Here is a 144,179-nt window from a genome sequence, read left to right as displayed (position 1 = left end):
ATCCACAGTTTAAAAATATTTGCCCCCAGTAGCCAAATAACATGTCCCAGTAGCGTAATAGCATCTCACAAAAGACTAATAACATCCCCCATGTGCCTAATAGCATCCACAGTTTCAAGATATTAGCCCCCAGTAGCCAAATAGCATGCACCAGTAGATGATCGAAGTAAATACTTTTCAATTGCATCAATTCATACCCTTTTCTTGAGACTTTCTCCAACTTGCACATCAGCCTTCAGAAATGGTGAGGAGTAGCGCTCACGTGACTGTCACATGACACTCCCTTGTTTCCTGTCTTCGTTTGTAAGTTCCTGTTTGTTCTGCGCATGTTCAGCAACAAAAAAAACGTACTTTAGGAACGCTATGTCCGCGAAATAAAAATTGAACAATCCGTTTCTCATTTACTACAATGAACGTGAATGGACGCTCCGTCAAGAATCCGCTTTTCTGAACGTAGAAAAAAATCCTGCAAGCAGGATTTTGTTTTCCATCTGAAAAAACGTATTCCGAACGTATTACCAACTAACGGAGTCAAACGTATGCATACATACGTCAATTAGTTTCTATGGGAGGTTGAACGGATACGTTTTTAGATTTTTTTTTTCTACTTCCGGACGGACTACAGGAACGGAGAGCTTGAACGCAGATGTGAACATAGCCTAAGAAATAAAGTAATAAAATAATACTTAAAATGAGCATATCATTATGCTATTCTTTGGTTAGCTCAGTCATGTCATTTAGTCTTTCTGGATAAAAAGTCTCCAACTTGAACATCCAAAAGAAAAGACGATTTAATTTTTTTCTAGTATAAACTAGGACGTCATCAGTGATAATAGTTTCAAAACTGAAAAGTTCTTCTCAAGAGTGACTAATATATGCCTAGAAAGCAGGGGCGTACCTCCAATAGAGGCAGAATACGCAGCTGCTATGGGGTCTATGGGGAAAAAGGGCCTGCAGTGAACCAAAGGTGGTGATGATCACCAGTGGTGATGATGTCATCACAGGTCCTGTACATTTAGTAAAGGACTGCACAAAGAATGGTATAATATAGTTCCCAGGTGAGATAGGAGCATCTGTAAGCACCTGTGATGACATCATCTTCAGGATCACAGGTTCTGCACATCTAGTAAAGGACCTGCACAGAGCATGTTGTAGTTCCCAGGTTAGATAGGATCATCTGCCAGGACCTGTGATGACATCATCCTAATCATCAGAGGTCCTGTATATCTAGTGTCAACCCCCATGGAGAAGAACTGCACAATGAGCTCTCCACTGAGACTAGTGGTAAGTACAACCACTATTACCTCATGTACCTCACACAATAACCATAACATATAACTGAACCGACTAACAAACTCCCTGGCCTCCTGAGTCTGTTTAGAGGAGAGGCTTTTCTTTTAGGGATGATACCCATGAAATTATATTTTCTCTTGTTTTGTTTCTTGATTTGACATATATACAGACGTGGACAAAATTGTTGGTACCCTTTGGTCAATGAAAGAAAAAGTCACAATGGTCACAGAAATAACTTTAATCTGACAAAAGTAATAATAAATTAAAATTCTATAAATGTTAACCAATGAAAGTCAGACATTGTTTTTCAACCATGCTTCAACAGAATTATGTAAAAAAATAAACTCATGAAACAGGCATGGACAAAAATGATGGTACCCCTAACTTAATATTTTGTTGCGCAACCTTTTGAGGCAATCACTGCAATCAAACGCTTCCTGTAACTGTCAATGAGACATCTGCACCTCTCAGCAGGTATTTTGGCCCACTCCTCATGAGCAAACTGCTCCAGTTGTGTCCGGTTTGAAGGGTGCCTTTTCCAGACTGCATGTTTCAGCTCCTTCCAAAGATGCTCAATAGGATTGAGGTCAGGGCTCATAGAAGGCCACTTTAGAATAGTCCAATTTTTTCCTCTTAGCCATTCTTGGGTGTTTTTAGCGGTGTGTTTTGGGTCATTGTCCTGTTGCAAGACCCATGACCTGCGACTGAGACCAAGCTTTCTGACACTGGCTAGTACATTTCTCTCTAGAATTCCTTGATAGTCTTGAGATTTCATTGTACCCTGCACAGATTCAAGACACCCTGTGCCAGACGCAGCAAAGCAGCCCCAGAACATAACAGAGCCTCCTCCATGTTTCACAGTAGGGACAGTGTTCTTTTCTTGATATGCTTCATTTTTTCGTCTGTGAACATACAGCTGATGTGCCTTGGCAAAAACTTCGATTTTTGTCTCATCTGTCCACAGGACATTCTCCCAGAAGCTTTGTGGCTTGTCAACATGTAGTTTGGCATATTCCAGTCTTGCTTTTTTATGATTCGTTTTCAACAATGGTGTCCTCCTTGGTCGTCTCCCATGTAGTCCACTTTGGCTCAAACAACGACGGATGGTGCGATCTGACACTGATGTTCCTTGAGCATGAAGTTCACCTTGAATCTCTTTAGAAGTCTTTCTAGGCTCTTTTGTTACCATTCGGATTATCCGTCTCTTAGATTTGTCATCAATTTTCCTCCTGCGGCCACGTCCAGGGAGGTTGGCTACAGTCCCATGGATCTTAAACTTATGAATAATATGTGCAACTGTACTCACAGGAACATCTAGTTGCTTGGAGATGGTCTTATAGCCTTTACCTTTAACATGCTTGTCTATAATTTTCTTTCTGATCTCTTGAGACAGCTCTTTCCTTTGCTTCCTCTGGTCCATGTCGAGTGTGGTACACACCATATCACCAAACAACACAGTGATTACCTGGAGCCATATATATAGGCCCAATGGCTGATTACAAGGTTGTAGACACCTGTGATGCTAATTAGTGGACACACCTTGAATTAACATGTCCCTTTGGTCACATTATGTTCTGTGTTTTCTAGGGGTACCATCATTTTTGTCCATGCCTGTTTCATGAGTTTATTTTTTTACATAATTCTGTTGAAGCATGGTTGAAAAACAATGTCTGACTTTCATTGGTTAACATTTATAGAATTTTAATTTATTATTACTTTTGTCAGATTAAAGTTATTTCTGTGACCATTGTGACTTTTTCTTTCATTGACCAAAGGGTACCAACAATTTTGTCCACGTCTGTACCTGACCATTTATTATTTATTGTTTATTTTTGCATATGACCCTCATTTCACTTTCATCATTATATGTACTTATTAGTGATTTCTATTTATATAATTTTTCACAGATCCCTTGACAAAGGCCAGATATATGGCCGAAACGTTGGGACACGTTATACAAGCCTAATTTGCGATCCGGATGTATTAATTATGTGTATATATACATGAAGTTATGAAATGAAATGATGTAAAACATCAATGAATTAAATTGCATCAAATTTACTCTGGTGTGCCACGAATTTCTTCTCTGTGCTACGTGACGTTTTATCGTCCTCCGTGGGCACCCACCACTAAAACAGGGTGTGCGGGTCTCATCATCCCCTGCAATTTTTACTGTGGCAGCTGCCTCTCTTGCATCAGACAGAGGGGCCGTACCTAGAAAACTCTGGCCTTCTGTACAGGTTTCCCTATCTTTCCAATGCCCCTTACCAAGGCCCCTGCCCCCTAGCCAGGAACTTACTATCCACAGTAGGCACCAGAACCAAAACCCGATTACCCGGGTTAAAGATCGATTATAGACCCGACTCTGGGCTCGCTGAGCTGCCTCCATATGCTCTCAAACAAGAGGCAAAACTGCCTCTATCCGATCTTGCATCTGGGTAACGTACTCAATGACACTTTTATGTGGAGTGAGTTGTTTTCCCACGCCTCTTTGGCCACGTCCAAGAGACCGCGAGGGTGTCTGCCATATAGCAGTTCAAAGGGTGAGAACCCAGTAGAGGCCTGGGATACTTCTCGCATTGCGAACATGAGATAGGGCAGAAGGAGGTCCCAGTCCTTCCCATCTTTAGACACTACCTTTTTCAACATATTTTTTTATTGTTTGGTTAAACCGTTCTACCAGACCATCCGTTTGCGGATGGTAAACGGACGTCCGTAGTTGTTTTATGTGCAACAACTTTCATCCCCTTGGTCAGTCAGAACCTCTTTAGGTAGTCCTACTCGGGAAAACATCTTCATTAACTCCTTAGCTATGAGTTTGGCCGAGGTATGTTGCAGTGGCACCACCTCCGGGTACCGAGTGGCGTAGTCCAGAATGACTAAGATGTGTTGATACCCTCTGGCGGACTTCGGTACTGGGCCTATGAGGTCCATAGCTGTTCGGTCAAACGGTACTGACATATTCGGGAGAGGTACTAGGGGACTATGGGAATGTTGCTGGGGGCTGTTTATCTGTCAGGTTGGGCAAGACTTACAAAACTCTTCCACTTCTTTAAATATGCTGGGCCAGTAAAACTGCTGTAGAATACAATCCTGAGTTTTCTGCAGCCCCAGGTGACCCCAGAGAACGTGTTGTTGGTTTGATCTAACATAAGCTTGCAATAAGCCTTGGGGATAACCAACTGTTCAATAGGCTCACCCCGTAGTTGGTTTAGCCGATACAACCTATCCTGATGAGCCACAAAACGGGGAAACACTAACTCTGCCCCAGGTTGTTGTGGTTGCTCACCCCGTAGTTGGTTTAGCCGATACAACCTATCCTGATGAACCACAAAACGGGGAAACACTAAGGCCTAGTTCACACGAACGTTTTTTTTGCGGGTGTACGGGCCGTTTTTTTGTGTTCCGTATACGGTCCGTATACGGAACCATTCATTTCAATGGTTCCGCAAAAAAAACGGAATGTGTTCCGTATGCCTTCCGTTTCCGTTTTTCCGTTTTTCCGTTCCGTTGAAAGATAGAGCTTGTCCTATATTTGGCCGTAAATCACGGGTCGTGGCTCCATTCAAGTCAATGGATCCGCAAAAAAAACGGAACACATACGGAAATGCATCCGTATGTCTTCCGTTTCCGTTCCGTTTTTTCTGAACCATCTATTGAAAATGTTATGGCCAGCCCAATTTTTCCTATGTAATTACTGTAAACTGTACATGGCATACGGAAAAACGGAACGGAAGAACGGAACGGAAACGGAAACACAACGGAACTCAAAAACGGAACAACGGATCCGTGAAAAACGGACCGCAAAAAACTATAAAAGCCATACGTTCGTGTGAACTAGGCCTTACTCTGCCCCAGGTTGTTGTGGTTCACCATCTACTATTAACACATTTTCCCAGGCGCAGGATAGGGTTAGGTCCCGACGTTGGGCGGTACCAAAATTATCCCCGGAGACATTGAGGTCTGCCAATTCAGGACCCGGTGGCAAGTCCTCCACGTCTCCCATCATCACACTTAAAGGATTGTCTCCCCCTCTTCCACTGAAGTGGCGGTCACCCCTATCGCTGGCCCTTCGGTCTCAGGTTCCCAGGGTTCTGGTCTCCCCCCCACTCTGTTAGGGTTACCCCTGTCTCATTGGTATCAGTCACTCTCATAGCAGGGCACAGTGCTGGGAAGCCCGGGAAGTCTCTCCCTATTATAAGTTCGTAGTGTAAATTTGGGGCAACTGCCACTTCGTGAGTCCGTCTGCCAGCCCCTGTGGTTAGAGACACCAGGGCGGTGGGATAGTCTTTTAAGTCTCCATGGATGCACATGACCACGACTTTCCGGCCAGTATACTCGGCTGACCGTACTGGGGGAGCCCTTACTAGGGACACCAGACTCCCTGAGTCCAGCAGAGCCTCCGCTAGAGTGTCTCCTATCTTCACCTGGCACAGGTGGTTTAGAGTTTTTGGGGTATCTGCTGCACACAGCTTCCTGGCATATAGCGACTGACGGTAGCCATAGTTAGTATCCATGGGTTCCACCTGATGGGGACAGTCCGCTCTTACATGGCCTGGCTCCTGATTCCACCATCAGACTATCGGAGCCAGGTACATAGAGGGTACACCCCGGGTGGGTTTAGTTGGTACTAGTCGTCGGCTCCGGGATGGAGATTTATGGGGTTTGACTGCCCCCCTCCCAAAAGAACTCCCTGTAACAGTCTTAGTAGTCTTGTAGCGCTCCACCAGGTCCACCATTTCTAGGGCGTTGCCAGAAGAAACCTGGTCGATCCAGTGCTGGAGATGGGGTGGCAGAGCCCTCCAGAACATATCAGCCAATAGTCTATCCAGCATAGCCGTGGGACTCAGCGCATCAGGCTGTAGCCACTTTTGCAAGAAGTGGAGTAAGTCATAATACTGGGTCCTCGCAGGCTCAGCCGGCTTAAACCCCCACTGATGTACCCACTGGGCCCGGACCAACACATTCACCCCCAGTCTTACCAAAATCTCACCCTTTATTTTTTGGGTAGTCGGATGCTTGATCGTCCAGCAAGTCGAAGATACACTCGCTGGGAATTGGATGCCAGGAATGGAGCGACAACCTCAGGCCACTGGTCACGGGGTAGCTTTTCCCTGATGGCTACTTTCTCGTACATCGCCAGGTAGGCTTCAATGTCGTCTGCGGGGGTCATCTTAGAAATCGTGGCACAGGCTGCTTTCTGGGCATCGTGGACGCTCAGGGTTGCTCCTGCTGTCTGCAAAGCCATCACGTGTTGTAGCAGCAACTGGTTAGTCTTCTGCTGCTGCTTATTAGCCTCGCGTTGCTGCAGGTTTGTCTCTCGCTGCTGCAGATTAGCCTCCGTGAGGGCCTTCACAACAGCCTCCATTTTGTCGTGGGGCACTGGTTGTAATACAGCTGGTTTAATGTATGACATACAACCGTGCCTGTAAAAAATGCAGAAACCAAAAATATCAGGTTCATGGCAGCCTTATTGCTTTTGCCCACATTCTCCACCAATTGTGGGGTTTCTCTCTGGTAGATAGGATAAGCGGGCACAGTACATAGGCAAAATACAAATTCTTAACTCAAAACGTCAGTGTTTATTCACACTTGAGGCAATTGCACAAAACAGCATGTAACTTTAAAGACTTGGTGTTAATTCACACACAATGGAAAGTTCATATAACACACTGGTCACACAGCAGGCTTTAGGGGGCCTGTTTCCCCAGCGTGCGGCTCTCAGCCCTCCAGCACGGCACAAAGCATCAGATCCCAAAAACAGAGACATCTCTGCTGAGCCCAGCTGCCTATTTAAGGACAGCCAGGTGCTGCCAAAACCCGGACAGGCACTTAAACTCCGGTCCGGTATTTGACCTCACCTGGCTGGAAACCAGCCCAGCTGCACATGCTGGGAGGAAAATACCTGCCTTGCCAGACACAACCCCTCACTGTGTCACTGTGTCAATATATACAGTTGCAAGAAAAAGTATGTGAACTCTTTGGAATGATATGGATTTCTGCACAAATTGGTCATAAAATGTGATCTGATCTTCATCTAAGTCACAACAATAGACAATCACAGTCTGCTTAAACTAATAACACACAAAGAATTAAATGTTACCATGTTTTTATTGAACACACCATGTAAACATTCACAGTGCAGGTGGAAAAAGTATGTGAACCCTTGGATTTAATAACTGGTTGAACCTCCTTTGGCAGCAATAACTTCAACCAAACGTTTTCTGTAGTTGCAGATCAGACAGTCACAACGGTCAGGAGTAATTCTTGTCCATTCTTCTTTACAGAACTGTTTCAGTTCAGCAATATTCTTGGGATGTCTGGTGTGAATCGCTTTCTTGAGGTCATGCCACAGCATCTCAATCAGGTTGAGGTCAGGACTCTGATTGGGCCACTCCAGAAGGCGTATTTTCTTCTGTTTAAGCCATTCTGTTGTTGATTTACTTCTATGCTTTGGGTCGTTGTCCTGTTGCAACACCCATCTTCTGTTGAGCTTCAGCTGGTGGACAGATGGCCTTACGTTCTCCTGCAAAATGTCTTGATAAACTTGGGAATTCATTTTTCCTTCGATGATAGCAATCCGTCCAGGCCCTAATGCAGCAAAGCATCCCCAAACCATGATGCCCCCACCACCATACTTTACAGTTGGGATAAGGTTTTGATGTTGGTGTGCTGGGCCTCTTTTTCTTCACACATAGTGTTGTGTGTTTCTTCCAAACAACTCAACTTTGGTTTCATCTGTCCACAGAATATTTTGCCAGTACTGCTGTGGAACATCCAGGTGCTCTTGTGCAAACTGTAAGCAATGTTTTTTCTGGGACAGCAGTGGCTTCCTCTGTGGTATCCTCCCATGAAATCCATTCTTCTTTAGTGTTTTACATATCGTAGATTCGCTAACAGGGATGTTAGCATATGCCAGAGACTTTTGTAAGTCTTTAGCTGACACTCTAGGATTCTTCTGCACCTCACTGAGTAGTCTGCGCTGTGCTCTTGCAGTCATCTTTACAGGACGGCTACTCCTAGGGAGAGTAGCAGCAGTGCTAAACTTTCTCCATTTATAGACAATTTGTATTACCGTGGACTGATGAACAGCAAGGCTTTTGGAGATACTTTTATAACCCTCTCCTGCTTTATGCAAGTCAACAATTCTTAATCGTAGGTCTTCTGAGAGCTCTTTTGTGCGAGGCATCATTCTCATCAGGCAATGCTTCTTGTGAAAAGCAAACCCAGAACTGGTGTGTGTTTTTTATAGGGCAAGACAGCTGTAACCAACACCTCCAATCTCATCTCATTGATTGGACTCCAGTTGGCTGACACCTCACTCCAATTAGCTCTTGGAGATGTCATTAGTCTAGGGGTTCACATACTTTTTCCACCTGCACTGTGAATATTTACATGGTGTGTTCAATAAAAATATGGTAACATTTAATTCTTTGTGTGTTATTAGTTTAAGCAGACTGTGATTATCTATTGTTGTGACGTAGATGAAAATCAGATCACATTTTATGACCAATTTGTGCCAATATCCAAAGGATTCACATACTTTTTCTTGCAACTGTATATATATATATTTATAACCACCTTAGGATCAATGCCAGGAAGACTAAGGAGATGGTTGTGGACTAATGTCACTGTAATGCCTTTATTTTGAAGTTTTTGTACTCTCTGTGCTGCTGTAACACTGCGAATTCCCCCATGGTGGTACTATTAACCACCTCCCGTCACACTAACGCCGATCTGCGTCAGGGAGGTGGTGTTCTCAGGTCTCGATCACGCCAATAAGCGTCATCTTGTGAGACCCGAGATTTCCTGTGAACGCGCGCATTCACAGGATCGCGCAGTTCAGAAGTTCATCTACAGCCTGCCGGCAGCGATCATTGGCTGGCAGGCTGTAGATTTTTAAAAGATCCAATCAAAGAGGTATGTCAGACGCTATTTAGTAAATAGCGTCTGATATACCTGCTACCTGGTCCTCTGGTGGTGCCTTTTGCTTGGATCGACCACCAGAGGACACAGGCAGCTCTGTAAGTAGCACCAATCACCACACATACACTACACCCCCCCTGTCACTTATTAACCCCTTATTAACCCCTGATCACCCCATATAGACTCCCTGATCACCCCCCTGTCACCCCCGTGTCATTGATCACCCCCCTGTAAGGGTCCCTCATCACCGCTAGGTAGTTAGCTACTTGTCAGGTAGTTAGCGCCCAGCCCACCGCACCGCAGTCACTGATTAGTCGCTGATTAGCGTCATCGCTGTCGCTAATCAGCACTAGTACTATATAGTATCTGTAAGTGATCAAGACTGATCGCAATCAGATCTATATAAGTACATTAGGGTCACCTTAGGCTCTACAAAAACGCAGTGTTCGCCCGATCAGGCCTGATCTTGTGCGCACACTTGCGTTCAGTCCGCCCCACCGCAGTGACAGATTTTTTTTCTTCTGATCACTGCAAAAACACCGTAAAATCGCTGCGCCGCTATATAGATCACTTTTGAGCTTTTTGGATCTTTATTAGCGATCGCAGCTTTACTTCGCAAGCACTCCTTTTTACTAGGCAGGTTTGCTTTTTTTCCTGGGTAGTCTCAGAGGAATACCCCCTAAATTTAGTTAGCCCAAAATGTCAAACAAGGGGTATTCCACTGAAGAGGCCTACAGGATTCTGGCCGTGATGGATGAAAGCGATGGGGACGCCTCACCCGCTGAATCCAGTGGTTCAGAATATGAACCTGTAGACAGCAGTGGCACTCTAACGGCTAGTGAAGATGACGAGGTTGAGGTCCCTGCTACGGTCAGGCGTACCCGATCCCATGTCAGTGTAATGCATACCCCGCGTGGTGAGCCTCATTTGCAGCAGAGTGGTGCTAAAGCTGATCTTGTTTATAGTGAGGCATACACCAGCAGCGCAGCACATCCTGGACCTTCTACCAGCACTGCCGTATTCCCTGGTGAAGTGGCGAGCACCAGAAGGGCAGTTCAAGCTGGTACTGGTGGCACGTGCAGTAACTCCCCTGTCGTAGCCACCACGTTCACAGGCCCGTAGAGCCCTTAGTATCCCAGAGGTGCTGGCAAACCCTTATTGGCAATCCCCTCCTTCCGCCGCACCCGTATTGCCCCCTTTCACTGCCCAGTCTGGAGTTCGCATGGAGACAGCTCATTTAGGATCAGCCCTTCAGTTTTTTGAGCTGTTCTTCACCGCGGATCTCTATGACTTAGCTACTTTCACATTAGCGTTCGGGACTCCGCTTGTGAGTTCCGTTTAAAGGCTCTCACAAGCGGCCCCGAACGCATCCGTCCAGCCCTAATGCATTCTGACTAGATGCATCAGTCTTGCAGCGTTTGGCCTCCGCTCCGCTCAGCAGGCGGACACCTGAACGCTGCTTGCAGTGTTCGGGTGTCTGCCTGGCCGTGCGGAGGCAAACGGATCCGTCCAGACTTACAATGTAAGTCAATGGGGACGGATCCGTTTGAATTTGACACAATATGGCTCAAATTTCAAACGGATCCGTCCCCCATTGACTTTCAATGTAAAGTCTGGACGGATCCATCTGAAGCTACTTTCACACTTAGAATTTTTTCTACAATATAATGCAGACGGATCTGTTCTGAACGGATCCCATAGTCTGCATTATATGAGCGGATCCGTCTGGGCAGACCTCAGACGGATCCGCTCTGAACGCAAGTGTGAAAGTAGCCTTAGTTGTGGCAGAAACCAACCGATACGCCACAGACTATATAACCGCCAATCCGGAAAGCTCCTATGCCCAGCCTTTCCGGTGGAAACCAGTCACAGTTTCCGAATGTAAAATATTTTTGGGCCTTATCCTCAGCATGGGTCTAACAAAAAAAAAAATGTATTGCGGTCCTATTGGTCTAAAGACCCAATACATTACATGCCCATGTTTTCTGCTGCAATGTCCAGGGCACGTTTTGAGGTCATCATGCGCTTTATGCATTTCGCTGACAATAAAACCTGTCATCCAAAAGGCCACCCTGCTTATGACCGGCTCCACAAAACTCGGCCCCTCATAGACCATTTGTCATCCAGATTTGCAGATGTGTATACCCCCAATCAGAACATCTGCATAGACGAGTCCCTAGTACATTTTACCGGGTGCCTTGGCATCAAACAGTACATCCCCAGCAAGAGCGCCCGGTATGGGGTCAAACTGTATAAGCTCTGTGAAAGGGCCACAGGCTATACATATCGTTTTAGGGTCTATGAGGGAAAAGACTCAAAACTGTCCGGTTGCCCTGACTACCTGGGGAGCAGTGGCAAGATTGTCTGGGACTTGGTGTCACCCTTACTCCACAAGGGGTACCACTTAGACGTGGACAATTTTTACACAAGTGTGGCCCTCTTTCGGCACTTACATCTAGTCGGAATTCAATGCTGTGGCACCGCGCGACCTAGTCACCGGGGCTTCCCCAGATCATTTCGGAACTCCTGTATCCAGGAGGGTCCGTGCCCCAAGTCCCTGATGTACTGAGCCGGCTACATGCCAGACACTTCCCCTAGTGTCTATTCTGGTACCCCAACTCACCGTTCCCCAAGAAAAAGATGTTGTGTCTGTAGCAGGGCTGGAATGAGGCGTGACACCACCTTTTTTTGTCCTGACTGTCCTGACCAGCCTGCCCTATGCATTGGGGAGTGTTTCCGCAAGTACCACACACAGGTACACTATTAGTGTAGGGATTGCATTACACAGGACAGGCACACAGGGGTCTTAGGGCCCTTTCACACAGAGCTGCCACAAACCTCTCCTTTCACCTGGGACAAAGTGCATAATGTACTTCGCCACATCTCTTGCGATTTGCGCTTTGCACATTGTCCCATGGGGAAGGAGAGGTTTATCCTCTAAAGGTAAAAAAATAAATAAAATAAAAATCACAGGTAAGCAAAAAAGTTAAAGTTAAGTTCTGTTTCAAAAGTTCAATAAAGTTTATAAAAGTTAATGTTCTGTTTCAAATGTTATATAAAGTTCATTTTAATAAATTTATTGCGTTGCTGCCAGTTTTTTTTACCTTCTAGGTGCAGCACTGATGTGCATTCTGACAGAAGCATTGCGCTGCCGTCAGATTACACGAAAAGTCGGTGTATGCGGCGCTGCAAGACGAGATTTCTCCTCTGCAGTAAAAAAGATACGTTTGCCGAGGCTTATGAGCTGAGGGGCGGTGTTCATATGCTTTGGCAAACACTTTGTATAAAAAAAAACTAAAAAAATTCCGGCAATGATTTATTCATCCACATCGATTGATGTGAATGGAGAAATCGGGTTTGCCAGGGCATACGAGCTGAGTGGGTTTGGATGTTGGGCGGAGCTCCTATGTCCTGGCAGACACCTTTCCCCTCTTTTTTTTTTTGCACATTTTCTGGCAGAGATTTTTTCATCCACATTGACCGATGCAAATGAAAAAATCTGTGCCGTTCATTTTTTCTTTCAGCCCAGAGTCTGAACGGAAAAAAAAATCTCATTACCCGTATGCTCAATATAAGGAGAATAGCTGAAAATCCTAATGCTGGCCATACATGTAATGATTGAGGAGACCCTCAAATGCCAGGGCAGTACAAACACCCCACAAATTACCCCATTTTGGAAAGAAGACACCCCAAGGTATTCGCTGAGGGGCATATTGAGTCCATGAAAGATTTAACTTTTTGTCCCAAGTTAGCGGAAAGGGAGACTTTGTGAGAAAAAAAATCAATTTCCGCTAACTTGTGCCAAAAAAAAAAATCTTCTATGAACTCGCCATGCCCCTCACGGAATACCTTGGTGTGTCTTCTTTCCAAAAAGGGGTCACATGTGGGGTATTTATACTGCCCTGGCATTTTAGGGGCCCTAAAGTGTGAGAAGAAGTCTGGAATCCAAATGTCTAAAAATGCCCTCCCAAAAGGTACTCGTTGGAATTTGGGCCCCTTTGTGCACCTAGGCTGCAAAAAAGTGTCACACATGTGGTATCACTGTACTCAGGAGAAGTAGGGCAATGTGTTTTGGGGTGTATTTTTACATATACCCATGCTGGGTGAGAGAAATATCTCTGTAAATTGACAACTTTGTATAAAAAAATGGGAAAAGTTGTCATTTACAGAGATATTTCTCACACACTGTATGGGTATATGTAAAAATACACCCCAAAACACATTGCCCTACTTTTTCTGAGTACGGCGATACCACATGTGTGACACTTTTTTGCAGCCTAGATGCGCAAAAGGGGCCCAAATTCCAAGGAGTATCTTTAGGATTTCACAGGGCATTTTTTACGCATTTGGAATCCAAACTACTTCTCACGCTTTAGGGCCCCTAAAATGCTAGGGCAGTATAAATACCCAACAAGTGACCCCATTTTGGAAAGAAGACACCCCAAGGTATTTTGTGAGGGGCATAGCGAGTTCATGTAAAATTTTATTTTTGGTCACAAGTTAGTGGAATATGAGACTTTGTAAGAAAAAAAAAATTGTGCCAAAAAAAAAATCTTCTATGAACTCGCCATGCCCCTCACGGAATACCTTGGGGTGTCTTCTTTCCAAAATGGGGTCACTTGTGGGGTATTTATACTGCCCTGGCATTTTAGGGGCCCTAAAGCGTGAGAAGTAGTTTGGAATCCAAATGCGTAAAAAATGTTCTGTGAAATCCTAAAGGTACTCATTGGAATTTGGGCCCCTTTGTGCACCTAGGCTTCAAGAAAGTGTCACACAAGTGGTATCGCTGTACTCAGGAGAAGTAGGGCAATGTGTTTTGGGGTGTATTTTTACATATACCCATACTGTGTGTGAGAAATATCTCTGTAAATTACAACTTTTTAATTTTTTTATACAAAGTTGTCAATTTACAGAGATATTTCCCTCACCCAGCATGGGTATATGTAAAAATACACCCCAAAACACATTGCCCTACTTCTTCTGAGTACGGCGATACCACATGTGTGACACTTTTTTGCAGCCTAGGTGCGTAAAGGGGCCGAAAGTCTAACGAGTACCTTTAGGCTTTACAGGGTTGCTCACAATTTAGCCCTGCCCAACAGTAAACACACCCCACAAATGACCCTATTTCGGAAAGTAGACACCCCAAGGTATTCACTGAGGGACATAGTGAGTCCGTGGGATATTTTATCATTTTTTGCCAGAAGTTAGAAGAAATGGAAGCTTTTTTTTGTTTTTTTTCTCAGAAAGTGTCATTTTCAGTTAACTTGTGAATTTTTTTTAAATCACACATGAACTCACCATGCCCCTCTGTGAATACTTTGGGGTGTCTTCTTTCTAAAATGGGGTCATTTGCGGGGTATTTATACTATCCTGGCATTCTAGCACCTCAAGAAACATGACAGTTGCTCAGAAAGTCAGAGCTGCTTCAAAATGCTGAAATTCTAATTTTTGTACCATAGTTTATAAACGCTATAACTTTTGCGCAAACCAATAAATATACACTTATTGGATTATTTTATCGAAGACATGTAGCACAATAAATTCTGACACAAACTTGTATAGAAATGTAATTATATTTGAACAATTTAACCAGAGAAAGTTAAAAATACACTTTTTTTGAGAAAATTGCGGTCTATTTTGATTAATATCAGAAAAACGAAAAATCTCAGCAGCAATCAAATACCACTAAATGAAAGCTGTATTTGTGAGAAGAAAAGGAGGTAAAATTCATTTGGGTGCCAAGTTGCATGACCGAGCAATAAACCGTTAAAGTTGTGAAGTGCCGATTTGTAAAAAAGGGCCTGGTCACTAAGGGTGGTATAAACCTGTGGTCCTAAAGTGGTTAAAGGATTATCTTATTTTATAGTATATACAGCAGTGTACTGACATGTGAGGTAAGAGCTGTAATTTATACCTTATACCTCACATATCAGTATGCTGCTGTATACACTGACCCAGAATGGGTAGTTGGAGGGGCTATGAATAGGGCATGCGGGCCCAATTTAGATTCTTGCTATTATATATATGCCCCTGCTAGAAAGACTATGATTCATTGCATTGGACATTTGCATTGCATTGGACATTTGATATATGTTTGTTTAACCTCACCCTCATGTTCTGTGTGGGTCTCCAGATATATAGCAAACCACACAGGCATTGGATGAGTTATATAATAAAAGAGGAGCTACAATTAAAGTGCATTTTGATAGCCGAACCATTTGTTGCTCCAGCACTTGAACACCCTCTGGGCTCGAATGGGGTTGCTACTTTGCACATTTATTTCTCCATTACATAAAGCGCTGGGGGCAAACATTTTATTTTAGGTAATACCCCACCTGAATATTATTTCTGGTTGATTAGGTAGTACAGATTTCAACACTTGATCATTAAATAGTATCATCTAGTTGGATTGTAGTATCTTTTTTGATACACATTCAGACAGTCCTCCTGAAAATACTAATACCATGCAGGTTGCGCCACCTTCAATATTGGCACGCAGTGCTCTAAAAAATTAGTGCGCCCAACAAAAAGTGCTCCTGACACTATTAGTGTAAACATAATGTCCCCCAAAAATAATTGTGTTAAGCTGATACTGTGTCAGTGTGCCCCCACAGTAATAGTGCTCCCAAAGGTCCCACCAATAGTAATAATTCTCTGCCAGAGTGCACTTAGTAGTAATAGTACCCCCAACAGTACTAATGTCCTCACTGTGACCCAGAAGTAATAATGCTCCCATAGTGCCCAAACTAGTAATCATGTTCCTCATAGTCCCCCAGTAGTAATAAAGCCCACCATAATATCCCCAGTAATAATAATTTCCCTTATAGTGTGTCACAGTAGAAAAATTCCCCCTAATAATGTGCATTAGTACAAAATGTGGACTAGTACAAAAATTCCCCCTTATAATGTGCGCTAGTCCAAACAATAACCACTTATAATGTGAGCCAGGACAAAAAATACCTCCTCTTAGTGACCCCATGTGTGCCAATGCCCCCTACTGTGTGCAAGTACAAAAAATACCCACTCTTAGTGCCCCCAGTAGAGCCCAAGTCCTAATATTGCCCCCGTAATGTGTGCCAGTTTAAAATACCCCTATATAGTGTCCCCAGTAATGCCCCCATAGTGCTCCTCTCCCTTCTTCCCCATAGTGCCGCCTTAATGTGTGCTCCGAGAAGAAGCCCCCATAGTGCTCCTCTTAACCCTTCCCCATAGTGCCCCCATAATGCATGCTAGTATATAATATCCCTTTATAGGGTCCCTAGTAGATGCCCCATAGTGCCCCTCTCCCCCCTTCCCCATAGTGCCCCCCATAATATGTCAGTATATAATGCACCTATATACGCTGCGTTCCAAATTATTGCACAAATTATATTTTTCTCAGATTTTTCTAAATGGTCGATGCAAATGCAGTCAGTATAATTTCCAAGTAACCAACAGTATTAAATCAAATTTTATTGAACAAACAGTATTTTTTTCACAAATTGAAAAGCTCAGAATGCACTGTTCCACATTATTATGCAGAGCAAATTTTCCAAACATTTTTTAGGTTGTAAAGAGCTGAAAATGGTCATTTGTTGAATTTGCAGCATTAAGAGGTCACATTTATTGAAATCAAAAACAATTTAAATCAAAACGATCTTAAAGGGAGTCTGTCACCTACCTGACCGGTTTCAAACAGGTGACATTGTTCAGTGGGGCACAAAGACATGACACAGATGTTGCCCGTGTTTAGTTCTTCTGATGCTTTAAATCGCCCAAAAAGTTGTTTTTATCATATGCTAATGAGCCATCGCAAGTGCCCAGGGGCGGCGAGTTTTCTGAAAGTGCCCAAGTTCCTCCGTCTCACTCGCGCCTAACTCCTCCCCTCAGTAAGCTCAGGCCAGCCCTGTGGTTCTGTGACATGTGATAAAAATGACTTTTTGGGCAATTTGAAGCATCAGAAGAACTAAACACGGGCAACATCTGTGTCATGTCTTTGAGCCCCACTGAACAATGTCACCTGTTTGAAACCGGTCAGGTAGGTGACAGACTCCCTTTAAGAGGCAAAGTTACATGTTAACATAGGACCCCTTCTTTGATATCATCTTCACAATTCTTGCATCCATTGATGTGACATGTGAGATTTTGGAGAGTTTCTGCTTGAATTTCTTTGCAGGATGTCAGGATAGCCATGCTGAGCAGCTGTTTTGATGTGAACTGCCTCCCACCCTCAGATCTTTTGCTTGAGGATACTCCAAAGGTTCTCAATAGGGTTGAGGTCAGGGGAGAATGGTGGCCACACCATGAGTTTCTCTGCTTTTATGCCCATAGCAGCCAGTAACTCAGAAGTATTCTTTGCAGCATGAGATGGTGCATTGTCATGCATGAAGATTAATTTGCGATAGAAGGCATAGTTCTTCTTTCTGTATCATGAAAAACAGTGGTCAATCAGAAACTCTATATACTTTGCCAAGGTCATTTTCACACCTTCAGTTGTTTCCCCATGATTCCAGCCCAAAGCATGACTCCGCCACCCCCTTGCTGACGTCACAGCCTTGTTGGGACATTGTGGCCATACACCACCCATCCACTACTCCATCCATCTGGACCATCCAGGGTTGCACGGCCCTTATCAGTAAACAAGACAGTTAAGGGTGGCCGAATAGTAGGTTTATGCACAACTGCAAGCCTCTTGAGGATCCTACACAGTGGCGTACATATAGGGGTCACAAAGGGTCGCAGTTGCGACCGGGCCTGGCACCCCAGGGGGCACGGCCGCCTGCGGACCCCTGGCTCCTGCAGCTGCACGTGCGTGCGCTAATCTCTCTTGGCTCTTGCGGTCAGACTCAGCCGTCAGCGCCGGGCCTGGGCAGGAGCGAGCACGGTGTCAATCCCGCGAGACCTGTGAACTCATGCCGCAACATGCGGGAACATGCGCGCGCGCCTGAACTCACGCAGGCGCAGCAGACGGGACCCGGACGGGAGACTGAGAGACGGAGTCGGAGAGCGAGGACCGCCGAGGACTAGGAGACATCACAGTTCACTTAGTTCCCCCTAGTGCAGCGCCGCAGCCAGTAAGTAAGGAAAAGCCGCACAGTGCACTGACTGGAGTTGGAGTAGTGAGGGCCCCCCTGGCCCCTGGCAGATGACCGGGGGGAGGGGGGTTGAGGTGCCTGGCAGGAAAAGCCCACCTCAGGCTGGGCCTGGGCCCCTGACTCCAGTAGTGAGGGCCCCGGCCTACGATGACCCCAATTTATTGATAGGATTGGGGTCTTTGGGGCCCGCCCTGGGCTGATTCTGATCTGAGGGGTCTTGACTTTTTCGGCTGATGATTGATCTGGTGGCTGATGGGGGGGGGGGGTCTTTGGGCTGATCTGAGGTCTGATGGGCATGGGGGATGACTGGGGGGGGGGGTCTTTGAGCTGATGATTGATCTGGTGGCTTAGTGGGGGGGTCTTTAGGCTGATCTGAGGTCTGATGGGCATGGGTGATGACTGGGGGGGTCTTTGGGCTGATCAGAGGTCCGATGGGGGTTGACTGGGGGTCTGATGTGGGTCTTTGGGCTGATCTGAGGTCTGATGGGGGCAGACTGGGGGTCTGATGGGGTCTGGGCTGATCTGAGGTCTGGTGGGGGCTGACTGGGGGTCTTTGGGCTGATCTGAGGTCTGATGGGGGCTGACTGGGGGTCTGATGGGGGTAGGAAACTAAGATGTCTGTCTGTCAAACTGCAGAGATGAGAGATGGCTGAAAGAAATCATCATGGTAGTTCGGTCTTATGGGAGAGGATGAAGAAACAGAACATCTACATCAAAGGAGACGTCACTGGATATAAGAGGTATGGGCGAGATATATAGGTAGGGCTGTGCGTGGGCTACTGGGCGGGGACACTGGGGGGGCAGCGGGGGGGGGGGGGGTTTGGGGCCCATGGATCAGTTTCACACAGGGGCCCCATGGATTGTGTGTACGCCACTGATCCTACACCTTGAGGTTCACAGGACTCCAGAGGCACCACCAGCTTCAAATGCCTGTTTGCTGCTTTGTAATGCCAATATAGCAGATGCTCTTTTAATCCGATGAATTTGTCTGGCAGAAAACTTCCTCAATATGCCTTTATCTGCACGAACCCATCTGTGCTCTGTACCAGCCACAAATCTCTTCACAGTACGATGATCACGCATATGTTTTTGTGAAATATCTAATGTTTTTATACCTTGTCCAAGGCATTGCACAAATTTACACTTTTCGGCAGCAGAGAGATCCCTTTTCTTTCCCATATTGCTTCAAACCTGTGGCCTGCTTAAAGGGGTTGGTCACTCTTTAAATACTCTCCACTACAGTGTGGCAGGCAGGGAAAAAATAAAGTTCCTAATATACTTCATTAAAGTGGCTTTCAGTTATAAGCCACTCCCCCTTAGTCCTGCTCTACCTTCCAGCTGAGTTTGTCTGTGGCTGCACGCGACATGGAGGAGCTTGAGAGGAAGCTCGTCCATGCGCATGTGCAGTCTGCTCCTGTCAGTGGTCGGCTCCTTGCTGCCCGCTCCAACTCTGACAGGAATCAGCTGTAGGGTTGCCACCCGTCCGGGATTGACCCGGACAGTCCGGGTTTGTAATCCTGTGCCCGGGTACAAGCCTTTCTTAGACCCGGGCACAGGATTATTCATTCAAAATAAACTGCAGTATGTGTAGACGGACGTCCATCGGAGAGTCAGACTCCGATGATCCGATTCCGATCACATATTTAAGCTGTCAGCCTGTCACTCACTGCGGCGGCCGGGTGATCAGCTGAGCGCAGCGCTCCATCCCCTCCCCGAGTCCCTCCCCTCCCTTCTCTAGTCTACATTACAGTGATGCCAGGCAGCGCAGCGGCTCACTCACAGTTCTATCAGTCTCCGGTCTCCTCGCTCCTCCCCTGCCTCCCAGTCCCTCCCTCCTTCTCTCTCTCTGATAAGGAAGTCAGGTCCACAGGAAGTGACATCAGAGAGAGAGGCAGGGAGGGAGAATTGAAATCATTCTTCTCCAGACTCCAGTCCAGCTCCAGCAGCCTGCCCAAGTAGTGCCCAGCCCAGTGCCCACCCTGCAGAATGATTTTTCAACCTGTGTGTGACCAAGAAGACAGTCCTGACACCTGTCCTAGATGGTCACTTCTAAAAAGGTACATAAAACATTTGAAGGGTGTACTTGCCCATTCTATATTGTGATGACAAGCTTCATTTAATTCTGGAGTCAGGCTGAAATTGTGCTGGAAGAAGGTGAGGAGTTTGGGCAACATGTTATCACCAGATATGTTTAAAGGGAACCTGTCACCAGGATTTTGTGCATAGAGCTGGGGAAATGGGTTGCTAGATGGCCGCTAGCACATCTGCAATACCCAGTCCCCATAGCTCTCTGCGCTTTTATTGTGTTAAAAAACAGTTTTGATCAATATGCAAATGAACCTGATATGAGTCCTGTATCCGGAGATGAGTCAAGTGGAAAAGAGCCCAGCAGCGCCCCGCGTCCTCCGAATCTCCTCCTTGCTGGCTGACGTCACAGAGCTGGAGCGCCGAAATCTCGCGATGCGCGAGCTAGCGCAAGCGCAGTGTCGGCATCATGTTCATTCCCTGTGCTGGCATCAGCACAGGGAATGAACTACGCATGTGCTAGCTCGCGCATCGCGAGATTTCGGCGCTCCAGCTCTGTGACGTCAGCCAGCAAGGAGGAGATTCGGAGGACGCGGGGCGGTGCTGGGCTCCTTTCCGCTTGACTCATATCCGGATACAGGACTCATATCCGGTCATTTGCATATGGATCAAAACTGTTTTTTAACACAATAAAAGCACAGAGAGCTATGGGGACTGGGTATTGCAGATGTGCAATAGCGGCCATCTAGCAGCCCATGTCCCCAGCTCTATACGCAAAATCATGGTGACAGGTTTCCTTTAAATCCTGTCCCGGGGGAAAATATTGGTTGTCACAAAGAGGTTTCTTGCCATGTGAAGGCAGCTGATTCACTGTTTGAAGATATTTGAGGAATTAAGTGTTTAAACAGGTTTCTGAATCTGTCAATCATCAAAAAAACGTTATGTTATGTAGCTGACTGACATTAGCAATGGGCCAATGTCAGCACTACATATCAGTGTGTTTTATAACTTCCTGCCGGCCGCTGCCGTTCTCTTAAAATAAAGACTTATAATATGCTAATGAGCCTCTTCAGGGGTGTAACGATCGTGGTGCGACAGCGACCAGGGGTGGAGGTGGGGCATGGGTGTGGCTGGAGGTGGGATATGGGAGTGGCTGAAGGCGGGGCATGGGTGGGGCCTGTAAGGGGGCCCTCCCTCCCTTCTGTTCGGGTTTGGCTTGAAGAAAAGGTGGCAACCCTAATCAGCTGCTTGTTCCCTCTCTACAAACAGCTGATTCCTGTCAGAAGCTGGCTGTGATCAAAACCTTCCGAGTCCCTACTGCAGAAGCTACTTAGTCAATCCCCATCCCCATATGCTGTGAAGATACGAGATGTGCAGCATCTGAAACTACGGATACTGGAAGCCTGTGCTAGCATTTCTCCTGCGGTGTTGCTATCAGTGTGTGAAGAGTGGGAGAAGAGGGTTGCATTGACAATCCAACACAATGGGCAGCACATTGAACACATTTTATAAGTGGTCAGAAACGTGTAAATAACTCATGAAAGAATAAAGTTACGTTAAAACCAAGCACACCATTGTTTTTCTTGGGAAATTCCCAATAGGTTTGATGTGTCACATGACCCTCTTCCTATTGAAAAAACAAAAGTTGGATTCAAAATGTCCGACTTCAAAATGGCCGCCATGGTCACCACCCATCTTGAAAAGTTTCCCCCCTCACATATACTAATGTGCCACAAACAGGAAGTTAATATCACCAACCATTCCCATTTTATTAAGGTGTATCCATATAAATGGCCCACCCTGTACATTGTGGTCCGCAATGCATGGGCACTGACCGTATGTATGTATATATATATATATATGTATATATGTGTGTATGTATTTATATGTATGTGTGTGTATGTATTATGTCTAAGGGTCCATTCACACATCCACATTTTGCGGACCGCACATTTTCGGCACTAGGAGAATATGCCTATTCTTGTCCGCTATTGCGGACAAGAATAGGACATGTTCTATTTTTTTCAGGATCGGAATTGCAGACCTGGAAGTGCGGGTCCGCGCGTCGTGCGGCCCCATAGAAATGCATGGGTCCGCAATTCCGTTCCGCAAAATGCAGAATGGAATTGCAGATGTGTGAATGGAGCCTAAGTATGTGCACATATAAATATATATATATATATATATATATATGAATATACATACACATATGTATATATACACCCGTGTGTGTGTGTGTGTGTGTATATACATTGCAATGTCTGCAGACATGAACCCATTCATTTAAATGGGGTCTGCAATCTGCATCCGACAGTACTTTTTCGCAGTGCGGAGGCATGGACAGAAAACCCATGGATGCACTCCATAGGTTTCCGATCTGTGCTTCCATTCCAGACCACACTGTATCTTTCGGATTTCAGACCCATCACTTGATACGGTGCGCACACGGCTGGTGCCTGTATATTGCAGACCCCCCGTTCGCTAACCACAATACAGGCACAGGCAGGCTATGGTCATGTGCATGAGGCCTAAAGCCATACCTCCTTCCAGTATCCGGCAGGACAGTCCCGGATTTCAGTGGCGGTCCTGGTACGGGGGAGGTATGTCGAAAATGTAGAAGTTTTGCCCTAATGCATTCTGAATGGAAAAGGATCCGCTCAGAATGCATCAGTTTGCCTCCGATCAGTCACCATTCCACTTTGGAGGCGGACACCAAAACGCTGCCCGCCAGAGAAAACGGATCCGTCCCCATTGACTTACATTGTGTGCCAGGACGGATCCGTTTTCTCTGGTACAATAGAAAATGGATCCGTCCCCCATTCACTTTCAAGATGGATCCGTTATGGTTATAGAAGACCAAATACAAATGGATCAGTTTATGACGGATGAATGCGGTTATATTATGGTAACAGAACCGTTTTGGCAGATCCATGACGGATCCGCAAAAAACACAAATGTGAAAGTAGCCTTGGGCATGTAGTGTCCCTCTTCCTTCTATTCTAAAGTTGGGAGGTATGCTAAAGCACTGATGAAATGACACCTAATGTGCTGTTGTCACTATGGCATCACAAGTAGGCAGAGGTGTCATGTGACTGCTCCCCTGGAGACGCTTTGCTGTGATGCATGCTGGGATTTTTACTTTCACTTTGCACCTGCTCCACACACACAGCCTCTCATTAATGTGAGCATGCTATGCCGAATGCAGTAGAAAAATTATATATACACAGTATATCTGTCATGATACAAATTCCTCTTGGCTTTAGTTATTGTCTGGGGCACTTTATTGTTTTTTATACTTATGGCGGCCAGCCCCTTTAATAATGTGGAACTTCCCTCTTAGGCTACTTTCACACTGGCGTTTTGGCTTTCCATCTGTGAGATCTGTTCAATGCTCTAAGCGGTCCAAAATGGATCCGTTTTGCCCTAATACAATCTGAATGGAAAAGGGTCCACTCAGAATGCATCAGTTTGCCTCCGCTGCTTGCAGCGTTTTGGTGCCCGTCTGACGGAACTGAGCCAAACGGATCCATTCTGACACACAATGTAAGTCAATGGGGACAGATCCGTTCTGAACGGATGCAGACGTTTGTATTATCTGAACGGATCAGTCTGTGCAGATCCATGATGGATCCGCACCAAACGCGAGTGTGAAATTAGCCTTAAAGTAGTTTTCCTTTAAAAAGGGACTGTCTGATGAATAAGGACTAGAAGACCCCCATGAAGAGATTAGCATAACCTGGGGCGACTCCAGTTCCCATTACACAGCCCCTCACTAGTCTATATACCTGTGTGTACAATGTAAAAACATTATGGTTTGAAATTAAACCAATACTGTCAAGTAAAAACTGTATTTCAATATTGGGAAATCTGCCAGCTTTATGTAATATGTAAGAAATTGTTTCAAGACCCAATTAGTGCTTAATATTTGTATAAAGTGGCAATAAATTGAAGGTAACACAAATTAACTCTATGGGTAGAGATACAGTTTGTAAGGCTAGTTTCACATCTGAGTCAGGGAACTCCAGCAGGCTGTTGTGGTAGAGAACATTGCCGGATACTACCTCCTTCCCCCTGGACCCCATTGACTGTAGAGGTCCAGCAGAGATCCAGCTGCTACCCGGCATTGTCTGCCAGACCTGCTGGGCAGAACACCACACCTGTGGAGTCCCATAGAAAAGATGGTAAGTTCAGTATGTGCACCTGCAGAAATAAATCGACATAATGTGATAAATTGGAGGTTATAGACGCAATCCCTGAGATGATGGGTCCTCCTTGAGGATTGGTGAGGGATTTATGAACTTCAGGCCTCGTGCACATGTTTTTCTCGGCCTCCGTTCCGTTTTTTTTTTTGTGGATAGGATGGGGACCCATTTACTAATGGGTCAGCAAAAAAAAGCTGATAGTTGATACGTTTGTGTTCCGCATCCGTTGTCCCTGTTTCCTTTCAGAAAAAAAAATAGTGCATGTCCTACTTTTTCACATTTGCGGACAAGGATAGGCATTTATTACAAGGAATCTGTGGAAAAAAACGGATCCTCAGAAAAAAAACGGATGCCGCACCCTGTTTTTTTTAGCGGACGCTAGGGCTGAAACGATTCATCGATATAATTGATGTAATTGAGGCAAAAAAATGATTTGCCATGTATAAAAGTATTGGGGGGAGGGGTTAATGCGGGCACCTGTGATTAGGCACTCGGAGGGTTGATCTGGGGGAGTGGGGGACACGGTGGATGGCATAGAGGCACTGGGAAAGGGGGACATCATGGCAATCTGGATGGAGGGGCTGATGGCAGTGCCATCATGGGGCACTAGGGTACATGGCATGGAGGGGCTGCTGAACTGATGGCATTGGGAAAGGGGGACATTTTTATAAAGTAATACATTATTTTAAGAAGGTTTTTATTATTATATTACTCGATTAATCGTAAAAAATAATCGATAGAATACTCGATTACTTAAATAATCGTTTACTGCAGCCCTAGCGGACGCACAATTTTCGGATGCAAAAAAACAACTGTCGTGTGCATGAGGCCTTAAGGAGAATTTTTATTTATTTTTTAAAGTATCTGATAATAGTGTATGGTAAAAAAAATAACATCTTCCTTTTTATTTATAACTAGATTAATAACTGCATTGTTGATCAGTATTCAGGTAAATACTCATGAGAGGAGGTCAGAATTTAGTTTCTCATAAAAACCACAATCCGATAAAATCCTAAATGCTTCTGAAAAGTAAGCAGCTCTGTCCATAATTACAGTCCGGCCCGTGGGACGAATGACAATTGAATGATTTTCCTAAAATATGACGTAAAGTCATGATTTTATGAAAGACACGGAGGCGAGTATTGCTTAACCCTTTCTTTACTACACACAAATAGCAGCAAAGAATTCAACAACAAAATCCACCAATGGGCATACAGCCCTCCCCCTTAGTCACAGTATAAAGGGAGCACCCCTCAAGTCCTTCCTCCTCTTTCTTTGTCTTCACAACTCCACCAACGAAACAAACTGGAACAACCGGAACCAGGAGAACTCTAACGGATAGTCCAACGCGTCTTGAACCACCGACTCGAAGGAAAGGCGGCAAACAGAAACTGCAGAAGATCCTCTCCACTCTTCACCGAAGTCGATGAGGTCAACCTTAAAAAGAAACAAACAGATAACTTCCAGCAACGCAAAAGCGTAAATCCTATGCACGTCAGGCTAGTATCAGAGAAGGCAAGAAAAACATCAATAAGTTAACCATATTCACAATAGTCATAAATAACAATAATGACAAAAGATATATACATAATACAATAAACCAATCACATAACCCCAGGGAGGGATAAATAGTGGGCGGGGCAATACTCGCCTCCGTGTCTTTCATAAAATCATGACTTTACGTCATATTTTAGGAAAATCATTCAATTTTATCTCAAGACACGGAGGCTCATATTGCTAGTTCAAAGTCGATTCACAATAGAGGAGAAAACATGCGGATCCGGCCTAAAGTAAAATTCCCTAAACGTGGAGGCACGCGACCAGTCAGCCAATTTCATGACGTCCTCCAGGCACGCACCAGACAGAGTCAAGGAAGTCGCAGAAGCGCCGCGAACAGAATGCGCCGTAAAGATTGAAGTGTCGATACCAGAGAGAGACAAGACCCACTTCACCCAACGCGACAGAGTCACAGCGGCAACTGGAGCAAAAGGCCGACAGAAAGAAATAAACAACTGAGAAGCGGAGGAGGCCCTCAAGGACCGAGTTCTAGTCTAGACTCGTACTCCCTCAGACATGCGACAGGACAAAGCGACACTGAAGAAGGAAAAGAGGGATAAGACACCGACGTGATATTAGTCTTGGTACGCCGGGAAATATTGAATGTCACACCCTCTGGAGTAAACGACCGGGCGTCATGATCTAACGCCCGGACGTCGGAGACCCTCTTACAAGAGATTAGGCAAAAAAGGGTAACCAATTTGGCCAATAACTGGCGAAGGGATAATTCTTCATTAGAATGCCAAGCTAACAGGAAAGATAAAACGGATGAAACGTCCCAAGAGCTAGAAAACCGAGGTCTGGGAGGCCGCGCAAAGCGGGAGCCTTTAAGCAACCGGCACACCAGCGGATGACGTCCAGCAGAACAGCCATCAAATCCCCTATGTCCAGAGGAAATTGCAGATCGAAAAACATTTATGGTACGATAGGCGTTACCTTCGTCATAAAGGGAACTGAGAAATTGAACCACATTGCCCACAGCAGCCGTAGTGGGATCCAGGTTCCGAAGGCTGCACCAGCCAGCCCAAGATCGCCAAGCCGCCCTATAGGCTCTTCTGGTCCCCGGGGCCCACGCGCTCTCCAGTAGGAAGATAGCCATCTCCGAAAGTCCCTCGGTCTGCCAGGACAACCCGACACTCTGCAGGCCAGAAGGCGTAGGGACCCCTCCAGCACCAGCGGATGAGGATGGTTCAGCGAATCCAGAAGTAGCGATGTCTGGAGAGGAAGCAAAAGGGGGATCTCCACCAGAAGCTCCAACAATTGAGGAAACCACGACTGAGCGCTCCAAAAGGGAAGTATCAGCACCAGCTCCGAAACTTGCAGGCGTATCTTGGCCAAAATCCGAGGAATCATCGAGAACGGTGGGAAGGCATGCATCACGTCCTCCGACCAATGTTGGAGAAAGGCATCCACCGCCTCTACGGCTGGGTCCGGCCTCCAACTGAAGTACTTGGGAAGTTGGGCGTTCCAGCGTGAGGCGAAAAGATCGATCGACAACGGGCCCGACCGAGATTCGATGGTAGCAAATACCTCCACGTCTAACCTCCAGTCGCTGGCGTCCGAGATGTATCGAGAGTTCCAATCGGCCAGCGTGTTGTGTAATCCTGGTTGGTATTCCGCCACTACCTATACGCCATTGGTCAGGCAATAATCCCAGAAATCTTTGGCCAGGTGTGTCAACATCCTCGAACGGGTACCTCCCATGGAATTGATGTAGCGGACGGCCGAGACATTGTCCATCTGAAGGCGAATACAAGCCTGGGCCCTCCCGCTGGTGAAGCTGCGGATAGCAAAGGAACCCGCCAGAAGCTCCAGAGCATTGATGTGTAAGTGGGACTCCACCGAGGACCAAGGCCCTCCCGTGGAAACACCCTCGCAATGGGCGCCCCAACCGTGAAGGCTGGCGTCCGACTCTATCACTATATCCGGGCGTGGGCCGAACAGAGCCCTGCCATTCCAGGCAGAGAGGTTGGCAATCCACCACTCCAACTCGTCTGTCGTCTCCGGATCCAGGGAGATAAGGTCCGCATAAGAAGCACCGGCATGCAGGTGTGCGATTTTGAGACGCTGAAGGGCCCGATAATGGAGGGGAGCCGGAAAGATGGCCTGAATGGAAGATGACAAGAGACATATCACTCTGGCCAAATGACGCAGGGAAATCTGTGGCAGAGATAGAGTGCGACGTAACTCCTTGCGGAACGACCGCACCTTCATAGGAGGGAGACTGAGTGTCAAGGACAGAGAGTCCAACTGGAATCCGAGAAACTCCATGGACTGAGAAGGAACTAGACAAGACTTCTCGCGGTTGATTATGAAGCCCAGAGCTGAAAGAAGATGAATCGACATCTACAGGTGGGACAACAGAGAGGCACGGTCCTCCGCCATAATCAGAATATCGTCTAGATAGATTATGAGCCTCACCCCCCGATAACGGAGCCATGCCACCACCGGACGCATCAGTTTGGTAAAGCACCAGGGGGCCGACGAGAGACCGAAGGGGAGACACGAGAAGCGCCAAACCGTCCCCTGCCAACGGAAGCGCAGAAGATCCCTGGAAGGAGGTGCAATCGGAACCGTCAAGTATGCATCCTTGAGGTCTAACTTGGCCAGCCAGTCCCCGGGCAGTAGCATGTCCCTTAGGAGATGGATGCCCTCCATCTTGAAATGCCTGTACCTGACGAATGCATTGAGAGCCTTGAGATTGATGAATGGACGGAACTGGCCTCCCTTCTTCTCCACCAGGAAAATACTGCTGATTACCCCTTTGTGATCGAGAGGGGCCGGTTCTACAGCTCCCTTGAGATACAAGGCTCGTAATTCCACGTCTATAAGGTTCTGAGATTCCAGAGAACGGAACGTGGTCGGAAGTGGGGAGGGAACCACTGGAGGGGCGACAAGCTCTATGTGGAAACCCCGAACCGTGGATAACACCCAGGGGTCGTTGGTAATGAGCTCCCAAGCATGAATAAAATGTTGGAGTCTGCCCCCTACACAGCTTTCCGAAAAAGGGAGAAGAGGAGGTAGACTTACCAAATGGGCGTCTAAGGTTTGGGTTTCCTCTGTAAGGTCTTCCCCGTCCGGAAGCGCCACGGGAAGGGAAGAAGGACGGTTGGTGTCTCTGATCGTGGGTAGGCGTGCGGTAAGACGAGAAGGAGCCTCGACCCGAACCTCGGGTCTGGAAAGAGGAGCGGCCGAACAGACGGCCCTTGGTACTGCCGGCCCTAGTGGAAACCCTACTACTGAACACCTTACGCATCGACGTTTGGGCTTTATCCAATGCGGTAAAGGTCCCTACAAACTTCCCCAGCTCTTTAATGAAGGGATCCCCGAAGAGGAAACCCTGGGCATCCTTACCGGATTCTGACAGAGCCATATTAGTCAGTTTAGGCTCGATTTTTAACAAAATGGCTTTGCGCCGTTCAATACTCAGGGAGGTGTTTGCATTACCTGCCATGCAAATGGCTCTTTGGGCCCAACCACGGAGCTCTTCCGGGTCGACCATTTGGCCTTCAGCCTTGGCGGATTCCGCCAAATCAAAAATCTTCGTTAGGGGCCCTAAAATATCCAGCAACTTGTCCTGACAAGCTTTAAGGGCCGAGTCTAGGCCTCTCTTAGGGCTAAATCCTGTTTTGGACAGGAACTGGGCCATCTTTGGGTCCACGACCGGTGTCTCGCATACCTTATTAGGTACTGCCGGGCCAGGGCATTCTGCCCGGAGTTTGTTCTGTGCCTCCTTGCTAAGGGGCTTACGGACCATGGACTCCAGATAATTGGCAATGTGGGGCGCCGGAAGCCACTCCGCGGACCTAGGGTGATGCAGAGAGTCCGGATCAAAAAGTGCCTCCCCTGCTGGATCCAAAAGGGAAGCAGACGGACCCGGGTCCGCAGGGTCGACCTCTATCGGTCGCCGTGGAAACGATGAAAAGGAGACAGAAGTCCCCTGGGCAGGTGACACATCATCGTCAAATTCCACTGAATCATTATAGGACTCAATCAAAGCCTCCTCCTCAGATTCCCCATTAGAATCAGAATCTAGCTCGGGATGGGACCGGGCAGATTTCCAATGCCGTGCTCTTTCTGCCTGGCGCGGACAGGCTCTTTTGCGCGGCCGAAGCGCGCCGTCATTAGATGGAACAAGGCCATCATTCATATCATTTCTGGAGGCAAGAGGGGCTGGTACAGGACTGGGGTTAGGGGCCACCATCGATGAAGTGTTAGCGACTATCACCTGGGATATGGATTGCGTTAACACTGAGGACATGGACCCCATGGCAGAGATAATGGCCTCAGAAATAGACCTCTGCAGGGTCAGGGCTTGAGGATCAGCCGGTACAGGAGAAGCCCCCCGGTAGATGGGATAATCCCCATATTATGTGGGGGACAGGGAGAGTCCCCAAGAGAGGGGGTCCCATGGGCTGCAGGAGGAGCCTTCTGAGCGGACATGATCCTGCAGAATATAGGCAGGATTGTCTGAGTGAATAATAATGGCCGGGAAGCTACCTGACACTAAGCTAACCAAAAGGCAATTAACCCTAATAATGCTGAAGCTAAGCAGAGTTAGTCACCGTGCAGTAATAGGAGCCGCCGTTCCGAACTGCTGCCGAGGAGAACGCTCACCGAGTGGGTACAGCGATGCGGCTCACTAAGATGACGTCCGAAATCCCGCGATGCAACGCGAGATCTCGGACGTAGCAGCAGGGTTGGCGGGAACGAGCGGCAGAGGAAAGAGAGATGGCGCCCGAGATCCCGCTTAAAAAATCGCGAGATCTAGGGCGCAACGGCGCGGCGGAGCATAAGATAAGAACGCCGCACCAACTAAGAGAAAAAAACACAATATAAACTCCCGATCCACAGAAAAGTAGGCTATAAGAAGCGGAAGCGGGGGCGGGGGGGGGGGGGGAATCGATAGGATACCTGTAAGAAAAAAGGAATAAACCAAAAGTATAGAGAGCAGTCCGAATAGTTCAGACGGACTATAATAACCAGGGGAACGATAATCCCATTATGATAGAAAAAACAGCAATATAATATAAAACACAAGCAGGAGGGTGGAATACTTAACTTGCGCTGCAGCAGCAAAGAAAGAGGAGGAAGGACTTGAGGGGTGCTCCCTTTATACTGTGACTAAGGGGGAGGGCTGTATGCCCATTGGTGGATTTTGTTGTTGAATTCTTTGCTGCTATTTGTGTGTAGTAAAGAAAGGGTTAAGCAATATGAGCCTCCGTGTCTTGAGATAAAATCATTATTTTGATGGTCTTCCTCTCTTCTCTAATTGGATTATCCTTGCTATGGACAGAAACAGGGATATGATCTAAGGATCTAAAATCTTGAAGGAGTAGAGTATAAAAGGTTTCCAGAAAACCATCCCATGTTGGATGGGGCAGGCACTGGATATAGTATGAACAGGAGCAGGTTTCATCCACATATCAGTGGCCTGAAATGCAAAGTTGCAGAATCAAAAGCATTAGAAGTAGTGTGGTTCTTACTCATATTTTTTTGTTTAAATCAGGTAATTTTTTTTACGATTAAAGGGAACCTGTCACCTCCAAAATCCACCCCAAGTCCCCAGCAGTACCTGACAGTAGCCAGCAGCGTGTTTCCGATGATAACTTTCTTCCTGAAGGCCGATGCAGCTAAAGCTCAGAAAACGTTCTTTTATCCCCTGCCGGTGCGCTTCTCTAGTCAGGCTTGAAGTCAAGGAGGCAGCGGCCTCCTTGCTTCAAGTCAAGATAACCACGCCCCCTACCCTGCCCCTTCGCTGTGACTGACAGGCGGCAGTTCGGCTGGCTTTGCCCAACTGTCTGCATAAGCGCTGTCAATCACAGAGAAGAGGCAGGGAAGGGGGCGTGGTTATCCTGACTTGAAGCAAGGAGGCCGCTGCCCCCTTGACTTCAAGCCTGACTAGAGAAGTGCGCCGGCAGGGGATAAAAGAACGTTTTCGGAGCTTTAGCTGCATCGGCTTTAGCTGCTGGCTACTGTCAGGTACTGCTGGCGGCTAAGGCTATTTTCACACTAGCGTTGTTTGAATCCAGCGTTCAATTCCGTCACCGGAATTGCCCGCCGGATCCTTAAAAACGTGTGAAAACGGATTACATTTGAATCCTGATCACAATGAAAAAATGCATCGGAAAAAACAGATCCGCCATTTATGGACTTTCTTTTCACATTTTTCGGGTTTAACATGCAAAAGCCGGATCCGGTTTGACGGAACGCACGGCGCCAGATCAGACGTTAATGCATGTCAATGGGAAAAAGACCGGATCCGGCGTTCAAAGTGTTCCGGATTTTTGGCCGGATGTAAAAATACAACATGCTACGGTTTTCTGAAAAGCCTGATCAGTCAAAAAGACTGAACTGAAGACATCCTGATGCATCCTGAACGGATTACTCTCCATTCAGAATGCATGGGGATAAAACTGATCAGTTCTTTTCCGGTATTGAGCCCCTAGGACGGAACTGTGTGAAAGTACCCTTTAGGCTCCATTCACACGTCTGCAGAATGTGTCCGCATCCGTTCATTCCCATTCATTCTCTATGGGGACGGAATGGATGTGGACAGCACACAGGTTTAGAGGACAGAATGATAAACTTAATTTGTCCCCAAGTTTTGTAGAGATAAATGAAAGATCCCCACTGTGTTATTTTATTCTTTCTGAAAACATATTATTATAGTATTGTGCCCCCTCTGATAACCCCCTCCCCCACTGCAGGTGCTACTTGAGTGAGTGGGTATAACGGTGTTAGCTGAAGACCCAATAGTCACAGATTCAATTAAAACAGTTGGAGTGTGAGTATGAATTTATGGACCTACTGCCACGGAGATAAATAGATTTTTTTTTATCATTACTAACTATTTACAGTGACCTGAATATCCATTTATCATATATATAGCCCATCTATATTTATTATAGTGGTCCGGAGTATGTGCCTTCAAATTATAAAAATCACTGTAATATCAATTGTCATATATATGTGAAGATCAGCTGCTAGGGCCTATGGTTATCATTTATCGATATATTACAGAGATATTTTATGTTATTATTCTACTCAATATGAATTACCCCGTTTTAATCAGTTTTTTTTGAGAATAAATTACATATGTGTATATATATATATACCTATCTGAGTGATATATCTATGCAACCCCGGGATATATAGTGCCCGTCACCTATGTTATTATTGGTTCTTTTTGAATATATATACTGCGGAGGGTGGGCCGCAGGCAGAGCACCCATATTTTTTACATCTGAGAGGGTGAGCCACTATCCTGGTATTACAGGTCACAAAGCATGCCTAGGAAACTCTCCAATAGAGGTCAATGAGTCCCCTCCGGTCTACAGTGTCTATGGTTCATGGCGGCTGCTGCAAAGCTATAGTAGATGGCAGGACCCAGAATCATGTACAGAAAGTAGAATTTAAAAAAAATCTACAATCAGAAAATAAAAAAAAGAATATGTGTTTTGGTTTTAATTGGCAGAATGAAATATACGGTAGGTGACTCATTTCCTTTAATTCTTGCGCATACGGTACTTTCAGATTTCAAGCTCTGACTACTAAAATGATATATTAAAATATAGCGCAGAATTTTGGGGGCTAGGACAGCATTCATTTCTTTTTAAATGGCTGCTTTCTGAATTTGAAGAATTAACAACTCTATGATTTCACCTTGGTATTGGTGAATGCAGCAATCGGCTCGGTGAGAGCGCGGTTCGCAGCACGGCTCATGATTATCATCTTGATAACGGACCTCCAAGCCAACAGTACAATATACTATTCTGTTTCTTACTGCAACATCCACTTCCCAATTGCCACATATATTACCAAAGGATTACAGGGAAGGATCTAAGGAGGATGAAAACAGATTTAACTGAAAGGTATTGTGAAGTATGGTCTATTCACCGTGAACTGTTGCTAGGGGACAGCCCTCATTCAGAACAAGAGCCTTTAGTGGAGGAAATATTTTAGCAATCCTCTTTAGATCAATATACATTAGAGTGAAAATAACAAATACATGCGGCCATCTGGGATCTCCTATATATCTAACACCTATTAGCCTTTACCCTGTTAGATCTGTAATATTATCTTATGTCTCTGGTTTAACATAAGGAGATGCCAGATAGCTAATTAGTATAACTAAAATAACCTCGGATTCAGAGGTGTTGCTGGGGTCCTAAAACATCAGGGGCACTAGCCCAAGGCATATGTCTACCCCAACCTTAAAACTGAGCTCCTCCACTCACAAAATATATGCACAGCTCCTCCACCCACAGTATACAGTATATGTGCACGGCTCCTCCACCCACAGTATACAGTATATATGCTCAGCTCCTCCACCCACAGTATACAGTATATGTGCACAGCTCCTCCACCCACAGTATACGGTATATGTGCACGGCTCCTCCACCCACAGTATACAGTATATATGCTCAGCTCCTCCACCCACAGTATACAGTATATGTGCACAGCTCCTCCACCCACAGTATACGGTATATGTGCACGGCTCCTCCACCCACAGTATATGTGCACAGCTCCTCCACCCACAGTATACGGTATATGTGCACGGCTCCTCCACCCACAGTATACAGTATATGTGCACGGCTCCTCCACCCACAGTATACAGTATATGTGCACGGCTCCTCCACCCACAGTATACAGTATATGTGCACTGCTCCTCCACCCACAGTATACAGTATATGTGCACAGCTCCTCCACCCACAGTATACAGTATATGTGCACAGCTCCTCCACCCACAGTATACAGTATATGTGCACAGCTCCTCCACCCACAGTATACAGTATATGTGCACAGCTCCTCCACCCACAGTATACAGTATATGTGCACGGCTCCTCCACCCACAGTATACAGTATATGTGCACAGCTCCTCCACCCACAGTATACGGTATATGTGCACGGCTCCTCCACCCACAGTATACAGTATATGTGCACGGCTCCTCCACCCACAGTATACAGTATATGTGCACGGCTCCTCCACCCACAGTATACAGTATATGTGCACTGCTCCTCCACCCACAGTATACAGTATATGTGCACAGCTCCTCCACCCACAGTATACAGTATATGTGCACAGCTCCTCCACCCACAGTATACAGTATATGTGCACAGCTCCTCCACCCACAGTATACAGTATATGTGCACAGCTCCTCCACCCACAGTATATGTGCACAGCTCCTCCACCCACAGTATACAGTATATGTGCACAGCTCCTCCACCCACGGTATACAATATATATGCACAGCTCCTACACCCACAGTATACAGTATATGTGCACAGCTCCTCCACCCACAGTATACAGTATTTGTGCACAGCTCCTCCACCCACAGTATACAGTATATGTGCACTGCTCCTCCACCCACAGTATACAGTATATGTGCACAGCTCCTCCACCCACAGTATACAGTATATATGCTCAGCTCCTCCACCCACAGTATACAGTATATGTGCACAGCTCCTCCACCCACAGTATACGGTATATGTGCACGGCTCCTCCACCCACAGTATACAGTATATGTGCACGGCTCCTCCACCCACGGTATACAATATATATGCACAGCTCCTACACCCACAGTATACAGTATATGTGCACAGCTCCTCCACCCACAGTATACAGTATTTGTGCACAGCTCCTACACCCACAGTATACGGTATGGCACATCTCCACCCACAGTATACGGTATACACTCACCTAAAGAATTATTAGGAACACCTGTTCTATTTCTCATTAATGCAATTATCTAGTCAACCAATCACATGGCAGTTGCTTCAATGCATGTAGGGTTGTGGTCATGGTCAAGACAATCTCCTGAACTCCAAACTGAATGTCAGAATGGGAAAGAAAGGTGATTTAAGCAATTTTGAGCGTGGCATGGTTGTTGGTGCCAGACGGGCCGGTCTGAGTATTTCACAATCTGCTCAGTTACTGGGATTTTCACGCACAACCATTTCTAGGGTTTACAAAGAATGGTGTGAAAAGGGAAAAACATCCAGTATGCGGCAGTCCTGTGGGCGAAAATGCCTTGTTGATGCTAGAGGTCAGAGGAGAATGGGCCGACTGATTCAAGCTGATAGAAGAGCAACGTTGACTGAAATAACCACTCGTTACAACCGAGGTATGCAGCAAAGCATTTGTGAAGCCACAACACGCACAACCTTGAGGCAGATGGGCTACAACAGCAGAAGACCCCACCGGGTACCACTCATCTCCACTACAAATAGGAAAAAGAGGCTACAATTTGCACAAGCTCATCAAAATTGGACTGTTGAAGACTGGAAAAATGTTGCCTGGTCTGATGAGTCTCGATTTCTGTTGAGACATTCAAATGGTAGAGTCCGAATTTGGCGTAAACAGAATGAGAACATGTATCCATCATGCCTTGTTACCACTGTGCAGGCTGGTGGTGTGGGGGATGTTTTCTGGGCACACTTTAGGCCCCTTAGTGCCAATTGGCCATCGTTTAAATGCCACGGGCTACCTGAGCATTGTTTCTCACCATGTCCATCCCTTCATGACCACCATGTACCCATCCTCTGATGGCTACTTCCGGCAGGATAATGCACCATGTCACAAAGCTCAAATCATTTCAAATTGGTTTCTTGAACATGACAATGAGTTCACTGTACTAAAATGGCCCCACAGTCACCAGATCTCAACCCAATAGAGCATCTTTGGGATGTGGTGGAACGGGAGCTTCGTGCCCTGGATGTGCATTCCTCAAATCTCCATCAACTGCAAGATGCTGCTATCCTATCAATATGGGCCAACATTTCTAAAGAATGCTATCAGCACCTTGTTGAATCAATGCCACGTAGAATGAAGGCAGTTCTGAAGTATGGTGTTCCTAATAATTCTTTAGGTGAGTGTATATGCACTGCTCCTCCACCCACAGTATAAAGTATATGTGCACAGCTCCTCCACCCACAGTATACAGCATATGCACAGCTCCTCTACTCACAGTATATGTGCACAGCTCCTCCACCCACAGTATACAGCATATGCACAGCTCCTAGAAGCAGTTTACAGTGTAACAAACTGATGGGCCCAACAGACATGGTTGAAAGTGGACTTACTTGTAGCTTCCCTGCATTGCTTGCACTTCTCTATGATCCTTCATATTGGCACTGGTTGCTGCTGGGCTGAAAGAGGCAATTTACACATCCCTTTTACTGGTACCAGCACTTATGAGAAGGACAGGACACAGCAGCTCTGTAATCTGCTTGTCCTGTCTGATATGCGGTGCTCAGTTGCTAGGCCTGCTTAAGGGCCCAGGATAACTACAAGATGTTCTTCAGAGATTCATACTGGCCTGTCCTCTACACTTTAGACTGGCATTAGATGGATCTGCTAATTATATTTCACGTGTGCCTCTTGCTAAACTTATACTGATCTGCCCAGCAGCTCCACACTGGTGGCTCAGTGCAGAGCAATGGAGAAAGTGTTGGCCAGAGTAGGGTTGCCACTAGGGTTGAGCGAACTTGTGTTTTAAGTTCGGCGTCTAAAGTTCGGGTTATCCCGTTATGGATTCCGCTACCACGGACCATAACAGAATTTAGAATCCATAACGGGATACGTCGATAACCCGAACCTGAACTTTAGACCCTGAACTTAAAACACAAGTTCGCTCAACACTAGTTGCCACCTTTTCTTCAAACCAAACCCGAACACGGGTGGAACGCATCGGGACTGGAAGTTGCGTTCCACAGGCTGGAAGTGGGTCCAGCTGTGGAGCGCAAGCTGTAACTGAGGAACGGGCCAAGCAGACAGGATATCAGAGACGACAGTAGGGTAAAAGGAAACACAAGGAGGAACAATAGTAAAAGAAAACATTTAAAGGAGGGAGGGGGGAGTGTCTGAAGACAGCGCCGCCCTGTGCTAGCATCACAGCTGATCGCCCGCAGTGACAGCTGATCGTCCCCGCTGCTGACACCTCATCGGCCGCCGCCGCTCACCACCAGCTGTCAGGTGTGCAAGTCTGCAGTTTGAATCCTGTGCCCGGGTCTGAGAAAGGCTTGTACCCGGGCACAGGATTACAAACCCGGACTGTCCGGGTCATTCCCGTACGGGTGGCAACCCTAGGCCAGTGGCTCAGGGCCAAATGCCTGTAATCCAGGGCCTAGGCCCGGGATCTAGGTGCCTAGCGACGCCCCTACTTTGATTCACTGTTCATCTACTTGTCTCTTTAAAAGGGCTTATGTATCCCATAGATGGGGTCCCATAATCAGGACCCTTAACAAAAAAGAGCTGATAACAATGCATGTCTGTTGGTTAGGTGGATCCAGGCCATTCATGTACCAACTGGCATGTAATGCTACATTTACCATGCAGCACCCAAAGCAATAAAAATTTATGACTAGGCGTAGTTTTCTACAGTTTCATCAGCTTATCACCAGAGGTTTCTGAAGCCAGACTAACTTCATTTCCTAAAGGCGTTATAAAGCTACATCTGGTCGTTGACCTTTTTAACTGCAACCGACCAAGCCTATGCTCCAGAGTTCCCAGGCTTCGTATCCCAGACTTGCATGGCATGTTGTATTTTAGACTAATGGTTTGGGACTGTAGCGTAGGATCTAGAGCAGGAGCCAAGTGATGTCAACTCTGAAGGGGAGGATTATTTGTAGGATTCTCCTTAGTTATGCTAGAAGTTCAATATAGAGATAGAGCCTGATAGAACCAGAACAATTTTGAGAAATATTCACCTTGCTGATCCCTCAACACCAAGGTGGTCTCGGGCTGGTGTATCCTGGAGCTTATCACTGGGCACAGCAGCTTCTTGAGTGGAGTCTGCTGCATCCAGTGATTGGCTACAGTGGTAATTTTTCTGTTTCAAATCTTCATTGCAAGAAGGCAGAAGGGGATCCAGAAAGCTATGGCACAGGAGTTGATGGGGATCAGTAAGGCTACTTTCACACTTGCGTTTTGTGCGGATCCGTCGTGGATGGATCCGTTCAGATAATTCAACCGTCTGCATCCGTTCAGAACGGATCATTTGTATTATCTTTAACATAGCCAAGATGGATCCGTCTTGAACACCATTGAAAGTCAATGGAGGACGGATCTGTTTTCTATTGTGCCAGATTGTGTCATAGAAAATGGATCCGTCCCCATTGACTTACATTGTGTGCCAGGACGGATCCGTTTGGCTCAGTTTCATCAGACGGACACCAAAATGCTGCAAGCAGCCTCCAGAGCGGAATGGAGACGGAACGGAGGCAAACTGATGCATTTTGAGCGGATCTTTTTCCATTCAGAATGCACTAGAATGCAAACTGATCCGTTTCGGACCGCTTGTGAAAGCTCTGAACGGATCTCACAAACAGAAAGCTAAAACGTGAGTGTGAAAGTAGACTAACATGAGTATGACAGGTGTAACACAGTGATGTCACACGATGGGAAAAATTCACAAACTGTAATGTCTGTATATGCATAGTACATTTTGCAGGTATCTTTCAATATGACTTTGCCGAATTTACAGTTGTAAAACTGGTTATGCTACTTTCGGACATCATCTGAAATCATTATTGGGGAGACTCAGTGGCTCCCAATACACATTAGGCCTCTTGCACACGAACATTTTTTTTTTCAGTTTCCGTTCCATTTTTTGCATTCCATATACGGAACCATTTATTTCAATGGATCCGCAAAAAAAACGGAAGGTACTCTGTATGGGTCCATTCACACGTCCGCAAAATGGATCCGCATCCGTTCTGCAATTTAGCGGAACGGGTGCAGACCCATTCATTTTCAATGGGGCCGGAATGTGCTGTCCGCATCCACATTTGCGGATCCGCACTTCCGCATCCGTGTTTCCGTAAAAAAATAGAACATGTCCTATTCTTGTCCGCAATTGCAGAAAGAACAGGCATATTCTATTAGTGCCGGCAATGTGCGGTCCGCAAAATGCGGAATGCACATTGCCGCTTTCCGTGCTTTGCGGATCCGTGTATCCGCAAAACACGTTGCGGACGTGTGAATGGAGCCTATGCCTTCCATTTCCATTTCGTTTTAAAGATAGAACATGTCCTATTAATGTCCACATAACAGTCAAGGATAGTACTGTTCTATCAGGGGCTAGCTGTTCTGTTCCGCAAAAAACGGAATGCACTTGGATGTCATCCGTATTTTTTGCAGATCCGTTTTTTGCGGACCGCAAAATACTAAAAAAGCCATACGGTCATGTGCAAGAGGCCTTAGATTGTGAAGTGGCCTCAGCAAAGACAGCAGGTTTGGCTGACAATAGACAATACATATGTATGGGGGCCTTTAGGTCTGTTACACATGAGTGTATTTGGGACACAAATACAGTATTAGTGCATTTCAATGGGGTCATGAGCTGCATTCCCATATGTGAGTCTGAACATCTCCTCAGGTTGTTACAATATTGATATACTGCTATCTTCTTCCTTCCCTTTTATTACTTCCTTTTACATTTTTGAATTTTACACCGATAAATACCCTAAAGGCAACAATGATTAGGATATAAAAATATTGAAATACATCTCTTTGAAATCTTGCAAATGAAATCTAGTGTAGACCTAAAGTGTGAGGAGGAGATTTATCAAAACGAATAAAAAAAATAATAATTCCCATCTTGGACATTGATGAACAGCAATGTCAGATAGGTGCCGGTCCCACCTCTGAGACCCAGTCTTATCTCCAAAATAGTGACGAAGAGCACAACACACATGATTGGCATCCTTTCTATTCACTGCTATGGGACGATAGCAATAAAAGGGGGTGACTGGGCGTGCAGGGCTCCTCTCCCTTGTTCTGGATATTGGAGTGGGTTCCATCAATGTCCAAGATGGGAATACACCTTCAACACAACCAGTACTTAGTAATGAAACCCAGTGAAGACTCACCATCAACAATATATATTAGATAGGACAAGTGTGTCCATGAACATTTTCTTCATGGTGTTTTTCCCTTATGCAAAAGGTGTTGTAAAAACACCAGAAAAAAAATGACAAAAGTTACACAAGAAAAAAATAAAAAACACCTAAAAACAAACAAACAAAGAAAAGAAAAAAATGCTTGTGTGTCCTGCATTTCATATTTCCCATAGGCCGTCAGAGAACATCCGGTGCAGGCAGTTTTACAGCATAAAAAATGCAGGTGCAAATGCACAGAAAAACACCGGCAAAAATCTGTGTGAAAGCACCATAATAATGTCAATAACAATATAAAATAAAACTATAACTATTAAATATATAATTAAAAGATAGATCGATAGAGATATTTGGTTTCTTTCTATACATCGACTCTCAGAATAAGTGTAATGTGATAGGACAGGACATATATGATTATACCTTCATACACAGAGTGCCTATGTACTTATTTAAAAAAAAAATGAAGCCATAGTAGGAAAGCAGGAGGATTGAGTTTCTATCAAGAATCTTGTTTACTGGTAATTCCAATAAAATTCAAAGGACACATACAAGCAAACCACACTTATGCATTTCATATTATGAGCAATCCTCAGTCATAGTGATGGCTACGGTTTACGCATAACCTGAAATGTATGCTACTATGCATCCTTTAGATTTTATCTGAATTACCAATAAACAAGAATCTTTTTAATGGATGCTGGATCCTCCTGCTTTCCTACTGCATACTGCACTCCTTGTGTATCCAATACCAATGTGGATCTTACCAGGTGAGCTGGACCGACTTCATGTTTAGACAATGAGGCTATATCACATCCATGGAAACTTCCTTAGACTGTAGCATTGTTAAGTTCAAGGTGCTTACTATGACACACAAGTAATGTGTTCAAGAAGAAGTACAGTACAGTTCCACCTGCACGGTGAATGTTTACATGGTGTGTTCAATAAAAACATGGTGACATTTAGTTCTTTGTGTGTTATTAGTTTAAGCAGACTGTGATTGTCTATTGTTGTGACTTAGATGAAGATCAGATCACATTTATGACCAATTTGTGCAGAAATCCATATCATTCCAAAGGGTTCACATACTTTTTCTTGCAACTGTATATGTAAAATACGCAACAAAGGATAGTTGAAATCAAACAACAGCACTGTAGGTGTGATTTGCACAATGTCCAATCTGGAAGTGATACAGCTTTTTAAACTCCTCAAATTAGAGTTAAAATCTTAAGTCCAACCACTGAATCTTCCCCCCTAGACTTGGTAATGTAGCTTCCAATATAACTCAGGCAGATAAACTTCATATGTCCTCAAATGGACATGATTTATGCAAACTTTCCAAAAATTTGCAATAACCGGTTGGGACTTAAATGTCCTGAGTTTAAATATTGATGAGTATACTATAGGTATACTACTTTAAGAAAATGTTTAATGCTGTTGCCATGTCTATATGTTGTGTATGTTATGCATACATTGAACTGTATTGTGTTATGCTGTACCATACACAGGTCCGTATAATATTGGGCTAGCAGGCCTTAGTATGAGGTGATGCTTCAGTACCTTGTAAGACTAACTAGGCAACAAAAATAATACTTTCTTGACAGTCAGCTTCCAAGAGTGAGTGTCAGGTTCCACACAAGCCCAAGAGGAGCTCAAATCTGATATGAGTGTGCGTGTTGTAGTGCTGAAGCACTAAGCCACCAGGATGGCAGGAGGGTCAGAAGTGAGTCTACATAAGGACAGTGTCTGGTGCCAGATGGGGAGTGTGTTACTGGAATTCATGGGGTGCCTGAGGAACCATGTGAGAACAGTAGGCCTAAGCTTGTGCACTGAGGAGTGTCCTGGTGGGCTGGAAGCTGGAGTAAGTTGTGGTATGCATGAGTGGAAGCTGTGCTTTGGGGTTCTTGAAGTTGGGACATACACCCAGAGGTCCAAAAGAGCCAGAGAGCATTACAACATAGCAGGCCCCTTAATAATCATACTGTAGGTCATTAAGGGGTTACATTGGTCTGTGTCAATAAACCATTAACTTGTGTGGAGACAGAGTTGTTCCACGTGGAGTACTGTTACAACTGTACTACTTTATTGTTGCTGCAGTGATCTTATAAGAGGTGGTACCCTTTTGTTCACTCAGTTGTCTCAGACTGCATCTGTTGTGCAGAGAGTTGGGTGAAATAAATGTGTACACGCTTGCAACCAAGTGATTGTTGCGAGTAAATTGTGTGAAATGTAGCAGCCTACCAGTCGAGAGCCTGCAGAGTTGATCTATGCAAATTGGGGTAAGACCAGGCAAGAAACACAGAGGTGGAGCAGATTGTTGGTGGCAGTGGCCTTGCAGAGACCCACAGCAGCACTGTAGACGAGCAAAAGCTGTCACCCATTTTGGGAGAATCCAGACTCTTAGGCTAGGTCTACACGACGACATTTGTAGCGCGACATTTTGTTGCACCAATGTCGCGCGACAATTTTTATAATGGCAGTCTATGGTGTCACACTGCAACATGCGACATGCTGCGACTGCGACGCAACAGTCGCAGAAAATCCATTCAAGATGGATTTTTCTGCGACTGTCGCGTCGCAGTCGCAACATGTCGCATGTTGCAGTGCGACACCATAGACTGCCATTATAAAAATTGTTGCGCGACATTAGTGCAACAAAATGTCGCGGCGACAACTGTTGCGCCCTATCTGTCGCGCGACAAATGTCGTCGTGTAGACCTAGCCTATGTGGAGAGTATCATATCTGCCCTGAGCCTGGTAAAGGACCACTCAAAAGTAAACCAAAGAGTCAAACTAGCTTTAATTTCAGGTGACTTTTCAGAATAAGTTGTACACAAGGTAAAACTGTATTTCTACCCATTATAGTGGCTTGTATTCTACATTTATCAGCAGTTTTCCCCTCTGTAGGCTCCTGTAGGCTCCATTTCTAATCAGCAATTTTTCCTGAACTCAGCTCCAAAATGGTTATAAACTAGCTGGTATGATGTCTCCGATATACAGCACACATAGAAAAGAGGGCATCCTACTCTCTTATTCCTAACAGACATCCTTAGAAGAAGCAGCAAGGAGGAGCAGTAATAGGTTTCTGTAAATCCAGCACTGGGATGAGATATAGGGAAGAGCAAATCAACTTCGGATTAACCATCCCAAGTCGATTTGCATAAAACATCATTAGAATACTATACAGAGTGGGAGCTCTGTACAGTTTTAAAATGTATTGGCTCTGATGAGCCAAAGTAATTAATTCACGAAGTCTCTCGAAATTTCGGGTAATAACTTATAAAATTAATTTCTACTGTACAAAAACTTTTACCGAACTCTGGTTCAGTTCCAAGTGGTACCTTGGATAGATAGAGTCCTACTGTCCAGAGAATGGGCTCCTCTTGCGTGCTTATGTCTTCCATCAAAAGATTTCTTTCCTTTCCTGAAAAGAAAATCTGAACAAAATAAAAAGAATTGCAGAAAAAGACAAGTTTATCCCTTAAAAATAGCTCCACAGAGCTGATCCCCAAAATTGCATGCATGTATGGGTGAATAAAGGACCTTAGTTTTTTTTCACCATCTGCTGAGTTGAACTACTGCTTTTTTGCTGCTTTATTTCTATTTATTGTGACACATGGGGGGGATTTATCAAACTGGTGTAAAGTAAAACTGGCTTAGTTGCCCATAGCAACCAATCAGATTCCACCTTTCATTGTTCACAGCTCCTTTGGAAAATTAAAGGTGGAATCTGATTGGTTGCTATGGGCAACTAAGCCAGTTTTCCTTTACACCAGTTTGATACACCCCCCATAGTGTCTTAAAAGGGTATGTGTCTTCAGGATTTTCACACTGGCCATTAGGCCTAATAATTGGTATTGATTTCCTGTTCTGTACAGGCAACTTTTCTGTAGTTGTTCTCATTATCACCACAGGCAGAATTACAATGACAAGTAACACCTCTGTATAGATGACAAAGGATCCATTATTCACAATAGGTGATATCACAGCTTCTCAGCTCCCTCCTGACCTCTGCATAGGTCACAGTGCATGTCTAGCGAAATCTCCCATAGAAGTCAATCGGGTGAGCTCCTGTCTATTGTGTCTATGGCCCATGTAGTTGCTCTGAAAGGAAAAAGTCTTAACATATTTTAGGACTAGTGGCCAATGTGAAGACTGCAGGATTATATAGATTTTTAAAATATGGATAGTGACTTGGTAAAATATTGCAGACAAGAATAGGACATGTTCTATTTTTTTGCGGAAACGGAAGCACGGATGCAGAAGTGCGGATACGCAAATGCGGATGTGGACAGCACATTCCGGCCCTATTGAAAATGAATTGTTCCACACCCGTTGCGCAAAATTGCGGATCGGATGCGGACCCATTTTGAGGACATGTGAATGGACCCTAGAAGTGGAAGTCCAGATTTATTGGATGCGCGCCTCCAGAATCGTATCCAAAAACTCCTTACTTGAATCCAAAATAGAAAAAGAGGCAGCATTCCATAATTTGAAGAGAAATTATGCTTTAATCTAAAAAAAAGCAGTGCAAGCAACCAAAAAATGCAATGTTTCGGCTATACCATAGCCTTCCTCAAGCATGCTTGCGGATAGCCTACCCTGTATGACTAAGAAGGACCACCCACTGGGCTCCTAAACATAAAAAGAAGAGAGGTTTAAATGAATGAAATACAAGTTATATTGATTATTTTCCCACTGAATAGGTTTCTACCCATTTCACCAATGTTTTACGTTGATGTTTCTCTTTTATTTTTTCTAGATAGAATAGAAGGATAAATAGATAGATAGGACTGTGTACGAGTTCTGGAAATAATAAGTAGATGTCATACATAGATATAACTGTAGAATATGTCAACAAACACTGAACACTGATCTTCAATAGCTGTTGGCCAAATGCTGCTTTGGCCAAGAGCTATTTCTCTGTTTGGCACAGACCCGCATACACATAGGTTTATTGTCCAAACCTGTCTAAATCAGTGGGTTCAGCCAACTTTATTCTCATGTTTATGTGAATCTTAATGCACCTTTTGCATAACGCCAATGCTTGAGAAATAACATTTTGGTAGCTACTGAACCATTAGGAAGAAACATGAAAACATTCTTACATTTTGGGTGTTGAAGGTTCTCCTTGATGTTCGTCTCCTGATGCCCCTCCCAGGTTTCTCCCTGGGCTACAGACAGTAGCTTGGGCTACTTTTACACGTTTTTTTTTTTGGGCTTTCCGTTTGTGAGATCCATTCTAATGCATTCTGAATGGAAAAGGATCCGCTCAGAATGCATCAGTTCAGTCTCCATTCCGCTTTTCAAAACGCTGCTTGCACGGTTTTCTATGACACAATCTGGCACAATGGAAAACTGACCAGTCCTCCATTGACTTTCAATAGTGTTCAAGACGGATTCGTCTTGGCTATGTTAAATATAATACAAATGGATCCGTTCTGAAAGGATGCAGAGGGTTGTATTATCTGAACGGATCCGTCTGTGCAGATCCATGACGGAGCCTTAGATCTCAGGCCTTCTCCAAGCACTCTCATATATAGACAACATGCATAAGAAGAAAGAATACACAAGGCTGATCAGCTCGTCAGATTTGTACCTGCTTGGTCACTGATCCATGTAATTGAGCACAAACCATATTATACATATACATCCCTGGTAACCTGAGCAGATCTCTTGGAGCTGATAGACTCCCATTTCTCAGACAGTGAAGCAGCAGCCTTCCATGGGCCACCAGAAGCCCCTAGTAGCCTGGCATGTTTGATGTCCTGCCAAATTGATTGGCCTGTGGTTGGGAGGTAGGGACTGATCAGGAACTGTTGTTTTGGATACACCTCCACTCCTAATTGGTAATTTTTGCAGGCTGGGATTTACTCCATAAAAAAAAACCTGGAGTTTTGGAAGCAGGTTACAGTCATAACATGGAGGCTATGCTGTCATACTCCTTCAGATGTGGCAAGCAAAACTGTGATAAAACGTATGTGCATCTATGCAAATCTTCACATACGGTTTAGACCCCTTTCACACAAGCAAGTTTTCCGTGCGGGTGCGATGCGTGACGTGAACAAATCATGGCATAAACCTCAAGTTCTCAGGATATGCTAGGAGTTTTAGTTTATTCCCTTTGAGAACTGTATGACCCTCCATATGTTGTGAAACTACAACTTCCAGCATGTCGTTTTGGAGACATCATCATGTCCTGAAGGTCTACAGCTCTCAGGACATGCTGGGGCAGTAAAAATGTGTGCGGAAGGGCCTCTCAGAAATCAGTGAGTACGGTACTTCCTGTAAGCACCAGAGCTATTGTACTCGACAGACCCGTAGAGAATGAACGGAGCAACAGGCACATGCTTGACCTGCCACTCCATCAGGATGGAAACATGGGGCCCCCATTCTCAGGATCGGTGGGAGTCCCAGCGGTCGGGCCCACTGATCAGTTAGTTATCCCCTATGCTGTGGGCAGGGGGCAACCTTCATACTTGGCACAACCCCTTTTAAAGGTAGGCAGTTATTTGGAACATGCAGTCTGATCGGAGCTGTCCAGATTTATATATAGTGTTGAGGGGAAAGATTAGTTTTAGCTTGTAATTTATCTATTAAAGTTTCTGCTAAAGTTTCTGTTTAAGAGTCCAGTGGGCGATCCTACTCAATGATTGACAGCTATCTCTAACAGTACGCTTGTTGATAGAAGGCTGCTAATTACTGAGTGAGACCATTCAATTAATAAATTACTAGTTTTTTTCCCACAATACTATATATCAGTCTGCTCAGCCCTTCCTGCTCTATATCCTGTTGCACGTAGATTGCTCTGCTTTTTCATAGTGACAGGTTCCCTTTAATATTTAACCAGAATAAAGCATGCTGGCACAGAAAAGTTGTGCTGCTGACAGATATGGCAAAGTAGGAAGCTGGAAGGGGCAAATTTAGCAAATAGCCTAGGTTTCCTCATACACTTAGGGTAAAATTTATCAGTGCATTTGGTCCACAATTCTGTCATTGAAAAGTTGAAAATTATAGCACTTTCCAGTTCTTGCTGTTTTTGCTCACTTTTCAAAAGTGATGTTGGATCTATAATTTTTTGGAGAAATTGGCGCAAATTATAGCAGCAATCTACACCAATACAGTTAGCAGTGGCCAGAATTTTATAAGGCCAGGAAACCTATAGCACAAAAGTGGTGACAGGCTTTGCCTCACACTCAGCAAGCGTTTTTTGTCAAAATTAATTGGCTGGTTTCTACGGAAAAATATGTGTAAAAAAAATACATCAAGGAGAAAATTTAAAAAACTCTGGTTAATATAGCTGGACAAGTCGGGCTTAGCGTTTCACATTTAGATTAGGGACAGGGATCTGTTGATTTTAGGGTGTCAATAGAAATGTAATGCTAAGTATTTTGATACAGCTTATCTCTGATGGCTTCAGAGAGTCTTCAGCACATCCGAGGAATGCGTGTATTTTTCATAATGCCTAGAGAACCCTTTTAAATACTGCGTTTTTACCAATTGCCCGCAGCCTGCCTCTGTAAATAGAAGATTCATACATACCTGCTCCCCGCTGTTCCGGTCCTCTGCGCTACTTCCTCTACGTCCACGTTCCGGTCCTTGGCTTCTTCTGATGCTGCATGGCCATGATCACATGCTCCGCTTCAGCGGTGGAGTGGTTACAAGCAGCACGTCACCGCTGAAGCCAGTCATTGGCTGCAGCAGAGCATGTGACCATGAAGCAGTAGAAGAGAAGAAGACAGGGACTAGAATGAGGCAGCGCGGATGACGAGAGCAGCAGAGAGCAGTTGAGCTCCATTTAGACATCCGTAATTATGCGGAACGGGTGCGGACCCATTCCTTTTCAATGGGGATGGAAAAGATGCGGACAGCATACAGTGTGCGGTCTGCATCTGCATCTGCATCTCTGGTCCACGGACTCGAACTTCGGGTCTGCAGCTCCGCAAAAAAATTTAACATGTCCTATTCTTGTCCGCAGCTGCGGACAAGAATAGGCATTTCTATTGGGGTGCCGGGCTGGTGTTTTGCGGTTCCGCAAAACACTGCGGACGTGTGAATGAACCCTTAAGTATGAATTTTCTATTTGACCAGGAAGGCTGTGGGCACTTGGTAAAAATACAGTATTCATGGACAACCCCTTTAAAGTATTAAGTTAATAATATTAATAGACACACAGATAAAAAAAAATTGATCCAATAGTGATTACTAAGATTTCTGCTAAAATGTGTTTTATTTCAATCATTGTATGTATCAGATTTTACACAGGCAAAATGCAAACAAAACAAGAGCAACTAAAAAGGTATATATCATGAGAAAATAGGTTGATCCTATGTATAGTATAATATAATAGGCTTTGCTCAGTGTGACAGTAGCTGTGTGGAGCTTCCGCATGATTTTATAGCTTGCAATATTGGCATTGATAATAATGTAACGTATCTATTAATAAATGCTACATTCATCTTTTATGACGCACAATAAGGCTAGACTGCTTAATATTTTTTTTGATCTACAACAGAAGGTCATAAATAGCCTGATCAACGCTTTCATGATACGAGTATAGCAGGTAGTACAATTCACATACATTTATTAAAACAAGCAAATGTAATCAGTATTTTATATAGAGTGGATATATGGTTCTTTTCAATCATTTCCTCTCAGTAACCATGGAACAATATTATACTGTTATCTGAATAATATCTATACATTTTGAATGTATAGAAAAAAGTGAAGAAAAAAAAACAACCCCACAGAATAGTATGATCGTATTTATTTATTTAAAAAACATTAATTCCAAGACATTGCACATATGTAAAAGAGATTACAAACATAATGTAATACGAAAACTAGCACAAAAAAATGTAAACAAACAGTTTTATCCACTTGTTATCCACTATTCAATACAATTTCACAAATATAAGCAATTTGGGTGGTTAGCAGTGCCTATTTACTAAAGGATTACCTCTTCTGGCCAGTACACATCATGTCCAAATAGGATAATGAGGATAAGCTCTAGGGGCTGGGGGTCAGCTGAGCAGAAGTGAGCTGGGGAATCAGGGCACCGTAACAGGTGAGTATGTTTTTTTTTTTTTTTTTTAACAGATACAGAAAGCGGTGCTTGATTTTTTTTTTTTTAAAGTGCACATAGATGGAAAACCCCTTTAAGTAAGGAAACAACCACAGCAGAATGAAGAGCACTCTGGTGCTCTTTGCAAAGAAACCGAAAGTCACTGGGCAGAATGAATTCTGAAGGTCCGTCACAACACCTATTAACTACACCAGTGGTTAATTTGTTGGGAAACTACAACTCCCAGCTGTAAGTAGTAGACCTTTGGGACATGCTGGGAGTCGGTGTATTCAAAACTGCAACCCCAGCATGCACTGAAAGGCTATAGTTGTTAGAACATGCTTGCACTTGTAGTTTCCCAACAGATGGCAGGTCACCCAATTATCAAAGTTTGTTATACAGACGTGGACAAAATTGTTGGTACCCTTTGGTCAATGAAAGAAAAAGTCACAATGGTCACAGAAATAACTTTAATCTGACAAAAGTAATAATAAATTAAAATTCTATAAATGTTAACCAATGAAAGTCAGACATTGTTTTTCAACCATGCTTCAACAGAATTATGTAAAAAAATAAACTCATGAAACAGGCATGGACAAAAATGATGGTACCCCTAGAAAACACAGAACATAATGTGACCAAAGGGACATGTTAATTCAAGGTGTGTCCACTAATTAGCATCACAGGTGTCTACAACCTTGTAATCAGCCATTGGGCCTATATATATGGCTCCAGGTAATCACTGTGTTGTTTGGTGATATGGTGTGTACCACACTCGACATGGACCAGAGGAAGCAAAGGAAAGAGCTGTCTCAAGAGATCAGAAAGAAAATTATAGACAAGCATGTTAAAGGTAAAGGCTATAAGACCATCTCCAAGCAACTAGATGTTCCTGTGAGTACAGTTGCACATATTATTCATAAGTTTAAGATCCATGGGACTGTAGCCAACCTCCCTGGACGTGGCCGCAGGAGGAAAATTGATGACAAATCTAAGAGACGGATAATCCGAATGGTAACAAAAGAGCCTAGAAAGACTTCTAAAGAGATTCAAGGTGAACTTCATGCTCAAGGAACATCAGTGTCAGATCGGACCATCCGTCGTTGTTTGAGCCAAAGTGGACTACATGGGAGACGACCAAGGAGGACACCATTGTTGAAAACGAATCATAAAAAAGCAAGACTGGAATATGCCAAACTACATGTTGACAAGCCACAAAGCTTCTGGGAGAATGTCCTGTGGACAGATGAGACAAAAATCGAAGTTTTTGCCAAGGCACATCAGCTGTATGTTCACAGACGAAAAAATGAAGCATATCAAGAAAAGAACACTGTCCCTACTGTGAAACATGGAGGAGGCTCTGTTATGTTCTGGGGCTGCTTTGCTGCGTCTGGCACAGGGTGTCTTGAATCTGTGCAGGGTACAATGAAATCTCAAGACTATCAAGGAATTCTAGAGAGAAATGTACTAGCCAGTGTCAGAAAGCTTGGTCTCAGTCGCAGGTCATGGGTCTTGCAACAGGACAATGACCCAAAACACACCGCTAAAAACACCCAAGAATGGCTAAGAGGAAAAAATTGGACTATTCTAAAGTGGCCTTCTATGAGCCCTGACCTCAATCCTATTGAGCATCTTTGGAAGGAGCTGAAACATGCAGTCTGGAAAAGGCACCCTTCAAACCGGACACAACTGGAGCAGTTTGCTCATGAGGAGTGGGCCAAAATACCTGCTGAGAGGTGCAGATGTCTCATTGACAGTTACAGGAAGCGTTTGATTGCAGTGATTGCCTCAAAAGGTTGCGCAACAAAATATTAAGTTAGGGGTACCATCATTTTTGTCCATGCCTGTTTCATGAGTTTATTTTTTTACATAATTCTGTTGAAGCATGGTTGAAAAACAATGTCTGACTTTCATTGGTTAACATTTATAGAATTTTAATTTATTATTACTTTTGTCAGATTAAAGTTATTTCTGTGACCATTGTGACTTTTTCTTTCATTGACCAAAGGGTACCAACAATTTTGTCCACGTCTGTATATTCATATGTTGGTAAGCTACAACTTCCAGCATATCCTGAGAGCTGTGGACTTACAGCCATTTCTTGGAGTTGGAGTTGCCTGATAAAGAGGCCCAAGTAGCCTCGAAAGCTTGCAATTTTGTCATCTTTTTAGTTAGCCATTAAAAGGTATCAACCACTGAGGAATCTCAATATTTATTCATCTTAGTTTTAAAAACTGTAACTCCCACCAGACTCAAAGTCTGTAGTTGCTGGGTGCTGTGGTTGGAAGGTCACAGGTGCTTAGCATATCCACTGCTTTTAATTCTTACCTCTAGGGGAGCTTAGCATCTAAAATGGAAGGGTCTGTATGCAGTATGAGAGTGTCACTGTGGGCCTGGGACACTTTAATAACTTTATTCACCAAGTGCCAACAGGCCTCTTCTGTCTGCTCACCTCTCAGGGCTGCCCAGTCAGCAGGATGTGGATGGGCAGCCGGTGATAAGAAGTGGTATGCAAATGTTGGCCTGCATGATGTGCTCATACAGAGCAGCAAGAAGATTGGTGAAGAATATGGAAGCGGCAGTGAGCCGTGGCGATATGGAGGAGGCGGGGTGGAAGAGGAGCCCACCCGTGCTTGCAGCTGCTCATACATTGACTGACATACCAGCCAGCTATGTGGCCAAATAATAAACATTTTTTTTTTTTTATACTGCCACATCAATGAATAAGAAAGCAATGGCATCTTAAAAATAGCACCACTGGTATCGGCAAGATGGCCATAATGGCGATTAACAACTCTGTTATCTAGATGAGGAACCTGGGCCCAGGTGGTCTCCTAAACTACCCATATCATAATCCGAAACCGGGTGGTTAAGTGGATACTTCTCATGGTTACAAATTATATGCAATCATGAAGAGATATGTAACGCTTGCTATAAGAATATAAAAATGTTCAGGAAAAGATAAAGCCCAAAATAAAGTTACAGTAGCACATTTTGTGCTATATGATCATCTCAGGGGTTTTCTCTCTTCATTTGCTTTTACCTTTTGAAGGGACCAATGCAATGCATTTATTAGGTGAAATAATTTTTAGCATTCAATAAAACGGAGCATTTAATAAAAATAATAATCTACAATACTCATTTTAAGGGGCATTTTATTATTTAAGTTCAGTCTAAAATCTAAGCCTTTTAAAAAAAAACAAAAAACTATTATTGAGTCATGGCCCACCTTACATGAAGTAACCACCGGACATCAGTTAACGTACACAGTAGACATCTTTAGAAAATGTAATGTTTCCAAGGTTACACAATGCATCCCTTAACGTAAAATGAAAATTGGCTTAGTGATTAGTCAAGATTTTACACCCATTCACCGCACTGCTTGGGAACATGTTTAATTGCAGCATTGCCTTTGTTTTCATTTTCCAGTTTTAATGCCAGAATTGGACCAAAAGCGTTGTGTGGAATCTGGAGGATCTTGCCCTAAACGCTGAACAAATACAGACTACATTTATGAAATTGGGTTTAATTACTTCACAATGTGTTTGTATCAAAATTGATATCTGAAATGGCAAGTGTGCAAGATATGTGCATGGCTAAATATGGATGGGTGAATGGATGGATAGACAATCTATATTTAAAAAATGAAAGCACCATAGAGTTGGACTGGCTGAACTATATCTCAATAAGCAGCCTATCTACATATATATCTTTTTGCACTTAGTACTGACCAAAATCCTGAAATTTGGTATATATAATTCTCCATGGTTCTGTCGGCTCATTCATTTAATTTTGTCTTTCTTTCAATCAAATTCCTCTCCTTAATAAATGATTCAATTGTTATACAAGATAACAGAGAACATAATCGACAAATGATAATGATGATAGTGTACGGGTCTCTTTGTTTAATGACAGCCCCTTAGGCCACAGCCTAAACAAATCCCAAAATCCAGATCTCTCCCAAATATCCATTAAACTAAGAATCATACAGCCAAAGAAGAAGGAACAATTATCTAACCTATGGCTACACAGTCCTATCTACCAAGCATGGTGTCCTTCTGGCAAGTCTCCTGTATCTTCTATCTAATGAAGGTTGTCTATAAAATCAGTCTCATGACTTGAGAAAAATATTAGATTTTTTTTAGCTCTCATTTGTGATATTATTATGGGTATTTGTTTACCTTGAGGACACTGCTGGTGTGTATCTTAAAGACTGTATATCACCTATTACGGCCGGGAAGTTTTCTTCCCTTAAGGACAATATCACCACAAAAAAATGCTTTCTGCATTACATCTCATGGATGTCCTCTCTATCTAGGAAGAGGACAACTTTGTATCAGATGCCCCAGAAAAAACTTCCCTAACACAAAGAACAGAATTCTCAAGAAAATGAGAAAAACAGGAGCCGATGCTTGAGCTAGAGGCAGAACTGCATTTGTTTCATTATTACGGGCACCACGGTGGCTCAGTGGTTAGCAGTACTGCCTTGCTGTGCTGGGGTCCTAGGTTCCAATCCAACAAAGGACATCTGCTCGTATGTTCTACCTGTGTTTGCGTGGGTTTCCTCCGGGTACTACGGTTTTCTTGTACACTCCAAAAACACACTGACAGAGAATGTAGACTCTGAGCTCCATAGGGGACAGTGAGTGATGACAATGTCTGTAAGGTGCTACGGATTAATATGTCAGCGCTATACAGGTGAATAAAATCAATATTTCATATAATTATTCATTATCTTTGGTAGTGCAGAATTTTAAAGATGTGTCTTTGGATATCAATACTTTCCTTGTTTGTTTGTTTGTTGGATTCAACTTATACCATAGCTAGTACCAGTTCCTTGTGCCCTTTCCTACTGTTAGAATTTTCTGCACATTCTCAAAAAAAAAATAAATACAAATAGCAATATATGTATATATAATTATTATTATTTGGCTCAAACTTTGGCCTTATCTACTGGAGATTGATATTAATCAGAAGACAAGAAACTGCTGCAAGTCTGTAAAACTTACTCATTTTACTTAATATTCCTATGCAATATTCTAACACATCCAGGTAATACATTGATAAATATATTACATGTAAAAATATACCATTAACAACAAAAGTTAGCACATCCCAGTGAGCAGGTGCCCGTCGCCATGGCTAAAAATACAAAAAAAATGAACAACATATAATATTGAAAGGTATGTATTAATTAAATGTATACATAAGACATTAATAAATAGATATGAGATAGATCGGTAGATAGATAACATTATAGATACATATAAACAGAGACCACAAATTGTAATGGAAATCGTAATGAAGTAACCAGTACATAACTAAATCCTAGGCTGAGACTACCGTTTATAAAAGCGTGAAAGAAGATGCATTGGATTTCTTTCTGCACCTTGACTCTCAGGATAAATATTAAGATGACAGTGAAATATAACTATACCGTCATACACAAAGAGTGCCAATGCGATTATAAACATAAAACACAATGAAGCTATACTTACTGTTGGTATAGAGTCACAGTGGACTCCCATCCATGAAAACTCCTCTAGACTGCAGTATTGTTGAGTTGAGGGCACATGAAGAATACAGTTCAAGGTGCTTACTCTGCCACAGTAGGAAGCTGTTCATGAAGAAATATATGTATAACAAAAGATGGTTGCAGCATAACAATGGCACTACTGGTAAGCTTTGCACAAGGCCCATTTCGAAACATTGGATCTCCTCAAATCAAAGAGTTAAACCATTAATGGGTCGAACCATTGAGCTGTCTGCCTGGCACTTGGTAAAGTAGCTCTCAATATGACTCAGGCCTCCTGAGCACTCTCTGACCCTCTTATACATATCTACAGAACCCCTCATGTACAGAGATACAAATAATCAGAATGACACACACCTTTTATTTCTAGTTTTAAGTAGCTAAGGGGGAAAACAAATCCTCATTCTTAGCTCATGAGGATCCATTAACTATATTTTATAATGTGCTTGTTACAGAGCACCTATGCAAGTCACAGCCCCCTTAGACCACAACACAAGAATGAACATATCCTCACATCCACAGTTATTCTCTCAAACAAACCCAAGTATCTATAATACTAACTAGTGTGTATAGTATATCTAGTCTCATACCTCCCATAAAATCATTAACGTGACTTGAGGATATTGCTTTTATGATGATTATTTGAAATATTATTAGTGTAATCCGCTTGAGGAAACTGCTTGTATCTTGAAGACATCACCTATTGCAGCCAGGAAGTTTTCTTTAAACCTGAATAAAAGAATTAACATGAGCTAAAAAGTACAGGATAGACAATAAACAGGTAGATAGATAAACAATATACACACGGATTGACAAGATAACATAGATATGAATTCACCATATTCATGAGAAATCCCCCCTTTCAAATGGGATATAAAGAAATAACATTTTCTTCTTATTTCACCGATAGGAAATGATCACTACAGAAAATGTATACAATTTTATCTCACTCTCTGCTACCAGAAATACCCTTTTAAAACGAAAGACAGATAGATGTGAGATGGATAGATAATATATAGATAGATCAAAATAAAGATATATTTCCCTCTCTTGAATTGTCATTAGGAAATAATCAAAGTAGAAAGTGTACAACTGTATCTCATTCTTCAAACTAGTACCAGCATACCTTTTCTAAATTGATATGAATAAATTGAAAAAATAAAAATAAATTTATTGCAAAGAAAAAATATTATTTCTTCGGATAAATTTTACTCTAATTTTGCCAATAAAGTGTTGCTCAAGGAGTATTTTATTTTTCTACTGGTGTTCTATAGAATGAGGTCTTGTTGAATTATTATAAATAATAAATTACCATTATTCAGATTCATATTAAGAAAAGCACGTCGCTCCAAGATACTAGAAGGGGACATATAATAATACTTTTGTCTATGTATAAAAGGTGCAATACATGGTAGATACTCTACAGATGTTACATGACTGCTGCTGGAATATTAATGAATAGAAGTCAGACACCGCTTTTCTTTGGCACTGCAGACAGGACTTTCTATAATATTCTGGAAACAAGTAAGGTGCAGGTTCCATACCTAAGAAGACTGTGGTATGCGCCCTGAGCAAATACTAAGTTTTACACAACTTGTTGCTGGCAGCTGTTCTTGACAAATAACATTTTGGTGCCTACCATTAAGAATAAATATAAAAACATACTTACATTTTGGTGTTGAATGTTCTCCTTGGTATCTTAAAATGCTTGAAATTCTGTACAAGGCTTCTTTCTTCTCCATAATTCTGTTTCTCAGTAGGCAGAGCTGTCAAACTATCTTACCATTACTTAGAGATGTCTATTGTAGATTATTCATAGATGAGTTAGTTACATCCCTGGACCAGGAATGTGCTTCTAGGAATGGCTCTAGCTGGCTTACATTAGGGTCTTCATTAGGAAAGTAACTGCATCTTTAGTCAATTATCTTGGAAATGTGTGAATGAGTATTGTGTGATGGTCTCCTGTTGCCCCTCCCAGGCCTCCCCCTTCCCTCCCACTACAGTGAGTGTTGTAAACCTGGCTACAGGCTAAAATAAACCCGAGATAAGAGAGCTTAGGTCTCGCCTACTTTGTAAGGCGATCAATCGGATCTCAGGCGTCCTCCAAGCACTCTCTTACGTAGACAACATCCATAAGGAGAAAGAATTGACACTACACAAGGCTGATCAGATCATCAGTTTTTTACCTGCTTGGTCGCTGAACCATGTCGTTGAGCCCAAAGCATACTACACCTTTTTCAGTGAGCGACATTCTGAGTCCCATTGAAGAGACCTACAAGAAGTTTGGTGGCATGGACAACACTGGTAACCTGAGCACTTCTCTAGGAGCCTATAGACAGACTCACGTCTCCCAGACAGGAATGCAACAGCACTCCATGGGCCATAATGCCACCGTGACCACCACCTATCACATGCCACACAGTGTTTCCCAGTTTTCACATGGTGCTATGGGTGGCTACTGCAATGGAAGCATTAGCAACATGGGAGATATCTCAACGTATCAAGATACCATGAGGAATAGTGCAGCAGCTACTGGCTGGTATGGAGCTAACCCAGACCCCAGATATTCAACAAGTAAGTACACTTTTCTTGTCATCTATTATATTATCTAACCAGTGTTTGTATAGTTAGGATATCTGGCATAAATATTATGTAGAAGTATCAACACAATTTAGGTCAAGTGAAATGTTGGATGAAGGACTTGCAATGTAAACAAGCTAATCGCATGTTTGTCAGTTTCTAGATTTATGGGACCATCTACTGGTATGAACATGGCTGGAATGGGCACCTTACAAGGTATAGCAGAAGCTGCCAAGTCAATGGCTCCTCTTCATGCAGCTCCTAGAAGGAAAAGAAGAGTCCTTTTCTCTCAGGCTCAAGTGTATGAGCTGGAAAGGAGGTTCAAGCAGCAGAAGTATCTCTCAGCACCTGAAAGGGAGCACCTGGCAAGCATGATCCACCTAACTCCTACTCAAGTAAAGATCTGGTTCCAGAATCACAGGTACAAGATGAAAAGACAAGCAAAAGACAAGGTCACGCAACAACTTCAGCAAGAAAGCAACCTGTGCCAACAACAATCACCTCGCCGAGTAGCAGTGCCTGTTCTTGTAAAAGATGGTAAGCCATGTCAAAACAGCTCCAACAGCTCAACAACTGGACAAGTAACACAGCAACAGCAAAACAGCTCCAATGGTGTATTGTCTTCTTCTAATAGCGCTGTACACCAGCACCAGAATCAACAGGTTAACTCTTTAAACCAAGCTCCAGATTTAGAAGAAATGTCCCCTAGCCCACAATCTCTCCATAATCAAGTGGCCAATATAGCACAGATGGACAGCTCAAGTGTAGATTACAGCAATGGTATGGTCAATCCTGGCATGCTCTATGGAAGAACGTGGTGAGGTTAAAGCCTTGTGCATGTGGTTTCACCAATAGGTCAAGAGCTGCTGACCGTCTATTCTTTCCAGTGGAAATTTCAGTGGGGGCTGAAAGACATGTAATTTCCCTTTACTATAGACTGCAAAAACTGGCAATAGGGCTTACCGCAGCTGTAGTACAATTTTAGGAAGGACATCGTAATCTGGTGCACACAGTCATCAGCAGACTAGTTATATTTCAATGAAACAAGAACTAAAAAAAAAAATAATAATCCTAAAACATAAAGCAAAAGAACAATTATATTTTTCGTATGGCGAGAAACTAATAACGTGACAATTATTTTATTGACACAAGTACTCAGTCAGCAAGAGACTCCTTCAGCTCAATACAGGACAGACTGATCAGGCTGTTATTACGTGTTTAATAAACTTTTGAAGGATAGTATTTTATAGACATCCTCTTTACAGTATTTTATAGTTTTTTTTATTGTTATTGTTTTCAGATGTTACGTGTTCAATGAAAAACAGCTGTAATATTTATAGAACATTCTGTAAAGTAGCTGCAATGTATTGCTGAGTATTGTATATTTAATTTTTACATATTTTAGTATTTTACATAATGTTAAAAGTATGTGTCAAATTCAAAATCGGAAAAAATTTCTTTTTCCTGATCTACATTAATTTAATACAAACCAATAGCCAGCAATTGTATGACTATTTTCAGATGCGAACAGCTAATTGGTTATGATATTCGAGTTTTTCTTTGGTAAGCTCTCACAAATCCCTCCCGTAATTTATTATTTGACGTGTCTGCGTTCTTTTAATGACTTCCATTGGTTTTGTAAATGTTTGACATGTTGTTACCAACAGGGAAGAATCAAATCTAATTATTCAGATACAGCTAAATAATTTAATAATAATAATAAAAAAAAAAAAACACAACTAACCAAGTGCATTGTCTGATGATTTTGTTGGGGTAACTAGGCATTTCAAAACTTTATACTTCATTTTCTCTGTGACAGAGTTTCAATAGGTTATAGATTAGGGCAACACATTCATTTGACTACTAGTAAATTTGACTACTATAACACCAACATATTTGGAAAAGCTATATTGCATTTATTTACGCACCCCCTCATAATTCAGCTCAGGGAACAGTCAGACTAACACCCTATCATATACAATAATAATACACATAAGCCATGGTTTGGTGACAATTCTGTATAACTGGGAGGCAGATGTCTTAGGATGATGATCATGGTAGACCTTATTGATGATGATGATTAACCTCTGTAGTATATGGGAGCAGGAAAGCAGGTGCATTAGGCAAGGAAAGGGGTTAATCTACCATAAGGACACACATTCCTGGCAGAATGTAGAAGTTGTGGGGGTATTGAAGCCACAGATCTTTGTTTCTTTTCAGTAGACATCCCTGTAAGCTTTGCTGTACAGATCTTTAATAAGCATACGAATGCGGTGACTAGGTGAACCTCATTAACTGAAGAGGGGGATAAGTGTCCTTGCACAGAACAGTCCAGAAAGGGTACTTGGCCCAAGCAGAACAAAAGCAAAACCTAAAGTTCAGCTGCATCTCACAGCCTCCCATAATACACCCACAGTCTAGAGATATTACAATGTCCAAACTACCGGGGCCTGCATCATTGTGACTGATTTGGTCTAAATTCAACCAGAAATGTGGCTGCTACACAAATGAATGGAGGAGGGGCAGGTAGCTTTCTCTTCCAGGGTTTTAATTAAAATGGAAATTCTAAATTATGCTGTTTATCAATATGTTTTACTAACAATGTAATGTAACCATCTGAATAGTTATTTTGGTTGCAGAGCACGTGATATTTGCGCAGCAGGTGAACTAGGATATATATGTATATACAGTATGTATGTATACAGATATGGCTAATAAATGTGATTAAATATTGTTATATGTATTACATTTTCAGCAGATTACTATATCAGTCACTTCACATGGATGTACTAATCTTATTACTACCTTGGTGAGATCAGTCATTTAAAAAGGTGGAGGGAGCCATACAATGTTCTAACTATAAAATTCATACACAAATGAGAGGGGGAAATAAAGATTAAATTTAAGCAGCAAATGACACATTGGGCCAGTGGATCACAAAATTACTACTAGCTTTATTCATTTTAATATTTTGGGTAAAAATGTCTTAATTTTCCATGGAAATATTATATGGCGGCCCAACTACAACACCTTAGGGGATGGGGAGATTGGGATAAGGTCAGCAAGACTGGACGGATTGTACGGCATCTCCTCAATGGCAAATGCCTAATGTCAGTCTATACACAGGAAAATCAATATCAGCTATTGTGCACCACACATGGAGAATGGTGGAAGGCTAGTGAACTGGCTGGAATTATATGGTATACAGAACATGCGCTAATATGGCCTAACCGTATGTATCGAGAACTAGATAAAGTGTCAAATGTTCAGGCTTGGGAGGTATACGGGCTCAGACGTATCACCCAACTATTTGCTAATGGTACTCTCAATGCATTTCCTCAGCTACAACGGGAACTTGGCCTACCTAAGACATTCTTTTATTTATACCTGCAAGTAAGACATGCCATACAGTCCCAAGATAAACAGGCTGCTATAAGACCTGCGGCAAATCACACCATCATAGACCTCACTGCCACGCATGGAGACACTAGTGGTGTAATCTCACCAAGTTATAGAAGTCTTATGGAAATGCAATATAAGAAACATCCCATGCAGCTATGAGAAATGGAAGCTAGATGTTGCAGACTTGACCAAGTAGATGTGGGAGGAAAGGTTACAGGATTTCCCTGAGGTGGCAGTAAGGGTCTCAATTATATTTGCTTCATAGAGTATATAGAACTCAGGTAGTGATGAAGAAAATGGGATATCGAGAAGAGGACTTGTGTCCAAGATGTGGGGTGCCAAATGCCGATTTAATACACCTCATGTGGAACGGTCCACAGCGAAGACGCTACTAGACAGACTTCGTGGGAGTATTGACCACAGTGTTTCACTGTGTGTGTGTGGGGGGGAAGGGGGGGGGGGGCGGGGGGACGGGGGGGACTGGGACAGTTGGGATAGGGGCCTGATTGCTTGTATTCTGTTTTTCAAGAAAAATGTTTATTAAAAAATTATCTGATAAAAAAAACCATATTTCAACTCTTAGTGCAAAATCCAATAAAAAAAAAAAACTAACAATACATAGAAGAAAAAAAAAGTCAACTGATTAAGGTAAAAACTAATGATAATATTAAGGTCATCACTGTATAGTATAATAGGCTTAGCTCAGTTTAATGATTACTACTAACACTAAGCAGATTGTAGATTTTATAACTTGTAATATTGGCATTGATAATACTGTAAAGTGTATTACAAAATGCTACATTCATCTTTTATGACTGACCGGTGACACCACAAAGCCCACTTCACATTTCTAGTAGCTCAGATGAACGCCTTTCATAGCAGTATAGAAAGTAATACAATTCATTAGGTGGTGCCTATATTAAAGCAAGCAAATGTAATTATGGTAGTACTTTGTGTATGGTGGATATATATGGTTTCTTTCCATCATTTCCACTGATTCTGAAGAATGAAATTATATGGTTTTGTGCAAGTATGAATATGTTTATGTAGTGAAAACTTAATCTATATCAACATCCATTCACACTTCAGTTATTGGGATCCAAAGCCAGTAGTGAAGGCTACTCAGAGATAGGGATAATGGAAAGATTTCCTCCTGCTGCGGTTTTGACCTGCACCTGATTTTGGCTCACAATGATGGAAATGACTGACTAAATAACTGAAGTGTGAACTCTGGACGGTTAGTAAAATATATATCTACAACAGCATTACCTCTACTGGCCAGTATACATCATGTCTAAGTAGGATAGAGATAAGCTTAAAGGGATTCTGTCACCTCCCCTCAGCCAAAAAACGATTTAAAGCAGCCATGAAGCACAGCTTACCTGGATTAGGCTGTGCTCTTTTATCTTGAAATCCATCCAGCAGTTAGTGCAAAAAACGACTTTGATCGATATGTAAATGTGTCCTGAAGGTGCCCAGAGGGGCGTTTTTTTCTTCTTAGTGAGCCCAGTACCGCCCCTCTTTCAGTGCCCAGCCCGCCTTCCTTGTACTGTCTAACCGCCGCCCCCAGCCTGCCACAGCCTCTCCTCCCCCTCCCTCACGCCGAACGAACTCTCGCACAGGCGCAGTACCCACTGAGGGCTGCGCCTGTGCGATCAGCAGGAGACTGAGGGCAGCAGCTTCATCTTCGTCACTGGGCATGCGCCGAGCCCAGTGACGTCCGATGTTAGCTCTTTCCCTCAGTCAGCCTGGTAGGAAGCGCAGAGGATTGCCGATCGGCTGCTGCACCCTGCGCTTTCTCCAGTCTGCCTGCCACAGTGAAGACGGCCAGCGATTTCTTTCCCCACCCTCCCTTCAGGAAAGAAATAAGTATTTGTTGGGGCGAATTAGGTATTATTATATTAAGTAAAGGCAGGCAGACTGGAGAAAGCGCAGGGTGCAGCAGCCGATCGGCAATCCTCTGCGCTTCCTACCAGGCTGACTGAGGGAAAGAGCGAGCATCGGACGTCACTGGGCTCGGCGCATGCCCAGTGACGAAGATGAAGCTGCCGCCCTCAGTCTCCTGATGATCGCACAGGCGCAGCCCTCAGTGGGTACTGCGCCTGTGCGAGACTTCGTTCGGCGTGAGGGAGGGGGAGGAGAGGCTGTGGCAGGCTGGGGGCGGCGGTTAGACAGTACAAGGAAGGCGGGCTGGGCACTGAAAGAGGGGCGGTACTGGGCTCACTAAGAAGAAAAAAAAACGCCCCTCTGGGCACCTTCAGGACACATTTACATATCGATCAAAGTCGTTTTTTGCACTAACTGCTGGACGGATTTCAAGATAAAAGAGCACAGCCTAATCCAGGTAAGCTGTGCTTCATGGCTGCTTTAAAATCGTTTTTTGGCTGAGGGGAGGTGACAGAATCCCTTTAACAAGATGGGGGTGAGCTTTACACAAAAGAAATATATACTACATGTGAAACCTCTGGGTACCTGTACATGGTGTATATCTATGGGTGTGCAGACAATACACAAATCTGCCCATTCCAGTTTTGGCATGTGTTTTGTGTGTTTTTTTGTTGCAGATTTTCAACCTCCGTGAATTCTATGGGGAAACTCTAGAGACTGCAGACTCTCTCCAAAAAATTGACATGCTGCCGATTTTGAAATGCACACTGCGCGTCAATTTCAGTATGTACAAAATAAGCAACGTTTAAATCTCATTCACTTTGCTTGTACTGTAGGACGCTGCGTTTTTTTTTTTATGCATGCAATCCACATTGTGTGCAGTTAGGCTACCAACATGGTTTATGTAATTTTTAACCTAGGAAAGTCATCAGATGACATTATCCGAAGGCACAGAGCCACACTGACAGGGTGTAGGTTTGTCACCACATTTGGGGTGTAAGAATGTTTCACACACTTTGGTGTACGGTTGTGACACATTAGACCTTAAATTGAAACCAGCCATAAAAAAAAAAATAAGATACAAAAATGTCAGCCAGGTGATCAATATTCAGACGGAAGCAGTCTGCGACAATCACTGATAGATATATATATATATATATATATCTTCCCTTTTTTTCTCTAAAGAGGTGGTACAGCAGTACTGTAACGCGTTTCAGATGCTGAAGACTGGTATACAAAGCTCAGCTGCTGCAGACCTTCCCTGAAACCGATGGACATCAAACCCATCAGTTTCTGGACAGAAATTACCCCTCCTTACTGTTCAAGATGAGGTTCTGCATCAGCTGAGAAGCGAGTTATAAAATGGGTGACTTTATAGTATGAGATACATTATCTCTTATGTATCCCACTGTTTATAGGTAGTGAGATGCAGAAGATACTCAAACCAGCTTTAAAAATGGATCCGCTGTCATCAGCTACCAGATTGGTGGCATATCACAGCAATGCAAAAACGGTCCCTGATTCCTTCCAAGTTCAACTATAAATCCTTTCAAAAGGGGTGCATCTCACTTAGACATGGGTAACCAAGCCATAAACAAAAGGATCAGGACTGGCTATAAATCATGAGCAACAGATTTGTGAGCAGATTCTCAAGTAAAACAGAATTGATCTGTAAATCTAGATAATCCTCAAAAGAACAGTCTACCAACAGAATATGAAGAACACTGGTTCCTTCCAAAAATGGATCTACTAGGACATCAAATGAAGTACAAGGATCATACAGACTGTCAAGTTGTAGAAATGGATATTTATTGGATTTCAGCTAGTATGAAACTAAAAATGTTTGAAGGTATAATTAAAAAACCTGATAAGTCTGTTGTATTTACCTGGTAAATAGTAACCAGAAATAAAGTCAGGTACATTTGGATCAAACATGTAAGGGTTTTATGGTTACTTTTCAAGGAAGGCAGCAACCACACTGGTGTTTTGTGATGCTACAAGCTCATGCGCTTGGAAGCTGTTTTGTCTTATGGTAATTAATAGGGCACATAGTTCTAGCATTAATAAAAAAATAAAAAGCAAATGTTAATTGACCATACAGGATTATTTTATTTTTTTACCATTTAGTATTGACAGTTGGACATGTGTTTCCCCATACACTGAGAACATGGGAGGACTTTATCATTGTACAACTAAGGGTGTTATATACACATCTGAAACACGTCACAGGAGGTGCGTGTTTTTTTGGTGCACTATGCATTTGGCATACCTGGATTTTGTGACTATTTTTCAATAAAGGATTCCATTGTTTTATCCGGAGGCTGGAATGAACTTTTTCAAGTTTGACTTCCTCATTATAGGTATATTTGAGGTAAGTTTTAGATTGGAGTTGCTGTGTTCACCCGTGTCAAATTTAGATTATTATTTTTTTTTTAAACTACACGTCACAAGTGATCTAGTTTGAAATTCTGACCAAATTTTCACCCCAAATATGGGGCACAGTGCTCAAAAAGTTGAAAAAAAGTGTCCAAGTAAACCAAAAAATGGCAAAGCCCCTACTTGTGACTTTTTGAAGCAAGAATTATGGCATGCAGGGCTAAATTGACCCATAAAAATAAGATAAAGGAAATAAAATGACTGTACAGTGAAAAACTTGCAGATGGCGAAGTGTGATTTACCACCTTGTATTACAAGCCAACATTTTCAGAACAGAAGATTGAAAATTGTTACCTAGTACTAAAACCAACATGCTCGGAACAGAATTTTCTTGCACAGTATAACCATTTCATTGTGCATGAAGCAAATGCAAGTACACTACACCAGTGACGAGTGGTACATGTAGAAAAATACAGGCTAATTTAACAACACATGATTGTTAAAGCACTTTTTAAACTATACCTTTGCATTGACTCCTAGAAATATGTACAATTTACTAGAAACATTTAAAAAAAAAAAATCTGAAAAACGATTGTTGGAACAGGGTCCAAACATTACATTAAAAATAACTTTAAAAATAATATACTAGGGAAAATACTACAGAGAAAAAAAAAAACAGGACACATTAATTACTATAATGATCATGTCTTTATAAAATCATTTAGGAAGAACATAATATAAAACACTGAAACCCTGCTTTAAAAAAAAAAAATTATCTTCCCATTAAAACAGGAGGCCAAAATCTTCATCACTTCTATCCTTGCGTCATGATGCTGTCATACAAAGGTTAAAGAATGCTAGGTGTCTACATGACTCCAGGGTAGCAGACAGTAACATTTCTTACAAATGCCATTTAAAAAAAAGACATTAAATAAGATACATTAAATCAAACAAATACAATCTACCTGCACAAAATAAAAACATTTACACAGTATTCGTATTACATTGTATGAAAACTTTCTACCAGCAGAAAAAAAATCCACAAAGTGCTAAAAAAATTTATTTCCAGTTGTATCTTCCCGACTGCTGCGGCGGCATTTGGTAATTTCTCCCTTGGTTGTAATTCTGAAAAACACATAAAGCGAAGAGTTTGTTTACAGGATTAAAATACACAATAGCAAACAGCTTTATTCAGACAAGCCGAAACCCAACAATGACTTAACAAGAGAGTGAGGACACAAAACTAATCAGAAGTTAAAATAAGCTCAGAACATCTCTAAACGTGTAGTAAAAAAAAAAAGGAGATTTGTCTGACAAGCATCACTGCCGTCCACGAAGCACAATGGTGCGTGGTTAATGAAAAACGACAACAGAAACTGCAACAGGTACACTACGCTCAATTACTAAAAAGGAGATAAAAAATAATCAGAGCAGTCTCCCGTTGTTAGAAGCGGCACAACATGGGGCAAATTAATATAGCATATGAGGATATAGGGCTGGCTAAACTGCAGCTCTACGAATGGTCTTATTACCTGTCGGTTCCTGTCCTCTCTTGGTCTCTGGTAGTAATTGCTTGGTCCACCGTGCTGATTTGGATACGACTGATGTGGATTCTGCATTTGCCCATAATTTCTTTAAAAATAAAATAAAAAAAATACGTTATTGCATCACAAACCATTTCTGACACAAGTAACAATTTGTCCATTCCTGCATTTTGAGAGCCAAAAGCTGTTTTTTGTTCAGATGTGTGTGCCGTTCCGTCTGAACTCTCAACACTAGGTTTCCAAGTCAAAGTACATTATCCAAAGGGTAAACATAAGCAACCCAGGACAATGCTTTATTTTCTGAAAGTCCAGGCCCTCTAAGGCTCGCCATTCTTTCGAGTTAATTGCAGACGGCAAATGAATTCTTACAGCAAAGAATTCAGAATCTACGGTAGGGTCCTTGTCAGATTTTTTTTTTTCCCATCCATTATTCTGTGCAATATGTCAGAAGGTCTGATCAAGGAGGGGGGGGGGACCTTTCCAAGTTCCATTGATGTGGTTTTCAATTGACCGCCGTGACCTAGCAACATCAGCACTAATTGGCATACACTGACATTTGGTATACAGTTTATATGGAAACACAAATTCAACATGTATTATGATCTAGATTGGCACCCATATTACTAGCAACAAACGTTTTAATTGCCTGGTGTGGCAATCCAATTCAAAGACCCTTGGCGAACGTGTACCTGCAAGCACACACTCGCGCCAATGCTTGGGTACAAGACAACCGGAAACTTACAATTTTCTGCAATGTGTCTGGTGTGAAATACATTCGCTTTTTTGCTGGAAGGAAATAAAAATGGCCACCAAAAAAAAAAAAAAAAAAAAATCTAAAAAAAGCTAAGTCTTACAGGGGTAATATTGCCTGTAGCTATGTAACACTGAGAAATTTGCCATAGTCCAACTCATATGTAGTCCTTCTTGTGGATTAAAAGTTCATTAGAAGTTTTACAATGGCTGCAGACAAGTAGGGACCTTTACAAGCTTCTGTGTTTTGTCAGTGAACATATGTATAACATCCCTCATTATTAAACCACGTCACATTCTTTCCATTGCAAGCTACTTATTAGTCTGTGGATTCTATAATCCTCCGAGACCCTTCTGCTTGTAATTCAGCCGAGTCTTAAGTAGTTAAAGAAACTGTTTTCAGTGGCGACTAATAACCACTGACCTACAGTGACACCGGCCCACAATGGGCTTGTCAGCCCTGAAAAAGTTGGACCAAAGGAGTTGATTAGTACTTCAAGAGGTTTGTAGCAAGAATCAATAGCGGGTCTGTGCCAACACGGCCGTACCAGCATGGAGCTTATAAAGTGGAACGTCATTAGTTATGCCTCGTTAATTTCCATGCAGTTTCTGAAAAGAAATTTGTTTAGCCTATCCTACAACCCAAATCTTTGTTCCGTTTCAAAACTTAGCAAGGAGATAAAGACAAGCTATCAATATCCGGCTACCGGGAGTCAGTTTCATGGCATGCCTATTGCAAAGCGTTCAATTGAAAGCCTATGTTTTGATAAGTCTTACCTTTGTGGTGGTGGCTGATTAAAAAGAGGTGGACGATTTGACCAAGTGTTTTGTGCTCTTGGGTCTATAGGGAATAGAAAAGCAAACAATTAGTTGCATGTACAAAAATGTATGATCCATATAAACTGAAAACACAGTAAGTGTCCCATGTCACAGACGAGCCTGATAAAACTATATACAAGTTCAAAGTCTCATCCTCCAGAGCACCACTCTTACTACCACCGCTGGCCAATATTGTCTTCTCTGGTAGGTAAGAACACTGGAGGAAACATTCACTTATAGCGCAGACTAGTAAATATTTCACATGCACAGAAAGGGTAAAAGGGCTGGTGCACTCCTCTCCAACTTTAGAAATCCTAGTTCTGTCTCTTTAAACCATTTTTATCTCATAATTGAAGACCGGTTTGAAGATCTCCGTTTTACATGAGGCAAGTTACATAGGCTTTATTTGTAGAATACAGCTCAGGAATATCTGGTATAGATACAAGTCATGATCCTGCAGGAGACCGTGCCTGTACGCGAGCTGAAGGACCACCCACTCTTTCCTTTGTTACCGACCATACTACAGTAGAGACACAGCCACAACAAAACAGGCAATTAGATGGATGCTCTTCTGCTAAACAAGATTGGCCAGTGCACAGCATGAAAGGCTTCTAATCAATAGATACTAATTCAGCACACAGCACTCCAGAAACTGCAGAGCTTGCAAATCTCTGGCCTTCTGCGAGATCATCATTGTTTAAGTGAGACCCAATTACAAAGGCCCAGCCAAGTACCTCCTCTCTCCCTAATCGATACAGTCATTTTGGCCTTATGTGCTAAAATGTAACATTCGAGATATGTGAAAAAAAAACTATTCTCTCTCAAAATACACTTACGGTACATAAATCATATGTGCCTGTATTTACACATCATTTGTTTGATCGCCCCTAATTAAACATGGGGTTGTACAACGGCTTAATAATGAGGACCTATCCTCACGAATAATCATCGTGGGGGGATCTGTCGCCCGGCAATCCTGCCAATCAGCTGAATAGGCAGTGGTGCTTCGGTGAGCATTGCGGCCTCCTTACAGCTTAGGCTACTTTCACACTGTCGTTTTGGCTTTCCATTTCAGAGATCCGTTCAGGGCTCTCAGAAGCGGTCCAAAACGGATCAGTTTTGCCCTAATGCATTCTGAATGGAAAAGGATGCATCAGGTTGCCTCCGTTCCGTCTCAATTCCGTTTTGGAGGCGGACACCAAAACGCTGCTTGCAGCATTTTGACGTCCGTCTGATGAAATTGAGCCAAATGGATCCGTCCTGGTACACAAAGTCAATAGGGACGGATCAGTTTTCAATGGCACAATAGAAAACAGATCAGGCCTCCATTGACTCAATGGTGTTCAAGACGGATGTGTCTTGGCTATGTTAAAGATAATACAAACGGATCCGTTCTGAACTGACCCGTCTGTGCAGATCAGTCACGGATCAGCACCAAACGCAAGTGTGAAAGTAGCCTTGGCAAAGAAAGTGTCGTCCACTGTATAGTGTTTTTTTTTTTTGTATTACCTCTCAGCTACAGTCACTTGCATGGGACTGAGCGGTGCCTAGGCCAAGTGACCAATGAATGTCACTGGCATAGGAAGAGGCCACGCTGTGCACTTGGAATGCTGCAGACTAACAGCTGATCAATGGGAGTGCCAGAAGTCATTCTCACCAATTAGATTCTGATAGGTTATCAGTATTAAACACTCAAACGCTAACAAGCACTGAATTTGTGCTTAAAGGTGTTTTCAGAGATTATTTTTTTTAACTGATAAGCTATCCTCTACATAGTACATCAGTATCTGCTCGTGGGGGGGAGGGGCCCAACACCTGGCACCCCACCGATCAGCTGTTTGAGAAGTCAGTAGCACTTGCAGTAGTGCCATGGCCTTCTCGTAGCCTCTTCCTAGGCCAGTGACATCACGTTCACTGATCACATGGTCTAAGGTGCAGCTCAGTCCCATTGAAGTGAATGGGCCCGAGCCGTGATGCCAAGCACAGCCGCTATACAATGTACAACACTGTGCTTGGTAAGCTGCAAGAAGGCTGAGGTAGTGCTGCTGCGAGCACTAGTGCCTTCTCAAACAGCTTATCAGTGGGGGTCTCGGGTGTCAGATAAGATACTGATGAGCTATCCTGAGGATATCAGTTTAAAAAAAAAAAATGAAGTCTTGCAAAAAACCTTCAATAACCATATAACAATAAAGCACGGATATGTCTTTAGCACAAGCCATATCCGTGCATGATCTGAGGGGGTTTGACACCTGAAACCTCACCATTCAGCAGAGGTTGAAGAACAGGTGGCTGTGACTGAGCTGTAGGAACAGAGACTTCCTAAACACATACGGATGCAGCTGGATTGGGTACTGCAGAGAAGGGGCCACAATGTCAAAGTGTTCTGTTATATGGTAGGGTCAGCTGGTACTAAGCAAGGCCATCAATGTAGAATCATAGAAAAACCATTACAAATCGATTGCTGCCATTTGTGCACATCGTAAAGCTTGTTATGGAGACATGATAGAAGACAGCATCAGTGGGTGTTCATGTGGCATACAAATGTCTACATCCTCAAGCTATGCTGTGGGCTGCTCCACTGGACTAGACTTCCACTGAAGCTGGTGTTCAAAGACAACTAGGAAATGCTGAAATCTTCTAGGTATGAGGCTAGGTGACCACCATTGATCTACAGTATTGAAGTTTGTCTGAGAGACGATTCTGGCACTCAAAGGCTAGTACACTTGAATTTCCAAATTACCAAAGTTTGGACCAACTTGTGTGTTAATTTCCAGTAAGTAGTGTTAAATGCTTAAATACCATCATATACTTGATTAGTGGATTGACTAAGTCATGCAGGTTTAGGGGGGCAATTGCATGTGGCTGGGAGGATATCGCTAAAAATCTGCAGAACAGGGAAGAACTAAGCGAACAATAATATATGCTAATTAAGGAGCTCCACGGCAGAGTTGCACTATAAAGTACAGTACGGTAACAGACTTTTTTCAAAGTTACTATAGTATTTGATTTTGAGGAAATAAAAGATAAAAATAGACAAATAAAAAAATAAAAGTAAAAACTGTCCAGGACATTTTTTTTTTGAAGCGACCCCCCCAGTCCAGACCTAAAATTTGAGCCAAGCATGACTCTTTCTGGTCAACATCGGATTCCGTGCAAGATGGCTGCCATCATCTCAGGCTTCCTAATGCAAAGCACTGTAGGAAAGTCTAACATAAGCCTCCCTCTACTGCCCACAGATGGATCAGTGCCAATGACGTAGCAGTTTTGTACATTCATTTAAGGTCAGAAGGGGGGTCTCAGACTTTCCTTCAACAGTCTGTATGGGGAATTCTGAGATAGTGGCAGCCAACTTAAAATAGATCATAAAGTTATGGTATGTCCTCGTGTTTCGCAGACATTTTATAGGGTGGGAACTCCCTCACGCTTCTACCAGCTGGAGCCTCCAATGATTCTCTCATCTAACTGACCAAACAATGAAAGGGAGTCTTCCCCGGTGTGATAAGCCATACGCCAACATAAAAAGAACTTGACAGTGATCTTAGATGTTCATGTACAGCCGATTCATGAACTCCGCAGTTAGTAAACTGGGTAGAAGAAGAGGTCTTCAGCAAAAACAGGAAGTTATCATCATTTGTCTCCCTTGTTACAGTGGATCCGCACCCTGTGTACATTCCCAGCACGGCTTCACGACTCATCTGCTATAATCAGAGGACTTTATGTAATATGTTCAAATTCAATATATTTTCGCTCAATGAGATGGATCCTAATACGTTTTTAACTGGATCGCAGGAGTAATTGCTTTAAAACTGCCTTATTCTACAAATAACTGCAGGATCAATTTGAAGGTACCAAGTAAAAGTGAAAGAAAGGAGAACTCTAACAAGTGTCTAAGGGCTGAAGGGGCTAGCTTTCAACTAGAGGGAACTAGCAGACTAGTAGACGTGGCCATTGCCAGCTCCGGGTAGCATTTCCCTGAAATAAAGCATATTCTCTTCTGAAATCAGGCTATACAGCGACTCCACTACATTAATGTACAATAGCAGTAGCCTGAAGTTGGATTTTAAGAACGAGCGCTCCTTACAGCCATGCATTACAATGAATATTAACATTTACTTGCAGTGAGCAGAGATCTTGAAAATCAGAAATACAAAGCACACACCTATCAGATGGAACAATATAAATCAAAAATTTCCGATACATTTTTTTGCAATATAAGCTCATCAGCCACAACAGTAAATGCTCTGTATGTGGAGATGCTCCTAAATATTTCAAAGAGCATATTAATGGAGCCATTTCTTAGAGATCAATTTCCCATACTGAACTCAAGCCTTGAATGTATCTGATGAAACTAAATAGCACTTCTAAAAAAGTACAGATAGCCGAGGGTGATAAAGGGGACGTGTAATGGTGACGCTAAAGAACAGATGACAACAAACTATAAAACTAAAGGCTCCACAACAGGTACTAGAGAGTATTTAACTAATCAGCTCAGCAATCAAAGACGAGACCTCATGTTTACTGATTGCACTAATCACAATCGCTCTCACACTCAGCTAAGTGACAAGTTTACCGAGTGCAATGATAAAAGTCAGAAATCAGATGCTCGGGTTTGCATAAACTAAATCTGCCATTCACTAAGAGCGCTAGCAGACTGTACTTGACTCCAGCGAGTTATCAGCATATAGCCAATTATTCATCAGCGGAAAATTGGCACATCAATGTCAAATCAAGGAAAAGCAGAAAGGAACACCCACCGCGGCCACTTCAAAGAGGTGGCCGTTTGATTGACCGCACTGCCCTTCTCCATAGTAATGTCACTTTCAGCGCGTACCAGACTGTGATCCCATAAATATACGGAGCACATTTTATGCGCTTTTCTTTCAAGACTCCGGTATTCTTCAATCTAGTTGTCATTCAGTACCGCAGCAGAAGCAATGCAATTTCCATAAAGATATCCTTTAATACATAGAAATATGCAGGCAAGCTCAGAACTTTCTGACTTCTACAGGAGGTTAACCAATGCTATGCTTTAGCGCTGGCAAATTCTACTAGCCTCGTGTAAAATGTATATTTTAGTAGTGAGTCAGCTAGACATTTTAGACACCTTAGAAATATTTCAATACTCTTTCCTTTTACTCTGTAGCCATAATCCAATTACCTAAGTGGCAAGAAACTAAAATCGCTTTCTACCAGTAAACATGCCATGCCCTGGATACCTGACAGTCTTAGAAGGAAAGCTGTAGAAAATGGCCAGTGTCATGATGGAACACATTTACAATCTAGAACAGATCTGCAACACTACACAAACCGATCATATACCCATCGCTGGAAATTGCTTAATCTATAGAACCTAACGGTTTGCACTATTATTTTGCAAGAGGACAAAGTTCTTGCTCCATCTAATCCATGTGCAAAGGTGATGTACAATTACATTGTGGGTTTGGGGCACACATGGGGTTAAGTTAATGTAACTGAAGGTTTACTCCCAAATAGTCCTGTGATCTATTAAAAGGGGATGTGCAACTTTGCGGTGGGAGGTTTGACAACCCCCCCCCTCTAGGGCAGACCTGAGAAGGGAGGCATACATACCTGCTTTCTGGCTCCCCGCTCCCAGGATGTAACCTTCATTCTTATGTGTGCGCAGCCATGACCTCCTCCCCTTGAGCCATGTCAAATGGTCACATGACAAGGGGAAAAGCTCACCGCTGAGGCCAGCGATTGTTTTCAGTCGCATCAAATGGAAGTTTATATGCTGGGAGCGCAGCAGAGCAGCCAAAGACAGGGAGAGAAGGAGCAGGGCTTCACGACTCTAATTTTGACATGTACAGTGCCTTGCAAAAGTATTCACCTCCTTGACTTTTCGTATTTTGTAACATTACAGCCTTAAGTTCAATGTTTTGTTAATCTGAATTGTATGTGATGATCAGAACACAATAGTCTAAGTAGGTGAAGTAAAATGAGAAAAATATATAAATAAAACTATTGTTTAGAAATAGAAAACAGAAAATTGCCATATGTGTATGTATTTACCCCCTTTGTTAGGAAGCCCATAAAAAGCGCTGGTGCAACCAATTTCCTTTAGAAGTCACATAATTAGTGAAATGATGTCCACCTGTGTGCGATCTAAGTGTCACATGATCTGTTATTGCATACACACACACACCTTTTTTGAAATGCCCCAGAGGCTGCAATATCTAAGCAAGAGGCATCACTAGCCAAACACTGCCATGAAGACGAAGGAACTCTCCAAACAAGTTCAGGATTAGTACAAGTGTCAGGGTTAGGTTCTAAAATATCATCCAAATCTTTGATTATCCCCCCCAGGAGCAATATCAAATCTATCATAACCAAATGGAAAGAACATGACACAACACCCAAGCGACGGCTGCCCACCAAAACTCATGGACCGGGCAAAGAGGGCATTAATCAGAGAGGCAGCACAGAGACCTAAGGTAACCCTGGAGGAGCTGCAGAGTTCCACAGCAGAGACTGAAGTATCTTTACATAGGACGACAATAAGCCGTACGCTCCATAGAGTTGGGCTTTATGGCAGAGTGGCCAGAAGAAAGCCATTCCTTTCAGCTAAAAGCAAAAAGGCACGACTTTGAGAAAAGGCATGTGGGAGACTCCCAAAATGTGTGGAGGAAGGTGCTCTGGTCGGAGGAGTCTAAAATTGAACTTTTCGACCAAAGAAAACACAGTCTGGCACAAACCCAACATCACGCAAAGAACACCATCCCCACAGTGAAACATGGTGGTGGCAGCATCATCCTGTGGGGATGTTTTTCAGCAGCCGGGACTGGGAAACTGATCATAGTTGAGGGAAAGATGGATGGTGCTAAAGACAAGGATATTCTTGAGCAAATCCTGTACCACTCTGTGCGTGATTTTAGGCTAGGACGGAGGTTCACCTTCCAGCAGGACAATGACCCCAAACACACTGATAAAGCAACACTTGAGTGGTTTAAGGGGAAACATGTAAGTGTGTTGGAATGGCCTAGTCAAAGCCCAGTTATTAATCCAATAGAAAATCTTTGGTCAGACGTAAAGATTGCTGTTCACAAGCGCAAACCATCCAACTTGAAGGAGCTGGAGCAGTTTTGCAAGGAGGAATAGGCAAAAATCCCAGTGGTACGATGTAGCAAGCTCAGAGACTTATCCAAAGCGACTTGGAGCTGTGATTTCTGCAAAAGGTGGCTCTACAAAGTATTGACTTTAGGGGGGTAAATAGTTACTCATTGACTTTACGTTTATTTTGTTCTATTTGTTGTTTGCTTCACAATAAAAAAACAAACAAACATCTTGTTGTGGGCATGTTCTGTAAACTAAATGATGCAAATCCATGTTAATTTCAGGTTGTGAAGCACCAAAATACAAAAAAGTGAAGGGGGTGAATAATTTTGCAAATAACATGTATGAAACATTTAGAGATTAGTTAAATGATCTTCGTTTCTCTAAAGGTTGTGTCCACATTTATAACCACTGTTTTACTGCATCAGTACTCACTTAAAGAAAACTGACCTCTGTAAAAGACTTAATGAAAACGTTCCTATTTTTTTTACAATTATGCAGACCTACACCTCTCCACAGTAAACTACAGACAGATTCTGTAGTCACACACACCTATTGTGCATTTCCTACTTTTCTTTGCCAAGAAAGCATGAAGTAGGTGTTGGGTAGAAATGAGTATGACTACAGTATCAGACTGCACAAGGCTTGTTTGTAGTCTGTAACCATGGAAACACATGGGAGCAATTAAATGATAGGACTTACAGAATTTTACCAGAACCCTTAACTTACTTGGCATTAGATTGGGAATCTGTTGGCGATTGTTGGGCATTCTGTACGCATTTACAGGATTGTAAGCATTTGGTGGAGGGGCACTGCTGTACTGTCCACTCCCCCTTGGTGGTCCTCTAGTTTGTGGTATGGCATGGCTAGAAATATATAAGTCAATTTAGCATAAAAATGATGACATGAAAATGAAAGTGTAAGATGCAATAAGCTCTCTGGTATTGTGTGCCGCTAACAAATAGAGCAACAGCCACTTACCCTAGGGTTCTAAAAGCCGACTGATCAAGATGCATTGGCTTTCTGTCTCGATTGAAACCCAGCTGTGGGGTCCAAGGCCGGCCATTTCTATTGCCCTTCTCCCAATCTCCTGGTTTTAAGGTAACTGGTGGTTTTCTACAAGACCAGGGAAACGACATACATTTAATTTTTACGTAAAATGCATTTTGCCACTCATTTATAACCATTGTTACTTACTTTGCACCTTGCAATACCACAGCTTTGAAAATGTAACCATCGTCATATTCTGGGTCTTTAAATTTGATGCTAAATTGAATAAAAAAAATAGCGTTTTAGAATATTTTTATTTGCAAGTTCATGGCATTTAAAAAAATAAATAAAATACATACCTAATTGCATAATTTTGTGTTAAACTTCTCAACATAGGCACCGGAGACTCCACAATCCTTAAAAAGTTAAAATAAATCTGAGTTAGACAAGCTGCATAAAGTGTAATATATTCAAATCTGTGCTATGCTGAGATCCTGCCCTACGCCCGCATGGTGTAGAGTCTAAGAGTGGAAAAAGCAGGTGCAAGGCAGAAGCTCATCATAGCACATTGCTCCTCTGCCAGTGCCCCGCTCTGCTAAAGCCTGACATCACATATGCCAGGCTTTAGAAGAACAGCACTCATACATAGATGAGCTATGGAGCTACTGCAGGGCAATCCATACTTCCACATTCAGCAGTGTATGAGTAATGATCGCAAAGTGCTGGCACCTGAATGCTGGGTGTCTACATCTTATGGGAAAAAAACATTTAAAAAAATAATTTTAGTACATTTACAGTAAGTTTTAACCCCTTGCGACCATGCACTTTTTAAATCACATTCCAAGAACTATAGCTTTTTAGTTTTTGCATCAATGTACTTGTATGAGGTCTTATTTTAAGTTATAGTTTTTAAATGCACCATTTTGGCTTCATGTAATGATCGATTTAGGCCGAATGCACACGGCCGACAGCGGTCCGTGGTATGCCGGGCTGGATTCCTGTTGAGAGCAGGAGCGCACGGCGTCATTGGTTGCTATGACGCCGTGCGCTTCATGCCGCCGCTGCACTACAGTAATACACTATACGAGTGTATTACTGTAGTGCAGCAGTGGCATGAAGCGCACGGCATCATAGCAACTAATGACGCCGTGCGCTCCTACTGTGAACAGGAATCCAGCCCGTCATACCACGGACCGCTCTCGGCCGCGGAACACGGCCGTGTGCATTCGGCCTAAAGCCAGCTGTTTAGCTAAACCCCCTTTGTTTACATCAGTAAAAAGGCTAATTAGCGGTCACTAAGTGGGTTAATAAACTTTATTTATACGTTTAGGCACACTTTGAACACCGCTTAGTCCAACAATTGACAGGGGCAGTGTTAACAGCATAAGAACTATACTAAGAAAATTTTACCAATAGGAGCCACATTTAAAAGGGTTTTCCGAGTCTTTTCTGGATGACTTATCCTCAGGCTAGGTCACTACTATCTGATCGGTGGGGTCCGACACCCGGGACTCCCACCAATCAGCTGTTTGAGAAGGCACTAGCGCTCACAGCAGCACTGGTGCCTTCTCCCTACTTACCAAGCACAGCGCCGTACATTGTACAGTGATTGTGCTTGGTATCGTAGCTCAGCCCCATTCACTTCAATGTGGCTGAGCTGCGACTAGGCCATCTGACCAATGAACATGACATCACATGGCCCAGGGAACCTGTGAAAAGGCACCGGTGCCTTTTCACAAAAGAGCTGTTTGGTGGGTGTCCCAGGTGTTGGACCCCAACCAATCAGATACTGATAACCTATGCAAAAGGTTAGGTCATCAATATAAAAGGTCTCGAAAAAAAAACCTTTAAAGTAGTGATCACACTAAACTTGATGTCAACAGTTTATGCATAATGTCTATGTTTTGTGCATGTATGGACCTAATGAATGAATATGCATTTAAAGGGGATAGCATTAATGCCAATATGTATTAAAATTATACATGGTGCAGTGTAAAATAATAAAAATACAAAACTTTGAAAAACCTTTAAAATGTCCTATGCTGCTGAGCCTGTAAGAATGACATGACGTCACAGCTAATCTCTGGCCTCAGATCATATATGGATGAACAGCTCAGCAAAGTGGGCCAGTGATTGGATACAGTGGCATGAGACTGATGCAGGACCAGCAGGGATTGGACAGACATGAACTGGAAAGGCGTTAAAGAAGTGGTGGGACATTTTAAAGGTTACATATTTATTTATTTTTTCACACTGCTTACTGACCTACTGTGTGCATGTAAATTAAGACAACGAAAAGCATCACCAGAAATTCTTACAGATTGGGAAGGACGGCGCCATCGTCAGTTTCAAGCATTCCCTGAATTCCATGGCACAGCTCTGGCGGCATTCCAGTTGGCTAGGGAAGTAATTTAACAAACATACGCAAAATCAGTCTATATTCACCATAACCGCTCACAGTACAGAAAGAAAATGTGCAATCAAATAAGTAAAATTACAATTTGAGAAACTACAGAAATTACTGGTACTCAGGGAAGCAACTACCAGTTTCCAAATATCCCATGTCTGAAGAGAGTGCGCCAATAAAAAGGTTTTAAAGGGAATGTTTAAATGACCTATTGTTTAAAATCAAGTTTTTATGTTAAAGAGCATCTGTCAGCAGGGTCAACCCCATTGTGACAATAAATCACACAGAATCTTTTTTTTTTTTACAGCCATATAGGCCAATTAGAGGAAGAAAGGGGAAAGTAAAAATGTGACAGAAATTATCCTAGATAATGAATATTCCTGTGTTCAACCAAGTTAAAAAGCAGAGCTTCCATGTTGGGTAAAATTTCATATGAATCTCTTAACAGCTTTGCCCAAGCTCTGATCGGGCTTTGAGAAAATGAAGAGCGTGGGCAGCAGGGGTAAGCCCTTGCCTCACATCTCAGGCTCAGTAACAGCTAGAGATATGACTGGTCTTAAAGAGGACCTTTCACCACTCCTGACATGCCCGTTATAATAGAGTCATGCATTCCCTATGTAACAACTCTGGAACATCATTCTTATGACCATGTTGTGCCATTCCTTTATTTCTACTAGAAGTTATAATTGAATTTCTGTAGGGTACAGAGGGGTGGTAATCAGTTGGGGGGTGTCCCTGCACAGACTCTCTATCCAATCAGTGCTGCCATTTTCAGACTGTGCAGGGAAACGCCCCCAACTGGTTACCTCCCCTCTGTACTCTTACTGAAGGCTAATAGTAATTCATTCCTAACTTCTGGTAGAAATAATAAAAGGAATGGCACATCATAGAGCCATAAGAATAGAGGTTCCAGAATTGTTATTACATGGGGAATGCATGAAGCTATTAAAAAACAGGCATGTCAGGAGAGGTGAAAGGTCCTCTTTAAATGAAAGCTGAATGTCTTCGGATTCAAAATAAAATAAAAAAAAAGCATAATCGCAGCATGATCTCCTCTACATTGAAAGATATAGCTGCTTGAAAATCTGTTGGGAGTTTTAGCTGAAAGTGAAAGCAGGTTTCAGCTACTTTCACTCCTGATCCGAATACTAACAGCTATATCTCCCGAAGTAGAGACGATAATGTCTTAGGTCGACTTTCAAACAAGACCAGTCATATCTATAGCCGTTACCAAGCCAAGATACAAAAACTTAAAGTCCGCCCCCCCCCATCTGCTGGCTGTGATCTCAGCCAGACTAGTTGAGGAAGGAGGCAATGGGGGAGTTGACAGTTTGCAGGAAGGAAGGGAAGAAAGAAAAAAAAAAAAAAAATATATATATATATATATATATATATATATATATATATTATATATATATAAATTGGGCATCAATGATAGTGACCCACAGAATAAAATTACATTTATACCGAACAGTGTACAAATTAATCCCACACAATAATGTTAAAAATGCTATTATCTTTCCCCCTAAAAAAAATACATTTAAAAAGAGGACCTTTAACCGCACCTGACATGCCTGTTTTAATAGCTTCATGCATTCCCCGCGTACTAACAATTCTGGAGCATCTCTACTTATGGCTCTATGGTACCACCCATCTGTACCCTTACTGAAGACTGCTAGCTATACATTTACAACTGGTAGCAGAAATACTAAGGAATGGCACAGGATTGAGACATAAAAATAGATGCTCCAGAATTGTTGTTACATGGGGAACGCATGACGCTACTAAAACAGGCATGTCATGAGCGGCGACAGGTACTCTTTAATGCACTACATGAACCTCAAAATGGTTCCTAAAAAAACTACATCTCGCCCCACGAAGTTCAAGGTCATGACCGTTGAAACACAGGGGACTAAAGGCTAAAATTAGTCATGTCACAAAGGGGTAATAAAATGCACTTGTGTCCCCCCGAGTTGCAGACCAACTACATTTACTTCAGACAAATTCTAAGCTTACAATAAAGAGTGACATTTTCGGGAGGGTTTTTTCCAATTAGGGGATTCCCCCGGACTGAATCGCCTATCCTTAGGTTAGGTCATCAAGATCAGATTGGTATGGATCTAACTCCCGAAACACTACTGATCAGCTGTTCTCAAGAAAAACAGAAACAGGCACTAGAAATTCACAGGTTTGTCAACTTGACCCTCACCAGGTTCCAGCACCTGAAGCTCAAGCTGACTGGTGGGGGTGCTGGGAGTTGGACACCCATGAGATACTGACCTATCCTAAGTATAGGACGGTCAACAAAGGTTCAGTCCTGGAGAACCCCCCCTTTAATACTTTATGCGAACAGCATTTACCAAGGTCAATGCGAAACGCAAACATTTTCTGCCAGTTTATAGGTGGCAAGAGCAAGATGAATAAACTACAGTATCGAAATATATTTCTTTAGGATTAGTATACGAATGACTGGACAATCACGTACCTCTGTAGCATTGGTCTTGTATAGCTCATGTATGAAGTCGTTCAGGGGATGGTTTCCCCCAACAAACAGATGATCGCCGCCAAGACTATTTCTTCTTTCTAACACAAAGCAAAAAACACCGCTCAGCACAAACCATTCCTTATTCTGAGTGTATCTTCTACAGCTGCCATTAAATTCATTAATGCATAATCCAAATGCGCTAATTCGCTTCTAAGTATGATTTTCGGCTTTCATAAAGCAATTTAAAAACTTAATTATAAAGCTAAAATTCCCACTTTTTCTAATTGTTTGGTGGCTGTGGTTTTAACAGATACTCATAAAAAGGCTTTGCTGTGAAAACAGATCATTTAAGTCACACAAGAAACCTGCAAATGAGAGTTTAATTAACAAGTTTTAATGCAAGGTGCCTCTATTCTACTCTGTACCCACCAAGGCTCCATTTTTGCATCAAGGATCATTCAATTTACTGCAATTAAATCATCTATGAAGCAAAAGGTTACCAATTTGTTTAAAGGCAATCAATAGCAGCCATCCATTATATCTTGCTCATTTGCAGCCTAGCAGAGCATAAACGACAAGTACGCTAATGCAAAAAACCTTCGTGATTACACAGGCTACACAGGCGAATATCATAATCTTACTTTCATCAGGAGTGAGGTCAGGGTAAACCTCTTCCAAAGCCGCTCTTAGACGCCGCTCATCAACAAATGGCAACAGAGCAACACCTGAAGGGGAAAGGAAGCAATCAATTAACTAAAGAAGGCGAGGAGAATCGTAAGGAGACTAATGAGCCGGAAGCAATATAGGCCAACTTCACAAAGTCTGAGGGGAAAAGCAGCAACTTTACTTACCACACATCAAGCAAGTTGTCCACTAACCAGCTGTCCAGTTTTCAAAGTAACTATCACATTAAGGCTAGGGATACACAGGTCGCGCAATATTTTTTTTTTTATGATAGCCAATGATGTAGCACTGCAAGTTAGATTTTTGTGCAACTGTCGCACTGTATTGACTATCATTATAAAAAAAATACACATGCAGCAGTGTAGTTGTACCCTCCTTGTTGCACCACTTATTGTTGTCATGTAGCCTAACGCTCTGTGCGCAGTCCGCTGGAGCCCTAGGTTTGCCTTATATTCCAAACACATCCAAAGGGCTACATTCACCAACTGAGGTCAAGAGGGTCCTTTTTGCATCTGTTGGGCCAGTGTACATTGGTATATCTTAACTACTGCACAGCAGAGTGGGCTGCTGCAACGCACCACCCCCCATATTTCATGTGGCATACATTTGTTTTACAAGTGGCACACGTCAAAGCCTTCCGTCAGATGGAAATCCTCCCAACATATTTCTTCAATGGAAGGTTTGAACACAGTCTGTACAGACACTTAAATGAGATCTGCAGCGAATACATATTGATGACCTAGCGTCAGGACAGGTCATCAATATCTGATCACCACGGCTCCGACTTCCTTGCCGAACAGCTGTTTGAAGAGAAAGCGGCACTCGTATGAGCGCTACTTCCTCTTCAAGATTACACCGCGTGTTGTTTCGCTTACAGTGGCAGCGCGATTACAAGCGCTTGTTCCATCAAGCACCCGTACGAGCGCTGGCGCCTCTCCAAACAGATGGACGAAGTCAAACCGCCACCTGAGGATAGGTCATCAATATGTACTGGCTTCACAACCCCTTTAAACATGGCCATAAACATACAATATCGGCTGGAATATGACCAGTCTCTCCCTCAAATAATCGAACAGACATTGGAAACAAAAAAGTGTTTTTTTTTTGTTTTGTTTTTTAAATATAGAAATAAGACGAAACTGTCAAAATCAGCCGTTTCAGTGACATTCATACCAAGTGTATGAGCAGCTTTAGAGTATTAGAATTGGTCAGACAAGGTTGACTAGTAGTTATATATTGCGTTAAGAAATTCATTATATAAGCATACATTTCAGACATATGTACCAAAATACTGCAAAACTACTGACAGTTGTAGAGTAATTACATCCATACTGCATTTCTATATGGATAAAATCAGCACTTAACAGAGGCCTCCTGTAGGCCCTCTTTCAATTGTCCTTCATCTGCGCCCGCATGCTCGAGTTGCCAGGGGTAAAACTGATCCAAGAATCTGGAATACTCGAGCTGTCCGACTGCTCTTTATACAGAACGTTATTAAGATCAGATGCCACCAAGGAGATGAAAGACTGCACAAAAAGCAGGTGGAGTGATGCCTTGGTACATCATGCAACTCCTGAAATGTTAGGCTTGTGCTGGGTATTTCTGAGACTACAGTATATTTGTTCAGCATTTGCTTTTAGCAAATAACACACTAGTAAAGGTATACCAAAAATAAAATGCCAGGATTCAGTATGATTCTCACCTTGCCAGGCAAACTTTTTTCCATTTAAATCGATGGCAAAGTCATCAGGATAGAAGTCAATTATACTAGATTCCTGTTAAGAAAATTAGGAATATGATGATACAAAAGATTTCTGGTTTTTAAATCCCTACTGCTTAGACAATAACATGAAATAGTGAAGATACAAGAAAGGATTTATAAAATAACATAAGAAATATGCTGGTGATTGTGCATCAGCTGGGGAAAACAGAAGTATTGTGAACAAACGGGCCCCAGATATGAGCGTAAAGGGGCCATTTAGGAATTTGATATTGATGGTCTATCTGTCTGAGGCGTTCGTTAACATATACTTTTTTTTGTGTATGTTAAAAGTGTGACATAAAAGGTGATGTGAACCTAAATACCCCAAATGGAGCTGAACAGACCCCACTGATTATGATTGAGTCTGTTCAGTATCCTGTCTTTTTACCAGGAGAAAAAAAAAAAAGTGCTGCATACAAGGCTTTGTCTGGTTCCAACTGCAGCCTCCAAAGATGTGAAGTGTAGGTCTATGTATTTGACCTGCTTCAACTTTCACACTCTTCCTTGGCTAAAGATACTCCTCAAAATGCTAAGAGTATCCTTACTCTTCTGGGGAAAATTGTGCGATCTCTGATGACCTATAGCCACCATTATCAAATTTCCCAAATTATTTTAAATCAGCCAAATAAATGAAAAATCCCTTTCATAAGAAAAGAAAAAAAAAAAAAAAGAAAAAAAAAAACTTACTGGATCGCTCATGAGTCGTCTCCATGTGACAGGTAGGAAGTTACCGCTAGCAGCCGGAAATACTCCCATCAGCTGTTCAAGTGGCTTGAACTATGTGAACAAGAGTACAAGATCACTGTAGATTACAGATGTAGAACAAACACGCAACATAGGATCACACAATTTTACCAGATGGTTACACAGGTTGAAAACAGACATCTCAAGTGCAACATTTCTCAATTACGCAACATTAATTGTTAAATTAAAACCCTCAATGTAGTTTGCCATTATCAATGCGGACCTAGTGTCTGCCATTACTACTTCTTGGAGTAGGGCATTCCACGTTTTTTTTTTTTTACCACTGACTGCAAAGGATCCATTCCTGTAATGTCAAAATCGCTTTTCACCATGATAAATCCATGGCACACACTTGGCTTGCTTTACACAACCTACCGACTGGCTCACTTCAGACTAAGCCAGAATCCTGGCGCATTTTGTATGCAAATTTCTTAGGCCACACATTATTCCTGCAAAGCCATGACCCTTCCCATCAAAAACTAGATACACCAAACCGTGCCAAATTGTGACAATTTGGCATTAAATTGTGTTGCAGGTTACAATACGCTCTAGGCGCATACATCCGTAAATATGAGCCACTGTGTTACATGTATGACTGACCAGTATGCAATACTACATTTCCCTTGCAACAGAGTAGCACATAAGACCTGACCGACAGCACAGTTACGATTTTTCAGGGCACTTACTGGTTTGGTGTTCGTCTCAAATTCTTTAAAGAGTTCAGAAATATTTTCAAAGTCAGAAGCAAAAGGAGCGTAGTGAAATGGAAAGAACCATTTCCAAGAAGCACAACCCTGGGTAAAAAAAATAAATAAATTAAACAGGTTTACAATGCACACACCGACAGTTCAGTACAGGAGGGAAATCCTGGGGAAGGTTGGGATATACAGGTCCTTTTCAAAAAATTAGCATATTGTGATAAAGTTCATTATTTTCTGTAATGTACTGATAAACATTAGACTTTCATATATTTTAGATTCATTACACACCAACTGAAGTAGTTCAAGCCTTTTATTGTTTTAATATTGATGATTTTGGCATACAGCTCATGAAAACCCAAAATTCCTATCTAAAAAAATTAGCATATCATGAAAAGGTTCTCTAAACGAGCTATTAACCTAATCATCTGAATCAACTAATTAACTCTAAACACCTGCAAAAGATTCCTGAGGCTTTTAAAAACTCCCAGCCTGGTTCATTACTCAAAACCGCAATCATGGGTAAGACTGCCGACCTCACTGCTGTCCAGAAGGCCATCATTGACACCCTCAAGCAAGAGGGTAAGACACAGAAAGAAATTTCTGAACGAATAGGCTGTTCCCAGAGTGCTGTATCAAGGCACCTCAGTGGGAAGTCTGTGGGAAGAAAAAAGTGTGGCAGAAAACGCTGCACAACGAGAAGAGGTGACCGGACCCTGAGGAAGATTGTGGAGAAGGACCGATTCCAGACCTTGGGGGACCTGCGGAAGCAGTGGACTGAGTCTGGAGTAGAAACATCCAGAGCCACCGTTTACAGGCGTGTGCAGGAAATGGGCTACAGGTGCCGCATTCCCCAGGTCAAGCCACTTTTTAACCAGAAACAGCGGCAGAAGCACCTGACCTGGGCTACAGAGAAGCAGCACTGGACTGTTGCATGTCATTCGGAAATTAAGGTGCCAGAGTCTGGAGGAAGACTGGGGAGAGGGAAATGCCAAAATGCCTGAAGTCCAGTGTCAAGTACCCACAGTCAGTGATGGTCTGGGGTGCCATGTCAGCTGCTGGTGTTGGTCCACTGTGTTTTATCAAGGGCAGGGTCAATGCAGCCGCTATCAGGAGATTTTGGAGCACTTCATGCTTCCATCTGCTGAAAAGCTTTATGGAGATGAAGATTTCATTTTTCAGCACGACCTGGCACCTGCTCACAGTGCCAAAACCACTAGTAAATAGTTTACTGACCATGGTATTAGTGTGCTCAATTGGCCTGCCAACTCTCCTGACCTGAACCCCATAGAGAATCTGTGGGATATTGGGAAGAGAAAGTTGAGAGACACAAGACCCAACACTCTGGATGAGCTTAAGGCCGCTATCGAAGCATCCTGGGCCTCCATAACACCTCAGCAGTGCCACAGGCTGATTGCCTCCATGCCACGCCGCATTGAAGCAGTGATTTCTGCAAAAGGATTCCCGACCAAGTATTGAGTGCATAACTGAACATAATTATTTGAAGGTTGACTTTTTTTGTATTAAAAACACTTTTCTTTTATTGGTCGGATGAAATATGCTAATTTTTTTAGATAGGAAATTTGGGTTTTCATGAGCTGTATGCCAAAATCATTAATATTAAAACAATAAAAGGCTTGAACTACTTCAGTTGGTGTGTAATGAATCTAAAATATATGAAAGTCTAATGTTTATCAGTACATTACAGAAAATAATGAACTTTATCACAATATGCTAATTTTTTTAAAAGGACCTGTATATATTTTCTTTCACTTGGTAGAAAATGTTATCATCAGGACAGACCAATGGTTCCTATTCATCTAAAACTAAAGTGAGACCACCACATTTTCTTCCCCAGGGACTTAAAGTGGGTCTTCTGGGACCCAGCGGGCTTTACAAAACCACCTTAAAGGGGTTAAGGAATGCTTAGATATTGATGACCTAGCCTTAGGACAGGTCATCAATACCAGATTGGCAGGCCTCTTATACCAGACATCAACACCGGTCAGATGTTTGAAAAGGCCACGGTGCTCTTTCAACCTCCGCACTCTCTTAGTTGTTAATATGGTAACCATCTAGATTGAAGCGGCGGTGCAGAGTAATTACACCTTGCTTTCCCATTCTGGTAGAGGAAGGTGCAATTACACAGAGCTGCAGCTAGCATCTAGATAGCGAGCATGATAACAGTAAAGAGCCGAGGATATAGGTCATCGATATCCTAAGCCCTGCACACCCCCTTTAATTATTTACATCTTACCTGTGGATAATAAAAAGTTGCTAATATACTTACTGTCTCCGTTGTAGGGATCGACCTCTGGGGAACCTGGTCATGTGACACTTCTATTCTGAAAATTTTGCTTCCGCAGGCATCACATTTTCCAGGTTTCCAGTCTGACTGATGGGGACGATACTTCTGCTACAGACTAGTTCAGTGCCATTCTTTTCCCTGGGACACTGCGCAGATTAAAAGGATTTGGGAGTCTGCACAAGTAGTTATGGCCCCATCCACAGCAGAAGTGACATCCCCATCGGTCAGCCAGACAGGACACTTAGCAAAAACTTGACGACAGGAGAAGGATTTTGAGCAGCGTATCACCACATGACCAGGTCCCCAAGTGTCCAATCCATGTAACTTTGAGAAAGTAAGTATATTAGAATCTTTCTTCCACAGCCAAGATGTGATTTAATAAAAGGGAGTTTGTCAACTAATGTAGTTCACACACATTTCACAAATTGTACCCTTGTTTGCCTGCTGTGATGCTGAAAAATGAATCTTGAAATATGAAAATTAGCTTGCAAATGCCATAGGGCGGTTTCTATTGCTGCAAGTACCCAGACCCCCCCATGCCATTTGCTAATGATTCCTCCCCTGTCTGTAAGCCTGCCCAGTGTCCTGCTTACATCACTGTCTCTGCTCCTGAAATCTTGCACCTGCTCACATCACTGCCAACCCTGGGTACACGTCACCTGCACACATCACTGCAGGGCCCAGGCATGCGCCACACTATACCCACTGTAGGCAGCTGCATCAATGATCAGGCTGGTACAAAATAAGTTAACTGGAAAATTGCATTAAACGGCACATGTGCGGGCCAAGCGGTGATGTGCACACGAGCAGGATTTCGGGCGTAGAAACAGTGATGTAAGCAGGTTTACAGATAGATGGAGGAGGAGTTATTGACAAGTAATGCCAAGGGGACTGGGTACCTGCTGCAATAGAAAACGTCCCTGGGCACTTGCAAGCTCATTAGCATTTCACTTCAAAATTCAAAAAAGTATAATTTGTGAACTGTGCATATTAACTATGTTAAAGTTTGGGTTGAGAAAATTAGGCGACAGACTCCCTTTAGAGCTCATTCAGATGATCCTATGTTTGTGTCCGCAAAATTTCAGAACGGATGCGGAACCATTTAACTCAAAGGGGCCGCAGAAGATGCGGACAGTACACCGTGTGCTGTCTGCATCCATGATCCATGATTACAGGGGGCTGTGATCAGCACAATTAACCCCTCAGGTGCTGCACCTGAGGGTGGTTAATTGTGCGTATCATAGTCCCCTGTAAGAGATCGGGGGCTGCCAGGCAGCAGTCCTGTCCACAGTTCTTAGTATATTCTAACTTGAAGAGTCCCCATCACCATGGGAACGCCTCTGTGTTAGAATATACTGTCGGATCTGAGTTTCACGATCTAACTCATATCCGACAGTATATTCTAACAGAGGCGTTCCCATGGTGATAGGGACGCTTCAAGTTAAAATATACCATCGGATTGGAGAAAACTCCGATCCGATGGTATAATAGGGACTCCTGACTTTACATTGAAAGTCAATGGGGGACGGATCCGTTTGCAATTGCACCATATTGTGTCAACGTCAAACGGATCAGTCCCCATTGACTTGCATTGTAAGTCGGGACGTATCCGTTTGGGTCTGCACGGCCAGGCGGACACCAAAACGATTTTTTCTTCATGTCCGTGCATGAGGCCTAATGCTGCAGATGTGAAAGTAGCCCAACAGCTTCCAATCTTCTGGGAAGGCTTTCTACTAGATTTTGTGTGGAGATTTTGTGCGCATTCATCCAGAAGAGCATTTGTGAGGTCAGACACCAGGATCTGCCTTCAATCTAGTTCATCCCAAAGGCGTTCGATTAGTTTGAGGTCAGGGCTCTGTGCAGACTAGTCAAGTTCTTCCACCCTGAACCCAACCAACCATGCCTTTATGAACCTTGCTTAGTGAACAGAAAAAGGGCCTTCCCTAAAACTGTTCCCACAGAGTTAGAAGCAGACAATTGTCCAAAAGGTTTGGTGTGCTGAAGCACTGAGATTTCACTTCACTAGAACTAAAGGGCATGGGTCAACCCCTGACAGCACCATTTCTCTTTTTGTACTGATGTAATGCCAAAGGAAGGAGGGAGGTGTAGGTGCGTGTGTGTAGGTGTGTTTCTGAAGAGCATAACGACAGAGGGAAATTGTAATCGCAGTAATTGACTGTCATGATTATTCTGATAAAATGTTACTACAGGCCTCAGCGTGAAAAGCTTGACAGTCAAAACTACTGCAAAAGATCATTTTAACAATAATGACAGAGCCCAGCATGGCTAATGGAAAATGATATTAACACTTTACACACACAGCAGATAAGTGTGACAGCTGTTGCTTAGCGGGTAAACTTTAGCTTTCCTCAACTAGATACATTACAAGCCTACCTTTCTCCACAGGAATGCAAATGCCCATTAGGCAGCCTTGTACAATTCCTCTATATTTGTAACTAATCTTTTGTCTAACATTTCAATTATGTAAAGATTTTCATCAGGCACTGATCACTTCAATTACTCTGCACTTCATATAACATCACAATATTGCAGGGCGAGCAGCTGACTGCTCCTTTGACAGCTTGCCAGCCGCTTATTAAATAATTGCAATTCTTTGCAATTTTGTCTATTCACCCTACTGACGTGCAGCAAAGAGCTGATGGAAGTTCAGTTGGAGGAACAGTGTTTACAGAGTGGATTATTATTAGCAGCTAATAATGGACGTGCCTTTAATGTGTAACATGTACCTGGTAATAGTAGCGGAGCACCCAACAAAGACCTTCCACGTAGGACTGCACAACCTTGCGTCTAAAGTTTTCATCAGAGACATCAACATCAAATTTTTTTTTATAGTAGCGTTGCTTCCATCCATCTTCCCATAACCTGCATAAATGACAACCAGCAGATAATGAAAACTTGATCCGCATTTTGTTAAATAGGGTTTAAAAAAAATTCCATATACAAGAACGTAACATCTAACTGCCGAGAACAACGCATACACAGCGGGCGAAAAGACAGAACTCTGATTTTATTCATGATCTGGCTATGCATAGGCTCCCGAACCTAGAAGCAAGCTTGAAAGTCTACCATGTCTTCAGCTGTGGCCGGACTGCACAGCTGGGTCATGCTGATCGGTGGGGGGGCTGGAAGATAGGTCATCGGTATCTAACAACTGGAATACCCCTTTAAGCTGTGCCTGTGGCATAGTTAAACTAGACCTACATAGCAGGCCTAAGGGACTTGTTAAGCTCCCACCAACCATGGCAACGCATCTGCACCTTGTAATTGTGTTTGAGGGGGCTCATGGGGGACAAAGTGAGCACCCTTCCTCTAACTACCTTGAGGCTGCAGACACTATTGACCGCTGCATCTAGGGGATTAAACAGCCGGGAGAACATTTGGAGAACAATTGAAGTCAGTTTTGCTTGAGTCTGTGTTGGAGTACTTTGTGCCACATTTATCAAATGTTACTTGTTGCTTGATAAATTTGGCTGGTCCTTAAACCTAACACTTCTGTCTAGAGAAGCTGCTCCAGTTTTCCTACTCCACCCTTCTCCTGGAGTGAGAGTACAACTTTTTCTAAAAGTTGCAATGATAAATCTGGAGTGAAACTCATTAACATAGCTAACCACACCCACTCTCCCGCCCATATAACAAAACTGCAGTGAGGTATGACTTTTTGACAGCAGAATTCTGAAGTGAAGGTATGATAAATCAGGGCCATGGTCTATATCAGATGGCCAACCTGCGGCTCTCCTGCTGTAGGCAGTCTGGAAATGCTGGGGGGTTGTAGTTTTGAAACAGCTGGAGAGCCACAGGTTGGGCATCCCTGGTCCATGTCAACTAAAATGGTTAAAGATTAATTGAATTGACTCAATCATACAGCCCTACCGAGTTGCATCACCTTCCATTTTTATGTGTCTAGCGTAAAGCCCAGGAAATGTAGGGCCAGCAACCTCTTGGGGAGCTTTCACACAGGTTTTCAGCACCCCTGTCTTTTTTGGTGTTTATTTTGCATGGCAAGTCTATGGGAAATATTAAAGGCCACAGATGTGCTTCTTTGCTACTGCCGTTTATGATTAGGTATTTTTTCCTTTCTTTGCTTCTTATAAAAAATGCAGCATGCTGTAGCTCAACGCTTTTTCAGGGGTTATGACATCGCCTTGTCCATAGGGGATAAAGTTTGTGTATAAGGAGTCATGGTCAAACATCTCAGACAGCCATCGGCCTAAAGATTTTCCTTTCATCCCGCCATATACAGACATGTTGTTGCAAAAACTGCATGCCAGTTTTGACTCAACCAAACAGTTACACGGCCATGACATGTGGCATCATCACCCAGATGGACAGCTGTTCACACCATCTACAGTGATGGGCCACCCTCTGCTCAATGAACAGCTCAGTTGCATATTAGAATAAAGTGCTTTTCGACAATGCAGCGATAATTCGGTCTGCAAGCCCCTGTGAGCAGCCTCTATGCTTAACAGGCAAAAAAACTGCTGACAGACTCTAACCAAGAAAAATAAAAAATAAAATGTCAAGATTTTTTTTAAAGTAAAAACTGTACATCTGGTCAGCCTGTTGCACATCGTATATTATGCAATGTAACTGGGCCAAGATGGGGGCAGACTGATCCGGGATTGCAGTATTTTGAATGCCGGATCCAGCACTAATACATTCCTATGGATGCAAGTATTCCGGATTTTTGGCCGGAAATAAAAAAGTTGCATGCTGTGGTATTATCTCTGTCCTGAACAGTCAAAAGGACTGAACCGAAGACATCCTGAACGGATTGCTCTCCATTCAGAATGCACGGGGATAAAACTGATCAGCCCCTAGGATGGAACTCTATGCCGGAAAAGAAAAAACACTAGTGCGAAAGTACACCAAGAATGGATTGGTTAAGTGAAAGCATTCCAAAGTTATTAAAAACAGAAAGGGTCAAGAAGGGCAAAATTACCAAAGGTTAAATAAGGGTTAAACAAAAAAAAAAATAATCTCTGAACATTTTTCTTGTACATTGCAAAAATACAAAGCCATGTGGCAGCCGAAAGCAACACAAGCACTAATGTATCCACACATTTACTTTGCCTTTCATTCTCATGAAAAGGTAAAATAATCTGCCAAATATTACCAAACAGTCCGCAGAAGCCACATGTTAGGTGTTAATGAGACACCTGCACAATTATATTTTTGAAGTACAATTTTACAGCCTACAGATCAAAGCAGCACAAAAGGAATGCTAAACAGATGCCCCATTGAAATGCGGTAATGTGACACGCTTACAGCAACTGAACTTAAGGGTTAATATTCATCAGGAATAACACTGGTATTCAGATCACATAATCAAATCAAAATGATTCAAAGTCTAGCCAATGCAGCGCCCGGTCTCAAAGGGAAAAGTGGCATGAAGAAAGAAAGCCAGCGTGCATACTAATCTAGACACTTGGATTTAACAGCTTTAGCTTACTCATCTCTCTGGAATTTATTGAATATTGTTACTCTCCATATTAATTACTGCTGGATAAAAAGATCATAGAAAATTATCCAAAGGCTCTGCTGCCATAAGCTAAATGGCATTCATTAGACTCTACTCAGATTCAGCAATTTGCTAACAAAGTGATGCATAAAAAAAATGGCTTCACCTGATATTATCTTCTGGCTCGGGCTCACTGTCACTGTCCTCGGCTTTTCTCTTTGTTCCTGCCGGAGACTGGGTGTTTCCAGGATTCTGATGGCAGAGAGCGTGCAGAAATTAGAGGTATGCAAAGGGCACGGTGCCTCAAGTCCGCAGACACAAGCCTCAAGGTGAAACGTATACGATTTAATATTACAGGAGCTCGCCTTATATTAGCAGTTGTGAAATATCCTGCCTTACCCTCAGCTCACTGGTGGAAGGCATTATTAGATGTCAAGTATTAGCTAAATCCACTCTTTCTTAAAGGGGCATTCCTGTCTTAAGGTAATGGCACATCACTAACATGCCAGTATTTCACAATGGGTACAGGTCCTATCTCTAGGGCACTCACTGACCCTAGGGGCTCTTTCACACAAACAATATGGATTGTGTCAGGGTGCGTTCAGTGAAACTTGCACCATTTTGCAAGCAAGTTCAGTTTTCTCTGCGCAGGGACAAACCGTTTTGAGGCATTTTTCACGTGTGGGGAAAGAAAACAAAAACACGGATTGTTTAGAAACATTTCCTAGCAACCATCAGTGAAAAACGCATTGCATCCAGGTTACATCCAGATGCGATGCGTTTTTCACTGAAGACCCATGGGGCCAGGGCTGCGTGACAAATGCAGAATATGCTGCGATTCTCATGCAACACTGATGCGTAAAACAAAGCTCATGTACACAGACCCATTGAAATGAATGGGTCAGGTTTTAGTGCGGGTTCCCTTCGCAGAAAACTCACTCGTGAAAGGGGCCCAAGAATAAAGAGGCGGCGGTGCTGCCTGAACAGGTCTTTCCCTTCACTCACTGTATAGGGGACACGCAGGACAGCTCCATTCAAGTGGATGTGACTGGTTGCTGTTCTCTGCTGAGAGCACAGCTGTGGAGGCATAAACCCTAAGGCCCCTTTCACACGGGTGAGTATTCCGCACGGATGCGATGCGCGAGTTGAACACATTGCACCCGCACTGAATACCGACCCATTCATTTCTATGGGGCTGTTCACATGAGCTGAGATTTTCACGCATCACTTATGCGTTACGTGAAAATCGAAGCAAGCTCTATTTTGTGCGTTTTTCACGTAACGCAGGCCCCATAGAAATGAATGGGGTTGCATGAAAATGGCAAGCATCCGCAAGCAAGTGCGGATGCGGTGCAATTTTCACACATGGTTGCTAGGAGACGATCGGGATGGAGACCCGATCATTATTATTTTCCCTTATAACCTATATTTTCTTTCAACAGAACAGAAAAAAACAGATATACGGAAACGGAATGCATACGGAGTACATTCCGTTTTTCTGGCGGAACCATTGAAATGAATGGTTCCGTATACGGACAACAAAAAACGGCCCGTAAATGGAAAACAAATAAACGGTTGAGTGAAAGAGGCCTAACAGACACTGCAGTCAGATTCTGCAGCCACACTTTTTTTTAACCTACACTTCACACTGGCATACATCTGGTCAGGTGACAAGTAGGGTGCTGATTCAGACTACACAGGGTCTGTAGTCTGTTACCATGGAGAGACAGATCTACATTGCAAATTTTCTATCTTGTCAAAAGTGGCTATGATTCGTGTTCTTTAGATGCATTGCTGTTAATTAAAAATGGTTTACAAAAGTGGACATCTCTTAAATAAAGCGTTTTTTTCTACAGAATCCATTTTTTTTAAAGGGTTTCTACCACTTAGGCGTCACATATTTAGCTGTCAGACACTAGCGATCCGCTAGTGTCTGCTCTGGCCAACCATCCTAATATAATTGCTTTTGGGGCGGTGGTTTGGCTAAAAAAACTACTTTTATTAATATGCTAATGATACTCTAGGTGCTATGGGGGCGTCATTAGCACCTAGAGGCTCCGTCTACCTTCAGAAACTGCCGCCGCCCAGCGCGTCCCTCCAGCCCGCCCATCTCCTCCTGAATGCGATCCTCCTTGTGAGCGCCTGTATTCGGCGCATGCGCAGTAAATGTCTGACAGCTTCCCTGCTCAGACATCTCCACTGCGCCTGTTCCTCGGAGCACTATGGCGTCATCGCGCAGGCGCAGTGGAGATGTCTGAGCAAGGAAGCGGTCAGACATTCACTGCGCATGCGCAGAATACATACGCTCACAAGGAGGATCGCATTCAGGAGGAGATGGGCGGGCTGGAGGGACGCGCTCGGCGGCGGCAGTTTCTGAAGGTAGACGGAGCCTCTAGGTGCTAATGACGCCCCCATAGCACCTAGAGGCTCATTAGCATATTACTAATTTTATTAGCCAAACCACCGCCCCAAAAGCAATTATATTAGGATGGTTGGCCAGAGCAGACACTAGCGGATCGCTAGTGTCTGACAGCTAAATATGTGACACCTAAGTGGTAGAAACCCTTTAAATATATAAATTGGTTGCAAATGTGGACCTAGGCTTTAAAGAGGTTGTCTCACTTCAGCAAATGGCACTTATCAGGTACACAAAGCACTTACAAATGTATTGCGATTGTAATTGCTTTCTTTACTGGCTGGATTCATTTTTCAATCACAACATACACTGCTCGTTTCCATGGTTACAACCACCCTGTAATCCATCAGCGGCGGCTGCGCTTGAACACTATGGGAAAAAGAGCCAGCTTCTCTGGTGGCCAGGACAATGGAAGCGTGGATAAGCTATAAGCCATTTCCTATAGTGTGCAAGCACGACCACCATGCAGGGTGGTCATAACCATGGAAACAAGCAGTGTATAATGTGATTGCTGGCTGGAATTTTTTTTTTCAAAGGAAGCAATATGGACAATCACAATACATTAGGAAGTGCCTTGTATTAAAGGGATTCTGTCACCTCCCCTAAGCCAAAAAACGATTTTAAAGCAGCCATGAAGCACAGCTTACCTGGATTAGGCTGTGCTCTTTTATCTTGAAATCCGTCCAGCAGTTACTGCAAAAAACGACTTTGATATGTAAATGTGTCCTGAAGGTGCCCAGAGGGGCGTTTTGTTCTTCTTAGAGAGCCCAGTACCGCCCCTCTTACAGTGCCCAGCCCGCCTTCCTTGTACTGTCTAACCGCCGCCCCCAGCCTGCCACAGCCTCTCCTCCCTCTCGCCGAACGAACTCTCGCACAGGCGCAGGCCCCACTGAGGGCTGCGCCTGTGCGATCAGCAGGAGACTGAGGGCAGCAGCTTCATCTTCGTCACTGGGCATGCGCCGAGCCCAGTGACGTCCGATGCTCGCTCTTCCCTCAGTCAGCAGGGAAGAGCGAGCATCGGACGTCACTGGGCTCGGCGCATGCCCAGTGACGAAGATGAAGCTGCTGCCCTCAGTCTCCTGCTGATCGCACAGGCGCAGCCCTCAGTGGGGCCTGCGCCTGTGCGAGAGTTCGTTCGGCGTGAGGGAGGGGGAGGAGAGGCAGGAGAGGCTGTGGCAGGCTGGGGGCGGCGGTTAGACAGTACAAGGAAGGCGGGCTGGGCACTGTAAGAGGGGCGGTACTGGGCTCTCTAAGAAGAACAAAACGCCCCTCTGGGCACCTTCAGGACACATTTACATATCAAAGTCGTTTTTTGCAGTAACTGCTGGACGGATTTCAAGATAAAAGAGCACAGCCTAATCCAGGTAAGCTGTGCTTCATGGCTGCTTTAAAATCGTTTTTGGGCTGAGGGGAGGTGACAGAATCCCTTTAACTTTCTCTACATAAATGCTATTTGCTGCAGTGAGACAACACCTTTAATATCTAAACTCATTTCTCTTAAAATATTAGCAACCCCTTGGCTATGACATTGTCAAAGAATTTATTATGATTTATAATAACCAAGGCCAAAAAATAAAAAGTTGGGATTCTAAGAACATCTGCAGACCAAAAAACAGACCGTTAATGAGCCCATACTTACAGAGTCGTGCATTCTCATTTGAAAGGCAGCTTGTCTTGGGTTGACGATGGTGTTAGGGGTGGACATATTGCGACCTAGTGCCTGAGGGGCAAACTGTCCAGTGGGAGTAAAAGCTGGCCTGTTGTGTCCCCCCTAAAAGAAAGAAAAAAAAGAAGAGCATTAAATAACTAAGTTCGGTCATTGCGCCATGAACATTCTGCGTCAAAAAAAAAAAAAAGTCATGGTCCTCTCTTCCTTTGCTCACTCAGTTTATGTTTTACGTGTATTATATGCGTCTTATGTACTGTATGTAAACCCCTTTTCACATACACAGCACTTTGGAATTAATGACGCTTTAAAAAAGCAGCCATAAAGTGTGAACTTGAAGGGGCTTCCCGGCAACCTGCATTTATTGAACACTGACAAAACATGCTGTTAGCACTACATACTATTTGCAAAAACAATGGGGCTGTGGTGTGAGACATCAGTTCGGCCCATTATAATCAATGTATATTCAATTGAGGGATATCTGGCTTCCACTGCCTTGAAGACCCATACCTGGGGCTCCAGTTATTTTGCATATTACAGTTTCTCAGGGAGCTTTGCACTTTGGATTGCTGCATTGAGACTCTTAAAGGAGGCTCTGCAGCATTTTTTGTAGCTGGTCTCCAAGACCTGCTATTGTTTTGTTCATTACAATCAAATAGCAGACACTGGTTCTCTCAAAGTTGAAGAGCCATGCAGCTCCATTGTTTAAAGGGCATCTGTCTACAGATTTGTACCCATCACACTGGCTGACCTGTTCCATGTGCGCTTGGCAGCTGAAGGCATCTGTGTTGGTCCCATGTTCTTATGTGCCCACATTGCTGAGAAAATATTGCTGTAATATGCTAAATAACTGGAGCCCCAGTTACAGGTCTTCACAGTGAAAGCCAGATATCCATCCAATAGACCCGGTATTAGTCCGGGGTCAGACTGCAGGTTGCATGATCCTGCAGGGCCAGGAAAGGAGTCATTTTATGCAGAAGAGGCCAGTAAGTGCTTGCACTGCACTACCTTTACTCTTTGTGATGTTACAAAGTGATGCATCAGCATATAGGATCTGAGGAAATGACTAGGGTGTTTACGGAGGCAGTTAAAGGGTGAACAGATGAAAACTAAAGATTTTAATGGCTTTGTAGTAATACAAGTTCTGATTCTTAAATTCTATTCCCATCAGAATGATCACTGTTAAATCTGTTAATGGTTTGAAAGTGATATTTTTTGTAAATACATTACCCAATTCCCACCCTTTTTGAAAAAAATAAGTCCCCTCTTACCCGATTGTTGTCTTTAGTCTCTCCTGGTTACGGCCACCTTTCCTGTCGAATCCGGCCGGGGTGCGCTTGCGCAGAAGACTGAAGATTTTCTCCCGGCCGGGCAATGTCCTGAACGCGCACGCCGCTGCGCATGCACCACGACGACTTCTTCCTGGCCAGTTTAGTACAGTGCGCGTTCAGGACATTGCGTGGCCCGGCCAGGAGAAAACGTCAATCAAGCCCAGCCGAATCCAGGAAGTGAATGTCGCGCTGGACGCAGGCAAGTATGAAAAGTGATGGGGATACCCCTTAAGGCAGTATTTTGCATGAACGTGTCTGGCAAGTACATGCAGTATGAAATATGACTCATTTGCCTTGTGGTTTTTGTAAGCAACATTTATTTAGTTGCATTAAACCATTATCTGTGTCTTCCCTGTCTCTATGTAGTTTAACAGCTTACACGGATCAATGGGAAGATGAAGACACGTGACATCCCTTCTCCGTGGCATGGACAACTCTTCCTAACGTCATGTTATCATGACAATGTGAATACAAAAGCCTTCCTTTACACTACAAGCACAGACTAATAATGCGTAATGTGATAGGGTGGCAGGTGATCCCAAATAAGACCCAAAATGATAAGCCAATAAACCAAAGCAAGTTAAATATACAGCTCACCTTCATTCGCTTTTTCTTATCCTTTTGTCTCCTCTTAAAGTTCTCCTACAATGATCAATAACACAAAATAAATTAAAAAGCACAGACCTGAGAAACTATAAACCAACATATCTAAAATGAAAACGCACATCGTCTTCTTTTCGTTTTTTGAAAATGCTATCTTCGACTTCGCCAACAGCCAGCATGATCATCTGCACCCTCTCCAAGTTCACAAACCCACTCTCAGTAAGGTAGCCCTGCAAAGCAAAATGTTGAATTATTACAAATTTGATTAGACTACCTAATGTCTCCAGTATATAAAAGGTAAAAATGAAATAAAAAGCCAAGCTCACTCACCCCGGTCTTATGCACAACAGTTTTGTAAATGTTTACAAGTCTGTCAATTGCACCTTCCCTAAGAAAAAATAAAACATTTAGGCCAGTTAAATAAAGTTCAAAATTCAATGTAAAGTTTATCACTTTTTGCCCCAGCCACACCCCCCCCCCAAAAAAATAAAATAATAATTCACCTGATTTCAAGGGAGGGAAGATGTGGCAAGAAATCATTGCCAACAAAAAAGCACATGAAGACCCAATCATCGACACTTCTTTCAAAATCAAATGTAAAAGGCAAGCTTGCCATGGTCAGCTCTTTTTCCAGATACTGAAAAACAGGTTACCACATTAGCACGTATAAACGGTATTCAAACGCAAGGCATTTTCTCAGACTGATCAGGCATTTTCTCAGACTGATCAGGCATTTTCTCAGACTGATCAGGCATTTTCTCAGACTGATCAGGCATTTTCTCAGACTGATCAGGCATTTTCTCAGACTGATCAGGCATTTTCTCAGACTGATCAGGCATTTTCTCAGACTGATCAGGCATTTTCTCAGACTGATCAGGCATTTTCTCAGACTGATCAGGCATTTTCTCAGACTGATCAGGCATTTTCTCAGACTGATCAGGCATTTTCTCAGACTGATCAGGCATTTTCTCAGACTGATCAGGCTCCTGTCCAGTTTTTCCGGTGTCATCAGGCAAAATGGATCCAGTATTTTTTTTTCTCGTTTTTAAAGGTCTGCGCATGCGCAGACCGGAAGGACGGATCCGGCATTACGGTATTTTGAATGCCGGATCTGGCACTAATACATTCCTATGGAAAAAAAATATGCCATTTAGGCAAGTCTTCAGTTTTTTTTGGCCAGAGATAAAACCATAGCATGCTACGGTTTTCTCTTTTGCCTGATCAGTCAAAATGACTGAACTGAAGACATCCTGAACTGATTACTCTCCATTCAGAATCCATGGGGATATGCCTGATCGGTTCTTTTCCGGTATAGAGCCCCTGTGACGGATCTCAATGCCGGAAAAGAAAAACTGTAATGTAAAAGTAGCCTTACGGTTTGGCTCATGACCATACAATACATTACAGTGTAAACAGCAAATAAGTTTAAAGGGGTTGTGCAGCCGTATAATATTGACTGACAATATCTGATCGGTGAGTGTCCGACTTTCTGGTACCCCAGCTGTTTAAAACTTGTATGAGAGCTACATCCTCTTCAAAGTTCAACTACACGCCAGCTACCTTGTAACTGCTCGTCCCATACAGCCGATCGCTGGGGGGCCGGGAGTCAGACACCCGCCAATCTAATATTGATGAACTAGCCTGAGGATAGGCCATCAACAGAATACCACTGCATAACCACTTTAAAGAGTACCTATTGTTTCAAGTGACTTCAGGCAAAATAAACTGTCATACATGTTTACTAGAGGAATAACTATCTGGCCGTTAAGAGTCCATTCACACGTCCATGGTGTATTGCGGATCCGCAATACACCGGGCTGGCACCCCCCATAGAACTGCCTATTCTTGCCCGCAATTGCGGACGCGGATAGCAGTGTACTCTCTGCATCCATTCCTGCCCCATTGAGAATGAAAGGGTCCGCACCCGTTCCCGATATTGCGGAACGGATGTGAACCCATTTGCGAACTTGTGAATGGACCCTTATAGGACTTCTATCCTAGATTTCTACCAGTTTTCCCCTGTGCAGGCCTCTGTCAGTTCTTCCTGAGCTAGGTTGTAGTCTTGCTATTGTGTCCCCCATAAACAAAAACACACAAAAGGGGATATTTTGCTCTCTCTCTCTCTAACACCCTCAGAATCAGTAGCTGAAGGACATTATACAACTGTAATGAGCAGAGCTGCTGTCAATATAGAATTGGAAAGAGAATGTAAAACACTGTCTCTATGGCTCTTACTCTGCAGCTGCTTCCCCCTCATCTCTCCATATAAGTCTATGGATAGCTACTATAACCTGGTCTCTCAGTATACAGACATCTGTTTGTGTATTTTATGGTTGAATTGAGGAGGAGTTATCAGTTTGAGGGGCAGGATGGGAAAAAGAAGCAGATATGTTGAGAGGCTTTAAGGAACATACCTCACGTAACACACTAAGACGAATGAAGATAAACTCTTGCCCAGACCCTGGGGGACTACCAGCAAATTCATCATGCTAACAAGGAGGAGAAGAGAAAAAGAAATACAAAATATGGTTAAAAAGTAAAGATGCCAACATAAAAAAAAAAAATTTAACAATTTTTGAAACCACTTGATCAGCAGTTATTTCTGAACACAATAGGAGAAAATGTCCTACTTTATAATCCTCCCAGTCACAAGCAATGCACAAAGAACTGTTAATGGCTGACAAAGGTCTTACCTCTCCCTTTTTCTCACGGGCTACTCCTTGGCACTCTTTTAGCTCATGGCCAAACTGAGCACATAATGCACATGGCCTTGGTTGGTTAGGCTTAAACTCTTCTCTGATGATGGTAAAGTTGGGTTCATGAGTGGCTAGTCCAAGCATGATGAGGTCAGCTAGAAATAAAGAAGCAAGCAATATTTTTTAAAAGCAGAATATTGTAACAAACTTATTTGGCACTTTTATATTATAGGTATGAAGGCAAAGATGGACAGAGCTTGACCTGATCATTGTCCAAGTCTAGCTACAAAGCCTCCTGATAGACAAACATTCTTGATTGAAATGGAACGTTTCCTAATAGACCAAAATAGCATCTCATCTCTGGCAATGGCTTATTCAAGCATTGCTGCTCCTGCCTTTACCAGCATTGCTCTGCTAAAGCCTGGCATACCTCGGCAATGTAAGGCTTTGGCAGAACAGGCACACGCAGTAGTGTGACGTCTTAAGCAGAGCGAGGGCAGGAGCTTGCAAACAGTCTGTATCTATGTGGTATAAACCAAAAAAGGGGACTCCATTTATAGTAATCAATGAGAAAAATAAATAAAATAAAAAATAAATCTCATACTAATCACATATTACTCAAAGTGCAAGCCTATGGCAATAGCATAATAGTACCTATAAAAAAAGTTGCCAGACTGCTTAGAACATACATTTTATTAGTAAATAAATTAATACATAAGTTAAAAACTAGTATACGTTCAGGGAAAGGGCGACAACCAGGAGGACACAATGGAAACAATTCAAATCTGTCCACAAAAAGAATCAAAAATAAAGTGCCATAAGTGGCAATGACTGAATTCCAGGACAGAAATCAGTTACCCATAATGTACAAAAATGACATATGAATTTTCTTCATTTTATTTAATTTGTTTACGTTGATCACTTTGTCTTCTATTTTATATTTTTTCTGGGCTCCATCCATGTGTACTGTTATGCAACTATTATTGTACTTATTTGTTTATTTTTTATTTCATATTAAATTTGAAAAAATAAAAATATTACAACCACCATTATTATTAATTCAATTTGTTTTTTATTATGTTATTTTTTGGCATAATTTGCACATTTCATCTATTTCTATTTTGGTACTCACTCACTTGCATTATGCGCTATGTGCTGCAACTTATAATCAGTGTGTCCACATAATTACGAATTTTTACATTTCACATAATCATGATTTATTATTCAGTATTTTTTCTCTAACTCTATACTTTCTTTCTCTAACTCACTTTAGGCTTTTTTTTTGCAGCAATTAATGTATTAATATAATCATTTATTTTTCACTGTGCTATATAATCATGCAATTCTTGAATTATCTTATTGGTCCTTTTTTGTAATAACCATCGACTATTGTGAATAATTATGCTTAATTGATTATAACGCAAAAAGGGCAACGCCAGGCCTGCGCATACGCATGTATCCATCTGAAGTCGCCGGCATGGATCTCGCTTCAATTACATTGTGAGTTCTGCCTGTGTCATGGGACAATATGCGATCACGTGACGGATAGGTCACATGACACCTCTCACCTCATTCGTGCAGCTCCTTCCCTGTGAGATTTCAAATTCAGGTGCATTTAATAATCTAGTTACTATTAGGTTGGAGTGTTATGATTGGTGGTTGTGAGTATATTGTGTGTGTCCTGCAGTGATGACGCTACCCCCAGATGAAGGTCCACCGAAAAGCGCATCGGTGGTCGGAACCATCCCGGAGGAGACACATTATGGGTAACCGATTCCTGTCCTGTATATATTCATACATTGTCACTTATTGCGCTTACACTTCACTTTTGATTCTTTTTGTGAACAGATTTGAATTGTTTCCATTGTGTCGTCCTCTGGTTGATGTCGCCCTTTCCCTGCAATTGTTTTTAAATGACGAATTTACTAATAAAGATTACCGGTATATTGATTCTAAGTGGTCTGGCAACTTTTTATAGGTAATTGTACCTATGTGGTCTGCAGAGCTCAGTGTGGCCACAGGGGAATCCAAAATAACATACTTTGGCGCCTGAACTTCAGGCGCCAAATTCTCATGAAAAGTAAAAAAACAAAACTTAAAATAATATTTGGCACATTTAGAAGAGGATTTAATTAAGTTTAATTAAACGTATAGGCACACTTTAACATATACAATTAATTTCAGTTAAATATATACCAGGCACCTCACATACACAAATGTTATGTGCAAAACTTGTAAAAGTGAAATGCACTAAAAATTTGCTGATTTACGTCAAAATAATGAGGATCCTGCACATTTTTTTTTTTATTGTACAATATCCAATCAACATGTAGGCTTCTTGCACAAGGCCGTGTCTGTATTTTGGTCCTCAAAAGTCAGAACCGCTAAATATAGATAGCCTTTGTATGCACTCTCTTTCTAAGTTCCATCAATAGAAAGGGCCATGCTTGGCTGCAACGCATAGGCATGTTCTATATTTTGCAGAATGGCCAAATGGATCACCAAAATTTGTGTGAGCGTATGGCCCCAAAAGGAATGGATGGGACAGTTTTATTCTGAAAAATGCAGATAGCACAAGGTTATACGGTCATGTGGAAGAGGTCATACAGTGCTGTAAATGTGTGCAACTTCACTGAAATTCTGCCAAAAACTTTACTTGCCCTTCACACGAGTGTGTTCCACGCATTGGACTTACAGCGCGAGTATGCAGCAGCACCCGTCCGGACCTCTCAGCACTGACTGGGTCGAATAGCAATATAGTGATTTATGATGCAATGTACTGGATAATACTGACAGCATTAGGTCAGTGTAATCCAATACATTCCAGAACTGTAAGGGTTACTTAGCATCATAAATAAATATAATGCTATTCGACCAGTCTGTGCTGGGAGGTCAGTACCGTTGCTGCATACTTTATGTGAGTCCAATGCGTGGAACTCGCTTGTCTGAAAGGGGCCTAAATGATGTCAATGCGTTTAACCCACAATATTTATGTAGAAGTTAACACTGGTTTCATTTTAAATTAGATGCGCAAGAAAATATGTTACAATTTACCCTCATAATAGACACATTCACAAAGCATTTTAAGGCAAACGTTAATCTATTTACTGTTAGTTAATCAGCATTTACTCTAGACCAGTATTGTTTTGTACAGAGCTTTAGTACAAGCAACAGCAATGCATCAGAGAAGCTGACCTATAAACTGCATGGGATCCATAAATTATTAAAAACAAGCATAAACTGCAAAAACGGAATTACGCTAATCTCCACATTATACAGAAAGGCACAATCTAGTGCTTACCGTCAGCACCACACAAGCAGTGATGAGTGTTAGGGTCATGATGAGGCTGGGCTGCACAGGAAATGAGAGAATAGTTAGTTACCTTGCAAGATACCACAGTGATAAGTGACTCAACAATTCAGAACTATACACAGTACCTCGTTGTCTTCTGATGTAATCCATAATTTTATGTTCACCTTCTCCAGGGGCACTTGCATCCGATAAAATGACCTGCAAAGATGAGATGGCGTAAGAAGAGGTACCGGAGAGAAAAGTGGGTCATGTCAAAAATCTGTCCTAAGCAGGAGATACAGTGGTCCCTCAAGTTACAATATTAACTAGTTCTGGGACAACCATTGTAAGTTGAAACCATTGTACCTTGAGATCATAGTTCGAAATTAGTTCCAAAGCATCAAAATGTCATCCCATAATAGGAGGAAAAATAAGCAGATGACATACAGCTAAAACAAGCCCTTATATGTAACAGTCAGAAATAGGCTGTAAATCACTTTCTATGATGAAGACAGGAACTTCTTCGGGGTCAATGTACCAGAAAATAAGATTAAGCCACCCCCACAGCCAATATTGGTGTTTTACCAGTGAAGTGCCCAAGCTGGTGGGCACCAGTAGTGTCAGGCATTGTATTTTGAGTCTGGTTTTAAAGAGGACCTTTCATGCGATTTGACTTTTCAAAATCAGTACCCGGCACTGTAGCCGATGTTAACTAAATGAGATGGAGCAGTGTATTTTGAAAAATAAAAAAAGTGCCCTATTTTGCTGCTGTGCCCGGTGTTCTGTTTGCCGCCCTATTCAATAGCATATGTACTGGGAGGAGGAGATGCCAGGTGTTTCTCAGTGGGTATCTCCTCCTCTGATTGCCCAGCTCACAGCCAGAGTGGACCACACCACAGCCAAGGAGAAGGTGAGCTGTTTTTTTTTTTTTTTTTTTTAAATAAATGGGTGCGATGTGGTCAGCTGTGATTGGACAGCTCAGTCAGGGAGAAGGAGACGCCCACTGAGGAACGCTGTCATCTCCTCCTCCCTGTACCAAAGCTATTGATTAGCATACGGAGCACCAGAGCGTAGGGCACAGTGGTGAAACGAAGCAGCTGATCTGAAAAAATATTTGCCCCATCTCATCTAGTTAACAAGTCAAGTCACGTGAAAGGTCCTCTTTATGTTACAATGGAAGACTACTGTATGCTGAAAATATTTTAACTTGAGGGAGCACTATACTTAGCAACTTTGCATGATAGAGTACTGATTGCATTACAAAAAACACCTGTGTATCCAAACTGTATTAAAAAGGCAATTTGTGAACACTGGCCATTCATAAAACCACAGCTAAATCGTTCACATCCTTACAGTAGGCCCCTGCATAGGTGATCAGTATCAGATCGTTGCGGTCCAATACCAGGCACTCCCACTGATCAGCTGTTTGCAGCAAGTGAATGGGAACTTTCCTGCAGTAGGCCAACACATAGTGGATGAAGCCTTCTGCTTGATCCGCAGAGGATGCAGTTGACTGGTAGGGGCACGGGGACAAGTGTCTGACCCATATTTCAGATTACACAGAAAAACTGAAATTCGTTCTACTATCAAGTTCATTAAAGAGTCACTGTAATTTCACACAACATAAATCAATAGTACAAGTGACCACAAGAAACTTTGTAATATTTTTTATCAGTAAGAATTGTCAAGTTCTTATGTTATCAGCTGCCCCCCCCCCGCCAGTCGCTTTTCACTTTGAATAATGCTTTGCATCTTAGTCTAGAGATGGAACAGCTACACAGGAGGATGATATTACACATGCCAATACAAGTCTATGTAGAGGGGAGTGAGAAAAGAGAGCAGCTGCATGAGTGAGACGGGACTCAGATACACTAAAGAGACTGCACAGCTACATAGGAGATTTATATCTCTGCACAAGTTCTAAATTTTTAACCACAGTACTTCTCTGCAACATCCTTCATGATCCTGGAGCAAACTTCTTAGTGAGTAAGAGAAGCTTAGGAAGCAGCTTCTCTTTTACTTTGTGTGCAGTGGATGGCAGCTACTCTCCACCCACTATGTCTGATAGATTTGCAAACTAGATCAGCATACAAATCATATAATGGCCGGAAATAGTATTATTCCTCATGCACACTACTATTGATTAACGCATAGCCTGTTGAAAACTTAGGGTACACTTTACCTACCAAACTGAAATCTAAACCATTCACTTTTCCTATAGTGTCCTATCTGGTTTTAAACATCAATATAAGACTACAGATAAAATAAACTTACTGTAATGTTTTTCCAGCCGGGGTCATTATTTAAACGGTCTGCAACATAGTAACGAAGACACTTTGCCAAGTTGTCCATAAATTCCGTACCCTACATAAGAAAAAGCATCAGCGTTATTGACACAGATCTCAAATATACAACATAATGTACCAATGTGTTCTATGGTACCTACAGGAGTGATACAGTTACTGTCAAACCTTTCTTTCACTTCTTCAGGAGGAAGGTAGCCACCTAGAAGAAAAGCGGATTCAGTACATGATACCAGCAAAACGGATAAAGCTGGCTATCAGCTATGCATTTCTTCCCTCAATGGCCATTGCATTATAGTACTCAAGCATTTCATTCAACATGGAAAATAAAATTGCTGGCAAATTCAAAATCAATGTGACCGTCCGGTTGAGGATTAAACTTACATTAAATGTGAAACGGACAGAACACTTACATGGTGACTTCCTTTTCATCTGCAGATTCATGGGCTCCTCTTCTGCCATCCAAAAGGACAGTACCATTGTTCAGACTACATGATTCACACTGTGCATCAGGAGTCCAGGACACTTCCTGTCTGTCCAGCCTCACATTGCTGGCCAATCTGAGTTAGGGTACTTTCACACTTGCGTTTTTCTTTTCCGGCGCTGAGTTCCGTCACAGGGGCTCTATACCAGAAAACAACTGATCAGTTTTATCCCCATGCATTCTGAATGGAGAGTAATCCGTTCAGTTTGCATCAGGATGTCTTCAGTTCAGTCGTTTTGACTGATCAGGCAAGAGAAAACCGCAGCATGCTACGGTTTTCTCTCCAGCGGAAAAAATAAACTGAAGACTTGCCTGAATCAGGCATTTTTTCCCATAGGAATGTATTAGCGCCGGATCCGGCATTCAGAATACCGGATCAGTCGTTCTGGCATGCGCAGATCGGTAAAAATTTGAAAAAATGTACAAGACGGATCTGTCTGTCCGCATGACAAGCGGCGAGACGGATCCATTCTTGCAATGCATTTGCGAGATGGATCCGCATCCGGATCAGTCTCACAAATGCTATCAGTCAGCAGCAGATTCGGAACTGCCCGCCGGATCACACTGGCGCAAGTGTGAAAGTACCCTTACAAAATGCAGTGTGGACCAGGTAGTCTGAGTAGTGGTGCAGCCAGCTTGGATGGCATAAAAAGGAGCCCAAGAATTGGCAAATCGTCAGCTAAAAAAAAAAAAGTTAACAGAAGGGCACCATGTACCGGTAAATGTTCTGTTTATTCTCTAGTTACCGTAATACGATTTTTTTTTCGCCCCTTAAACTGGAGGGTCTTTTGTTAAGAGTACTGTAGAATTTTTTTTTTTTTTTAGAACTCTACATGTGGTGTTCCTCTGTTATTGCACCTGGAATTTTAGGAATAAACTGACTATTGAGCATTACCATTGCCCTTGTCAATGGGGTGTGTTCTTACATTGTTTAGTACTGACTGCACTAATTGAATGATGTCGGAGGGTGCAGGAGATATATAAACATCTAAACACAAAACTGGGCCACAAATACTCAAAAGATGTACTTAGTGAATAATATGACAAAAGTAGATCACCTATACATATATTCAAAGAACAGAAGAATACATTATAATAAAAAAAAGTATAATATCACTAAAAAAATCTGAAAATCACAGACCTGTATTGGACAGGTAGCACACATTAAAGGGTATATAGCACACTGTTAAAGTCCTAACTAGTACTAACACATTAATAAACCAATATAGACTATGGAGAAGGGGACACTCCTTGGAAAAGCCACAGCGAAACATGTTGGGGGTGAGGGCTCGTCTGTTAGGTCTGTATGGACATCTGCATCTTAGATGGATATGTATGTTTATTCTTCATACCCCATTGGATTATTCATACGGGGATCTCCGATTTGCTGCTTTTTAAATGTTTAAGGCTACTTTCACACTAGCGTTCTGCTGTCCGCTCCGTTTGAAGGAGCTCACGAGCGGAGCAGAACGCTTCTGTCCAGCCCTGATGCAGTCTGAATGGATGCGGATCCGCTCAGACTGCATCAGTCTGGCGGCGTTCAGCCTCTGCTCCGCTCGCCTCCGCACGGCCAGGCGGACAGCTGAACGCTGCTTGCATCGTTCAGCTGTCCCTGCCGTGCGGATCCGTCCAGACTTACAATGTAAGTCAATGGAAACGGATCCGCTTGAAGATGACACCATATGGCTCAATCTTCAAGCGGATCCGTCCCCCATTGACTTTACATTGAAAGTCTGAACGGATCCGCTCAGGCTACTTTCGCACTTAGAAATTTTTCTAAGTTATTAATGCAGACGGATCCGTACTGAACGGAGCCTCCGTCTGCATTAATATGATCGGATCCGTTCAGAACGGATCCGATCAAACGCAAGTGTGAAAGTAGCCTAATATGTGATATTTTTATAATTTTTTTTTTTACTTTGTGAATATTTGTATAGGTGATCCACAACGTCCTGTTGAGTTCTAAGAACAGATGCTCCAGAAAGATTACATGGGGAACACTGGCATTTACTAAATACAGACGTCAGAAGAGCTGACCGGTCCTCTTCATTAGCCACACAAGATTTACTGGGACAGACAAGTCAATCAGTTGCAGCCTGTGACACTCTGCAGTAGAGAACAAGTAGCAGCATACCTCTGGAGATCACTTCCTCCCGGACACGGTTCTTCTCTTCCACCAATTCTACACCTTCTTTTGAAGCCCTAAAACGCCTAGAGCGCTGCTGATTCATCTTGGCTCGAGGAGCCTATTTAAACACAGAGCAAGAAATCCAAGTTTTATGTATTGCTACTAAAATATAAAAATCCACACATACAGGTTGCTCTAACATATGAGCATGAGGGGGTCCATTCCCTGGAGAAAGAGGGGCATGAAGTGATAATGGATGATTTATCCAGCCCTATGACCTCAATAAATGTATTATAATTAGATCCCCCAGATTTATTATACTTCTGACAGGTTTAGAGCAGGTAGGTTCTACATTTGTTAAAAAATAATATATATATACAAAAATGCAACAAACCATGCCAAAATACATCCTATGTTCTTGCTTGGCATAGGTGGGTCTAGATGTAGACCACGGGGACACTTATCCCCTACACCAGGCATGGCCAACCTCTGGCTCTCCAGCTGTTGTAAAACTACAATTCCCACCATGCCCTGCTGTAAGCTGATAGCTGTTAGCAGTTTGGGCATGCTGCGAGTTGTAGTTTTGCAACATCTGGAGAGCCTCAGGTTGGCGATCCCTGCCTTCTGCACAGGATACGGGATGGGTGATCTCTGGATCCGCCATTCATCATGAGAACAGAGGCCCCAGAACATCCTATCGGAATGCAGCGGTAGTGCGCGTGCAAGACCACCACTCCATTTCTATGAAAGTGAGGGAGATGGCGCTCAGCAATCAAATATCCTGCAGACAAGGAATAAGTGCGCTCTGTGGGGAAAACAGGATTTGTGTGTAGAGATCCCCTTTATAATGTAAAAAGGACAGATGAGATTTAATCGTCCACGGGATAATCAGCACCTCTGCATCACTCGCTGCTAGTGCTAAAGATCACTATACTTCCTGAATGAGGTTCCAAGGCGGCAGAGACACTCACCACGCCATCTATAGCCATATAGAGCAACCTCCTCGGCCTCACAATATTAAACAATCTATCAATGTACTCGAAGATGGCCACCATCATCTCATCTTCATTTTTAGGTGCCGGTCTGCAATCAGACAAGAGAAATATTTATTACAATCTCATCCTTCATGTCGTGGACAGCAAGAATAAAGACGACGAGACTTACTTGTCCTCCGGGTGAGTACATGGATGGATGATGCCATTCATATCCAAATACAAGTTGTCAAACTCCACCTCGTTTGGGTTAGGCTTGCTAGAATCAATCGGTATCTTGATGCCATTGCACTCTTTAGGCTTAGCAAAGAAAGGAGAAAAAAAAATATAAAATAAAATGTTTGCTAAATTGGCAACTGACCTAAATTGGCCCCCATACACACTGCTGCCCAATCCTACCGCTTTACACAACCTAATGTGTACGGGCACTTACACGGGCCGACAGAGCGGACAATTATTGAGAGCAAACATTCATAGGAATATTCATTTCCGATCGTCGCTTGCTAGCTGAAGCAATCATCGTGGATGTATCAAGAACAAGCGACCAGTCACTCGATCAGAATTCAGAGATGTCGCGCCTTTGGAATAATCATTCACATATAACTGATCTACGCAAGTGTGTTTATGGGGAAGTAAGAAGCGGCGTCAGCTCCCTGATATTTAACCGTTTCAGGATGAAGCTCCAATTTTTTAATCTGATGGGTTGTTTTAGGGCTCATGCACACAACCTCATCCATTTTGCAGTCCGAAAAAAAACACAGGTCCCTGCCAAGCGCATGTTGCCATTTTTTTTTCTATACTACTCTAGAAATATCCTATCCTTATCTGCAAAATGGATATGTGGGTCCTCATCCGATCCGCAAAAAAATAAATAAATAATGCTCATCAGATGCAGACAAACAACGGCCGGGTGCACAACCTCGTATGTGGTAATTACCTTGGAACACTTATTTAAGTGATTCTGAGACTGCTTTTCCATGACACATTGTACCTCATTTTATCTGTGTCAATATGTTGTGTTTATTATTTTTTTATTATAGAAAATAATATTTTACATCTTTCCACACAAAATACATAATAAACATGTACCACAAGTCAACTTTACATTGCCATAATCGCTTACAAAATCAGTTCTGAAATGGTATTGAGCGGCCTAGCTAATAGAAACTCCCTACAAATTACCCCATTTTAAAAACCAAACCCCTCATAGTATTCAAAATTATAGGAAGTTTTTTTTTAAAGCAACCTAGAGAAGAACATTTAAGGGCTCCTTCACACTTGCGGCAGGACGGATCAGGCAGGCTCGTCTCCCTGTCGGATCCGTCCTTCCGCTGTTTTGCCGAGCCACTGCTCCGTCCCCATTGACTATAATGGGGACGGGGGCTGAGCTCCGGCACAGCACGGCGATAGCCGCCGGACTAAAAAGTCCTGCATGTCCGACTTTTTAGTCCGGCGGCTTTTTTTAGATTTTCAAATGAAACTTTTTTTTTTAACACATCAGGTATTAAGGGGTATCACCCCATTGCATATATTAAAACATTTTTCTCAGCAACGTGGGCACATAAGAACATGGGACCAACACAGATGCCTTCAGCACAGGTGCACATGCAACAGGTCAGCCAGTGACATAGCTACAAACCTGCTGACAGATGCCCTTTAACAGAGAAACAAAACTAAATATTTAGTACCCTGGTTCTGGCATTTGCCGTTTTAGCAGTCCACATATCGTGGATCCGAAAAACATGGATACCAACCAAGAGTCTTCCGCCATTTTTTTTTCACTCCTTCACAAATGTCCTATCCTTGTCTGCAAAACGCACAAGATTAGGGTGTGTTAAATTTTTCTACAGGGCTGCAGAACAAATTACAGATGGAAACACGCAAGAACAAAAAACAGGGGAATGAATTCTGCTGGCACAAACCGCATGAAATACGTGTGGTTTTGTTGCGTTTGCATTTTTTTTTTTTTACTGTTGAAATAAGATTTTTCTGCTGCATTTCCAGTCACGAGTGACCCCAGCCTTAAAGTGCAAAAACATAACCACCCCCAAAAAGACCCCATTTTGGAAACACCCCTTAAGGAATTTATCTACGAGTATTGCGACCACTTTGACCTAACAGGTGTTTCATAGAATTTATTAGGGCTACAGAAAAATAAAAAATAAATAAAAATTCTAAATATCTAGCAAACGAGCAAAAGCAGCCCTCAACGTTAGAAAATTTCTCCCAGATATCCAGCAATACCCCATAGGTGGTCATGAATTGCTATTATGACACATGGCAGGGCTCAGCAGGGAAGATTTTTATGCACTGTCACATTTGTAGAACCCCTAACGTACCAGGACTGTGGAAACCACCCTAAAGTGACCCCATTTCAGAAACTAGACCCCTCAAAGAAACTATTTACGTATGTGGTCAGATTTTTGACCCCATACTATTTATGCAGTGTTTTGTGGAAATAAGATGTATTTTTCAGACACTGCTTATGATTAAAAAATTAATAATCCAACATGTACTGATCCATTTCTCAACTAGTTCAGAAATACCACACAGTGACCCAAATCTGCTGTGTGGTCACATGGCAGGGCCTGCAGAAGAGTACCAGAGGAATTTTGAGGCCACATTTTTACTTGCATGATTTTGGGCACCACTACATGTTTGCACAAGCCTTAGGCTACTTTCACACTAGCGTTCGGGGCTCCGCTTGTGAGTTCCGTTTAAAGGCTCTCACAAGCGGCCCCCGAACGGATCCATACTGCCCTAATGCATTCTGAGGATGTGGATCCGCTCAGAATACATCAGTCTGGCTCCGTTTCGCCTCCGTTCCACTCAGCAGGCGGACACCCGAACACTGCTTGCAGCATTTTCGTGTCCGCCTGGCCGTGGTGAGCCAAACAGATCCGCCCAGACTTACAATGTAAGTCAATGGGGATGGATCAGTTTGACATTGACACAATATGGTGCAATTTCAAACAGATCCGCCCCCCCCATTGACTTCCAATATAAAGTCTGGACGGATTCGTCTGACTAACAATTAGACTTACTTTTTTCTGAAATATAATGCAGACGGATCAGTTCTGAACGGATCCCATCGTTTGCATTATAGGAGCGGATCAGTCTGTGCAGACACCAGACGGATCCGCTACGAACGCAAGTGTGAAAGTAACCTAAAAAAAGAAAAAAATTGTGCAGACATTACACCACTGTGTTTATCTAGGTGTATAATGAGAACAGAACTGAACAAAGAGGACCTTTCATGGGTCCAGACATTATAAACTATGGATCAGGATATGTAGGGCATGGTGCAGGAATCTAACTGCACTTACTATATTTTCTGTGCGCCGCTCTGTTCACCCGCTGTGGCCCCCGGTATATTATCTCCCAGCGGGTATGCTACCTTAAGCATCGGAACAATGAGGAGACCGAGTCTCTCTCCTTAGGCGTTCCTTCTCCGTGGCTGTAGTGCTGTCCAAACACAGCGCATAGCGTCAGAGGCGAGTTTTTCTTCTTCTCCCTGACTGACGCTCTGCGCTGCGATTGGACAGTGCTACAGCCACGGAGAAGGAGATGCCCATTGAGAAACAAGGCAGTCTCCTCCTCCCCGTACCGATGCTAAAGTTAGCATACCAGGAGGGAGAATACAACGGGGGCCACAGCGGGCAAACAGAGCAGCGCCCAGATAAAAATAGTAAGTGCAGTTAGATTCCTGCACCATGCCCTACATATCCTGACACTTAGTTTATAATGTTTGGACCCATGAAAGGTCCTCTTTAAAGGGGTTGTCTGGGCTTTTACTATTTATGTCCTATCCTCAACTAATAGGGAGATCTCTGGATCCATGTGAGGTACAGGGCTGGTTCTATATGATGTGCAATTCTCATATTTTACATTAGTTACTAAAAGCTGCCTTACACAGGGACCATAGACACAATGGTCTGGAGTGGACCTCAGACCTCCATGGCAGAGTTTTGTAGGCATGCCATTGTACAAGTAAAGAATAGATCAGCTCTGACACTCACCTGCTGTGAACTGTGTATAGATAAGACAGGATCCACCGAGGTGATACCATTAGGGCTCTTTCACACGAGCGGATCCCGTGCGGGTAATCCGTTGCGTGAAAGAGAGCCAAGCCCCGTCCCGCAGAGACACGGAGCAGTAACATGATTGATAATGCTCCGTGCCTCTCTGATCTTTTTACTACAAAATCACAGTGACAACTTTATCTCACTGTGATTTTGTTGTAAAAAGGTCACAGAGAGGCACGGAGCATTATCAGTCATGTTACTGCTCCGTGTCTCTGCGGTCCGGGACGGGGCTTGGAAGTCTTTCATGCATCTGATTCCACGCACGGCATTCGCTCGTGTGTAAGAGCCCTTTAAAGGCAGGATTAGAATGACAGATAAGCAGGTAACTGCAGTAAAGTGATCTGCATAAACCAATAAGTGGCCCCTATTAGACTTTGCCTACTTTTACACCTGAAGTTTTGAGATCCAGCAGAGGATCTTAAAACCGGAGCAAAACTGTCCTGTTTTGTCACCATGCATTCTTAATGGAGAAAAACTTACTCAGAATGCATCAATATCAGTTGTTCAATTTTGTACGCTGGACACACAACCGCGGCAAGCGGAACAAACCGGCACCAAAAACAATGCAAGTCAATGGTGATTGACCCGTCGCCCATAGACTTACAATGATTTTAAATGCCAGATCCGGTTTGTTGCGTTTCGATTTAATACAACCGCATCCTAACGGAACAAATACATCCTGGTGCATTAAATCAAACTGAACCATTTTGCTCTGGTTTTGAGATCCTCTGTCGGATCTCAAAAGCAGAATACAAATCCGCAGACAAAGCAGCCTTAGTAGTCAGTGCAAAAACTGCTTTTTTTAATGGTTTTTGTTTAACTACTTCACATCTGGGCCATTTACCCCCTTCCTAACAGAGCCTAATTTTGCAAATCTGACATGTGTCACTTTATGAGGTAATAACTTTGGAACGCTTTTACTTATCCAAGCCATTGAGAGACTGTTTTCTTGTGACACTGTACTTTATGACCGTCGGTAAATTTGAGTCAATATATTTCACCTTTATTTATAAAATAATCCCAAATTTCCCCAAAGTTTTGAAAAAGTTGCAATTTTCAAAATTTCATTTTCTCTTTTAAAAGCAAGTGACACCTCATAAAATATTACTTAACATTCCCCATATGTCTACTTAGAAATGTAGAAGCAATTCTTAAAGTGGAATTTGGAAATGTTCTTAAAAATTCTAAGGACCAGGTCAGGTCTGAAGTCACTTTGTGGGGCTTACATAGTGGAAACCCCCCATAAATGACCCCATTGTATAAACTATATCCCTCAAGTTACTCAAAACTGGTTTTACAAACTTTGTTAACCCTTTAGGAGTTCTATAAGAATTAAAGGAAAATGGAGATGACATTTCTAAATTTCACTTTTTTGGCAGATTTTCCATTTTAATTCATTTTTTTCTTTAACACATCAAGGGTTAACAGACAAAACGTATTACCCTGATTGTGGTTTACAGAAACACCCCACATGTGGTCGTAAACTGATGTAAGGGCACACGGCAGGGCGAAGAAGGAAAGGAGCGCTGTATGGATTTTGGAAGGCAGATTTTGCTGAAATGGTTTTTAGATACCATGTTCCATTTGAAGCCCCCCTGATGCACCCTTACAGTAGAAACTCCCAAAAAGTGACCCCATTTTGGAAACTAGGAGAAAAGGTGACCAGTTTTATTGGTACTATTTTGGGGTACACATGATTTTTAATTGCTCTATATTAGGGATCGACCGATATTGATTTTTTAGGGCCGATACCGATAATTTGTGGACTTTCAGGCCGATAGCCGATAATTTATACCGATATTCTGGGAATTTACATTTTTGGAAAAAAAATTAAAATTCCCACAAATCTGCTGAAAATTAATGTTTATTGTTAATGTGTATTTTTTTTGTAAATCTTTCTTTTTCATTTATATTTAATATTTTGGTGTTTTTATTATTTTTTTTTGTAACTTTTTTTTTAACTAACTTTTAGCCCCCTTAGGGACTAGAACCCTTGTCCTATTCACCCTGATAGAGATCTATCAGGGTGAATAGGATCTCACACTGTCCCTGCTGCTCTGTGCTTTGTGCACACAGCAGCATGGAGCTTATCATGGCAGCCAGGGCTTCAATAGCGTCCTGGCTGCCATGGTAACCGATCGGAACCCCAGCATTACACTGCTGGGGCTCCGATCGGAGGAGCAGGGGAGAGGGGATCCTGTGGGGGGGCGCACTGCGACTGGGGTGGGGGGGAGGGGGGGCGCACCACTGCTTAATACTGGGGGGGAGGGGGGGCGCACTGCGCCACCAATGTCTGATACTGGGGGGGAGGGGGGGCGCACTGCGCCACCAATGTCTGATACTGGGGGGCTTGGGGGGGCGCACTGCGCCACCAATGAAGCTTAATCTCTAATTTATTAATATACAGGAGGCGGGAGCTGGCTGCAGGATCACATAGCCGGCTCCCGGCCTCTATGAGCTGTAGCTGCGATCCGCGGCACCTGAGGAGTTAACTACCGCAGATCGCAGCTACAGCTCATAGAGGTCGGGAGCCGGCTATGTGATCCTGCAGCTCCTGCCTCCTGTATATGAATGAATGATAGATTAATCTTCATTGGTGGAGCAGTGGACATAGCTCCTCCCCTCCTCCTGTCCCCTGTACTTTCATTGGCGGCAGCAGCAGCAGCACAGGGGGGAGGAGACACTGCTCCTTCTCCCCTGTGCTGCTGCTGAGGGAACACGGAGAGCGCTGTCAGCAGCGCGATCTGTGTTCCCATACACTATCGGAATATCGGCAAAATAGATGCCGATACCGATAGCGTTCAAAATCCTGAATATCGGCCGATAATATCGGTAAATCCGATAATCGGTCGATCCCTACTCTATATTATGGTTTTTGTGAGGCAAGGTAACCAAAAACAGGGTAGATCATGTGCTATTTTTATAGAGCAGGTTGTTATGGACGCAATGATATCAAATATGTCTTTTTTTCATGTTAAACTGAAACAAAGGTCTGTGTCTCCATTTTCTGAACGGTATATATTTTTTATTTTTCTGCCGATAGTCTTTTGCAGGAGCTCGTTTTTTGCAGGAAGAGTTGATGCTTTGATGGGTACCATTTTTGGGTACATATGATTTTTTGATCATTCATTATTACACTTTATGGGGCAAGGTGACAAAAAAAAAATTGGTTGTTTTAGCAGTTTTTTTTTTTACATCATTTTTTTACAGCATTCACCTGAGGCGTTAGGTCATGTGACACTCTTATACAGCAGATAGTTTGGACGTGGCAATACCCAATATGGATACTTTCTTATTTATTTAAGTTTTACACAATAGCATTTTTGAAACAAAAAAAAATATTATTTCTTAGTGTGACTCTGAGAGCCATAACTTTTTTTTTTTATATTGTCTTAGTTAGGGTCTCTTTTTGCAGAATGAGGTGACTGGTACTATTTTGGGGGGCATACGCTTTTTGATCACTTAGACTTGCACTTTTTGTGACGTAAGGTGACAAAAATGGCTTTTTTTTTACACAGTTTTTATCTTTTTTTTATGGTGTTTATCGGACGGGGCGGATCATGCGATATATTTATAGAGGCAGTCGTTGGACACTGCAATACCAAATAGGTCTTTTATTTTCTTCTATTTTACATGTGAAACCTTTAATTATTTTTTACACTTTGCGTCCCCCATAAGGTCATACAATACCTCTGGGGAACATTTCACTTCACTTTGTTTTTTTCGCTATGGATTTCTCCTGTAACTCGGGCTAACATAGTAGCCTCAGTTACAAGGGAAGTACAGCCACAGTGCAGGGCTGATCGACAGCTCCTTTACTCTCCCAACCCTGGCGGTCACATGACCACCAGGCCAGGACAGGAAGCGAATAGCGTTTCCTGATCTGTATACACAGCGCTCGCTGTGTATGCAGCTATTTAGAAGGCAGGGACACCTGCGAACTGTCCCTGCCTTCTCTCTGGGTTGCTCTGCTGTCACTGACAGCGGGCCCCCCGCTCGGCAGCTGCACGATTAGCGTGCAGCTGCCATCTCTGAATGGATGTTCTGGAACGTCCGTTCAGAGATAAACATCCACCCATAGGACATTTATATCCTATGGGCAGATGTGAAGTGGTTAGAGATATTGATATAGAAAATAAAAATAAAATTCATTAAAAAACCTTAAACATAAAAACCGGATTAAACAATAGGTCACTTATTGAGAACACATTCCCTTTAACCCCTTCAGGACCAATCAATTTTTCACCTTTAACCACTACCCGACCACCTAATACAGGATTGCGTCCTGCGGGCGGCCGGGTTATTCCTCCTTTAAGCGCCGGCGCGTCATCTAGCGAGAGGCGGTATTTCCTGTGGACACGCGCACACAGGATCGGAAGGCAAACGAGTGGATCTACAGCCTGTCAGCGGCAATCATTCGCTGGCAGGCTGTAGATGCGATATTTTTTTTTAACCCTTGAAGGGTATACCAGACGCTATTTTGTTAACAGCGTCTGATATACCTGCTACCTGGTGGTCCCTTTTGCTTGGATCGACCACCAGAGGACACAGGCAGCTCTGTAATAAGTAGCACCAAGCACCACACTACACCCCCCCGTCACTTATTAACCCCTGATCACCCCCCTGTCATTGATCACCCCCCTGTAAGGCTCCATTCAGACCTCCGTATGTGTTTTGTGGATCCACAAAACGGACACCGGCAATGTGCTTTCCGCATTTTGCAGATCCGCGCATTGCCAGAACTATATAGAAAATGCCTTTTCTTGTCCGCAACTTGTGACCAAAAAAATTTAATCTCACATGAACTCACCATACCCCTCACAGAATTCAAATGCGTAAAAATTTTTTGACATTTATATTCCAGACTTCTTCTTACGCTTTAGGGCCCCTAAAAGTGACCCCATTTTGGAAAGAAGACACCCCAAGGTATTTCGTGAGGGGAATGGTGAGTTCATAGAATATTATATTTTTTTTTTATTGGCACAAGTTAGCGGAATACACCCCAAAACACATTTCCCTACTTCTTCTGAGTACGGCGATACCACATGTGTGACACTTTTTTGCAGCCTAGGTGCGCAAAGGGGCCCAAATTCTAAAGAGTACCTTTAGGATTTCACAGGGCATTTTTTACGCATTTGGATTCCAAACTACTTCTCGCGCTTTAGGTCCCCTAAAATGCCAGGGCAGTATTATTACCCCACAAGTGACCCCATTTTGGAAAGAAGACACCCCAAGGTATTCCGTGAGGGGTATGGCGAGTTCATGTAAAATTTATTTTTTGTCACAAGTTAGTGGAATATGAGACTTTGTAAGAAAAAATAAATAATTTTCCGCTAACTTGTGACAAAAAATAAAAGCTTCCATGAACTCACTATACCCATCAGCGAATACCTTAGGGTGTCTACTTTCGGAAATGGGGTCATTTGTGGGGTGTTTCTACTGTCTGGGCACTGTATAACCTCAGGAAACATGACAGGTGCTCAGAAAGTCAAAGTGCGTAATTTCACATTTTTGCACCATAGTTTGTAAACGCTATAACTTTCACCCAAACCAATAAATATAAACTTATTGCATTTTTTTTTTTTTTTTATCAAAGACATGTAGAACAATAAATTTAGAGAAAAATGTATATAGAAATAGTTTTAATTGAAAAATGTCGTTCAATTTTGATTAATATAAAAAAGTAAAAGTCAGCAGCAATGAAATACCACCAAATGAAAGCTCTATTAGTGAGAAGAAAAGGAGGTAAAATTCATTTGGGTGGTAAGTTGTATGACCGAGCAATAAACCGTGAACGTAGTGTAGTGCAGAATTGTAAAAAGTGGTCTGGTCATTAAAGAGGACCTTTCACTCCTATACAAACTAAAAACTATCTGTGTGCAGAGCGGCGCCCAGGGGCCCCCCTGCACTTACTAGTATGCCTGGTGCCGCTCCGTTCGCACGGTATAGGCTCCGGTGTCTCAGCTCCGTCTGTTGTATTGGACTGATTTTTTTGTAGGAGGCGTGTGCCTTGCTGCAGCACTGGCCAATCGCAGCGCACAGCTCATAGCCAGTCTATGAGCTGTGCGCTGCGATTGGCCAGTGCTGCAGCAAGGGACACGCCTCCTACAAAAAAATCAGTCCAATACAACAGACGGAGCTGAGACACCGGAGCCTATACCGTGCGAACGGAGCGGCGCCAGGCATACTAGTAAGTGCAGGGGGACCCCTGGGAGCCGCTCTGCCCACAGATAGTTAGTTTTTAGTTTGTATAGGAGTGAAAGGTCCTCTTTAAGGGGGTTTAAGCTAGGGGAGCTGAGCTGGTTAAGGACCAGGCCAAATTTTGCAAATCTGAAGTTTCTGACTTATCAAACAGATTCCAAAACCGTTTCCTCGTGATGCGTCATACTTCATGCGAATGGTAAATTTCAGTTTTACCTTTATTTAAATAAAAAAAATCCAACATTTACCAAAGATTTTGAAAAATTAGCAATTTTCGAAATTTTCAATTCTCCAATTTTACCGTGAATAGTAATTAGGGATGAGCGAATTTCATATTTTGAAGTTCGTGTAGTGGTATTTACTGAATTGCATTATGGATTCCGTTACCACAGACCATAACGCAATTTTATTTAAGAAAATGGTGCTTTAAGCCCAAAAACTCTTTCACAAAAGATAAACAGGAGAATATCCCCCGACAACTTTCTACCCATTTTCTCCTGAATACAGTAGGACCCCCAACTGTGGTTGTAAACTGTTATTTGGGGACTTGCCAGTGCACAGAAGAGAAGGAGCAGCTTCTGGATTTTCTAACATGGAATTTACTGTCGGGGTTTAAGAGCGATAACTTTTTTTTGTTGAATGAGCTGCGTGAGGGCTTTTTTGTGCAGGACAAGCTGTAATTGTATTGTCACCATTTTGGGGTACATTTGGCTTTCTGGTTGCTTTTTTTCTTATTTTGTGGGAGGTGAAGTCACAATAAAGATTTTTTTATACCGTTCACTTGATGGGGTAGATCATGTGATATTTTTATAGATATGGTCATTACGGACACAACGATACCAAATATGTCTAGTTTTTTTTATTTTTACACAATAGAAACATTTTTTGAAAAAAAATAAAAATCGTGCATTTGTGTTGGCATTTTCTTAGAGCCATGTTTTTTCATTTTTCTGGCTATAGTCTCGTGTGAGGGCTTGTTTGGGCATAATTTTTATTAGTTTTTTTTACACCGTTCACTTAATGGGGTAAATCATGAGATATTTTTGTAGAGCCAGTTGTTACGGACGCAGCGATACCAAATATGTCTACGTTTTGCTTTTTTTTATGTTTTACACAATAAGAGCAATTTTATGAAAAAAAATGGTGTTGCAATTTTCTTAGAGCCATATTTTTTTATCCTGGCTATGGTCATTTGATTGGGTAGACCATATGATTATTACAGAGCTGGTCGTTGGACGTAGTGATACCAAATATGCCTATTTTTTTTATTATTTATTTTCCTTTAGTTACCATTCAACGAAACAATGTAATGACTAGCTTTTCGACCCAGTAGAGATCCCTATCAGCAGTCTAAAAGCTTTTATAACCGAGCATAAGTTAAGAGTATGCGAGATGGTCCAGCTTAAGGTCTGGAAATTTAGTTTGTAACATAGGCAGATCTGGAAAAGTACCATCTATTAGTAGGTCACAGAGTCTGAGTGCTTTTAATAATCTTTATCTATCCAATGAGAAGTGAAGGGGGTCTTTGAGTCCCAACAGATCCCCCACGTTTAAGAGGAGACGGGTGGGCTCCATAGTTTGCATGAGGGAAAGGCGTGTGCCCATAAAGATAAGGGGGCTTTCGTTAATAACGGGTATGGGTGGGAAAGCGTTTTCCCCTAGGTCTACTCCGATCAAAGCTAGTCAGAATAGCCCGTTTTTTCTTCTTCTATCCCAACATGTGATTTTGATGGAGGGATCTTAACCAATCTAATATTCTGGTCATTTGGACTCCATATCAGGAAACCCAATGCTACCCAAATATTTAGGTTTGGTCATGGTGGAGTATGCGACTCTGCATATCCCATTTGCCCAAGTATATTTTAGAAAGGTTCTCTGGAGTTGAGCAAAGAAAGATCTGGGCAGAAATATGTGGTGTGTTCGGAACAGGTATAACACTTTCGGCATTATTTTTAGTAGGTTCACTCTACCAATCCATGATATGTATGGGATCTTCCATGAATTTATTATATTTCCTACCTGATAAAGTAGTGCAGTTTAGTGTAAACCAGTTGTCAGGGTTAGGAGATAATTGAAGGCCTAAATACTTTGTGATTATTTGACAACAGGAAGTCAGTATTAAATCAAGCCCGGTGTATCATGCTCGGGGGGGCAGGAAATATTCAAGGCTATTGATTTTGTTGGGTTTATTTTAAAGTTTGATAGTGAATGGAATTCATCAAAAATCTTTGATAAAATAGGGAAGGATATATCTGGGTTAGAGGTTATCACGAGTTAGGCTACTTTCACACTTGCGTTTGATCGGATCCGTTCTGAACGGATCCGATCATATTAATGCAGACGGAGGCTCCGTTCAGTACGGATCCGTCTGCATTAATAACTTAGAAAAATTTCTAAGTGCGAAAGTAGCCTGAGCGGATCCGTTCAGACTTTCAATGTAAAGTCAATGGGGGACGGATCCGCTTGAAGATTGAGCCATATGGTATCATCTTCAAGCGGATCCGTTTCCATTGACTTACATTGTAAGTCTGGACGGATCCGCACGGCCAGGCGAGCGGAGGCTGGATGCCGCCAGACTGATGCAGTCTGAGCGGATCCGCATCCATTCAGACTGCATCAGGGCTGGACGGAGGCGTTCTGCTCCGCTCGTGAGATCCGGCAAAAGGAGGAGAAATATTTTTGGTAAAGTAATTTGACTGTTTTTAGTATTCTGTCCCTAATAGGGGGATGGACTTCAAAAGAGATTTGTTTAGTCGCCATGTGAAGGATCTCTTGTTAGATATGCTAACTGGAGCGTGGTCAGAAATTCCCATGGTACCTATGGAGGATTGTACTAGGGTAGGGAGGTGGGTCGAGGATGTGAACATCTCGGGTAAGATGTGTGCGTCGGAAAAATAAGGTCTAATCTTTATCATGTGGGTGTGTTGCCCGCCATGTGTCCCTCAGGGCTCTAAGTTGTCTTTGTGATATATGCACTCTTTTCGAGGTAGAGTCTACCATAGGTTCTAGCACTAGGTTTAAATGCTGTTAAGAACAGCTCGGGAAAGATGGCCACCCCCCATAATCATGTTCGGAACATGGAATAAAAAAAATAAAAAAAATGATTAGAAGTAAAGGATACGTGTCACTATCTGGTTTTAACCACCAGATAACATTTTTGGACATTTCCTTTTTAAGGCCTCTTTCACACTTGTGTTGTCCGGATCCGGCGTGTACTCCACTTGCCGGAATTACACACCGGACCCGGAAAAACGCATGTGTACTGAAAGCATTTGAAGACGGATCCGTCTTCAAAATGCTTTCAGTGTTACTATGGCAGCCAGGACGCTATTAAAGTCCTGGTTGCCATAGTAGGAGCGGGGAGCTGTATACTTACAGTCCGCGTGGCACCCGGGGCGCTCCAGAGTGAAGTCAGAGAGCCCCATGCGCATGGATGACGTGCCATGTGATCACGTCATCCATGTGCGTGGGGCGCCCCGACGTCACACTGGAGCGCCCCGGGAGCCGCACGGACGGTAAGTATGCTGCTCCCCCGCTCCCCTTTACCATGGCTGCCAGGACTTTAGCGTCCCGGCAGCCATGGTAACCATTCAGAAAAAGCTAAACGTCGGATCCGGCAATGCGCCAAAACGACGTTTAGCTTAAGGCCGGATCCGGATCAATGCCTTTCAATGGGCATTCATTCCGGATCCTGGCCTTGCGGCAAGTGTTCCGGATTTTTGGTTGGAGCAAAAAGCGCAGCATGCTGCGGTATTTTCTCCGGCCAAAAAACGTTCCGTTCCGGAACTGAAGACACCCTGAACGGATTTCACTCCATTCAGAATGCATTAGGATAAAACTGATCAGGATTCTCTACGCCGGAAGAAAAGAACGCAGGTGTGAAAGAGCCCTAACAGCCCGAGCATCAGCCAGATAATTGCTAACAACCGCTTGTAGGAATGCTCGTAAGTGATTATCTGCCGGTGTGAAAGTGCCGCCGATTACCCGATGAACGACCAAAAGCTCATTCATCACGTAATAAGAGCAACCTCTGCTGCCGGCAAACAATTCTGTATGGGGAAAAGCGATGGCAAAGCGCTGTAAAGGGGCCTTAACACACATGCCTTCCATAAAGAACTTCTGCAGCCGCTGAGGCACGACACAGCAGCTAATAAGGAAGCTCACCATATCACTCAGCGGTTGGCACTAACTGCTTCTATGTGGTGCCAGTCACCTCTGTATAGTCGGCAGGTTCTCACATGTGCACACAGATATAAGGCCCACAACATGGGAAACCAACGGACTTAGGGCTCATGCACATGAACGCATTTTCTTTCAGTGTCTTTTTTTGCGGACCATATGCGGAACCATTCATTTCATTGCAGCAAGTTAGGGCTCGTTCACACGACCGTTGGTGTCCCATTGCCGTATTTGCGGATCTGCATCACGGATGCGGACCCGTTAATTTCAATGGGTATGCAAATCCGGAGATGCAGAACAGTGCGGAACTGAACACTACAGAGTGCTTTCTGGGGTTCTGCTCCGTGCTTCCGCACCACAAACAAAAAGATAGAACTTGTTCTCTCTTTTTGCAGAACGGAAGGATCGCCGACCCATTCAAGTGCACAGCTTAGCATCAGAGAACATGGCGCACGCTGCTGTCAGCATGCTCCATGTTCCCTCAGCTGCACAGGGAAGAAAGCAGTGCCTCCCTCCCTGTGCTGCCACCAATGAGAAGAGGGGGGGGGGGGGGGGGGCTGTGGCCAGTGCGCCACCAATGAAGATAAGTAACTCATTATTACAAATACAGGAGGCGGGTGCTGGCAGCAGAATCACATAGCCGGCACCCGACCTCTATGGCAGGGAGCTGCGATCAGTGGCAGTTAACCCCTTAGGTGCCGGCTATGTGTTTCGCAGCCAGCACCCACATCCTGTATTTGTATTAATCAACAAAAAGAAAATCCGGCTCTTGAACAACAGGAGACACTTTATTTAGCGGTAAAACTTCCAATCCTCATAGGCAGGGTATAGTCAGCATGTTTCGGACCTTCGTATATCAGTCCTTAATCATGACATGTTCAAGAGCCGGATTTTCTCTTTTTGTTGATTTGCTCTCACGGCCGTGCTCACTACAGGTGCAACAGGCGAGAGCTGCTCAAGCTTTTCATTTACTCCTTTCCTGTATTTGTAGTGATGGTTTAAAACATTGGGGGCGCACTGTGCCACCCCCAGTATTAAAACATTGGTGGCAGAGGCCACAGGGTCCCATCCCCTCCTCATTGGTGGCACAGTGGCAGTTGTGATTGGAGCCCCTGCAGTGTAATCCTTGGGCTCTGATCGGTTATCATGGCAGCCAGGACGCTACTGAAGCCCTGGCTGCCATGGTAATCTCCCTGCTGCTGTGTCTCTATGCACAAGGTAACAGGGAGTGAGCCCTGAGAGTGTAAAGTCCTATTCACCCTAATAGAGCGCTATCAGGGTGAATAGGACAAGGGGTTAAAATATCCCAGGTTCTGGCCCCTAAGAGGGAAATAGTAAAGTAAAAAACACACCAAAATGAGTATAAATCACCCCCTTTCCCAATTTTACATATAAAATATATAAACAAACATATTACATATCTCCACATCCAAAAATTCCAAACTATATAAAAAAAGCGGGATTTGCCATTTTTCAATTTTTTGGTCACCTTGCCCCCCCCCCCCCCAAAGAAATAGGATAGGACTAGGGCTGAAACAATTTATGGATTCAGGGTCCATACACGCGGCCGACACCCCCATAGAACTGACTATTCTTGTCCGCAATTGCAGACAAGAATAGAACATCGTTTATTTTTTTCAGGAGCCTCGGACCGGAAGATCGGGGCTCCACTCCGGAAATGCGGCTAGCACACTGTGTGCTGTCCGCATCTCTTCCGGCCCCATAGAGAATAATTTTGCGGAACAGATCCGGACCCGTTTTACGGACGTATAAAAGGACCCTTAATCTAGGCAAAAAAAATACTCAATGCAGTTTTTCTGCATTGAGGATTAGTTTAAAAATCGCATGACCACGGAGCGCGAGTGAAATGAAGCTTCTCCATGGCCTCCTGTCGGCACCGGACGACCTTGCGTTCACACATCGTGTGACATCAGGTCCCCAGTGGTGCTGGATAAAGTTAGCAGAGGCAGCAGCGGTGGGGAAATGGGGGGCACCTGTAATTTGGCATGTATAAAGATATTGGGGGGGGGGGGGGGGGTTACTGGGAGCACCTGTGATTAGGCACATGGAGGGGCTGATCTGGGGAGTGGGGGACATTGTAGAGGGCACATCATGGCAATCTGGTGTCATCATGGAGGCACTGGGGGACATGGTGGACGGCATAGGAGGTACTGGGAAAGGGGGGCATTTTATAAAGCAATACATTACTTTAAGAAGGTTTTTCTTATTAGAGTACTCTATTAATCGTAAAAATAATCAATAGAATACTTGATTACTTAAATAATAGTTTACTGCAGCCCTAGATAGGACTAAGGGCCGGACGTTCCATAAAACGCGTAATGTCAGCAGCTTTTTTGGCATTTTATTTTCTCCGCGTGGTATCAAGTATCGCAATACTTTTTTATGGTATCGAAATCAAATCAAAATTTGGGTATCATGACAACCCTACTCAGACTGGAATCACAGACCAGAAGTGTGACTTTTCGTTTAGCCGACGCCATACCGGGTACCTTACTGGAGCGCCAAGCCTCACCTTCCACCTAGCCCGGTGATGTCACCGACACACAGGGGCGTTATCTAGCGCTGCCAGTTCACTCCTGCAAAAAAAAAAAGCCACCAGGCTCTTTGCTAAGTGGAAGATGTGGCTCAGCTCTCCAGTAAGGAACGCGATACATCACCGGATGAACAAAAAAAAAAAAAAAAAAAAGGAAGAAGGGTAGAACCCACATATATGTAGGCTGTTAGCGAACCTGAATAACCCCTTTAATGGCCATAAAGTATAGAAGATGCCACACAGTCCATATCTATACACACACACTGACTAAACAGTGCGGCCTGTGTACAGCCTGCTGAGCCATACGGTACTCAAACGCAGCGTGACTGCACAGTGGCAGCCTCACAGTGAATGGGGTCCATCTGGTGGTGTTCATTCCACTTAAAGCTGGGTTCACACCTGAGCGTTTTACAGAGCGTTCCCTATGGGAATGGTTCTCACCTGAGCATTTTACAGCGTGTACGAACGCGCTGTAAGACACCCTACGCCCCAAGAAGTACAGGAGCTTCTTTGGGGCGTAGTATCGCACGTTCCCATACATAGACTTCCGGGAACGCGCGACAATGGGCTTTCGCTTGCACAGGAGCCACGTATGTAAGACACCCGTAGAATCATGCATACAGAGCGCTCCATCCAGCACGCTCAGGTGTGAACCCAGCGTAAAGGGAACCTGTCACCAGGATTGTGTATAGAGCTGACGACATGGGTTGCTAGATGGCCGCTAGTACATCCGCAATACCCAGTCCCCATAGCTCTGTGTGCTTTTATTGTGTATAAAAACCGATTTGATACATATGCAAATTAACCTGAGATGAGTCAGAGCTTGAAAATATGACTTCTCCGGTCATTTAAGTAAGGACTTATGTTAATTTGCATATGTATTAAATCGTTTTTTTTACACAATAAAAGCACACTTAGCTATGGGGACTGGGTATTGCGGATGTGCTAGCGGCGATCTAGCAACCCATGCCCTCAGCTCTATACACAAAATCCCGGTGACAGGTTCCCTTTAAGAACCAGCACTTCTATTTTCATGCGCCTATGACGGCAAAATGTGAACACGGAATTGATATTTTTGCTGGAATCTGCAGCGGAGCCTCCATTGCAGGTGTGAACATTGCCTCAGGCCTCATCCAGACATCAGTGCATCAGGACAGCACACGTATCAACTGATAGGCGCTATCCGAGGCTGGATGCGCTCCCCCCATACGCCCGGGCACCTCACGTAAACATACTCACGTGGCCCCCTGCGAGGATGAAAACATCTGGTGCCAGGGGGTGGAGCAAGCCTCCCTAGCATCGCGGGTGACAATAAGGAGGCTCGTCCCCATCACCGCCTGCCCCGCAGATGTTTTCATCCTCGCAAGGGGGATTAGCAGATGCGGCGGAGCAGGGAGCCAGGTGAGTATGTTCCTGTGAGGGGCCCGGGTGTATGGGGGGCATTTCCAGCCTAGGATAATCCCTTTAATGAGTGTAGTCACACATCCATGATTTAGCACAGTCCGCAGGAGCACGCACTATTTTTGCCTGTGTTTACGGATCTACGCCCGTTAATGTCTATGGGTCCATGAGAAAACACAATGTGGATGATGGCTGCTGCGTTCCATTTACGCCATTGGTAGGTGATGCTCTGGAAAATAATTTTCAGCTGAGCTGCCTACATGGAAAAACAGCCCCACAACCAAACACGGATCCTTCACGGATAAAACACTGACCATCTTTTCACTGATATCAACACGCAGGTGTGAATGAGGCCTTATCCACCACTGCAATAACACACATGTCCGTACGTGAGGAGCCGGCCACGGGTGCACAGGGCAGGGCCCCCGCCTCATTACTCACCTTCTCCTCCACGCAGTGCACGACAATGGACGGGTACTTGCGGCTGAGCCACCTGAAGAACGCCGGGACTCCCATGTTACACAAACTGGAGGAAGAGCAGGCCGCGGCGCACACGCAGTACGCACTCAGACACAGGAAGTGGGGGCCGAGAGGACGCACTTCCGCCTTCTATGGGTGGGGGCGGGGAGCGCTCCCCCCTCCTCCCGCGTGGAGAGGCTGCTCCGTCATAAACACGGAAGATGGCGGAATACGAGCTGTAGCGTAATCACTGCTCATAGAGCAGGACGGGGTTTGAGGAAAGCTCCTATGTGACTAGCACATGTACTGCACGGTGACAGGCTACCCTGGCCATACACATGTACTGTACGGTGCCATGCTACCCTGGCCATACACATGTACTGCACGGTGCCATGTTACCCTGGCCATACACATGTACTGTACGGTGCCATGCTACCCTGGCCATACACATGTACTGCACGGTGCCATGTTACCCTAGCCATACACATGTACTGCACAGTGCCATGCTACCCTGGCCATACACATGTACTGCACGGTGCCATGTTACCCTGGAGCTACCCTGGCCATACACGTACTGCACAGTGCCATGTTACCCTGGCCATACACATGTACTGCACAGTGCCATGTTACCCTGGCCATACACATGTACTGCACAGTGCCATGTTACCCTGGAGCTACCCTGGCCATACACGTACTGCACAGTGCCATGTTACCCTGGCCATACACATGTACTGCACTGTGCCATGTTACCCTGGAGCTACCCTGGCCATACACGTACTGCACAGTGCCATGTTACCCTGGCCATACACATGTACTGCACAGTGCCATGTTACCCTGGCCATACACATGTACTGCACAGTGCCATGTTACCCTGGAGCTACCCTGGCCATACACGTACTGCACAGTGCCATGTTACCCTGGCCATACACATGTACTGCACAGTGCCATGTTACCCTGGAGCTACCCTGGCCATACACGTACTGCACGGTACATGTTACCCTGGCCATACACATGTACTGCACGGTGCCATGTTACCCTGGAGCTACCCTGGCCATACATAATATAAAATCTCCCACGGACTCACTATGCCCCTCAGTGAATACCTTGGGATTGTCTATTTTCCGAAATGGGGTCATTTGTGGGGTGTGTTTACTGTTCTGGCATTTTGGGCAGGGCTAAATTGTGAGCAACCCTGTAAAGCCTAAAGGTACTCGTTGGACTTTTGGCCCCTTTATGCACCTAGGCTGTAAAAAAGTGTGACACATGTGGTATCGCCGTACTCAGAAGAAGTAGGGCAATGTGTTTTGGGGTGTATTTTTACATATACCCATGCTGGGTGAGAGAATTTTTTTTTTTTTTAAGTTGTCATTTACAGAGATATTTCTCACACACAGTATGGGTATATGTAAAAATACACCCCCAAAACACATTCCCCAGCTTCTCCTGAGTACGGCGATACCAGATGTGTGACACTTTTTTGCAGCCTAGGTGCGCAAAGGGGCCCAAATTCCTTTTAGGAGGGCATTTTTAGGCATTTGGATTCCAGACTTCTTCTCACGCTTTAGGGCCCCTAAAATGCCAGGGCAGTATAAATACCCCACATGTGACCCCATTTTGGAAAGAATACACCCCAAGGTATTCCGTATGGGGCATGGCGAGTTCATAGAAGATTTTTTTTTTTTTTGCCACAAGTTAGCGGAAATTGATTTTTTTTTGTTTTTTCTCGCAAAGTCTCCCTTTCCGCTAACTTGGGACAAAAAGTTCAATCTTTCATGGACTCAATATGCCCCTCACGGAATACCTTGGGGTGTCTTCTTTCCAAAATGGGGTCAGTTGTGGGGTGTTTGTACTGCCCTGGCATTTGAGGGTCTCCACAATCATTACATGTATGGCCAGCATTAGGAGTTTCTGCTATTCCTCCTTATATTGAGCATACAGGTAATGAGATTTTTTTTTTTCGTTCAGCCTCTGGGCTGAAAGAAAAAATGAACGGCACAGATTTCTTCATTCGCATCGATCAATGTGGATGAAAAAATCTCTGCCCAAAAACCCTGAAGTTTTCCATTCACTGCCAGCAAGCAGAGGGGTGGGAAACGTAGGAGACCTCCTCTAGCAGCTGAACTGGCCTGTGCTTAACCCCTTATAGGCTGCTTTAGTGCCATTATCCCTCTTTAACTTCACCACATGTCTTTGGAGCAGAAAGCAGCAGCTAACCGTTCTCTGCTCATCAGTTCACATGTCAGTAAGGAGCCGTGCACTAACATAGCTGTCCTTTTCTAGATGGTGCGGGAGCTATGTACTGACCTCCCAGTACTGACGGGTCACGTAGCATTATAGTGATTTATGATGCTATGTAACCCTTACACTTCTGGAATGTATTGGATAACAGTGAGAGCATTATGTCAGTGTTATCCAGTATACTTCAGACCTCTAAGGGTTATATAGCTTCATAAATCAATATAATGCTATGCGACCCGGTTAGTGCTACGCAGGCGAGGACGGGGGATCCCACCAACATACCGTGGTGTGAAACCAGTACAGCTGGTGCTTATACATGTTCTAACAGGGTTTATTGATCTCTGGCTTCTTGTGACCTCATGGGGACCCAGTCCTATAAAACACACTAATAAATCTGCATGCCTAGTGCCTAGTTCTCTCAGCCGTGGACTGTGCGGGAGCTCTGTGCGTCCCCAGTTGAAATGTCTCCAGAAGCTCACTTCCACCAGCAGCTCAGCTCTACAGCGCAGATTCAAACTTGCGAGGATGCCGGAGACAGGAGCCCAAGACGCAGGAACCCAAGCCATGCCCACCCTTTATGCCGGGTAGTGTGTGGTGTAGCTGGCCAGCTTAGACCTGTCCTAGGTTGCTAATATAGCTTATACTGTATGTTTATAAAGCTATACCTGCCAATAACCTTAATACAGTTCCTATGTTTGTGTGTTAAAGACAAAAGCAGAGGTATTTACTAAAGTTGAGCGGACACCTGGATGTTCGGATTCGCCGAACTTCACAAAAAAGTTCGAACTTTTGAGCACTAAAATGGCTCTAAAAATGTCATGGAAATGGCTAGAGGGCTGCAAATGGCAGAAAAATGTGGTTAAGAGCATGGCAATTGCTGTGCAAACAAATGTGGATAGGGAAATGACTTAAAATAACATAAAATACGTAAAAATAAAAAAGAATAATCTTGATCTAGAAGGACGAGGATCATATGGAGTAGGAGGTTGAGGAGGCGGTGGATGTGGCAGTGTAGGTGGAAGTGGCTGTGGAGGAGGTAGCCTACACTGCTTTTTGTTTTTAAATTTATTTTTTGTTTTTTAAATTAGGGTACACCCCAAAACATTGGAAAATATAATCTGTGATCACCCCCTCTAGTCGTGCTAAACACACATTCAGACAATACACTAGTTGCAGGGCACCTCCACCTCCAAGGCGTAAAGGGCAAGATCAGGCCATGTGCCCAATTTGGAGACCTATCAGTCAGTTTGTGTAGGCATGTGCACACATACTGCCCCACCATGTCGCATGTCACCGTGACGTCCATGATCCATTTGGATATCTTCTCTATTAACTTTCAATGTTTTTTTTCTGAGCCTACCATGTTGATCATGGTTATCGGCGAATCAGGGTTCCATGCCGGAGAGGGAGCGTGAGAAGGAGAGACCACATCCAAGGGAGATCAATGGATGAAATATAATTGTGATCGAGCGGAAATGTGGAAGAAGCTATTAAAATGGAAGAATCGAAGGAAAGAAGGGGGCGAGCGGCAATTACCCACTCCTGACTTGGGGAGGTAGTGACGATAAATAACAATACAGGACTCTTAAGATGCCCTGTTATTGGAATGATTAATAAAAAATTATAGGGAATGTCACTGGGGTATTTTGGATTTGGAAACGTTAGACAGGAGTGGCCCTGCTGCCGCTTTGTTGACTCTAGATAACTTCTGCCTGATCGCACGTCCCCGTGACGTCCACGATCCAATTGGATATCTTCTCTATCAACTTTCGATGTTCTTTTCTAACCTACCATGTTGATCACAGTTATCGGCGAATCAGGGTTCCACGCAGGAGAGGCAGTGTGAGAAAGGGATACCTCATCCAAGGGAGGTCAATGGATGAAATTAAATGTTGATCAAGCGGAAAAGTGGGACAAATTATTGAAGCCGAAGCTTACAAGTAAAGGAGGTGGCGCGCGTCAATTAAAAAAGAATTTTTGAAATGTAATTTCCTGTCACCTATGCAGAGCAGGGGTTTGTATACGGCAAAATTGATAAACTGTCACCTGACAATGTAACAGACAATGTTTTTAAATTTATGTCCCTGTCACCTATGCAGAGCAGGGGTTTAATCACGGCAAAAATGGTCAAGTCTCATCCAAGAATGTAACAGACAAATTAGTGAAATGTTTTTACCTGTCTACTAGGTATAGCAGTGGTATATCACAGCCAAAAATTGGTGAATTTCACCTGAGAATGTTACAGACAAATTAGTGAAATTTGTTCACCTGTCTACTAGGTATAGCAGGGATATATCACCCAAGTATGTAACAAATTAGTGATTTTTTTTTTTACCTGTCTACTTGGTAGAGCAGGGGTATATCACAGCAAAAAATTTGTTCATTTCACCTGAATATGTAACAAATTAGTGAAATATTTTTACCTGTCTACTAGCTAGAGCAGTGGTATATCACAGCCAAAAATAGGTTTATTTCACCCGAATATGTAACAGACAAATTAATGATTTTTTTTTTACCTGTATACTAGGTATAGCAGTGGTATATCACAGCCAAAAATTGGTGAATTTCACCCGAAAATGTAACAGACAAATTAGTGAAATGACATAAAATACATACACATAAAAATAAATAAACTTGATTTATGAGGTGGAGGTCCACATGAAGTAGGAGTTTGAGGAGGCGGTGTAGGTGGTAGCGGCGGTGGAGGAGGGCGAGGTAGCCAACACTGGTTTTTGGTTTTAATTATTATTTTTTTATTATTATTATTTTTTTAATTAGAGTACACTCCAAAAGAGTGGGAAATATCCGAAATACAACAATGAGCAATTGCGCTGTAGTATAACAATGGCTCGATAAGGCCGGTATACATGTCTATTCTGCACAAGGTACGGACAAGTCCTGTGGGATCCATGCCTGGTTCATTAATGAACGTGAGCTTGTCCACATTGGCTGTGGACAGGCGGCTGCGCTTGTCTGTGATAACGCCCCCTGCGGTGCTAAACACACGTTCAGACAATACACTGGCTGCAGGGCAGGCCAATACCTCCAAGGCGTAAAGGGCGATCTCAGGCCATGTGCCCAATTTGGAGACCCAGAAGTTTAAGGGGACAGACCCGTCATTCAGTACATGTAGGCATGTGCACACATACTGCACCACCATGTTGCTGAAATGCTGCCTCCTGCTAAGATGTTCCATATCAGCTGGTGGTGCTAGTTGTTGTGGCGTGCTGGTGTTGCCCCAGCTGCGTTGGCGACCTCTTCCTCCTCCTCTGCCTTTGCCTTGTGCTTCCACTGTGCCCCCGTCAGGTGGGAATGCCACCAGCAGCGCGTCTACCAGCGTGCGCTTGTACTCGCGCATCTTACGATCACGCTCAAGTGATGGATTTAAGGACGGTATGTTGTCCTTGTAATGGGGATTCAGCAGCGTGGCCACCCAGTAATCAGCACAAGTTAGAATGTGGGCAACTCGGCGGTCGTTGCGGAGACACTGCAGCATGTAATCGCTCATGTGTGCCAGGCTGCTCAGAGGCAGCGAAAAGCTGTGCTCTGTGGGAGGTGTATCGTCTGTGTCCCCTGTATCCCCCCAGCCACGCACCAGTGATGGCCATGAGCTGGTTTGGGTGCCACCCTGCCATGAACACAGTTCCTCCTCCTCCATCTCCTTTTCCTCACCCTCAACCTCGTCATCCTCCAGAACTGTGCCCTGGTGTTTGTGGGTGTAGGAACCCACCCTCTGAGCCACTTGTGAATGACTGGCCGGAACCCCTATGAAATGATCCCTCTTCCTCCTCCTCCTCCTGTGCCACATCCTCTTCCATCATCACCAGAAGCGTTTTTTGAAGGAGGCATAGAAGTGGGATAGTAACGCTGAGAATGGCGTTATCAGCACTGGCCGTGTTGGTGGAGTACTTGATACAGCGCAACAAGGAACACAGGTCTCGCATGGAGGCCCAGTCATTGGTGGTGAAGTGGTGCTGTTCCGCAGAGCGACTCACCCGTGCGTGCTGCAGCTGAAACTCCACTATCGTCTGGCCAGCATGTGCAAGGTGGAGTTCCACCTTGTGGGCATGTCGCATATGAGGCGGTGAGCGGGAAGGCCAAAGTTACGCTGGAGCACTGACAGGCGAGCACAGTGAGAATGCCGAAAGCGCGCACAGACGGGCCGCACTTTATGCAGCAGCTCTGACATATCGAGGTAATTTTTAAGGAACATCTGCACCACCAAATTCAGCACATGCGCCAGGCAAGGGATGTGCGTCTAACCGGTTAGTCCCAGAGCTGCTACGAGATTTAGCCCATTATCGCACACCACCAGGCCGGGATTGAGGCTCACTGGCACCTACCACTCATCGGTCTGTTGTTCAAGGCCCGTTCACAGCTGCTGCGCGGTGTGGAGTTTGTCCCCCAAACAGATAAGTTTTAAAACTGCCTGCTGTCGTTTACCCCTGGCTGTGCTGAAGTTGGTGGTGAAGGTGTTACGCTAACCGGATGAGGAGCCGGTAGAGGATGAGAAAGCGGAGTAGGAGGAGAAAGCAACAGGAGGCAAACTGAAGTGCCCTGCAATCCTCAGTGGTGGAAGGACATGCGCCAAACTGCAATCTGCCTCAGGCCCAGCCGCCACTGCATTTACCCAGTGTGCTGTTATGGAGATATAACATCCCCGACCATGCTTACTGGTCCACGTATCCGTAGTTAGGTTGACCTTGACACATATGGTGTTGCACAGTGCACACCTGGTTTTGTCCCCCACTTAGTTTTGCAGGTAAGGGATGGCACACCTGGAAAAGTAGTGGCGGCTGGGCACGACGTACTGTGGGACAGCCACCGCCATAAGGCTTTCAAAACTCTCCGTCTCCACCAGACGGAATGACATAATTTCAAAGGACAGTAATTAATCAAAGGGGTACTTCCTCTTCCGCTCCAGTGTTCGGGAGATGGAGAGCTGAAAGCTTCCGTGGGACATTGTGGAGATGCTTGGTGACCCAGGTGGTGGTGTTGCTGACAGATCCTCTGTTTGCGGGGTGGCAGGTGGCCCTGTCACTTCAGAGGCCGAGACTGCAGCAGAAGAGGAAGCAGGAGGAGCCAGAGACCTTTCTTGGTTTTTGAAGTGTCTACTTTGCACATAGATGCCTGGTCATGCAGGTTGTGCTCAGGTTTAGATCGTTTATGCCTCACTTCAGGCTCTGATTGCACAGCGTGCAAGCCACTCGTGTCTTGTCGTCAGCACATTGTCTGAAGAACTGCCACGTCAGGGAACTCCTTGGAGCTGGCTTTGGTGTGCTCGGTCCCTTGCTACGGTAGGCAGTAGCAGGCGTACTGTCTAGAGGACGGCCGCTCCGCATTTGCACCCTCCTCCCTCTTCTGCTGTGTTGGTGGCTCTGTGCGACCACCGCCTCTTCTTCCGAACTACACAGGTCACTCGTATGACCTTGATTCCATGTGGGGTCAATGACCTCATCGTCCTCCACATCATCTTCCACCAGGTCTTCACCCCTGCCCTCCTTGTCATTTTGCACACTTTCAAAAGCCACAGCAGTTGGCACCTGTGTTTCGTCATCATCCGAGATGTGCTGCGGTGGTCCTCCCATGTACTCATCTTAAAATAAGTGGTTGGGCATCGGTGCACTCAATCTCTTCCACTTTTGGGGCAGGGCTAGGTGGATGGCCCTGGGAAACCCTGCTAGCAGAGTCATCAAAAAGCAGAAGAGACTGCTGCATGACTTGAGTCTCAGACTGCTTGGCTGATTTGCAAGGGGGTGAGCTGAAAGACTGATGGACATCGGCTGCAGGTGCCAACTCTGATCTTTCAGCAGGAGACTGGTTGGGAGACAATGTAAAGGACCTGGAGGCACTGTCAGCAACCCAATCTATTATCGCCGGTACTTGTTCTGGCCTCACCATGGGTCCACATCCCTTATTTGACGCTCTCCTCATAATTCTCAAATGTAGGATCTTGCCCCAAATGGGTGTTTTTTTAATAATAGAATAGAACAACAGTATCTAACGCGTGTATTTCACACTGACAGATGCAGCAAAGGTTGCAATATTAAGTACTTTGCCCAAAATGGGTGTTTTTTTTTATAATAGAATAAAACAGAAGTATCTAACGCATGTATCTCACACTGACAGCCAAGGCTGCAAATTTAGTATTTGGTCCAAAATTGGTGTTTTTTTAACCACCTCAGCTCCCCTAGCCTAAACACCCTTAATGACCAGACCACTTTTTACAATTCTGCACTACACTACTTTCACAGTTTATTGCTCGGTCATACAACTTACCACCCAAATACATTTTACCTCCTTTTCTTCTCACTAATAGAGCTTTCATTTGGTGGTATTTCATTGCTGCTGACATTTTTTGTTATTAATCGAAATGTACCGATTTTTCTGCAAAAAAATGTCATTTTTCACTTTCAGTTGTAAAATTTTTCAAATAAAACTACATTTCTATATAATTTTTTCTCTACATTTATTGTTCTACATGTCTTTGATTAAAAAAAAAATGTTTGAGTTAAAAAAAATGGTTTGGGTAAAAGTTATAGCGTTTACAAACTATGGTACAAAAATGTGAATTTCCGCATTTTGAAGCAGCTCAGACCTTCTGAGCACCTGTCATGTTTCCTGAGGTTCTACAATGCTCAGACAGTAGAAAACCCCCACAAATGACCCCATTTCAGAAAGTAGACACCCTAAGGTATTCGCTGATGGGCATAGTGAGTTCATAGAAGTTTTTATTTTTTTGTCACAAGTTAGCGGAAAATGATGATTTATTTATTTATTTTTCTTACAAAGTCTCATATTCCACTAACTTGTGACAAAAAATAAAAACTTCCATAAACTCACTATGCCCATCACGAAATACCTTGGGGTGTCTTCTTTCCAAAATGGGCTCACTTGTGTGGTAGTTATACTGTCTTGGCATTTTAGGGGCCCTAATGCGTGAGAAGTAGTTTGAAATCCAAATGTGTAAAAAATGCCCTGTGAAATCCTAAAGGTGCTCTTTAGAATTTGTGCCCCTTTGCCCACCTAGGCTGCAAAAAAGTGTTACACATGTGGTATTGCCTTATTCAGAAGAAGTAGGGCAACGTGTTTTGGGGTGTATTTTTACATATACCCATGCTGGGTGAGAGAAATATCTCTCTAAAATTACAACTTTGTATAAAAAAATGGGAAAAGTTGACTTTTAGAGAGATATTTCTCTCACCCAGCATGGGTATATGTAAAAATACACCCCAAAACATGTTGCCCTACTTCTTCTGAGTACGGCGATACCACATGTGTGACACTTTGCAGCCTAGGTGGGCAAAGGGGCACAAATTCTAAAGAGCACCTTTACGATTTCACAGGGCATTTTTTACACATTTGGATTTCAAACTACTTCTCACGCATTAGGGCCCCTAAAATGCCAAGGCAGTATAACTACCCCACAAGTGACCCCATTTTGGAAAGAAGACACCCTAAGGTATTCGCTGATGGGCATAGTGAGTTCATAGAAGTTTTTATTTTTTGTCATCAAGTCCCAGACTGTCTTCCCACTGCTCTCCAGGTAGTCAGGGCAACAGACCGGCTCCAGGGTCTGATCTTTACCCTCATAGATCCGAAATTTGTGTGTATAGCTTATGCAATTTGACCCCATACTGGGCGTGCTTGCTTGGGATGTATTGTTTGAAGCCAAGGCGCCGGTAAAATGTATAAGGGACTCGTCTACGCAGAAGTTTTGCTCAGGGGTATACAAATCTGCAAATTTGGTGTTAAAGTAGTCTATGAGGGGCCGAATTTTGCGGAGCCAGTCAAAAGCTGGGTGGCCTCTGGGACGGGAGGTGCTGTTGTCGCTAAAGTGCAGGAAATGCAGGATGGTTTCAAGTCGTGTCCTGGACATGGCAGCAGAGAACATGGGCATGTGATTAATTGGGTTCGTGGACCAATATGACTGCAATTCATGCTTTTTGGTTAGACCCATGTTGAGAAGAAGGCCCAGAAAAGTTTTAATTTCGGAAACTTGGATGGGTTTCCACCAGAAAGGTTGGCGGCTATAAATTGAGTGGCATACCGATTTGTTTCTGCCACGACTCAAAAAACCCCAGTGCCGATCCGATCTGAGCTGTCTCAACCCAAACTCCAGACTGGGCGGTGAAGGGGGAACTACTGGTGCAGCTGAAGTTGGGGGCTGCCAATCAGGGTTTGCCAGCACCTCAGGGACTCTAGCTGCTCTATGGGCCTGTCTGTGCGGTGGCTGCGACGGGGGAACTACTGCACGTGCCACCGTACCAGCTTCAACTGCCCTTCTGGTGCTCGCCACTTCACCATGTTGTACGGCAGTGCTGGTACTAGGTCCAGGATGGGCTGCGCTGCTGGTGTATGCCTCACCATGTAATCTGACAGCGCCAGCCCCACTCTGCTGCCCTTGAAGCGGATCCTGCGCAACCTGTGGTCTAGCAACACGAGACCGGGTACGCCTGGTGGTATCAGGGTCCTCAATCTCATCGTCCGAACTTTGGGTCAGACTGCCACTGCTTTGTACAGGTTCATATTCTGACCCGCTGGATTCGTCAGATGAGGGGTCCCATTCCTCATCCGACTGGGTCAGAAGCCTGTAGGCCTCTTCAGAAGAATACCCCTTACTTGCCATTTGGTCAACTAAATTTAGGGGGTATTCCCTGAGACTACCCAAGAAAAAAAGCAAGCCTGTCTTACAAATGGGAGGCTAGCGAAGTACCGGAGGCCGCTGCGATTGATAAAAAAATATAAAAACAGATTTTTTTTATCGCCGCAGCGCTTGTAAAGTGATTGTGCAGTGATAAAAAAAAAATTATAATTTTTGTCACTGCGGCGGGGCGGGCGTGGGCGAACGCACGTGTGGGCGACCGATCAGGCCTGATCGGACAAACGCTGCGTTTTGGGTGGAGGGGGAACTAAGGTGATACTAATACTATTATAGATCTGACTGTGATCAGTTCTGATCACTTACAGATACTATAATAGTACCCATGCGGTGCGTGGGCTGGGCGCTAATCGACGCTAACTACCTAACAAAGGGGCCTAAACTATCCTAAAACCTAACCGTCAATACTAGGGAAAAAAAAAAGTGACAGTTTACACTAATCACTTTTTTCCCTTTCACTAGTGATTGGCAGGGGTGATCAAGAGGTTAATTGGGGTGATGGGGGGTGATCTGGGGCTAAGTGTAGTGTTTAGTGTGTACTTACAGTAATGTGTGCTCCTCTCCTGGGACCAACCGACGAAAAGGACCAGCAGAGGAGCACACAAGCCATTTAACACCTTGTATTTATAAATATAAAGTGTTAAATGGCTTCTGATTCAGTTTTTTGAAAATCACAAGCCTGCCTGCGATGATCATTGGCTGGCAGGCTGGTGACGAAATACTCCTCTAACTTCTGCCGGCCCGCAATGCGCATGCGCGGGCGGCTGTGTGCGTAATCTCGCGTCTTGCGAGATGACGCACGGCTGCGTCTACAAGGAATGAATCGACCGCCTCCGGACCGCGATCCTGCGCTAGGCGGTCCGGAGGCGGTTAATAACAGAATAGAACAGCAGTATCTCACGCGTGTATCTCACACTGACAGATGCAGCCAAGGCCGCAAATTTTGTATTTGGCCCAAAATAGGTGTTTTTAACCACCAAAATATTATTGCAGTATTTCTAGCATGTATGTCACACTAACAAATGCAGCATAGGCCCCAGATGTAGGGTATTGCCCAAAAATTTTTTTTAAACCCAGAATATTGCTGTATTTCAAGCTTGTATCTCACACTGACAGATGCAGTCAAGGCAGCAAATTTTGTATTTGGTCCAAAATGGGTGTTTTTTTTAAATAACAGAATAGAATAACAGTATCTAACGTGTGTATCTCACATTGACAGATGCAGCAAAGGCTGCAAATTAATTTTTTTGCCCAAAATGGGTGTTTTTAACCACCAAAATATTATTGCAGTATTTCTAGCATGTATGTCACACTAACAAATGCAGCATAGGCCCCAGATGTAGGGTATTGCCAAAAATGGGTGTTTTTTTAACCCTGAATATTATTGCAGTATTTCAAGCTTGTATCTCTCAATGACAGATGCAGCAAAGGCTGCAAAATAATTTTTTTTGCCCAAAATAGTTTTTTTTATTTTTTATAACAGACTAGAACAGCAGTATCTAACGTGTGTATCTCACACTGACAGATGCAGCAAAGGCTGCAAATTTAGTTTTTTTGCCCAAAATGGGTGTTTTTTTTAAACCCAGAATATTATTGCTGTATTTCAAGCTTGTATCTCACACTGACAAATGCAGCCAAGGCCGCAAATTTAGTATTTGGCCCAAAATGGGTGTTTTTTTTAAATAACAGAATAGAACAGCAGTATCTGACGCATGTATCTCAAACTGACAGATGCAGCAAAGGCTGCAAATTAATTTTTTTGCCCAAAATGGGTGTTTTTTTAAAACCTAAAATATTATTACAGTATTTCTAGCTTGTATGTCACACTAACAAATGCAGCATAGGCCCCAGATGTAGGGTATTGCCAAAAATGGGTGTTTTTTTAAACCCTGAATGTTATTGCAGTATTTTAAGCTTGTATCTCACACTGACAGATGCAGCCAAGGTTGCAAAATTAAGTTTTTTGCCCAAAATAGGTGTTTTTTTAACCCAAAATATTATTGCAGTATTTCTAGCATGTATGTCACACTAACAAATGCAGCATAGGCCCCAGATGTAGGGTATTGCCAAAAATGGGTGTTTTTTTTAACCCTGAATATTATTGCAGTATTTTAAAGCTTGTATCTCTCAATGACAGATGCAGCAAAGGCTGCAAAATTAAGTTTTTTGCCCCAAATAGGTGTTTTTAAATAACAGACTAGAACAGCAGTATCTAACGTGTGAATCTCACACTGACAGATGCAGCAAAGGCTGCAAATTTAGTTTTTTTGCCCAAAATGGGTGTATTTTTTAAAGCCAGAATATTATTGCAGTATTTCAAGCTTGTATCTTTTACTGACAGATGCAGCAAAGGCTGCAAAATTAAGTTTTTTACCCCAAATAGGTGTTTTTTAAATAACAGAATAGAACAGCAGTTTCTGATGCGTGTATCTCATACTGACAGATGAAGCAAAGGCTGCAAATAAATTTTTTTGACCAAAATGTGTGTTTTTTTTTAACCCAGAATATTATTGCTGTATTTCAAGCTTGTATCTCACACTGACAGATGCAGCCAAGGCCGCAAATTTAGTATTTGGCCCAAAATGGGTGTTTTTTTTTTTAAAATAACAGAATAGAACAGCAGTATCTGACGCATGTATCTCAAACTGACAGATGCAGCAAAGGCTGCAAATTTATTTTTTTGCCCAAAATGGGTGTTTTTTTAAACCCAAAATATGATTACAGTATTTCTAGCTTGTATGTCACACTAACAAATGCAGCATAGGCCCCAGATGTAGGGTATTGCCAAAAATGGGTGTTTTTTTAAACCCTGAATGTTATTGCAGTATTTTAAGCTTGTATCTCACACTGACAGATGCAGCCAAGGTTGCAAAATTAATTTTTTTGCCCAAAATAGGTGTTTTTTTAACCAAAAATATTATTGCAGTA

At 43.3% G+C, this 144,179-nt stretch overlaps 2 protein-coding genes across 3 annotated transcripts; one reads left to right on the top strand and one right to left on the bottom strand.

Annotated features, from left to right (window-relative positions):
* Positions 1-57,779: 57,779 nt before the first annotated feature.
* On the top strand, positions 57,780-58,976 carry NKX2-4 (NK2 homeobox 4). Of its 2 annotated transcripts, XM_044292265.1 has the most exons (3): positions 57,780-58,149; positions 58,312-58,767; positions 58,837-58,976. In XM_044292265.1, the coding sequence occupies exons 1-3, from the start codon at positions 57,780-57,782 to the stop codon at positions 58,974-58,976; spliced, it is 966 nt and encodes a 321-aa protein (XP_044148200.1). The 2 variants fall into 2 exon arrangements, with proteins under 2 accessions (XP_044148200.1, XP_044148199.1); XM_044292264.1 differs by having other exon boundaries at positions 58,312-58,976.
* A 6,553-nt stretch (positions 58,977-65,529) lies between these two features.
* Positions 65,530-130,485, bottom strand: XRN2 (5'-3' exoribonuclease 2). Its single transcript, XM_044289853.1, has 30 exons — positions 130,334-130,485; positions 111,645-111,772; positions 111,452-111,563; positions 110,487-110,598; positions 108,012-108,070; positions 107,840-107,929; positions 105,712-105,784; positions 105,575-105,625; positions 102,271-102,428; positions 101,992-102,066; positions 100,081-100,214; positions 99,908-99,965; positions 99,700-99,807; positions 99,572-99,616; positions 97,617-97,748; positions 93,728-93,813; positions 90,830-90,965; positions 85,763-85,870; positions 85,020-85,109; positions 84,273-84,345; positions 82,528-82,611; positions 81,887-81,984; positions 79,313-79,392; positions 77,354-77,410; positions 77,202-77,270; positions 76,986-77,120; positions 76,734-76,870; positions 68,892-68,955; positions 67,353-67,452; positions 65,530-66,945 (listed from the first exon to the last, which is right to left on the bottom strand). The coding sequence occupies exons 1-30, from the start codon at positions 130,406-130,408 to the stop codon at positions 66,880-66,882; spliced, it is 2,793 nt and encodes a 930-aa protein (XP_044145788.1). The 5' UTR covers positions 130,409-130,485; the 3' UTR covers positions 65,530-66,879.
* Between the last annotated feature and the right edge of the window lie 13,694 nt (positions 130,486-144,179).

The sequence above is a fragment of the Bufo gargarizans genome, chromosome 4 (genome assembly GCF_014858855.1).
Source record: "Bufo gargarizans isolate SCDJY-AF-19 chromosome 4, ASM1485885v1, whole genome shotgun sequence".
NCBI classification, from domain to species: Eukaryota; Metazoa; Chordata; class Amphibia; order Anura; family Bufonidae; genus Bufo; species Bufo gargarizans.
Note: the sequence above shows the minus strand (reverse complement) of the source record. Positions and strands in the feature narration are given on the sequence as shown.

Coding starts and splice junctions, on each gene's coding strand:
- NKX2-4 (XM_044292264.1), top strand. CDS start 57,780: ATGTCGTTGAGCCCAAAGCATACTACACCTTTTTCAGTGAGCGACATT. Junction 58,150..58,311: donor AGACCCCAGATATTCAACAA/GTAAGTACACTT, acceptor CATGTTTGTCAG/TTTCTAGATTTATGGGACCA.
- XRN2 (XM_044289853.1), bottom strand. CDS start 130,408: ATGGGAGTCCCGGCGTTCTTCAGGTGGCTCAGCCGCAAGTACCCGTCC. Junction 107,930..108,011: donor ACAGTAACTGTATCACTCCT/GTAGGTACCATA, acceptor TTTCTTATGTAG/GGTACGGAATTTATGGACAA. Junction 84,346..85,019: donor GACGACTCATGAGCGATCCA/GTAAGTTTTTTT, acceptor TTTTCTTAACAG/GAATCTAGTATAATTGACTT.